The following is a 144,179-nucleotide window of genomic DNA, read 5'->3' on the forward strand; positions in this document are numbered from 1 at the left end:
AAATTTCATTTCTGTCATGCCCGGCAACAATGCGCAAGGCACTACGCGAGGGGAAGAGAAGGGGTGTGGTGTGGCTCCCCACCATTTCCGCGATTCCCTTTTGGTTGTTTCTTTCTCCCGGGGGTCGAATGCGACTCCGAAACCCTCTTCCCTTTTTCGCTTCGGAGACAACAAAGCAGGGAAGCAGAAGGAGCCCCGGGGGACGGTGGGAGTGGAGGGGGTTTCGGGAGAAATATGACCGTTGTTGCAGACCCACCCGCCCCGCCGAAAGGAGACCCTTTGACCATTCGTTCTGCCAACCGTCAGGATGTTTTTGCATCGTCCCGCGCATAGGAAAATATGAGGAGTGGGGGGCAGGAAGGGGGGGGGGGGGGGGGTATATTGGAGGGGGTTGAACGGATGAGGGCAATATTGTGCTGCGCGAGCCTTGGCGTCATGTTTTTAATTTGTGCCCGACCGTCTTTTGCCAACCCGAATCAATTTATTTCCCGGCTTTTCGCTTTTCGATCTAACTCTTGTTCGCATCTTTCACAGTTCATGATGCACAGGAAATTGCCATTTTGAATTCGTTTCTTTATTTGTCTTTTTCAATGTTACCCTGTTATCACTTTTATTCTCACGTTTGCTTACTGCCTTTCTTCGTTTTGATTTAATTAACTCTTTAATAAGTATTCTTTTAATCTTTTACTTGCCCGTTGTTGATCTTTCACCTATGGTTTGTGTGTTGTTAAGAGATCAACTAACACGTGTGACAAACTGGTTGATTTTCTGGTTGAACGTTTGATATGATTTTGCATAGAATTCCCCACCCGTCCTGTTTTCTTCCATTCCTCCAACTCAGCCAACGGGATAAAGAGAAGGGAGTGGAGACAAAAGGGGGGGGGGGGGGGGGGGGGGGCTAGGAAGAGAATTCCCATTTTCCCATCTCCTTGGTAAACGATGCCCCATTCCGATAGAGTGCGAGATAGCGGGCGAATGCATGAGTCATCTATGAGTTTTGCCGTTTTTTTGTTCTGCAATATTCCATTTTCATCTGTTTTTGCTCCCCTTAAGCGACTCCGCTTGGATGACGGCGGGGAAGCGGACGGACAAGAATACCCTTGCATGGGAAGAAATAAATTCCTTGTGTGTGTGTGTGTTTGAGTGGGTTTATGGGCCCGTGATGACCCGAGGCCGAGACCCACGACTAAAAACTAGCTATCGGAAAGAACTAGAAAGAAAATGGTACATCCAATGGAAGATTCATCCGGGAAAATGGGTGGTAGGGAAAGGGAATGGGCATGACGGTGGAGAACCCCCCCTCCTGGCCGCACAGAACCCGCGAGGATAACTTTTTGATCGATAATAATAGTGGCGAGAATGCGGTTCGGAAAGTAATTCGCCACTCACCATCATCGCCATCATCATCATCATCATCATCATCATCATCATAAGCATCATAATCATCACGGACAGACCATCAACTTTGGCATGGTCATAACGGTACCGATGAACTCCCTCTTCCACCCTTCCCCTTGTTTTCCGAAGGGTCATCGCGCGCAAGGAGGCCAATTTAGGTTGGAGGTTGCGGAAGGAAAATATTCGGTCGCCCGGGCGGAAAACATGCCTACGCCCTTTTTTCCAGTGCATCACCGAGACGGGGACGGCCGCCGAAAGCAACGTTGTTGCAGCGGGCTCCTGCTTTTCCCTCTTTATTTATTGGGACGGTAAGAAACATTTCGATTTAATCCAAAAGTTGCAAACTAATAGAGAAACAAAAGGGGAAAATATTTGTCCATTTGTGACGTGTTTTCTAAACTCAATGTTTGGATTCTAGCTGCCCAAGTCTGCTCTAAACATGGACTATGTTGGACCAAAAGCGAATGACAGCAACGGTCAACTTCAGTCCTTTATATTAACACTTTGACTACCCTTATAGTACCTAGGTAATTTTAACCTTGTCACGATACTAATATAATGTTGTTATAATATAGAACAAGCATATAGTCAATACATACATTTATTCTTATGGAAGCCTCGTATATTTGTTATTTGTTTAATTTCAAATTTCATCAAAAAGGATTGTACTAAATTACTGTTCTAAGAAAGCTTAGCAGACAACGTGTTGGAATGTAGAAATACATTAATATAGAAGAAAGCTACATTGGCACGATTACTGGCACACTGTTTTAGTACATATTTTTAGTACAATAAATTTTGTCAAAAATTGACTGTCAAATTTATTGAACCAATGGTTTTGGCTAAAAGGGGTCCGCGACAGCCGAGCGGTAGCGCCGGTTAGAAAATCGGCCCATGAGCGCCGGGGCTCACCACCTCGACGGCGTGGGTTCGAATCCCAACCGAGACCGGACCCTCCCCTGTACGAGAGGACTGACTATCCACGTACAACAGGGAAACAAGTCTCGTAAGCCAATAACGGGCAGGCATGACCAAGAGGTCGTTACACCAAGAAAAAGAAGGTTTTGGCTAAAACTAGGCTTCCCAAAGGATAAATTTGAGCTACTTTTATAGGCTGCTACTTCATAAGTCCACTTGTATATTAGTGTTAAGTATTGTTGCGGTCACCCGCTTTTTGGGTGACACGGCAGTCAGCGTGTTAATTACGAACATACAACCTATGGGAAGCTTACTCTTAAGTACTATTGTACTACCACGATTGTAATACTTTTACAAAAGTATAAATTTTATGTAAAATATTGTACTAAAAATGTTCTAAAAATGCTTGGCAGCCCCCGTGTAACTTCGACAGAGTAACAGATTCTTCCCAAAAGTGGGTGACAGCAGCAATTAGTTTGAAAAAGTTTTTGACCCATAACTAAACGGAAATGCAATATGAAAGCTATGGTAATATTAAAAACAAGTTCATTTGTAAGCTAAATTTTTGTTATCCCTTCGAAAACCGTTGGTGCCATGAATGTTATAAACAAATTTTATTAAAAAAGGTTGTACTAAAAAAGTGTGCTAAAAACGCTAGGCAGACGACGTTGAATAAATCATCATCATTGCTCGAATTAACCCGTAAATGTAATAAAGTGGGTTTCGAACGCAAATAACCGAGCAATACAACCATTTAAATATGGGCACGCAGGCCCATTGCCACAACGAATCCTATAATTTTGTTTCCGTTAGAGTTTATTTCTCTGGTGTTTGTTACCGTCTTCCCGTCGACATCGATTCATGCATATGAATTCGATTCGAATTGGTTCCCCCTGGGTCTGGGTGGAAGGGTGAGTGATAGAGGGGAGGGAACAGGGTGATGCGTGTGTGTGTGTGTGTGTGTGCATGCTGGAACGGTACAGCGCAACGAATCGCGGGTTCGCCGCCTTCAGCTCGAAAAATTGTACGAGCGCGCGGGTTTGGTGTGAGCGTATGCATAATTTATGCCCGTGGACATAACATATCACCCGCCACAGCAACTCCAGCACGCCCTCCAGACCCACCCCCTTCACCACCCAGGGTGCCGACCGTGTGTGCATACATCTGAGCGAGTGTAACATGGGAGAACACTCTGGCTGCAATCGGGATCGGGCTAGAAAATAGAAAAGATGGCAATTCGAGGCGGGGGTTTCTGGAAAAGAAAGGTTAGAGGTCACCGGATTCACCGGCCCGTCGTCTCGTGTGCCTGCCAGGAAGAGCATTGACAAAGGAACGCGAGCACGCGAAGGTCGTTGGCCGCATTTGTGCCACTGAAAAGTAATGTTTTTTTTGTTTATTTTAGGCATCAACCTGTAGGAGATTCGAAATATGAAGGAAAGCAAGAAAATAAAAAACTTACTATAATTATAGTTATAACTTGTACAAAGACTACTTGCACTGAGTTTTTCGAAATATAAGAATGAAATTAAGCAAAACAAAGTGGAAAACTCCAATTTCAAGGGGGAGAAAATCAAAAACAACAACAAAACACAATGTAAAACTGGTCTGGAAAAGTCTGCCCCGGGGATCCAAAAAGCACAGATCCTACCCTATGAATCAGGAAAAGAAGAAGATGACGGACGTGCAAAAGGTGTTGAGATGCGAAGCGAAAGATTGGAAACGGTCGCTAGAGTCCATCACGACGTACGAACGCCGAGAGTGCACTCGTACTCCCTGTTCCTGTTTTCTTCTTCATCTCTTCTTTACTTCACCCTGCAAGTGTGGAAGTGCACAGCCCTAAAGATTTCTTCCTCGTTATACTAGCGGCGTCGCTTCTATTAATTCGTTTCAGCTCCATTCGAAAGCCGGGTGTGGAAAGAAAAACAAGCTCGGAGAAAAAACTGTACCACCGTTCCAACTGCAAAAGGGGAGTGGTAGTGGTGGTGGTGGTGAAAGTTCACAGGACGATACGGTTCGGATAGGGGGAAAACTTAAAGCAACCCTTTTTCGCCTTCGGTGGTCTTGGTGTTTGCCGCCAGTTTTGATTTTTTTTTCGGGGTGTGGTCTGCAAATTGATTCATTTCGTTCGCGTGTAGGTGTTTGTTTTAATTGAATTTCCTCGCCGAAAGCGAATTTTCTCGCAGCCTCCGATCAAGAGGTTTGAAGGCATTATTTTCAGCACCAACTTCAATTGTGTTGGATTTAAAAAAATATTTTCCCATTCCTTTCGATTTCTTACTGTTTGTGAATTTTATTTACTGACTGTTAATAGTGTCCCAGTTTAGATCCTCCTTCGGTTTCAGATGGTAAAGTAGCATGTTATATACTGTTCCATTCCCGCTTTCTCTCTCAAGAAGTGTGATTACATTACATATACATTACAAATTTTTTAGTGTCTCATACACTATCATTATTTAATTTAATATAATTTATTTAACTCAATTAATATGAGAGAAAGGTCCAGTTTAAAGAAAATTCATTTGTGGTATAGATATCTAAGAATTTGTTTTTTATTGCACTTTGAATCTTCAAGTAATTAATTAATTAGGAAGAATATAACCTTTCACATTCATACAACCCAAAACAAAGTGGTAAAACTTATTCATAAATGCTTCAGATCACATTTTGTTCACAAATTTAATTCTTTTTATTTTATTTCTGCCACTTCTGTTGAACTTTTTCACGTGGTTTTGATTTACTGAGTTTGACAGTTTTATTCGTCGCCTAATTTCTTACATTTGTCTTCTGAGTTCACTGCGCAAGGAATTGCCGAACCGATCGGCCAAGGATTAGATTCGTTTTCGCATTGGGTATTGAAAGTTTTATCTCTCCTTGTCCTAGTGTTAACCGGTCTATCTTCTCTTTTGCTTTCTTTTCTATGCACCGTTAATTTTTCCGGTGGTGTTTTTATTAGTTCCTAAAGTTGCAATTCTCCGTGTCTTCATAACAAGTATGCAGTCTGTATAGCAAACATTCGAACTCCGTCGAATTAGTTTGCGATTGTGATGATTAGCGTTTGTTTCGCTAACTCCTCTCGCTTTTTCATCTCCGTCTTCCACGGAACGGTGCCTGCCAAAGGAAATTAAAGCATCGATAATGTGTTAAACCCGGGCTTGCGAATCGTTAGTTACACGTATGTACTCTCTACATACACGTACGAGAAGAAAAGATGCAGAAGGGAAAAGTAATGCAACGTTTCTTTGCCTTTTAGCCGCCATCTCTCCCGATTCGAGGTGTATGAATTAGATAACCCAAAGCCAAGCTAGTAAAGCTTGCGACGAGGCAATCTGAGGGTGCGGCTGAAGGTAGACATTGGTTCTTAGGTTTCGCAGGGAAAAAGAGAGAGAGAGAGAGAGAGAGAGAGAGAGAGAGAGAGAGAGAGAGAGAGAGAGGAGGAAAAGCGACCAAAAGACCGAAAAGGCTTTCGTTCGGTACCAAACCCATTTTCGTTGCCATAAGTCGCGCATTTCCGCGTCATGGTTGCCTGCTGCTTGTGGGCTACTGGGCAAAGGGTTTTTGTAGAAAGGGCATCTTACCTTCCTCTACTTCCCTTCCTTTCCCTCTCATAGCAAGAGTGGAATAGAAAGAGTTGAAGAGAAGTATTAAAAATTGCACGTGGTACTATTACGCCCGGGGTTTGTTTTTCTAAACGGCTCTGAGAAAATATGGACCTGTGGGGAATATGTGAGTGTCACCATACGTTGCGGTTAGGTGTGTGTGTGTTAGTAGTGGCCATATTTTTTTTGCACGCAATAGTTTAAGCCGCTGCGAACAGCCTTTTTGGCATTATCTATCGATCGATTTCCCACTCCCCGTGCCATTTTTCTCAACCCTTGCATATATATGTGTGTGTGTGTATGCCAATGATGGAGGTATGATCTCACCAGCAAGGCACGGTGCCACCGGAATCAGCGGAGTTGCGGCATTGCTTTTTCCCTTTGTGCGCCCTCAGCTGTTTCCAACGGCGGGAGGGTTCGTCGCTTGGATCGAAGTCTTTCGTTTCCTTTACAATATATCCAACGAGCGGCAGGGATCAACTTTCTGTAGGGCGAGTTAAACCGAGCGTTTGTTTGGCAAAGGGTAGGAAAAGGAAAACCGACAAGTAAGGCGTTGACTTTTGCTAAAGAAAACTGTTAGAGAGAGGGAGGAAAGAAAAACCGGTACAACACAGTGTCGATTGAATGCTACACAAAAAAATCTATCCTACCTATGAGAGGGATTTGCTTGCTAGTTGATGCTGATTTGTGTTTGCCGAGACACACGGCACTTAATTTACAGCAAATCTAAGCGAACCGGGATGGAAACGTCCAGCGGGATCGTCATCGGTTCGGGAGAGGAAGTTTCGAAATCGGATCGACAATTACGCCGGCGGGTGCGATACACGGACGCGAAAGTTTTGGTTTGACACACCGTTTGACAGATGTCCGTGCGTCTTACCCCCTTTTGCCCATGGTGAAAGATACCTTCGATCCTTTTGGTCCGGCAAAGTCAAACTGTGAACTGACGGGTCGTGAGTGGGTGGATTGGGATACACAGTGAGTGGGAGGGGGGGGGGGGGGGGGGGGGGGGCTATGATTTTTCATCCCTATTCGATGGGGGCGGAGGACGCGGCTCCCTATTGTGGTGCCGACGAATATCGTGCCGGTTTGACTTTCACTTTCGCCGGTCGGAACTAAATAGTTTTTTTTTCTTGTTGTTGCCGTTCTCTTCCGCTTTTCTCCTCTCTCTCTTTTTTTTGTGCGACATTATTCGCTCAGGGAGAATTTCCGCACACGGGCATGCACACCGTTTCCTTGGTTTGCTTGGTTCCACACCTTTTTTATTCCACCCTCTCATCTGTCGATGCACTTTCTTCCAAGGGGGAGGAGGTAAATAACACGAAGAGCGGTCACGCCGGGTCACGATCGGACGCGGAGGGGGCGCGAAAAGAAAGCCTTATTCGGCTGCCAAAGTCGCGGGGATTTGGTTTTCTCCCGTCCGGTCCGAAAGCAGTCCGACGTCTTGTTTTTTGCCAATCACCAGAATGGAGCGCATCTTCACCGTTAAGGACACGGTGGAGGAGGGGGAGGAGGGAGAGGTGTTTCGTGACGAGTGGCTCGAGATTTGCATCCAGATCACGGATCACGCGTGCCTGCCATGCGTACTTTCGCTCGCCATCAATCACATGTCGCTTTGAGCCGGCCTGTCTGTGGGTGTAATGGTGTGTGTGTGTCAGTGGTGGGACAATGGTCATTTCCAACGGCATCGACCATGCGATGTGCGGACTCATCCATCCTTAAATTGGCCGCATTTGCCTCTCTTCCGTAACTTTTTTGAAAGGTTCGTCGCCTGCTTTAAAATGTTTTAAATTATTTTTGAAATATTTCTCGAAACACGATCCCATCGATGTGCATGTGTATGTTGGTATTGGCACAATGGTCACTTCCAACAGTATCGAACGTGCGATGTGCCGACCCATCCATGTTGGAATTGGCCGCTTTCCGCAACGATTTCGAAGGGTTCGTCGCCTGCTTTAAACATGTTGAAACTATAATTGAAGTCTTTTGCGAACCGCGATCGATTTGCTATTTTTGCTGGATAAAGTCCACCCAGAGCATCGTTTTTGGGGAAGTGTGATGGTACTTGTACTGGACCCTCTGCCTGACGTAACGCTCCACCACAGCCAAACACTCGTCTTCTCCTGTTCATGCAGCTTTTTCGTTCGATTTTTGGCAGGGCTAGAATTACTTTCGTTTTTACTTTCCGTTTGCTCGATGCCGAGTGACGGCTGCTTCTCCCACGCTTCCCAGTCGTATCCCTTTCCCCCTTTGAAGCCCTCTTTTTGTAGCGTTGACTTCACGATGATTCGATTTAAATCCTCCGACACGAAGTGAAAGTCCATCGTCCAAGGCATCGGTGTTTTTTTTTTTTACAAAAACCGCGCACGCACGCTCTCGTCTGCGTTGCGCTTTGTGTGCATTCTAAGCCGCAACCATCTGGCATGGTTTCCTCCCTTCCCCACACCCCACCAACAGTTCGATTTGGCGTGAGAAATTAACCCCCATGACGATGCTTCGATTGCAATTCCAGACGTGTTGTAATTCCGGCAGGCATTCCCCGAAAGTGAAGCATTTCACTGGCTTCCTGCACTGTTTTTACCTCTTTTCCCTTCCCCTCCCTTCCATTCTCCACTCCAACGGGTTCGTGGGAATGCAGGGAATCCCTACCGGTTAATTAGTCCGTCCGGTTTTTTTTGGGGAGCGACAACATTTTTGGCGAAACCCCAGCCTCAGGGATTTGGGAGCCTCCCTTTTTTCACCCCACTCGTCCCCTACGTAATGTGACACTGTGTTGTCTTGTGTACGTCGCGTAGGGGTTTGGTCGCAGCAAAGTCCTGAATCCTGTAATTGCACCATTCGCAAACTCGTTCCTAAAAAGAAAAACAGAGGAATGAAATCCCAAATGAAACCGAACCCCCTGTGGCAGCCATTTTCCCAGCGTCAAAGGAAGCAAATCGCTGGGAAGGTCGTTGTCTGCTTTTTTCAGGGCCTTTGCGTGCAAGCTGTTAACCCTTCGTGCCCTTTTCTGTTCACTACTGTTCTCTTTTATTTGTTTCTTGGTCTCCTTTCGTCGGCTCGTCCTTATCGATTGATTTTCGAGTTCACTTTTCCTTCTTTTTAATTAAACCGTGGGTGTTTATTTTTTGATTTCCCGTGACTTTAAATTGTACCGATCTGCACAGTGAGATAAGGTTGAACAATCAAGTGGCTATTTTACATGTTTTATTAGTTTTTCGACGATTTTGGTTTTTTTTAAATCAAAAATGATTCAAAAACATGAAAAACGTAATCTTGTCTAATGGAAATTCTTTTGCTGATTGTTTTCGTATCTGTTCAAAAGCAGTAAAGATTTCCAAGATGCGTTTTGAGGCTCTCGGTTTTTTTCATTGCCAATGTTTGAAAAGCTGTTTTTATCTTCATTTTCTAAAAACCAAGTTTTATTTCACTACTTGTAGCTGTTGCTGTGAGAAAGTTGTTCTTAAATTATCAAAATTAATCTTTTCACGTGCGGAAATTCGAAGAAGAAATTAATTTTAAATTGATTACATTGCACGTACCTTCAAATTGCGTTAAAATATCAAATAGTGGCTTGTTTTTCCACTGTGTCTTTGGATTTTCATAGTTACAACATTGAGCAAGGTATTGAATTGACACTAAGGTTTTTACTTAGATTATTTCTTCTTTCTAGTTATCATTTCGGGTTGTTACCATTATAATTCAAACACTTCGATTTTTTTCCGAAATGTTGGCCTCTTATCCCACCGTCTGGTGGAGCTGTCTTCTGTCCTGCCCAGCTTTACGCCCGGCGCTATCTTCAACGTGCGTTTATTTTTACGACCCTGCTCCGGTTGGAATTGACCGTAGTTAAATTTAGCTTTACGCGACAGTTCGCAGCACCATTTGCCGGCTTGTTGCGCTAATTTGCCACCATGTTGTTTCTTTTTTCTTTCTTCCTCCTGTCGGCTACTTGTCGGCCTTAATTTATGCTCGCCTTAGATTAGTTTGTTTTTTTTTACTCCCCCTTCTTTACCCTCGCTCTGTACTCTTTCCTAATCTCCTTCAGCACGCATGACGGTACCGGCGATTGTAGCCGGATGAGGTGTCTTGTCGGCTTCTACCGGCGCGCGGAGGCTTTTTGCGCATGCGGTCGTGTTTTAATTTGCGCCCGGCAATCGGCAACTGGCGCCCGTAAGCTTTTCGCCGCCTCGTACCGTTACGCGCTTAAGCCGGCTAGGAATGTGGCTAATCGCGACGGTTGCGCCGTGGTTGACGCTATCATTTGGATGGAAAGGGAAGGGGAGAGAGGGCAATACTTCCAACGTGGATGTTTAACTACATCACTTTTTCTTTGTTAGAACAAAACTGACTACATAACAAAATATTTTCGTAACGAACAAGACGGTTAACGTTCAATACCGATACAAGATAAACAAAGACGTTATAGAAATTTCTAAACAAAATGTCAAATTTCACTGTTTCACCTTAAAAATTTTAGATGAAACGGTTTAATTACAGAAGAATTGTTTCATTTCCATACGTAAAAACAAACAAATTAATGATTTTGAATGAGTGATTATTCATTTCCGTTACTACTTTTCTACAATTTTGGTTTCTATAACTTTTACGCTTAGTAAAAAGAAAATATATGAAACGAATTTTTAAGTGTTTTCCTTCTTTCTTTAACACTAGAATACGTTGCTTTGGAAATTCGCTCGAATGCTTTTTTGGGGTCTATTTGATCACTCTTTAACAAATACTTCGTAATTTTTGAAGTTTATTTGTTGACTAGTTTTTTAACGTTTTCGGTTTTTTATGTATTTCTCCTGAGAAACTTTTTGATTGTTCAACCAACCAAATAATTAACCTTTTTGTGAACGTTGATCATTATGGTCTAATTTATTTCACACTCAGTTCGATTGAATCAATTCCAGCATGTTTTTACCACTCTTTTCATAAATAAACTCTTTTACTATTCTTTTCATAAATAAACATTTGCTTCATTGTGGCGAGACAGTGTAATGGGGCAGTGTTTACGATTTGTTTATATGTCCCTTCAATTTTTCGACAAACATTAAAGGTTGTACTATTTTTATAGCGCACGGATAATTGTGTTTACTATTTATGTTCTTTTTGATTATTTTATTTTGCTGACATACGACGCAAAGGAAAAGGTTTAAGAGAAGTATGGTTACCCGGATTTAATTAGAAGCAGGAAAGCAAAGCGTCTTCGCTCAATAAGTACGTTTTACGTTTGATTGGCCACGATTCCCTTTGAAATCGAAGACGAAGACGGGAATTAAAATATGCTAATATAAATATTAAAAATAATAATAAAATTTTCATCTCCTATTCCCGAATGCGCTCGTTAGCGCGTTCGTGTGCGCGTCGCGTTGATTGAGGTCCCCGCGAATGCAAAACCCGGCTAATGATCTCACCATTTATCCCTTTTCCCTTTCCCTCCCACCAGGGAATTGGGTGGTGGGTGGGTTTCGGGCAAAAGTCGTAAAAGCTGCGTCGAATGCAGTTGGGTGCTCACTTGTTCACACAAAACAATCTTTCCGATGGGATGAAGATGTGAAGCTATTGGCCTCCGACCCTCCTCCCTTCCCACCTTCTCTACCGATTTGTAACGAGTGGTTTTATTCTCCCGACGTTATTAAAGAAAGTGACTGGAGTTGGAGTGGATAAAAAGGCGGAAAACCGATCGACGACACGGATGGCGGTGGATGCCGCGAATGGGTCGTTAAACCACACACACACATACGAGTGTTTACGGCCACTAGTTAATGCGCCTGTTTGCTTAATCCCTTTGCCGCAGCATTTGCAAATTGGCTTCCAGTGGAAACGTTGAATTGAATTTTTATTCATATTTTATACTCACCCATAACTCTTCGCCGATCGATTGAACCCACCCCCCTCCCCTCTCGCGGGGTTCCTTCGCGAAATCCTTCCCACCAACCAACCGCGGTGCGCCAGGTCCTTGCACGGTCATCGGTTCGATCGTAAAGATGGTTGACAAGAATTTTACGACCCAATTGCGACACTTACGATGTGCGCTAAGCCTGCGGGATCGGGTGGGATTTGTGGTACCTTATCCCACTCAACTGATCCTTCCACCCTTCACCCCCCCCCCCCCCCCCACACTCTATTTATGACCATTTCCATTCATCTGACCGAGCAGGAACTGAGAACCTTTTGGTTCGGTTGGAATCGAGGCAAGACGCACGTCACGCGTAGGACCCCACCCGATGGGTGTTTTCCTCCCCTCCCCTCCATCCCTCCCACCACCCTCCTTTACACCCCTTCTGATGGGTATGTTTTGTTTTTACGACCGATTAATTGGATTACGCTCCGATGTCGATATGTCGCCGGTCAACAAATGGTTTTGCGGGAGAAGGGCGGCAATGGTGGTGGTGGTGGTGGTGGTGGTGGAGAAGGATCGATGTAAATCGGGAAATTTGTGGGAGGCACGGTACAAACCCCCCCCGAGGTTGATGAGAAAGCGAGGATGACGGGTATCAATTAAGAACAGGTTGGTGTTTATTAAACAGGTGCGACGTACGTACGTATTTTGGTGGGAGGGGCGAGCAGGAGGGCGGGTGGATGGGTGTTTGCGAAGGATCAACATTTAAAAAATGTACATAAAAATAGCCTACACACGCGAACCCATACGTCCCGTTTAAAAAAAAATAAATACACACACGCACACACAAGAGCCTTCGTGGGTTCGCAGGAAACGCAAAAAAAAGATTACATGTGAAATCGCATCACACCGGCGGAATGCAACTCAGTTGCGTTCGGGCGTTACTCGTTGACAGTAGCTCATCCCGGGCACACGACGTGCAGCTCGTCGTCCTTGCTACGTTCTGAACACTTTCCTTCCAGGAGAAGAAAAAGGGATGCTTGTGACATCAAAGTTTATCCATGTCGTTTCTGATTATTAAAGTGTTAAAGTTGCGTGGTGTCCTTTCAAAATCCCCTGCAAGTGATGATAGGAGCGAGTGCCGAGGAGTGGGTGGTATTTCTGTCCTTCATCTGCTAAGGTATGTTTTGAAGAAGCATTTAAAAAAAAAACAAAGCCAGATAAATGCCTGCAAAAATGTCCCCAAAGTGAACCTTTAGGCTCTGTACATTCCTTCCATCAACCTTTCCTCGATCAAACTCCAGACACCAGTTGAGCTACAAACGCTCCGATGGTAAAGTTAAATGAAGATTTGATAATTTCAAATCGCAACACGACCCTTTGAATATTTAGTACAGAATAGATATGTTTAAACTAAGAAACCAAAACATAAAACAATGGTTCAACATCTTTGAGAACGTGTTCTGGTAGCATTTGCAATTGTTGCGATTACAGGGGAAAGTGTTCCAGTATCAATATGAACATACATTCATCAAATGCTTGATCTCTTTTTGCATTTACTTTCGAATGAATTTCAAAAGATAGAGAATGATTAGAAGAAAAATTTTCGAATTAATTCAAAAATATAGAGAACTATCTAGAATTTGAAAGATTTTGGATTATGAAAATTGTCACTTATTATAACGCAAGAGAATATTTTGAAATAATATCCATTAATTTTGTATGCAAAAATTGCGGTGTTTACCTGAAACAATCAGTTCAAAACCATGGATCAATTTTAGAAACTTTTCGTGTTTTTAGGAGAAGATGAAAAGATCAATGCACTGACGCATATTATATTTATCACATTTGAGAATTCGTTAAAGAAAAGGGGAAACTTGCAGAATGAGTATGAGCAATAGAAGGATACGCAAAAGAAATGTTTCTTATTCTTTCTTTTCTAAGAAATCGTAAGCAAAAAGCCAAAAAACTGTAAAACTTGTTGCTTGATCGTATAATACATAATTGAAGAAAATGATCGTATAACGAAATATCATATTAGAGAAATAAACATTGGAAGGGTGGAAAAGTTACATAATTTATTTTTTTGGGGCCTTAACTAATAACTGCTTGGAGCCTTTAGAATCCTTTATTAATCTGTATTACTACTATATTTCCACTTGTTCTACGTGACCACTTTCTTCCACTTTCGCTAGATTTCTACCTTTTTATCATTTCAACTTTCAATCTACTGTCTTCTGTATTATCTGTTGTTTCGTGATTTCATCTATACGCTAGTTTATTTAATGCTTTTTAAGTTCAATTTTGGTTTAGTTCACTCACTTTTCATTCAATTGCTTACAAAACAAATACTAAGGCTTGTTTATCATATAACAAATGTATTATCCTTACTAAAAGACACATTTGTTCAATTATTTTAGACTTCTAAATAAGTTTCGTTGCAAGATTAAAGTTATCTGTCACTCACTCTGTGGATCAAAGTCAAACAGGGAAAGTGTTACAGTTTTCGTTGAATTCTTATTTCTATGGTATAAACTAAGAAGTGTGTTACGACGATCTAATTTATTTTCTTCTTGTATTTTCTTTACAGGTAATTTACTTGGACCCTTTGGTGAGAAAAATAGTCACACGTGTGTTCCAGAGTTGCGTGAGTCAAATAAAAAACAAAATATGTATGTTTTTATATTGTACGGTGAAAAGAATGTCGAAGAAGAAACTTTTTCCTCGGCGTCGAGGCAAGATCGGGACATGCTTTGAAGCTGTGGGCATTGGGGGGTAAACTGGATCGATTGCACGGTGAACAAAGTGTGCCAGAATCGCTGGACATTGATCACATCTTGGCGGGTTAAAAAAGCGCTGAAGTAATCGTAGATTTCCTCCAAATTCCTCGGCGTCCTCGACGTGAGTCGCAACCGGTCGTCAAGCGTGGACGGTTTAACACACATTTTAACATCCCATGCATCGATATCCTCCGCTGGGCTGAAGGAGAGTTTGTTTGTTGTTTTTTTTCCCCTTCCGAGCGTGGCGTGAGAATGGACGCAACGGAACCGTTCGTGAAAATGCAACACGCAGCAGTGGCAGGGGAGATTCGTCGCTTGCTCCGGGCGTTACGGGGGGAGGTTGACATCATCGCACTTCGCGCACTGTTTTTCCCATGAAAAGGCAACTCGAAGAAGCGGTTGGGAGGGAGGGTAAGGCGTACCTCGGAGACCAATAGAGTGCGGCCAAGCACACACGTACGTCAAACGCATGCACAGCAATGCGTGAAGTGCATTTCTGATGCCCTTGCGTCTGGCGGAAAGAAATGAGTGGAGGGGTTGTGGGACGCACATGCTCACAACATCCTTGTTTTCTTTCTTCTGCCCATCGGGGCGATCGAAAGCAGGGCAACCTGTGAACGTACCGCTACCGAATGAGACTGTATGTCGCAAGGAGAGATTAAACAGTATTTGTAATGTGGTGTACGTGTGCGCTAAATGTGACTCGGTAACTGGTTTCAACGACGGTGAGGTAAGATCTTATCACGACGTGCTTCGCTCCATTGCGCGCCAGCTCGAGGGCATACCTCTCCGGGCCAAGGAGCAGGCCAAATTGAAACAAAGACGATTGAACTGCGAGAAAGGGGGCGAGAGCAACCTACCCCGGGGTTGTTGTGACAACATTTGGGTTTCTCGCCCGCCCGACGTCACAAAGTCGGCGCACGCGAAAAAATGTTAAACCCGGTGCGGATATGGTCGGTGGCTTACTGTGTTTGGCGTATGCCTGTCGATCATCCGCATAAAACACCATGTGCCGTTACGCCACGAGAACGCGCGGGGGCTCTGAAACAGCGCGCCGCGTGCGTTCCGATCGAAAGACATCAACCGGGCAGGCGACGAACCCCGCTGATATGGTTTTCTACCCGCAGTCTGGCCGGGGGTTTAGCTTTCTGCTTCGCTTCTCGATCCTATCGATCGAACAACTTCCAAACGCCCCTTCCCCCCCCCCCCCCCCCACTATCCCACCCAACCCCTATCGTGCCGTACAACCGAACCGGGAGCTGCTGCTTCCGGGATCGGAAAGCAACTGGAGCTCTGGTTGAGTGGGAAAAAAGGTCGTGACTAAGACCGTTCGTCTTACCTCACCGTTCCCCTCGCCTCATTGATTAAACACCCTATAGAATGTCTCCATGCTTTGTGAGTATTAGTTTTTCCAGCGTTGTTTTTTTCGCCTTATGATGACTCTCCTCCACCTGCATACCGATTCCCCCCCCCCCCCCCCCCCCCACCACGCCCTGGATAGATGGGGTGACCTTCTCGAGCGGGGAAGGCTTCTGTTGAGCCACCCGGTGGCGATTTGTTTCGCCAAAAGCTTTTTGTCCGAGTTTTCTTTCCTTAATCTCCTAACCAAGGGAAATACGTTCAACCCGTGTGGTAGGAAAATCGCAAACTCGGGGTGGGATCAAACACTCATACGCATGAAGATGGTCCATTATTAATTTGGTTTAGTAGTTGAAACGTGTTCTTGCCTTCCCTTTTATGATCAATGGGGGGAATTAAAATTGTAAAATTTTGCACAAACAAGTATTTTAACATTGCTTCCATTATTTTTCCAAAAGTAGTTGAGTAGTGTTTATGTTTTACAACAGCTTAAAAATATCTGGTGTTGAAAACAAAACCAAAATAAAAAAACACATCCTCCCTTGGGCGTTTAAATATGGGCAGCGGCTTAAGAAATCCGGACCGAACCCGCTTGCAGCGCGCTGGCTTGTCGTGGATAACCGGTGGCACACACACACACACACACACACACATGATGACTGACTCTCTAACCTTTACCATAAACTTAGGCCCCCGTCGACCTCCTCCCCCCCCTCGTAGCCCCGATGCAAAAGAGACCGATCGACATAAATCTCGTCCATCGGTTAGCGCCATTTGGAAAGGCTGAAACAGGGGGGAAAAAAATAAACCAGTGAGGTGGAGAGGAAGGGTTAGGTGTGCTACCGGTCCAACCCTTCGAAATGGTTGGCCTTCTCCCACGACAACCCTCCCCCCCCCCCCCCCCGCTTTGGCGTCCCGCACGGCCGTTTGCAAATCACACATTTGCGCTCGGGGTTTTTTTTCTTAGACATGGAAATGAGAAGGGAAGGGAAAGGGTGCTTGTGTGTGTGTGGGGGTGGTTTTTAAGACCCACCAGTCGAAGCATTCCTCCCTCGGCCGTGGCCAAATGGTGGAGGTTAAAATGTTAAGAGGTGCTCTAACCAGGACACCTTTGGCTCAAAAGGGGAGTTTTTTTTTCTTCTGCAGCGGAGGCTGCAAAAGCGGTTGCTATGAAAATGTCCCTTAGCCTTTCCGCCTGGCGTACTGTGGCTTCCTTTTCGTAGCGGATCGGCGAATGACCATCGAGTTGCAAGGGTACAAAGAAGTGCTTCCAGTAGCAGTACCATTTAACTTTACGTTCTGCCTTCCGAGCGACACACCATTAACACCTTCGTCAGTCAGGATTAGCCCCCCCCCCCCCTCCCCACACACACACACACACACACACACACACACACACACACACACACACACCACCCCTACATCGTGAGCAAAAGTATATTCTACCTAATACCTCCTACAAAACGTCGTTGGCCGGTTGGGTTTTTTTTTTCTCTTCTCATTCGCATATAAAATGGAAAGTCCGGGAGTTAAAGCTCGGCAAATGTCATACGTAGGTAACGAGGAGTTCCTTATAGACTTTTTTTACGACCTGGCACAAACAACGGGCGAGCTCCATCCTCGCCGAACCGATTAAAACCGCGAATCGAATCCGCGTTGGTCGTCCGTCTTCACCGGGTGGCCGTAAACAGTATTAACATATGAATTAAATGCCGATGAAGCCTTGGGTGGGGGGGGGGGGGGGGAAGTAAGGGGGCAGTATGTACAAAATAAACACCACCGGGAAGGGGGTTGACATTGGGGAGGGGTGATTCATCCGTGCGTGGGTTTTTTGTTTTGCAAAATAACGAACGGATGAAATATTAAAAGATAGAAAGAGAGAACAAGAACGAAGTGCAACGACGTTAGAGTTCGCTCATGAACGTTTACAAGCATCTAATATTGTGTGCGCTCCTTTCCAGTCTATTATGCTACAAACGTGGTAAGATGAGACGCGTGCATAAAAACCGATAAAATATGGCGACCATAAAAACCCGCTCAGTTTTTCCACGCTTCTTCTTTTCCCATCGTAAAACGAAAAGGGGGAGGAAACTGTGAAACTGGGATTCGTTTAAGCGTTTTATAGTTTGTCGTCGTTTTGCGCGACGAGTGGTGTTTTGGTCAGATTTTCGCCTTTTTTAATTGACTCCGATTTGCATCGCACTAATCTTACTGCTTCCACGTGTGGTTTTCCTTTTTCCAAGCAATTTATGTCGTCTGAATCAAACGATTGTACTAAAAAAGTATGCCAAAAACACTTGGTACTCAAAATATTAACGAGGTGTTGCCAAGCGTTTTTAGCACACTTTTTTAGTACAATCGGTTTTGATAAAATGTGTTTAAGAACATATATAAAATAAATAAATAAATTAAATATTTCTATAGCTTTTATGTTGCATTTTCATTGTCTTATGGGACAAACACTTTTTAGAACTAATGGGCAAACTAATGGGCATCCTGTGAGTGTTTTATGATCTTGTAATCTACTTTCACTTCAGCTGATCTTGTAATTTATTTGTGCTGGAATGTAAAGAACTTCAAAAGCGTAGTAAAGTGTTATAATTTGCCAATTTCTTTCATTTAGTTCGTTTGGTTGAAACAGTTTCCATGCATGTATTTGTATTTGTTACGTGAACACGTTGACTATGCACTTATCATGAAGCTGATGAAGTATTGCACTAATATAGTTGCAGGCTGTAGAAGTTATAAAAAAATATGCTTAAGGAAGCTTAGTCTATGTGCAATTTATTCAAAAAACAGATCTTAGTATTTGTTTTATAAACAAGTTTCATAAAAATATGATAGTTCTAAAACATGTTCTAAAAACGCACTCGTTGATTGCCAAGCGTTTTTAGAATATTTTTAATATATAACAGTTTAAAAAAACCAAGCAAAGACAAACCTACTAATACGTAATTCTACAACTACAACTATATTAGTGTAAAAGGCTTATAGGGTTGGTGTTGTCACCCGCGAAATGGGTGACAAGGCAGTTAACGTGTTAATACATTTTATTTCAATCGATTCAGGTGCGTTTCAAGGGTTGAACTTTGGGAAAACAGTTTCGATGGTCTCGGTGGTCATGTACACGAGACGCGGACGAGCTGAACCGGTCAAGTGTCTGCTGCCTTGCCACTCGAAAAGGGTCTAGGTCGGGTGAAGCTTTAACCACTCAACCGACAATGCTCAAATTTGGAAGAAACGAAACAACGGCAAAATAGCGGGGTTTAATGTACTGCACGGCAATCTCCCGTCATCTTCATCATTACGACCGCTAATTTAGGATGATGAACTGGGCCCGGTGGCAGGGTGGTTGGGGGAGACCTTCCTGCGCGGAATGGCCCATCATAGACGCTGACAACACCTCGTCAGACTCGTCAAAAAACCTTTGCGCGTCCCGGTGATCGACCGTGGCGACAAAGTGTGGGAACATCTTGATCAGCTACACAACTGCTGTTTTTTGCTGTCTGTCTTGCGTATGTGTGTGTGTGTGCCGTGAAGGTTGTGGTGTGTTTAGACCCGCTCATCCCTCATCCACGTCGTCATCAGCTTCCTCGCTGCCTTTTGACCGCAGCTTTATCGTCACGCACCCTAAACCGTCTCGGACACTTATTTGTCTTTTCTTTGCTACCGCTTTTTCTCAATTTCCCTAGCTCCCTCTGCTTGCTTTCACTCTATCGGGCTGCCAGTGGGCCTCGTTCCATTGCCCCTCGAAATCGGGAGATTAGATGAAGCAACTAAGAAATCGTTCTGAATAGGGGGGGAGAAACGAGAAGAAAGCGGTGAAAAGAAGTTCCGTCTCTAATGGCGATGATGATGTTAAGAGGGCTAGCGTCTCCCTTGCGTAACTGTTTACTGCGACTACCTGCAGCCGGCTGTTTCCCGTTTTCTTTAATGTTCCTCTGTAGGTTTCAGTTTAGCTGAGATTTAAGGGGAATTAGGAGAATAACAGTCAAAACGGGCTTTTTTTTAACGAAAAGATTGATGGGTTTTTGACGGTTTGTTATCTAGAATGGGATACGTCTTTCCGGTTCTTTACGTTTATTTCGCTTTTAAATTTTCATTTTCTCTTAATTTGTTTGTAGTTTTTTATTATTTTTTTATATTTGTACCAACGATTAAATTTGCAAACCAAAGAAGCCAACAGTTATTTGTTCAATAAGCTACAACTTTATATTTTCGTCTTTTTTGGCCACTTCCTAAGGTTACCTTTTTCGTTCTAGTTCCATATTTTTATTTCACTTTACATTAGCTATTCCCTTTATTTATTTGTTTTTTAAATGTTTTAGCGTATTTTCTGTAAATCATTTCTTTAACAGTAGCTAATCAAACAGTTACTTGTTCAATTTAATCCCCCGTTGTTCGTGCAGAATAGGTTCTTAAACATAGTTGAATGGCTCGTTAACATTTGTGTTCAAAGAGGATTCCATTTTCTATAGGTAGGTTTATGTTTCTTCCAAATTCATTTCAGTTTTCTTTCTTTTACTAGTTTGTTTTTATGTTTTTAAGTAATTCAAATAATGTTTTAATTGTAAAATAAAGTATCTTGTCAGTTATTTGCTCTATGTAGCGCGTCTGATAATTTCCCTCCAGTTGTTTTGTAAAGAACAGGTTGTTAAACAAATTGTAATAACTAGTTTCCATTTGTGTTCATGCAAAACTGATCTGCTTGAGTATTTAGTATTCATTTAATCGGATTCATGGTAGCCTTTATATTCACCCAGTTATAACCAACAATAGATGATCAAATTAACCACTTCATACTCGATGTCGGTGTCAAATGGATTAATTGTCACCTTTTTTGCCCGTGCGCTAAATGTCTGCCAAATTGGCGGCGGAATGTTTTGGATTTTTGTACCACCCAGCGAGGGACAACATAATTTTCCCCAAAGCCTCCCCCTCCCCAACCCTGGCTCCCCTGGTGTGAGGGAAAAATTAGCAGAAAAATCCCAACCAAAGCACAACCCCAAATGCGACGCGAGGGCAAGACGAGTTTGTTTGAAAGCTGAGGTTGGCCGCTTGGCAAATGGAGTGGCGGTAAACCCCCTCCCCCCCCCCCCCCCCCCCCCCCCTCTTTCACGGCAAAACTCATTATCGGCCATGGAAAAACGCATGGCGCGGCTCGTGCCGAGTCAAAAACCCCATAAAGAACCTCCATCGCGTCGTGAACTCGGCCGGCTTCCCCCTGCCATAGCATAATCGCCGCCGAAAGTTGAGTGGCCTCAAATTGGTTGACTTTCGGGCAGGCAGTTTCAGTTCATTTGGTTCGTTCTCGTACCGGTTCTAGCCCTCCGGTCCGTAGTATGTACGGTCCGGTAGTATGTACATTTTTGGAATGGGTGGAATAATTCAGGCTAGTGATGAAAATAGTTCCCTGGATCGAGAAGGAAAAATTGTTGACGTCTCGAAAGCGTCGTTATAGTGGGGGTTTTCCCGGTTTTCCATTCTCCCAAGAGATGTGCCTGTTCCTGCTTCTTGGGCTGTCCGATGCGGTACCATCAGTACCTCAGTCGATAGATATACCATTAAAATAAACGTGGTTGAAGTGCTTAGACCTGGCGTTTTCTAAACTTCAATAGCTCGCTCACGAAATATTATTCACGGGCACGCAAGGGATCCAAAAGAGATCCGCTGCTCAAACAGCTCATTTGTGGACTCCCTCCTCCTCCTTCTACCACCGCTAACCATCCGTTCCCGAGGTTTAGATTAACAAGGGATTTTATTTCATCCAAACTGCTACTGCTTGTTGGAAGGAACCACTACCGTTTGCGAAAAGGTTGTGTCAGGAGGGAAGGAAATGTTGTTCGGTTCTGGTGAGGTCGGACGGGGGAAATGCTAATTCAAGTACCCTGGGTAGCACTCGACATACGATGTGGTATGTTGTGTTGCGAAAAAAAAACAGGGTCCCAAAGGTCCGCATTGGCATGGAGTCGGATTCACAGAAGATTCCGAATCGATGGAGGACAGCGACCGTGCGTGATTGACACAAACCTCTAACTGACCTCCCGTCCCCTGCGAGTGGCCCGGAAATGGACGTCACGTGGATAAGAGGAGCCCTTAAGAGCTTTACGTTCGCGGACGCGGAGAGTGGTTCGTTCTTCTGCAAAATGAAGGAACAAAAAACCAAGCGATGCACCTATTCGCTGGTCAGCTAACGAAGGCAAACGGGGTGCCCGGAGTGGGGGGCAATAGTTTGTTGAACCCGGCGACCCGGCTGTTCGAGTATCCGCGCTCTCGAACGGTATGCAAAACGGCTGGTGCCGTATGAAAAAGGGATTCGATTGGCATGCGAAGGGAATAAAACGCTGAACAAGGGGGAATAGTTCTACAAATAGGAAGGGCCCTTTTCCAGCGGAGAAGGGACCATCTTGCATGCGCAAATTTCCAATTGTTCCGCCCCGCAAGAACCGCAAGTCACCGGTGGAAACTGGGGGGAAGAATGCAAACTATCTTGCGACGAACTCTGCTGCATGCATAGCACAATCTCAAGAGTCAATATTGGCAGTAAGGCAAAAAGACAACCTCTCGAGGCGTCCGAGGTAAAAGAAAGAGAGAGAGAGAGAGAGAGCAAAGGATAAGAAAATAGATGAAGCTGCACATCCTACCGTGCTCGAGAGAAGAAACATTGTAAGAATATTTCACCAGTAGCTCCGACCCTTATCATCGTGGGGAACGGCGGGGTTAGAAGTTGGAGATGGCAATCAAGGCATCATTTCATTTCCCCTTTTTTGCCCCCGAGACCCCCCTCCTCCACTGTGTAGATAAAGGTATGCATTTACTGTGGAATAGTTTTCTCCGAGACGTTCGAGCTTTTTGCGCAAGTCATTTTATATTCTCCGCATTTGATTTTAAGGCAAAGCGTGAACGTCAACACTGTGTCATCTGTTCCAATTTGTTTTCGCTTTTGCTTAAAAAATCGTTTCTCATATATCGCAGAACTATTGTCCAGCAGTTTCTGAAGGCGTTTCCAGCGAGAAATAGTTTTCAGTTTGAAAATTTACTTTTTTTGCTTGTCTTATATTTGTTTAAATCACATTATTAATCATTTATCGATCTACAATTGGCCTCTTTACACAGTACACTGCATTTTTTTTTTAACAGTACAGGGTTCACTTTAATAGTTTTCAGTTTGAAATTTTAAATTTTTGCTTATATATTATTTGTTTGTTTATATCTCATTATTAACCATTTATCGATCTACAATTAGAGTCTTTACACAGTACACTGCATTTTTTATAACAGTACAGGGTTCAGTTTAATAGTTATCAGTTTGAAATATTAAATTTACGCTTATATTATATTTGTATGTTTATAACACATTTTGAATCATTAACTAACCTACAATCGGTCTCTATTACATACTACCCTTTTTAATTTTTAACAATACAGGGTTCAGATATAGTTTTCTTCAGCGATGTGTTTGCTTTACCGTTGTGGGGTAAAGTGTTGTTTTACTTTTCAGGTGTTTTTTTGGTATTATTTTGATGAAATTAACAATTTTCTGCAAACTCGAGCTTAAAAACATTTGCACCAAGAACGCACACAAAACAATAGGAATGTAAAATATACTTTACGTTACTCTAAGTACAATTCAGTGGAAGAAAGGAGACTTTTGATAGACATTCTGAAGAAAATCATGTTTAACCAATATTAACACAAAAGATGGGTCAAACTTGGACAAAAGCATTCAATCCATTCATTCATGTACTTCTTACAGGGAATAACATCCTTTGCTTAGATCGTTTAACCTATTTTAATTACCCGGTGCCACAAACTGCTCAGTAACAAAATGGTACGAATATAATCTTAGTGAAATAATATTTTGATTTATCAATTATTTTCGATTGGAATGTAATTGAAAAGATAGAATAATAGAATAATACAATACCATGGCAGTATAGGAAAACAGTGGTATTTATATCGCGTTTTATGAATTACAATCCAATAACATGTAAATGTAATCTACTTTTGAAAATGTATATAACAACTCGTGTATGAGGAGAAATAGTCATTGGTAAAAATAAATTTATTATCAAATTAATAATCCTTGCTACGGTTTAACAAAACTGATAATAAATTAGTTTAAGATAAAATTATACATCCTTTTATTTTATTTGTCGCTTTTCACCTTCAACCAATGCAGTATTTTTGACGTGCTTTCGGGAGAGGATAAGTTTGTCAAAATTGAATTTATTTCATTGCCAGTTTTTCTTTCCCCAAACTCCTTAAGCACACACAAGGGAGAGCGGAAAATGGGTGCTCCCCACCGGAGGCACTTTACGCCCGGTGGCAACCAGGAAGGGTGAACGCTGCGTCGTGAGAGTTATGCTCGGTTATGCGCTCGTCACGCGCGCGCTAGCGCACCGACCAATTAAATCAAATGCCAAACCACCACCGGTGGAGGGTAAGGGATAAACATTAGGCTGGAGGGGGCGGAGAGAGCATTTTCTCACCCTTCCGACCGTTCGACAGCAGCCGGAAGGCGGAATAACGGTGGTCATCGCATTAAATATTTGTTCAAAAACTGATAACGCTACTGATGGCGGTAGGCAAACCCGAGCGCATTAGTAGTTCAGTAGTTAGACGAGGGACGGCGAGTAAGGAGAGGAGGGGATGCAGGGGGGGGGGTTTAAAGGTAAATGAGTGATCGAAGAAAACCATTTGAAAACACACACACACACACCAAACATTTGCTTCAAATGGAACGGAATGGAAAAATAAAGCAGGGCTCACCCTCCTTGACCAAATCATCTCCTTCTCTCTCACTCTCTTCCTCTCACTTTTTTTTATTTGTAGAAGGGTGGACACGGCACCCCTCCAGCACCCTTTCGTAGCCATTCGTAATCTGGTGGTCGCGCATTAGCGCTTTTGCCGGAGATGAATATACATGACGACGGGTCGCCGCACCCGTGTCAAATGAAATCAATATCATTCTATTTTTTTCTCGATTTCGTTTTACATTTTCCTGCGGGTTTTTGTTTTTGTTTCAGCCCGAAGGGGGCCACTGATAAGCTATAATCAAATTTGGTCACCGTTGAATAAAACACACGCAGACAGCATTTTATAAAATAGGCCCATCGAAACCGCGCGACGAAAGATCGATATCCGGTCGCGCGCGAACCCGTGTCGAATCGAAATTCACCATTTTTCGCGCCCCCTTTCCCGGGGGTTTCGTTTTTTGTTTGGTCGTATCTTGCTTGGTTTTGCATTCCGAAACAAGATGACTATCTCCGTCCGGTCTCTCCGGAGCGTCATTGATAGCGAAGGGTGGTGAAGCGATCAGCGCCCGTGTATATCATTTTGAGGTGGGTTAGATTTTATTTCGGACTTGTATGTGCGTGTGTGTGCTTTTTTTTATCGCCCCAAGCACGTCAAATGTCATCGGAAACGATTATTAAATGTCGATCCATCGAGCAAAACGGCGCCGTTCGTCGCCTGACCGGCTGTTGATGTCTCTCGTTTGATTTGCGTTTTCTGCGTCTCGTCTCTCGAAAAAAAAGATTGTTTATTTTTTAGACTTGCCTTTCGACGCATTCTAAATGAACGCCGTGACGGCGATGCACGTACGTAAGTTATTTGGCTTTTTTCGTGGAAAAATCACCAGATGGAAGTCGTCAGATGTTTGTGCCCGACGAAATCGCGGCTTGGTTGGGGTCGGACTGTCGCCCACATGGTCAGACCATCTGCGGTGCGGTGCCTTTCGTCGTCGCGCACTCGCACGTCCTTCTGGTGGTGGAAAAATGCGGCTAAGTGGCTTCTTAGCTGCGCATGCCTGTGGAGGGTGACGGTACGACGGCTTATAAGATAAAATTTTATCGAACTTCGATCGATCGCAGCGGCTGCGCCGATTCGACCTTCACCTGCCACGCGAACTCCACTTTGTACCAAAGACGCGAGCGACTTCCAGCGAGGAAGGAATTGCATTGTCGGAGCAAAAACATCCGAAACAGAAAAATGCATCAACCACTCGTTTTCTGTGAACATTTTTTCTCGTAATGGGTTCATTATTTTCGCTTCAAATAAATACATTTGTTCGAAAGTTGTTCCAGTTCCTTTCGATTATTTTTAACACGTTCACTACCATCGCTATCATTTGTGATAGCCAGCTGTCATTAGTTCTAAAAAGTGTTTGCCACATAAATGAGTATAAATGGACTATAAAAACTATAGTAGTATTAAAACCTACTTGGTTCAGACGCTTTGTATTTGCTTGATCTTCTAAAACCGCCGGTTTGATAAATGATAATATAAAACAATTTTATCAAAAACGAATGTTCTAAAACAGTGTACTAAAAAATCTGAACAGTCAACGCGCTAATCTTAGCATCTTAATCCCTGTTTAGCCATAAAAAACTGTCGGTTCATTGAAAGTTTTAGGCAAATTTTATTTTTAAAAATTGTACTAAAAAGTGTCCTAAAAACGCTTGCCAGGTTTTGTTTGTAAGTTGTTGTAAAATTTACTTACGGGCCAGATAAAATCAGCTGGCGAGCCAAACTTTGCCAACCCCTCTAATCCATCCATGGTTGAAAGAGGGCTTCAACTTTTGTCTCTAACGCATCAGTTTTTGTCTCGTGTTCATTTCGTTTTGTCACCTGATTTCAATTTTCTTCTATTTTAAAAATGTGGTTATTTACAATGAATGAGGATTATTGCTCGTACTAAACATCATTTAGAACGAAAGTTTTTTTATTTTAGAAAATGAACAATATGTTAAAGTGGGCAGCTTTTTGTAGGCAAAATTCTTTGATATCCCTCTTCGCAGTTTCGTCCGAGAAGATAGTTCAATGCTTGCTGTGCTGTTAATCGAACTTTCAAATTATCCTTCCTCAGTTCCCTTTCTACCCCTCTCTTTCTCTTCTAGAGCCGCCCGTGCCCTTTAGAGGGTTTTAAATTATTTTCCAAGCAATCAAACTCTCAGCGCAAGCCCCACTCGACTGCCTGGAGTGCTGGGTTCTTTTATTTATTTTAATTTTTTGTCTTTCTTCCGTGGCGTGGATGTTGTTTGCCACTCAATGTGTGTGCATTGTTTTGTCTATGGTCAGGTGTTTTTTGGTTGGTTTCGGTCGGGTTTGTTTTTTTTTTTGTTGTTTCGCAATCCCCGATAGAGAACGCTTGTGTGTGTGTGTCCACTCTCGCTACCATTGACCCTGAAACAATCGTACCACAAATTACCAAACACCAACCTCCCCCCAGCTAATCCTCCCAAGCCGTTCGGGATGGAGATTTGTTTTGATTTATTTTATTTTTTTGTGTAAAGGTTCATTACTTTGTAGTTTTGTTTTGGGCCGAGTTTCGACGAACAACGTACTTCGGCTTCCGTTAATGAGTTTAAAGTACGCACGGCCTTTGCGGCCGTCCGGGGGTTTCAATCGCTGATCGAGTTGGCTCGCTAACCCGAACCCAACACCTTTTTTGCGAGCCTCCCGTCTTCGTCCACCCTCCTATACCACTGTGCGAATGGAAGCGAAAAGACTCAGATTCGCACCGAGCGAACCCGAAACAAGCCGATGGATTAAAAGAGCTCTGTGACGGGTTGTTATGGGATTGGGAGCGGAAGGGGGAGGGGGAGGGGGTCTTCTCATCCAAGCTGGCGTCAACGCGCTTGATTGGCCGCCGGGGCGGGAAGGGCGAGAAAACCGCGAACCGCGTTTCGCCTTTTTTTCAGCCGGCGGCGTCGGATCCATAATTACTTGGCGCGCTGACACAAGGCTGTTACTGTTATTGAACGCGCGCGGCTAGTTTGTTTCTTCCAGCAGGTAAGATCAAGGTTTTCACCCTTCGGCGACGGTGGGACGCTCGAGTGGCGCGCGTTGTCATCGCGATGCTTGCAACGTCGTCGAGGCGCCGGCCGATTAAAATGCGACTGATTTATTCAAATGAGGGCCCGCGCGCCGATGCACGCGTCAATTTAAATCGAGCCCGCGCTTAGGGTAAGGGGGGTTTCTGCCCTCGGGGGAAGCTCCCGAGCTGTGGCGCACCCTGTGAAATCGCACACATAAAGAAAAACATTTCGGTGCAATTTATAATTGTCACTCAAAATACGGTTTTGCGCAAAGCCCTTGAGCCACCTTCTGGCCACGCTCGATGCTTTGTCAGCTGGGACTTGGGACCGGACGCTTGAATTCGAAGCGACTTAGCGAAAGACACTCATTCCCTACTTCGATACGAGTATCGGAAACCTTCGCTTGGGCAAAATGTGACATTTTCTTGGGTTTGACTTGGGAAACTGAAGAGAAATTTACACATTTTTGCGTGTATAAGATGACCTTTTTTTTAATAAATATTTATTTTTTCACAAAGAAGCGATGTTGTGTTTTCGCATGAGAAATGCAAATGTGTCTCTTCGTTAATTTTCTGTTCCATTTTATTGCATTTTATTTTATTATTGGTTGTGAAACTTATCTTTTCGTGCGAAGTGTCTTTTTTATCTAACATCATTTGTGGAAAAAGATTTAATTTTACTCTTGCACTTACAAGCAAAGCATGTTTGTTTGATTTACCGTATTTGCATTATTCGCACTCGTTCAAAACAGTAATGACTCTTTTACTTTGCATCCGATTACGTAATAACATTTGGCTTACAATACTAAAAACTTCTCGATGCTGAGTTATTTTAATTACTGCAAATACGCCAGCAAAAATAAAATATTGTAAAATAATTCGCGTCGTGGATTAATTTCAAGTGCAAATAAAGAAATTAATCAATAGTACAATAAAAAACCATTTGCATGGTGAAAACGACCTAAATTAAACGAATTTAATAAAGTTTAACAATAAAACTTCAAATACTTTATATTTTCCCACTTGTTTATGGAACTGTACAGTTTAGATAATTGATTTTCCATGCAAAATTTTACATGTGAATGTATGCTAACAGCAGCAATTAGATTTAAACAGTTTTTAACCCGTAAATAAATGAAAATGCAACATAAAACCTATAGTTATATTAACAACAAGTTCTTTGGGAATTCTTTGCTTGGCCATCGAAAACCGTCTGTTTAATTAATGTTATAAAAAAAATTTAAAAAAGATTGTACTAAAAAGTGTACTAAAATATATAATAGATTGCAATAATATAGGGTTTCCGCAGAATTTCGCATACTAACCGAAGGAAAACTATCGTAATTGGACTTGTAAAGTTGCTCCATGAATCCAGCCTATAAAAATGTCCATTTAAATTACTGTCATTCGCAGTGTATTAGATTTTCGCTAGGCTTTCGTGTCGTGAACGCAGGAAGGTAAAGAAAAATGGGGTCGCAAAGTTTCAATTTTCTTTCGGTGGAAATCACCTTTCCAGCTGGACGTGTCAAAAACATGTCCTTTATTGTTCCCAACAGCTTAAAGCCAACATCCAGCTCGGTGTTTTGAAGGAGGTCTCGGGTGGACTTAATTCGAGACCCGTTCCCGGTGTGAGTTTTGGCGTCGCTTTTCTTTTTATTTTTTTCGGCCGGCAATTAAGAAAACCACTTGCGTTTGGGTTGCACGAGAAAATAGCGGTTAAGAGGTATCCTTTATGAACAAGGGCGTTCGAAGCGGGGGAAGGTTTCACTTTCAATGTGAGGAAAAAAATACTCACATACCGAAAGGGAAACCGAACTAATCACCGCCGGGCGCCTCGGCGTTTGGAACGGTTTGGTCGGATGTCCTTTCGTTGCGGAAAATCGGGTCAAACTGCAGGCGGCGATGAGCAGCGCCTCGCTCGCTTGGTTAATGTCCATCGTGCGGCGCGAATGTGAAGCGGGGATTGCATGATTTTCTGTATTTGCTCTGCTCAACCTCGAGACCGGACGTAACGTATTGCTTCCGGCCCTTTGGAGGGGGGTGGGATGGAAAGCCATCAAACACGAGAGTGTATGTTCGCGGTGTCGTCCGGACACCGTTACACTATCACGTTGCACAATGGCTCGGCCCATTGCGAATGTGGGTCAGGATTTGCGGAAGGAAGCGTGTGGAAGGCCGGGGAAAATTTAAACGATGTCCGCCGACCCAGTGGGTCAGGGACATCGTCATTTTCCAGCTCGAACAAGCACACACTCCATGTCTCGATGGCCCTTTTGGGTTTGTAGGTCAGTCATTCCCGCGTTCTTTGGTGGAAAACCCCCTCCAAAGTGTAGGGTTGGGAACTGCAGGGGCCCGAAAATCCCTCCACGCTGACGTGTTTTAACCTGGGCCCGTAGCCGTTGTAGCTTCCGGTGCACCCGGGTTGCTTGGAATTTTCCGTTTTCTGTTCCGGTCGCGGTCCGCAGCACTGACCCGCTTCCGGCGAGTTTTCCATCACAACCGGTTCCGGCTACCTTGGATTTTCGTCTCCGTGTTTTTTTTCCCTCAAGAAGGTAAAAGTCATAACTCCGAAACGAAGGGAAGGCGATGATTAATCGTCCTGTCGAGTGCGTTTTCCACGAAGGAAAAAGGGTTGAGGATAATTTTCCACTTGGCTACCGAAAATTCTGGCTGAATCTATTTCCCTAAACGACAATTCGTTCGGTGGTGACAGTTTTTTCTTTTTATAGGAAAGTGGGGCAAGATGCCCCAGTGGGGTAAAATGCACTTTCATGTTTTAAGGCAAATAAAGCCATTTAACAACAAATTAAATAATGTAATGTGTTTAGTTACGTATCTAGTACATCTTATGTGAATTTTAGGGCACATGATCATCGCATAAAGAAAACGAGAAAAAACAAATTTAGTCTAGTTCATGTAACGTTTTGCTACTAATATTTACGATATTGCAAGTGTTAAAATTTATATTTTTTAATCAACCAGGGATTCTTAAATCATTAAAACAAGAGCAAGCCGAAATTGGGCGCATATTATCTTCATCATCTATGCATTGTTGATTTGAACATGTCTTATACTGAACATGTGATGTGAGTTTCATAGAAACGATTATTTATAAGGTCTTGAGCAAAATTTGGTAACTGGTAGCTGTTCGCAACGAACTAATTCTCAAACTGCTTTTGAAATACTACACCACAAAATTTAAACTGATGAGTGTTTTGAAGATTTAATGTCGGACTGTTTACTTCTGCATAGACTAGTCTTTGGACATGCAACTTTGGTCCTTGTCCTATTTGTTTTGACTCGTCTTGTCCCATCTTTACGTAGCGGTTCATTCTGAATCATCGTGACAACCATCCAGCCCTACAATTGTCAACGAAGTAAAAACTAAAGCGGCCTTCAAACATCTTTTATAACAAGAAATTGGATAAGTTTGATATTGTTTTACATATTTTTCGTACTTAAAAAAGATGTTTAAAATACCAACTATGAAGATTTAGAACGGTTTCAATGAGTGTAAGTTGAAGAAATTAATGTTTTTTCCCCACAAGGGGGGCATGCTGCCCCACATAACCTTATGCACCATTTTATTCAACTACATTTGGTCGATGTCCGTTTTTTGGAATAGAGGAGAGGAAAAAAATAGTAAAATGGTGATGAAAAAGTAAAAAGAAACACATTAATAATTTTGAGGGCAATACAAATAATAAAAGAGAATAAACAGAAAACAAAATAAATTAAACACATCGCGGAATAGTTTCCAATTTTAATGCGTTGTTGGCGAGAGACAGTTAAATCTATCCTGACGAGCGGTGCAGTTGCAACATTTTGAGTATAAAGCAGCCATCAACAAAGTGTTAAGTACATCTAGGACCAAACAGTCGCTACTCTTTGGCTTTGCTGCACAAACTAGAATATCTTTTGCCGACCGACGGTCAACTCGCCATCCATTGCAACACATTTTATTTTCCCTTCATTAAGCGCCGTTGCGAAACGTACCGAGGCGGGCCCTCGGTTGCGTGTTCTAGTGGTTTGCGTGGGTGACCACTTGAAAATGAATCCAAGATTACCCCCTGCCTGCCCGCTGGCGTCGTTCCGTTTCATTAGATTGTTCTTCCTTTTCCGAATGGGAAACCGAAGGTACGCTCAACACCTTTTTTGAGATCGGTTTGAGGCATAAATTTTCGTTAAAAAAAAGCACAATACAAAACATTAATAAAACAATTAATTGTTGAGTCAAAACTACGATGTATACATTAAAAGATTTAGTAAAACTATATAGATTCAAAAACAAAGAGCAACGAAACCATAAACTGAGAAACAAAACCAAAAGAAAAAGTTTACCATATTCTCCTCTTAGAAAAGATAAAAAAAACTCATGTTTTCATTTCTTTTTTGCATCTTTTCTGTTATTTTGCTTGAGTAGTTTGCTAACTCGTTTTATTGCATTAAAATTTTCATGTTAAATTTCGTGTTAACGGTGATTTTAAATGACAAATGCATTAACTCAGCAAGAAAAATAAGAATAACCAAATAACCATCAAGCTGAGCAGTAAAACGGGTAAGCACACGAAGTTCTTGCTTCAACACAATCACCTCCCCCTCCCTACTACTCTCCTCTTTTTTTCCACCCAGACCTCAGGTTTCGTTTCACCAAGGCGTCATTTTAATTTATGATAATCGCTTGAATTCACCCGAATGTACATATTTATGTTGATTTTCTGTGTATGTTAACGGGCGTCTGGTATGGTTCGATTTCGGCCATAAAAGAAGACAACAGGCAGCAGCAGGAATAGTAACAACAACAACAACAACAACCATACGGTAATAAAAAGAAAGAAAAAAAAAACAAACTTTAAAAAGCAAACGATCAAGGTCGCGTTGGACGGCGTGTCTTTGACCGTCCGGCGTTGTTGGAGCGAGAGTGGGCGGTCAAGAGAACGGGTTTTGCTTCGTGGCCCTTCATCACCTCCCCTCCAACCCCCTTTTGAATCCAAGTGAAGAAGATCAATCATAGGCGAACGGAGGGACTGGGTGGAGGGTATGGGATAAATATGCAAATTTAACTCTCAACGCAACTTCTACGGACCATTCCGCACGCGTCTTTTCGGAAAGGTGTGAAGATGATACCGTTTCCCTACCCCTCCTTCTCCTCCTCCGGTTCTCGTTGCGTCGTTAAACTGTTGGCGCGTGTGTCGTTTTTTCGAGTTTATTTCAAACCACTTTGAAAACGGCTCGCGGACGATGAGATTATGATGAACGGTGAGTGTGGAGCGCTGATGGGAATAAATTATTTTTCCCCGACCGAACCGTGGCGCCATCTAGGTGAGGAAAATTGTGCACAAGTCGCCATTCCATTTTTGTTTACCTTTTTCCGATTCCTGGCGGTAACAAAATAATTTAAACCGCACTCTTGCACGGGTCGATCTAAATATCAAACCAAACCATCGTAGGGAATAAATTAAAAAGTAATATAATGTGGAAAAAAAGAAACGAAATTAGACCAACGATCCTGCCCCGGGGGCGCCAAGGCAAACATTATGGACAACACGGGCGGATGTGTGACCAAATTTCGTCAAAATGTCCAAATGTTTCGGTTCCATGCCACAACGCACCGGGTTTCCACTGGACCGTTTTATTTCGGGTGATTTCTTCTCCGAGATCCTTTTGGTCGCCAGCTCGGGGCTACCCCACCCCCAACCGCGACCTCCCCCCGGTCCGAGAATTGGCATTCGGGTGCCAAAATCACGCAACCGAAAAAACCGATCGGCTCGGATCAATTTGTTTGTCAAAATTAGATTCCGTTTGAACCGTTTGCCTCCACATGAGGGGCTTTATCGGCTGGCAACGGTGCTAGGATCGCAGTCAGGATGAGGGATAGAAAAAAAAAATATGGAAAGATTTATGGTTGATGTAGGCAAAGGAGCGAAAGAGAGCGAACGCTCGGAAAGGAGAAATAAAAAAACATTAAAATGAAAAGAAGTTAAATTTTACACCACCCAAATTAAACACTTTCTGCACGCGAATTCCCTCCCTCCCCCCTCTCCCTCCGGACCGGAATCCTTTCAGGTCGAAGGAGTAAGGCGTAAAATTTATTATATCGCACAATTGGGAAGCGAACCCAGTCCGGGACATGGGGGGTTCGTCGCTTACCGTCGCTAATGGTAGCGCACAAGTCTTTCGTTTTGAATTTGGCTCGAAGCTTACAATAATAAAAACTAAAAAAACCCAATGGACACAAAGAAACCCAAAAAAAAAAGGTCGCAACGTTTTTGCAACGCAGAGCAATAATATGTTGCTGTCGATCTTGTTCGATATTGAATCCATTTTGACGCCAATTGCGTAATGGTGCCTTATGAAAGAAGTAGGCAGAGCGAGAGAGAGAAGCGTAAAGGGGTGTTGTGAGCAGTAAGAGAAAGTAACAAGCATGCAGTCCCCAGGAATTGCGTCTGGAAGGCGTTCAGAAGGCGAAGTTCACCCCCTGAAGCGACCGAAAGACGCGGTAGAAAGACTCTTATGCTGAAGCGACCGATCGCTTCAGGGAAGAGCAATTAATTTTGTCTAATTCGAAACTTCCTCTCGCTGCGAAAAATAAAGCTCCCGCCAGTGGGGAATTGTTTTGTCCATTTCGGGAGTCGCAGACAACCTCGATGATGACGCCCATTAAAACCAGTACGTCTTCGGCGCGGACCAAGAAGCATAAAGGAAGGAAAATGCGAACCCCCTCCGTGTCTCGTCTGTTTTGCAGGACACGTCGGCCCCCGTCGGCTTCAAGACCAGCCCGTTTCGTTGGCCGTGTTTGTTACAGTCGCTTACTTTTATTGCCTACGCCACGGAAACGTGGGGTGCCACACGGTAAATGGGCGCATCGTAAACTCAGCAGTCCGCTGCTAACTGTCCGCAGCCGTAAAAGCGGGCAGCCGCCCGCGAACAGCGAGAAGAAAGGGCGAAACACACACACATACATACACCGGGGCGATGATAGTGTCGCGTCTTATTTTATGATTTTGTCTACCGATGACGAAACGCGAAACATTTGTCATTCAAGCCCACGCTCCCTTCGAAGCTCGGCGGGTCGTGCTTTGGTTTGATCTTTTTCTCAAAAATAAGAAGTACAAAAAACTCCCTCCCAGCGCATCTGTTGAAGAACTAAAGATGAAAACAACCACCTTAATGGTAAAAGTGATATTTTAAATGAAAGTGTCGCATCAATATGGCAACCAAAGAAATCGTTTTTTTAGAAATTAGTAACAGAACTTTGTGAAACTTTCCATTTCATTCATTTATAAAGCTCAAAATAAGCTAGCAAAATGTAAAATCACAAACACATTTTGGTGTCACATTGGGGATTGATAACAATGTTTAGCGATTACTGAACATTCATCACAAATGTCGAATCTTCTAGTTACACTTTTATGATTGAAAACGTACAAATTGATTTATTGGTCGCATCGAGATTTAAATCGAGGACAAGGAATCGAATGACAAGTAGGGAATTTAAATCCTTATTATAATTTAAGGTGCGGCTTAGATCTCAAGCTGATAAGTAAATGTACATTATTCTACATGTTTTATTCTAATTTTATTTAGTTTTTATAATCTGCTGTTAGTTTTAAATAGTGTTCAATCCATAAATGAATGAAAAGGCAATACGAAACCTATAGTAATTGCAAACCTGTTTTTTTTTAAATTAGTCTATGTTTTTTGAAAATCATCTGTTTGCTAAATTTTATAAACAGATTTTATCAAAAATCGTTGTGCACACATTTTATCTAACTTTTCGTACTCTTTTAACACGTTCGCTGCCAATAGTGCTACATAGTGGGTGACAGGGAATCCGGAACTTGTCACGAAACTCATATATTATTTCACTAATATAGTGGTAGCGTATGTAAAATGTACAAATTTATCCTTAGGAAGGCTTGCACTATTTGTTATTTGTTTGAAATCAGGTTTCAATATTTGTTTTACATGCAAATTTCTTCAAAAATGATTGTACTAAATAAATGTTCTAAAACCGGTTGGCGTATATACCTTTGTGGGATGCAAATGCATCTTAAATTATCTGTGTTAAAGCTATCAAGTCTTTTATTTACTCATCTACTTTGATTGAGATTCATATATTTTATTTGGATGCGATTTCCTTTTTATGGGTTCAAATCTTTCTTCAAATAACTCTTTTAATTACTTATTCAAACTTTTATTTTGCAGATCAACCTCTTTGCTTTATTTATAAAGATTTTCATTTTGTTTCTTAGGAAAATTCACACTTTAGTCGATTTTTGACGGAGTCATTCTTTGCTCGTTGCTACAAAATGTGAAATTGTTGTTAGTTTAAAGCGAGCGTTCAAGCGTTGGCTGGGGAAACTGAAATTTATATCCTTACGTATTTCTGTTGTGACACGGTTTAGCATATCACTAAAATGGTTAAATTATTACAGCATTTCTACCGAAGCATGTGGTGCACCCGAATAACGGTGGAATATTATAATGGAGCAAAAAAACGAAAAAGCGACAACTGTGATTTCGTTGTCACCAACCAGGCCCTTTATGAGACATTTCCGATGCAAATCCGATAGATTCGGGTGTTACACCCTCGGGGGGAGCAGCAGCTCGTTCGCCCCCTCGGGGCCATTCATAATCCGGCTCGTTATCCGGTGTTGGGTGATCTCATTTTGCAACCCTTGTTCGGTAGTCTTCTGTTAAGGGACTCCGTCGCGAGCGGGGAGGGAGGTACGGTGTATGATTTCGTTAGCAATCTTTTCAACGGAGAGATCGGAAGAAAAATAAAAGCGAATACGAACGATCGCATGATTAACGAGCAGGGACCGGTGCTGCCTATTATTAAATTAGGCTGTGGGGGAGCAAAACAGGGGGTGTGGGGAGGGTGCTGTGTGGCGCCCATCACTCATGCACTCATTTGAGAGAAGTTAAAATTCGTGGAGGGCGTGGCGGGTCGGGTTCCGAAGGTCGCATCTTCATCTGTGGCGGCATGAACCGTTTCGACAACCGTTTTGACGCCTCCAAGTAGGTCGCTGGAGAAGAGGCTGAAGTTGGGCGGGGAGGAAAAAAAAACTCAAGCCGAATAAATTTAATCGAAATAAAAACTGTCCAACCCGATTGCCTCCGAAATGGAAATTAAATCGATTATTTTATTGACCGTTGCCTACAGCATGTCGGTTTATCCTCTTTTTCTCACTTTTATTTTTGTTTTCTCTCCCTCTCTTTGTAATTTCCTTAAGTACCACTATAAGTACTTACTAATTTATAGTATGGAGATAGATCAAAATGTAGTTTAGACGGAATTACATGCATTGCTTTTGTGTTCTTTAGATTTGTAAAATAATTTAAACTTTATTATCCATGCTTTTGAGCACTGCGAATTTATTTGATCAAATAAATATTTCTAGACTTTATATGAGCATCGCTGACAGAGGCGGATCTACCTATGAGCGGACTGAGCGGCCGCGGGGGGCCCCGAGCTTAAGGGGGCCCCGTGATGAAAACCCCAGATCGCAAAAGTAACTAAAAATTTTATTTATTCTCTCAGCGGTACACATACTTTGATCAAAGTTAGTACAGATGTATTTTAATATTGCTTATCCATTGTTAATTTTCATCTAAAACCTTGCCAGAATATGTTTTCATGAATCTTCTTTCTCATCTAATAATGTCCGTTTGACTTCAAATGCTCTCTATTTACGGTCTACCAGCAAAAAAAAAAATTTAAAATGTTTTCGTCATCGCAGTTAAAATTGATAAAAAGATTTGATAATTTGAGAGCGATTTAAAAAAACCCCTATTGCGATTGCGATAAACTTGTTCAGATTGCTTATTTCAGAGTGATTATTTTCAGATAATGAAGATCTAATGTCTGATTTCATAAAAGCAGCAAATATGCGTCCTTTACGTGTATAAAGGATTGCTAAAAATATTTATACATATTGGATTGCTAACTGTTGTAAAAAATAAGTCCAATTTTGGCCATAAGTATAGAAACCCTGGAATAGAGCTATGGAAATGTCTGGAGGCCCCCCGAACGGATTGATCCGCTTCTGATCGCTGTACCCTTTATCCCGCACTGCTGCGTGCAGATACACCTAGTTTTAGCTGCCCGCCATGCGGCAACTTTGCGCAACAGCAAACCTCTTTCTATTTTCCGCTCGAGGGCTAGAGCGTATCCACACTGGCCGCCATCTTCCCGCCGGGTAGTTCTTTTTCCTTCGTGTTCAACATTTACGACCGTTAGCTATAGCGATTGCGATCGCCCGCGAAACCACGCGGTGTCCGATTGGAACAATTGCATCCCGCCGTCTGCCCACCCGCCACCCGCAAGGTCGATCGCGGTCCGAACTGAAGACATATTTATGAGTGCAGCAAAGTGCGGTTCCACCGAAGGAGGAGGTTAAGAGCTAACAGTGGTAATCGATCAGCTTCGGGGCAATCGCTTTTAGGAAATTTGCCTCGAGCCTCTTCAGATGTGCTCGGGTTGGGTTTTGTATCGATAGTTCAGTGTGCAATCGCACGTGTACATCAATGCAATGGCAAAGAAAATGTAATCATTTTATGTTCATTCGAGTTTTTCTAAGCAAACTAAATGGAATACAGTAGACGCCCGGTTGTCCGAGGTAATTATCCATTTTTCATCTGTCGTAATTAAGACTGATTGTAAAACTAAAGCTGAAGTTGAAAAGCAGAAAAACGAAAGGTTTAAATAAATGAGGACGGAGAATTGTTTTCAACACAGTATTTCAGGCGAAAATTTTAGATAGTGTATCAGTTAATTTCAAACCTTCTTCCAGTGCATAAAAAATACGTAACTGAGGGTATAAGTGAGTGTGCGACAGAAGAAAAAATAATAAAAAACCTTAAACGACCACCGATAGTTCACAAAACGAATAATCGGAAGATAAATGTACAGAAAAAACTTGCTACTGCTTTCCTGAAAATTAACTATGGTACTGTTAAGCTACTATTAACATATTCACTTTAGGAATTCGACCAGTTCAAATGATTAACCATTTTCAATCATATTACACATTGTGACATACAGAAAACGAATGTATTGCTCGCTGAACAGACATTTAAAGTAGATACATAAATTCAATTGTTGCTTTGTAAAGTTAATATTGATAAAACCTTCTAGTTTTTCAAAAAAAAAAAAAATGCTTGATTGTTGATTTTTCCATCTTGGTACAATACTGCAGATATTTACGTGATAACTAAGAACTATCAAATGCTTAAGAGCCACAGAGGAAAACTATCACACAAAATATGCCTTGCTCTAATTATTAGGGCTTATTTTTCTGTAATTTTTGTGTGTTTGTTTTTCTTTCTTTTTGTGTAATCGTTTGACCTTTTTTGGCGTTTTTATTTTATACTCTTCCATTATTTCTTCTAAACAGTGCCACTGATTCTAAACTCCTTTATATTTCACAATGTTATCTTCCAATGAGTATGTGCTCTAACAACGTTAAAGCAATGTGAAATGTAACGTTAGTGCAATTAAATGATTTGGATTGTCGTTCTATAAATTGTATAAAACATGCTACAACACGCTTATCGAGTTTTTAGCTCGTTAATAGTTTGAGAAGCACTGACAAAATTGCTAAAAATCGAGAGCAACTTCTTTGAAGGCATTGAAGACGACTTACTCGTGCGGGATGCCACACTCGCACACCTCCTATTATTATCGCATCGGGTCCGGCGGGATGGTTTACTTTCACTTTCGCTTCACCCTTCCCGCCCTTCTCTCCCTCTTCCTGCCAGTGTTTTCTGCTCGAGGATGGCTCTTCGGTGCGCGGCATCATTGCCGTAACGTACATGTTGTCACCCGTCCCGTGCTGCTCCGCTTCGGATGGGATGGCTTTTGTTGCGCGGTTTTGGTCCCCCTTCACCGAAGCCTGCGCTGCCGGATGTGAGGTACTAATGAAGCGACCAGCGGGGTTTTGAATGGGTTCGAGCTCATTTATTATCCGTTGGAAAAAGTAGTCCAAAAGTGGTCGATGTGAAAGGTCGCCGATGGTCAGTGGCTTCTCCGGAGGATTCGGCAGAAACAATTGCCAACAATGCCAATATTCTGCTACGAAATACTTGTACAAACACTCCGGTGGACTTGCTGGTCGTCCGTTTGCATCGACTTATTCCCGTTCTTTGCTCGCGAAAACGCTCGAGTCGGTTCGGAAAAGGTAAAAGTAAGCGTTGGCAAACGGCAGAGCGAGCGCGCACGGCACGCAAAACCAGTTCGGGGCGGCCCAAAACTTGTGCCTGGCTGCGAACATTCCCTCTTCCTTCCCATCCCTTTCCCACTCCTTGGGGGGCGGTGGAACCCTTTCACTATTCTCGCAAACGCGGCGGACAAACCGAGCGATCTAATGCTGCCAGCGTTACGTAACGCCTATGCTTATGGTTTGCCCGCCCGGCTGCCTTTGCGTACCTACATGGGGCATGGTTGAGAGGGACGGGAGGACCGGGAGAGGGAAGGGGTTGGTCGAGATGAAATCATATTGTGCCAGCACAAACACGCCACCGTGCTGGCGGATTTTTTTTCCTTCTTTCCAACCCGGTAAATGTTATTTGTTTGAAACATACTTCGAGCATGCAGAGTTAAACCTCTCAGCTGGCGAGACCACTCGGAGAATGTGTTGAAAGTGTACCACGGTACCCGAAAACTCCTCCCTGCGCAGCTTCATTCTAGCTACATTCAAATAAAACATGTTACTAACGTCAAATTTAAAGTGTAAAATAGCTCAAAATAAACTAGATTATACATTCACGACGAAAATAAACCGACCGACGTCACAAAACTCTGTGAAATGTTACGAAGGACCAGTAAACAACCATTCAAACAGTTGACTGTCATTTCTAGGCAACATTGCGTAAGGAAAATTTGAAGTAAATGACGTTCTGTTATTTACAATTTTCGAATACAACATGCAAGTCTATAACACGTTCCCTATAAATGATAAAGAAGAGCCAGAAACAGCGGGCCAGATCCCTTAAACCATTTATTAATGTTTTGAAAGTCATACTAAACCATTTTTAAATAGGGTATCAATTACCTAATCCGGTAAGAAAAACAAAAAATAAGGTAAATGTCTTTAAAAGTTTAAGCTATATAACACATTTTAAAGTTTAAAGAAGAAAAAAAGATTGTTATAGTCAACAAATCCGATTTTCGCTTTTTTGTATTGACCGATAGGAAATAAATTACGCAACACAATTTAATGAAGTAGATTTTACTGTTAAGTATCCTAAGTTTAGTTCTCGTAGAAATTTACTTACGGATCTATCTTTACTTTCACCATGACCGTCGATAATATTTACAAAAATACATGTTTTCCAGTTCTTTTAAGGCCTTCATGATCAATTCCGGGTCCGTGCGTATTATGCGCCTCGTTTTCTCACTAGCTCGCTTCAATCAACGCTTTCACATGACTTTTTTCCTCTTCTCTTTGCTTAAATTAACTTTTTAGCCTTTTACGGTGACTTTCTGGCTCAAATAATTGAACACTTATGCCAATTTACCCGTTGTCTTTCCCCTCTTTTACACTTTATCTTTAATCAGACTTTCTTTTGAAGTTTTAACTTTTTTGTATGAGTTATTTGATACTTAAAAATCCACATTAGCCAAATTGATAAATTACAACATTCTGGATACTATATAAACTCTACTTTTGATGATGTTTTCAATAAATTTCTGTGTTTTCTTGTTCGATTTGATGTTTATGTTAATCACACTTTTAAGATCATTCAATTACTTATTTTGCAATCATTTTAATGATTTTTTAATATGCGACTAGATGGATTAGCAGCCTTCGTTAAAAGAGTTAGCTCTATAAATTGTCCGGTTAGGTTTTCCATCTTTTCAAACTAACCTCGAATTTTCTTCATAGCTCAAGCATCGTAGACTTCTTTTTCCTTAACATTCGCGATCGTGTACGCTTAATTCTCGGTGGAAACCCATTGGCGGTGGCCCCCGTTCTCTCTGACATTCATTGCTCGTCATTATTCTGGGCAATTTGGGGCGCCCCCCCGGGGGGCCACATAACGTATCGAACGATAGACAAACGCCCTTATGTTGCGGCGGTGAGGGAACGAGAGGGAAATGGCAGGCGGCGACCTTTGCGCGGTGGAGGATAATGAGGAACTTCTGCGTTCTGCCGTTGGAAGCCGAAGGAAAATGCCACCCTCCGACTGGGCCGTGTGTGATTACAAATTATCTTCGCCTACGTATGTGTATGTGAGTGCTTTTATGCGTGACAGCAAAGCGTGGAGGGGGGAAAAAATGCAGGATAACGATCGCTTCGTGCTGTCTTGCTGGTGTGCTTCGCTATCGCATCCTTGGCCGTTCGGCTGCCAACAAAGCCGATGATGAGATCGATTGATTTTCCTCTGCTGGCGAGACGTCCTGGAATGATTATCGCCGTGGGTGGGAGAAACCTTTCCCAGCGGCCGATGACCGAAGGCGCTGTTTGGACTCAAGAACCCGGCGCTAACATTTCATCATCAGCATTACGCTGTTTCCCGCATGCTCGATAGAACATAAGAGGGGATAAAGTTCCCCCTTAATCTTGGTACATTTTCGGCCGATTACAGCGATGAGTTGGCATTTTTTCAGTAGCGAACATTGAACTGTCCGTCGTTCATTATGCTATTCGATTCGCAATTTTATTCTCCATTCAATTGCCAACGCTTGTTTGGTTGTTGATTAAAATATTCCACTTTCACAGATCCTGCGACAGAGGGTTTAACTGCTTCTTTTTCCTGTTTCTAAATTATTGGCATTCCGTAACGTTTTTGTAAATCTTTTCCCTTTTTTTATATTTAACTATATTTAGATGCCGGCAAAATTCATTTATCGGAAACTTTTATTCGTCATCATTTCAGTTGACTGATAGTTTCCGAACTCACTTATCACTCAGTACTTGCATACACGACTCCTTAGTATTTATTTATGCTTTCAATGAAAAGTTATCAATTTTCGAACTTTTTGTCGCTATTTTGGTTGAATGCTTATATTATGTATTTTATAATTTAAATAATCATTACAATTTTTTTGAAACTTTAAAATAGTGACAGCGTCGTAGGTTTTCATGTCTTTTTTTCTATAAAAAGTGATACAATTGCTTTCAAATTTGGTATTTAACTAGAATAAATCGATATCAACACTATAAAAAAGGTTAGGGAGCATTTTTATTTGATATCAGTGTCTCCTTTCCAGTGGGCCAAAATCATTGACCCAATTAGTTAAGCTACAAAAATTCTTTGTTTACTTTGCGTTTATACATCCTAAGTGATACATGATCAGTGAAATAAAAAAAAGTGTGAAAGTTAGAATCGTTTAAAATAACTTTTTGCAAATCAATGGTATTGTCCAAAACAAATAATGAATACCAAATAGGAATGTCTGAAAGTAAAAAGATGGTCAAACCCGAAATACACAACGTGAACAAAGCGTTTCTTTATAACGCTTAAAGCAAGGAGATGTACCAAAATCTAACTAAAACTAAAAAATGTGAAATGCTTAGATTTTGTATAAAATATATCATAGTTTGTTATTGTTTCAAATAACAAAGGACAAAATACAACTTTAGCTGACTATGGTATCAACGATGGTTAAAAACATGATTGGAAACAAAGAAGAAACACCGGACACGAATCACAATTCGCCTTATCGATGCGCGATCGGAGACAAAACGCGAGCGTGAAAAAAATATCGCGTCCCTGTGCGCGGGCTGCTGTACACTCTTCCCCTTCCCCTCCCACCGTCGTCTTCCATCCTCGCCATAAATAACAAGTAAAAAAAACAAACCCGCTCCCAACACTCTGGGCGGCTACCGGTGGGATGTATGTAAATTATGAATTATTAATGGAAAATAGTTGCAAACCGACCGAAGGTAGGGTTGGTTGTTTCGCCGCTTTCCTCCTCCTCCTCCTCCTCTTCCCAGGAGAGGCCGTTGGCATGCCCATTTCGGGCGAGATTATGCCCGGAGCAGCGGCCCTTATCACGCGAATGGCTTCGTTATCCGTGATCCAGGACATGGCTTAGGTTTATTACATCCAAACGCGGGGTGGGGGAGGGGGAGGCATGCAATGGGGTGGAGTAATTATCTCTCGAGCCGCATCCTTCTTCTCCTACGGACCTATCGTTCAACGGCCCGGTTCGAAGGAATCTCATGAATATATGCAGAGCATCCCCGGGGATAGTAAAAAAAACATCTCTCTTTCTCACTCATCTCCCTTCTCTCCTTCTCGTCTTGTTTACGGTCAATCCCCGATAAGGGATCGGTTCGATGGAGATTGCCAAGGAGTCAAGGATTTCCCGGGGAAGCGAAGAATGTCGCGAACACACCGTGACGACAAAACCCGACCACAAATGGGATCGAGAGGGGAAAGGGGAGGGGGAGGGGGGAGTTGAAGAAGTCCTTGTAAATAATGGTGGCATATCGATCGATCAATTTGGCAAAAACAAGACCTACACGCAAGGAAACGGGATGGAACGCACCGAAAGGGTTGCGAGTTGGGTGGACCTTTGGGGGAGGGTGAGGAGACCGTGGCCATTCAATGGAGATTAGCAAGGGGACAATAGTTGTTGCCCGATTGGTCGGCCACACGGCCAATGTATGTTTCATCCCAACCGGGGTGCATTATTATCATAACAAGCGCGTTTTATCATATTCCACGGCCTCGGCTGGAGGTCGTTATTGTTTTTATTCATGTCCATCATTGTTCCCTCCACCTGCCGCGTGTGTGTGTTTGTGTGTGCTTTGACTTGCCTTTACCCCCCTCCCCGATGACAAATTGTCGATGCACTCCGAGCGCATTGTTTTGCTTGGGCAAATTTAAAATAATTTAAATGACGAGAGCTTTTGTTTTCCCTCGGCTTGGAAAAGGGGAAGTGGGGGGAGGGGATAGTCCCTTAGAAGAGTGACGTAAGGACGCCTCCGGCTACGCCCCCGCCCACCAGTGCCGTTCGCGCCCCGGTTCCGAGCGAATGCCTTGGTGCGTCCTGCTTCTTGGTGTTCGACTTGAGGGACGTCTTGGGGGCGCCCTTGCCCGGGACGGGGTTGGCAGTGACCGGGGCTGCCCCTAGCAGGACACAATAGACCACCACCACCAACAGGAACATGCTCACTGAAATGAGGCATCGTTTTGAGAACATCACCACACGGAAAAGTGCATCCCTCATTTATTTCTATTACCTTTATTAAATTTCATCCCTACTTTTCTTGATAACGCGAAGTAAATGCTGACTTAAATCTCACTAAACACTTTCTTCTCTCGCCAAGAAATCACTACCGGCCACTAAGGAAAGGGTAGAAAGGGCCGACTTTTATACGCGAACGATATCAACACAGCTTGAGCGCACTATTGATGCACTGTCATAATGATTAAATACAACTGCATGTGCCGCACCTTTATGTATTTATATAACTTATTTGCCTTGGTCCATTATTGCTAGATAAATCCATTCCTCAAATCAATATTGTCTCAAAAGCAGGTGTTATTTCCTTTCAGCTCTGTTATTGGTATTTTTTTAAATAGCGCTTCGTCTCTCAAGCCACTCCTTTTCTTTTTTTATCTTTAAATGAAAGCTTAAACAACTATATAAGTTAAGTTTTACTTACTTATTTTATTTAATAAGGCACCAACAAAAGTAACAAAGAAGACATTCGTGCTTTAATACTTTATTGTGTCTACTACTAGGTATTTTAAGCGATTTTTTGTTTTGAGTACCCATTTATTTGTCACTTGTATCGTTTAAGTATTATACTTGTTTTAGTTTTGATCAGTTCCAGACTTTTATTTTGTTTTCCATTCTATTTTATTTTGTCCTCTTTTAATCTCTCTAGCTGGAAATAAGATAATTATAAAAGTTAATATTTTCGTGCTTTTTCTATTTAATGAAGCTCTAACAAAAGTAACAAACAAGAACATCCTTAGTAGCGTGTATTACCAGTTATTTTCACTGATTTTTGTTTTGAGTACATTTTGATTCGTCACTTGCCCCGTTTGATTGTTATACTTATTCTAGCCTAATATGTTTTCATTTTTTGATCACTGGCAGACTTTAATTTCGTTTATCGTTTTACATAATTTTTATGTCGAATAATAGTTTAGTTTTGAGTTTTGAGTTGCTAGTTAGTGGCATTATTTTCGGCCCTTCGACTTGAACCACGAAACGAAAGGCCCAAAACCGGGGAACCCGTTTGACACTTTCGCCTACCTTCAGCGCAGTTCGCACCTTAAAACCACGAGTTGGAGCTCGCTAACAGGTGTTGGGTGCAAATGATTGATTATACGCGCACGAGGAAGCAGGGTGGGAAGCTCGAGGCGCGTCTCGCCCCGTCCATGACGTCAACGCAGCACCCCTATTTCCCATGCGATTTATGTTAAGTCGTGGGCGTGAGGTGGAAAGCCCGAAACCAAGAAGATAACCCGCTGAACATCTGGATCGTTGGCTTTGGGCGTGCACTCTTCAATGTCATAAGTGTGTGTATGGTGTGATCCTTCACCACCAGGAGCAAGTTTCGAAGGGAGTAAGTGCTGCCGAAAGCAGGGGGAGTGTGATAATTATCACCTACACTGTAATATTCACTCCACTCCTCCTCTCGTCGAGGGGTTTTGGGTTGTACCCATTTCACGGTTTCACTCTGTGTGTGCCGTGTGCGTGTTTTGTTCACGCTTTTTCATGGGTGTGGGCGCCACGAAAGCGACAGACCTGGCTCGAGGGTCGAACACCGAAAGCGCGTACAATATAGACACAGTGGGATTAATTATCGATTAAGCAATCGAGCCAAAACCATCGTCGTCATCATCGCGCACGTTTTGCTCGACGTTTGAGAAAACACTCGCTGTGTGTGTGAGTGTGTGAGAGAGGGGGAGGGAGGGAGGAAGAGAGCTAAATTTATGTTTATGCTGGGCGTCTAGAATTGTCAGCCTGCGTCTCCAATGCAATCCATCGTGAACGTCGTGGAAGGAAGGTTACAGGGGGATAAACCTCTACTGTAAGGGTGTGTGGTGCCCCTCCTCCTCCTCCTCCCACCCTTTCCTCACCCGATGACACTCCCACAACCGGTTCGACTTCTTGCGATCTTGCGAGGCTCCGAAAGGCGAGAACGAGCTGTCAGTTACAACCACATCCACAGCTGCATTTCTGGACACCCAAATACCCAACCTTCTGCCTCAATACACCTCACCCTAAACACCACCCAACGCCGAACCAACACATACATAATTCTGCGGCGAATCTAAATCTCCGCTCGAGCTACGATTAGATCACTCCGAAAGCGCAAGAGACAGGGAGAGAGAAAGGAGGTGGGAAGGGGAAAAGGGAGGGTGGGTCGCCGGGCCAACGAGCTTTAACGTTCGGCCACCGAACGATTTAAGATGACAGCAGCCCCCCCCCCCCCCCCCCTCCCCCCCCTAAGCTAAAACCCGCCAGAACGACGAAAAAGCAAAAATCTTCAATCTCTTATAACGATACGAAACAAAACAAAAAAACGCCATGGAAAAGTTCATCATCATCCAGTCGCCAGGTTTTGTTTTTTTTTTTTTGTCCGTCGACCTCGTGCGACCTTGCCCAGTCTCCGCGTGGTTTTTCGCGTGGGTGGCCAGCCGATCGGAAAGGCGTCACGTCACACGACGCCGTCTTCGATATATCGGTTTTTGCCGTTGCGCTTAAGTTCAACCGAAGAAAACCTTGAAATAAACCCTTTCCGATCCGATGGCAAGACTGTGTGTTTGTGTGTGTGTGTGTAGTTTTTGTTTGCTTGCTGAACAGAACAGAACCAGGTTTAATTAAACAATGTGAAATTGATTTTAAACATAGTACACTAGAACGAAAGCTTGCGACTGTTCTTCGCTTCAAAGTCTTTTCGTTGGATGAACGTACATTTATTAACAAATTTATGTTATTTTGAAAAAGATATTTATCACCCTTACCTTACCTCTGCTAGTTATATAATCAACTCTCTCACTATATGATAGTCAGCTGTAATTTGTTCTAAAAAGTTTTTGCCCTATAAATAAATGAAAATTCAACATAAAAACTATGGTAATATTTCAAAACTAATTCCTTGAGAAACTAAGTCATGGGTTGGTCTTCGAAACCCGGCAGTTTAATATACATCTTAACACGTTAACCCAAAAGTGGGTGACAGCATTAGTTCTAAAAAGTTATTGCCTCATAAGTAAATGAAAATGGAATATAAAAACTATAATAATATCAGAAACAAATTCTTTGCGAAGCTAAGTCTTTGTTTCACCTTCGAAAACCGTCTGTTTAGTAAATGTTATCAAGAAATGTTATCAAAACAGATTGTACTAAAAAGTGTACAAAAACCGCTTGGCCGTCAACTTGTTAACAATTCGTCACTCATATATGGGTGACGCTTTTATTCGTGTGAGACATAGCTTTTCCGATGGTCTACAACTTTTTCTTTCTGTTTTTGGTTAATTTTCAAGTGGCTTATGTTTATCCTCTTAGCTGTTACCATGTTTCTACCTTTTCTTTATTGTCCTTTTTCATTGACAGTATCTTTTTGATACAGAACATGTTAAATTTATTCTTCAGTTTGCAAAATTCACTCCATTACCATAATTTTGAAAGTTTTATAACTTTTCCGTGCTTTGTTAGTGCTTAGTTGTTGTAGAAAAATAAATACAAGTTTTGTTTTCCGTCTTTACAACCTCCGCTACTTTTCGTAACAATAATCGTAGTTGAAGAAGGTGGTTTTACATTGACTCTCACTCGTCTTAAAGACACGTCCGTTTGATGAGGGATTCTTGAGCGAAAGTTTAAAAAATGGTTGACTTCTTGAACAACCTTCCCGCTTGCCGAATCGTCGGTTTTTTGCGGACCTGCTTTCGGTACGGTTGGCAAGCAGCATAAAACATGCGGTAGGAAATCGCTTGGTAGAAAGGTGAGCACCGAAGACAAACGACACCAGCGCGGGTAATTCGTGGCTCCGTAGCGAATGCCATTCGATGCCGCCGCTACCGGGCGTTGGTTAATATCCGTGTTGGCATTTCGGGTACACGTTCCCCTCCGCAGCTCGGTGGCGCAGTTGGGGGAGGGTTTTGCGGGAGGCAAACGACATTCTAGTCGGCTATTCCGTGGGCACCCCGTGCAACCGCCCATGGTAGCGCGACCCCGACCAGAGATAAGCGACGGCGGATGGACGACGCGACCCACGCTATCGTGCTTTCGCCTTCGAAAAAATCCGATCGCGACAGGTTAAATCAACCACGGATAGAGCGATAAAATGGGAGAGAGAAAGAGAAAAAGAAAAAGAAAGAGAAAGAAAGAAAGAAAGAACTACAGAAAAAATAAAGAAAATGAAAGAGGAAAATGGAGGGGGGAAAAATATCAACCAGAACAACCAGCATCAACCCACCGACGCGACAAAATTCAAACCATGTCGTGGCCAGCGGTAAAAGAACGTGATTTTTTGGGTTGCGCGGGCGTTGAGCTCATAATTTGTCATTCACCTTAACCACCCGGTCCCCAACTCTGTTCGTGTGCGTGTGTTTGTATCGAGACAGTTGAATCTTTGGTTTTTTTTTAAAAACATCATTCGTTTTCTGATTTCTTTTCCTTCTGCATTCACTTGCTCGGACTCCGTAACTGCGAGCGCGACGTTTAAACAAAAACCAAACACGAACTTTATCGATATAAACCGAGCAGTGGAGCGAAGAAAGATTTATGGCAGGAGGGGGACAGCAATAAAAAGGGAACATACGAGGGAAACCCAGCAACGGGAAGAGAATACGAAAATCTTTCTCCACATCGGAAACCACGAATTTTGTCGACTCGCGAACGGCGAAATAAAACGCGTTTTAAAATAATATGAGTGACTTGAGGGAAGAATATTTTGGTTCACCTAATTCATAGTATTAAATGCTATAAGTAGGCTTTTATGACTAATCTTTCGCTCTCACACACACATACACATACAGAACAACCGAGTAAAATATTCCTTTCTATTCCCTTTACCAGTTGAAATAGCTTTCCCATCGGTTTTTGCTGCATAAAGCCCATTTCGCGCTCGTTTCATTCAAAAGACTTCAACGGTGGTAAAGCGACGAACCATCGGTTTCATATGTTTTATCACACAATTTGTTGTCGTTTCGTCGCGGAGGTGCGTATTTCAATAAAACCAACTCCCACGGTACTCACGGGTGTCACTTTCATCACCCCAACCGATCCCCAAAACAACTGAAGAAAAATAATTCCTGTGTTCGACCGGCGCATTTATTCAGTCGGCGTTCTCCGGAGCGCATCGAACCTTATTTTTATGTGTGTGTGTGTGGGTTGGCTTGCTCTGCAGAAAAGGGCTTGCAAAGAAAACGGTTGGTTGCAATTGCACCGCGACGTACGGCCCATATCGATCGGCCAGCAGCTCCATGGATCGTTTGGAGGCGCACGAAATCCTGTGATTGTCCGCAACCGAAACAATGCAACAAACGAGGCGAACGCGGGCACACCCACACACAACACCGATGCAGGTCCAGGCGATGGCACTTTAATTAATTGCAATTTAATGAAAACATCTCACTAGCGGCTCGGTTTGGTGCGTGGTTGTTTTTTGTTTTTTTGGTTTCGATTTGTCTTTATTATTTCCACCCGGGCCCAGCCATTCGGACGATCGGGCGATTTCGATAAGGCACAAGTCCTCCTCCGCGCGCCAGCAAACGCGCTCCCCATCTTCGCGGGTTAACCTTTTCCGTTCCCGGGGGGGGAAAAAGGAAAACAACAACAAGGAAAAACAAGAGGGAAGCCAACCCGAACGGAATGCATTTTAAGAGCCGAAGGGCAGAGTCGAAGGGCAACGCTGAACCTCGATCGACCGATTGCATTGTGTGGTTCGCCTTCACCCTGCGTTTAAGTTTTTCCTACTTCCTGCTCCTTCCCACGAGGCCGCTCGTTGGCTCCGTTGGGTATGCAGTCTGCAGAACTTCCCCGGAGGTTCAAACGGATACAGTTCAGCGAAGGTCAACCAAACCGCCCCGCTCCTTCTCGCTCCCCTACTACCCCACACTCATCCCCCTCCTCAGACGGAACGATTCCTTTTGTCACAAATATTGAACGTCAGCAAACCTTGGTCGGTTTTTCGTAAATCGGGCAAAGGGATGAAATCCATAGCGTGAGGAAAATTAACGTCCCTCCCGTTGTTGAATATATTTTCCGGGCAACTGGTGTTTCGGGGGATGGGGAGTAGGAAGGTGGGTGAGAAGATGCTGAGTCTTCCAATTAATTTAATGAACCCACCACATCATCGATCTGATTCCTCGCCACGGCGAATGAATAACGGTTCCATTAATTTTTGCTCAACCACAAGGACTCGAAAGAGAGGGAGAGAGAGAGAAAGAAAGAGCGTGCGAAAAAAAGCCCACTGAAAATGATGCTAGGAATGTCGGGTAAGCGTACTTCGCCATTCGAGAGACATTGAAAATAAACAGTGCTCGCTCGCAGAAACGGTGAATTTGTTTGGCTTAAGGAGGGAAATCATCCCCTCCCCCCCCCCACCCCCCGGGAGGAAGAGGGAAAAGAAAGGAAAAGAAATGGGGATAGTGCTGGCGGTTTGCTTGGCGGAAACATATGATTAATTAAATTCCATCACGTTTCCGAGCGCACCGAGGATTTGAACAGCCTCGTGAACCGCCTTAGGCCGAGTGCCCGTCTTCCGCAAGGATGGAGCCGTGTAGAGGGGGTGGGGAGCGGGGGGGGGGGGGGGGGGGGGGGGCGGGGGGTTGGGAGAGAACCCTTCGGCGAGAGATCCGGTGTGCCGATTTGCGATTCTAATCAATTTCCCGATTTCTCAAGCCGTTCGTTCTCATTGCCAGCCTCGTTTCGTGTTTTCCCCCTTAGCCGCCATTTTGTTTCTTGCTCCTCCCCCGTTTCTCCAATTGTCGCGATTATGATGACCTGGTGCAGATAATTCTACCTCCTTACCGCGCTCCTAAGGGGAAAGGGAGGAAACATGACAAGATCCCTAGAACACGAATCCGATGATGGTGCGTAATTATCGTACGGCATCTGCCGCCGACTTTTGGCCCTCCCCCCCCCCCCTGGCGGGGTCTTCAGCACAATTCCTAAGATATTGAAGGTAACCGTAACAACCCCTGCACCGTTCGCTGGAGCTACCTTGACTTTGCATGTGTGCAGTCGGTCAGGTAAGTGGTTGGAAGCAATGAAACTTCCTCGAGGGCCCCAAGGAAAGTCACGTACGTAAGTCACACAAGTCGTAGGCGGTCAAATCACGTCGCCATCTGCACGCACGCGAATGTGAACTATTTGCTCGTTTCGTTCTTCGTTTCGTACAACGACAAGCGGACGGACGTGCCCGCTCGTTGCTCGGGGAAGACAATATAATTGGCCATCCATCGGGCGTTTTCCCGGGCAGCTAATCCACGCGGGCTTCGGCCATCCGTCCGTCGGCTGGAAGGGCTGGAAGAACAATAGCTCGTTAGGAGCAGCTTCCCTCAATCATTGTTGAATCATAATTAAATTGTGCTACCCTTATTACCCTGTGTCTGTTCGTCCGCTATTGGCAAGAGGCTTCAAATATCCCTCTTATGACTAACGGAAGAACACAACCGAAAGACAGGCGAAAGTAACCCCACACGAAGGAATGCTTAGATTCAGCTAACGTTACACAAGCAAAAGAAAGTGTTTCCTTCGTATTTGCCTTTTCAAATTAACCTTACTTTGGTTTACGAAGGTTTTCGTTTGCTTATTCACTTGAAACTCAAAGCGCTCGGTACTAAAAGTTCATTTCAAATTTGGTTCAATATGTTTTCCCGGTTGTTTTCTTAATAAGCATATATAAATTCTTATATAAAACACATTTTTATCAAATTGTCGTTGTTTTCTCTGATTTGTTACATACGGGCGGTAAATATCATATCCAACTTATTTCTTCTATGAGTTCCATGTGTCTTACGACAAAACTTAGTGTCTTCTTTACTACTTGAATCCTCCAAAACATGTTGTTTGGTGTTGAATATTACGACTTGTGTTTTAGGATTTTTGTACAGATTCGTATTGTTATGATCATTTCTTTCAGATTGATTGATTCACTTTCTTCAGCTGCAGGACATTTTGCTTTTTCCTCTAGAATCGATCAGATCTTCTGTATCCAATACTTGTTGGTGTTTTCATTTTTTTGTCAGCAGTTTTCATTGATTTTACGTTTCAAATATCCACCTACATTTGGTTTTTCTCCACTTATATATTACCAAAACGGAATGCAAACTGACAACACAATGTCTTCAACAATATTTTTCTTAATGCAGTCTAAAGGGTTTCCCCTACAAAACGACGTAAAGTCTATAAGGTTTTAATACGCATTGTCATTGACTGGTTTTTAGAGATGTTTTTAAGACGGACTTAACAGCGTATTCACAGACTGTTTCAGCTCACAAAGCTCTTAAGCTTAATGATCTGTTTTATAACTATCTTTAAAAGGTGTTAAGGATTTTAAAATTATTAAAACTATAATTATTTTAGTAATATTGTTTGGGAAGCATAGCTTTTAAAGGAATTCACAGTGTTTGATTCTTTTACACACGTTTTTGGGAATAGATCATCCCTGTTTTTTTTCGGAACATTCGGCTTTTTATATGCTTCGAGTTCATGTTCAACAGAGCTTTGTTGTTTAACGTTTTTTTAGTTGTTGTTGTCAGGAACACCCGCGACCGAAGCGTGAAACGGGATCGAATCGCCGATTTCATTTACCTTCCTCCGAACGACGGTTCGCGCAGTTTCCTTGTTTGTTTTATACCCGGTGCCTTTTTTTGCCCTTTGGCACGGTGTCTGCACTTTGACAGTTCAATCTACTGACGTCATTAGAACGCCGGCGGGAGAGAAAAAAAGGTATTCCCGGCGCGAACGACCGTTTTTATGTTGTCTTTGATGATGAGCTCGGTACGCCGGCACCGGTAGCCATCATGGAAAACGCTTCCACCAATCGTTGGGGGGGGGGTTGAGGGCGGTGTTTTTTGCGGCCCCCCTCCCCCCACCCCTCCGCCGTTCCATTGGTCGATGTGTGAACGATGACGGCGCGACCAACCGTGGCCATACTAATCGAATCTGTTTCACAGTTTGTACACGCTGCTCGAACGCCGCGTTGACGTTTCTTGCCGTTCATTTGGTATTTGTGTATTTTCCCCTCTCCTTTCTCTCTCTCGTTAATCTCCCCCCCCCCCCCCGCTTCACCGAGCGACGAAGCAGACGACATTCCGGTCGAGGTCAGCCAATTCCCATAGAACCGAAACCGAATCCGGCCAGGTTCCTGGCGTGCCCAAGGGCCGATGACCGATAAAGTCACGCGCGTATCCTCCTCTTCACTTCTCCTTCCGCTTCCACTTCCTTTCCCTCTTTGCGCGACCGGTCGGGGTTAGACACGAGCTGTCCGATTCGTTTCGCCGATAACGTCCATCGATGGTCGTCGCAAGCGTTCTTTTGAACGGTAATCGAAGTATGTACGTCCCCCGAATGGATGGCGACGGCGGTTTGCTAAACCCTTCGATGGTAAGGGTAGGCTGAACAATAATTATCCCAATTTGATTCGTACTTGATCCTTTTTTGGGGAAACTTTTTTGGGGAAACGCATCAACCTTTTTCTAGCTCATCCAACTTTTGCTTCCCCAACAACTTGCTTTTCTGTGTTTAAACCAACTTTTGGCTAGCTTTGTACCGAGCGATTGTACTACCAAACCGTTTTTAAGCAATAATTACTTATTATTAAATTATCACTTTTTTTCGGAACGTTCCTGCTTCAACATTATAAATATTGCTAACTCAATTACTTAAGTGACTCTTTAACCGTTAGTATAAATATTGGCTCAGAAAAAAAGGAATTCCCGAGATTAGATTCTATAAGACACATTTGCTTTACGATAAATAGTTTAATATGTTTAGGATAAAACTTGATAATTCATTTAGAAAGAAAATCTGACAGTGCAAGAGTTGGGTGATAGCGTTTCAGATCGAAAAGATCCTGAATGACTTTTTTCTTGGATTTTGAGAATCATTAATAATTTTGTTGTTAAAATAACAGATAAATGAAGCCCATAAAGTCACAGAAATACAAAAAGAAGCCCTCTTGGTTTTCGATCGCTTGATCCAGGCCAATTAAAGAATTATTTAAATTCGTTTGAGATTCATGAATGATTCATGATGATACATTATTGGTTCGAATGATTTTTTAATTATTTAATGTGTTAAGATTTCTCAAAAGATTCATAAAACTATCTAAAAGAATTTTGATTTAGAATATTTATTCAATTATTTTGTCTTATTCAAGAGACTATTGAGTCTGATTGAACATAAAATTAGTATGTAAATCTAAGTTTACAATCTTCATGAAAAAAAACGAACTGAACACAATTTCTATTAGTTACATATGAATGAATCTCTCCTAAACATTCATGAGGCTCAACTGTAGATACCTTCGAACTGTTGAGAGTTAAGCAACAGCAATTTATTATTAATTTTGCTCAAACAAACCAACAGACAATTTACACTGAAAATAAAACCAATAATTGCCCTTTGTTTGTTGTAACTTAATTTTCATTTACCTATATCAAATACAATAAGGAAATTATTTCAAAAAAAAAAAACCATTCTGCCCATCGAAGGGTTTGCATCGAACGGGCTCAAGGCTGACGAAATTGGCCGAGCGAGCGTGCGATACCGGTGGAAGGTGTGCGTGTTCGAGCCGGGTGTGTTCGTGCAGTGGGCAAGGTTAAACCGGGGCTCCAGGAGCAGGATATGCCATGATGTCCTGCCCCGCAACAATCCTTTGCTTTCCACCTTGCAGCTGTGTATTTGTGTGTGTATGTGTGTGTGTATAAGGCCACGCTATTGACCTCAATTTGAACGGCATGGTCCGGAATCCAGGGATGCGTGTTCCATTGTTACGACTCGCCAACCAACTCGATGTTCGATGATTGTGAAATGAGCTACGATTCCCAAGGGAGTTCCTTTTGGAGTGGCGGGGGGGAAAGACGGGTCACCAGTTGCCGCCATGAACAGCAAACCACCGTACGTTTGAAGTCAGCTCCTGGAAACGGAAACAAATCCTTCTGCACGTCATCGGGGGAGGGGGGGACGCATGTAGACATATATATGGCCCTATAAGTACGCTATAAAACGCAAATAATTAAGATCATAATTTAGATTAACTTATTGCACCGAGTCCTGCCTCGCGCCCCAAGCCCAAGGTTGCCGAAGCGGGTGAGGGGGCACCGATTGATGCAATTTTGTGTTTGTGTGTGTGTGTGTGGGTAATGACACGGGAACGAAACGAGAGCAACATTATTTATTGTTCGAGTTCGAGCCGGAGGGAAAATGAATGCTCATTTGCGAACTGCATTTAAAATTGCAATCTTATCTTGCAGAAGGGTGAGTAGGTGGGGGGGCTATCCCTGGAAGACTTTGGCCCAGATTTGTTCTTCATTTATCCTCTGGGGGGGGGGGGAAAGCTCTTTTGCGATTGAATGGGATTCTATTTGCTTAGTGTGGCTTGGGGAACAGAAATTGAGTGATTGTTTTCTTTCTACCTTTTGCGCCAAGGAAAACTGGGACACCAACGACGTCTTAGCGAAGGGTTGCGTCATGGAAAAACCGCAAGGGAACCAAAACCGCAAAACACAGCACCTACAGCGAACTGGTTCCAACTCCAGCTGGATTCGAGGCGAACAATCGGCACAAAGGGCCGACCAGATTCGCTTTGTGATCAGTTCCTTCCCTCGCTCGGATACTATTGGCTCCAATACCACTCTGGGACTGGGGTTGTGTGTGCGATTGGAACCGCGAAGCTGGCGTCGCAAAATAGGGCAAATGTAACGGCAGCTGCGACTCTTCGGACACTATTAGCGAGCGGGCGACACATTCCCGGGCCGATCGGTGTGGCGCCATTCTCGCCGGTCGACACATCCATTCCTCCCTCCCCCCCTCCACCTTCAACAAGCGATAATTCTAGCACCTTCGGAACGCGAACCCACACACGGCGCGCGCACACACATCGAAAAACAGCTGTAGCGGGCAGCTGCATCGAGGCAGCCAGTACTTCCTTTCGGGAGGTCCAGTTTGTAATCCATTCCAGCGCAGGTTGGAACTCCACTTACTACAAAACATGTCGGAAAATTAAAAAAAAAATCATTCGGAATTATACCACAAACAACGAAATCCCTCAAAACAAATAATTGATTTCGCAAACTTCATTTATTTTTGAATAGAGAAAAATGGTTCTTCTGAGGCATTTAAAACACTGGATGTAAAACAAAAAAGGAAAACATATATTTCTTTTGTAACTAAAAGTATTATGGTAAAGTGGGGCAATATGCCCTTCTCATGTGAAAAACAGTCATGTCTCGTAGTCGATTGAAATTGAATACACAGTTTCCCATCTCCGACCTCTATCGTCTGTTGCATTTCCAAAAATGATCAAATCAACATGAAACAGTTTGCTACTGTCAAAAAGAGTTTGCAGTTTGCTACTGTCAAATTCATCTGTCAAATAGGGTTCATTTGGCCTATCTAGCAATTCATTTCACTTAGTTCCTAATTCCTTTTTCGTTAATCTTTTTTCCTATTCCATTGATAACCACCAGAATCCAGACTACTGAACTTTAATCTCCAATCCCGGTAATATTGATTAAAATAGTGCTATTACAAAGGAGTTTAATATTGTTTTGAGTATTTACGATTCCGAAACACAATTACCTAGACACAGTAATCAAATTTGTTTCCAACTCTAAATGAATACACGTTTTATTGGAATAAAGTTGTGCTGCAGCAAAAGTGCATATTTGTGAGTTAAAACTACAGCAAAGCGAATGAGTTGAGGACTCTTTAGTTTTTGCAATATGAATGCAACAATAATAAAACCAACTCTTTTCCGTATTCGTTATAAAACATATTTAGTAACTTGTAGAATACATAGTCGAATCCAATTTCGTATTTACACACCTGATAAAACTTAAAATATCACGACTGAATGATACAAGATTTCACGCTGACATTGATCTATCCTGTTTTCTGTGTTCGACGTGAAGCCGTAAAATTCTCACAGGACGTAAGAAGCACGTTCACGACCGTGTTGCATTGCGTATCGTATATTTTTTGGTCTGTTCTATTCACCTCAAAACATGCCTGTGGATTTTAACCCACCGATGCATCGTACCCCTCTTTCCCTTTTTCCCTTTTTTTCACGATTTACTGAAAATGTTAGTAGTTCGATTAAAAATTGTAACTTATCGTCAATTCTTTCAGCTTGTCAAAGTATCTTTTGCATCGTCAGTTTTAAGTAATACTAAATAAGTTTACATACCTCGCCCTATGTTTAATGAAATTTGTCTATCTTTAACCACACCCACCACATCATCACAGGTTTCTCGGAACTCTGAGAAGGCAACACATTCCCATTTGGTGTGTCATTTGTTTCTTGCTCGGGCCGGGGTCGAAGTTTTTCCGAATTAGATTAGATAAGGACCTGAAAGGGGAAACCTGCAAACCCGTGATCACCGGCGTGAACTGAAGAATTAACAAGCGATCAACCACGGGGAATGATCGATCGGAGCGAGCGATAGCGAGACTTTGTTGCCCGGGGTTTTGCCGATTCCGAGGCAAATCTGGTGCGACTTTGTGAGCACCTTTCCACGGGGCGAAGGGTTCAGCTGGAGCGGATCGGTGGCGTTAATGATGTAGGCGAAAATGAAGGGACACATGGTCGGGCCGGGGCCTGCCGGTAATGGCGCGGACCGGTTGGTGGTAATCAATTTCGCCCTCCCTGTTAGAAGTCAAAGCCGGCGCGAGGGAACACATATTGACCCGACACAAACCCCGCTCGAACGGCTCGAAAAACCCGAACCGGACAAATTGTAAATATTCTAATGAGGTGCGGCCAGGTGTGTGTGAGTGTGTGTGCAGGAAGGTGTCACATTATTCCTGCGAATGCCAGCAAGCAAGGCCTTCCATTTGCATTAGCAACAGTTGATCTCCTGAGCAGTTACATTTAATTGACAGTTTGGCAGACGTGCGCGTGCTTTCGCGGTGGTAAGGGGAAGGGGAGGGCAGGCGCCATCTGCAGTATCGTGGGGCTCACACCATGCCCGCCCTCCTTCTCCACTATTCGCAACAGCTTGAGATGAAATAAAATGCAGTCAATCTTAAAAGGAAACTGGTACGGGTTGGAAAAAAAACATTACAAGGTTGGAGGTTGCAATAAAACGAACACATACACACACACACACACACTTACAACGCACAAAGTGGCGCCGGGTTGAAGGGGGAAAAAAAGAGTCAGAAATCGCCTCCCGCGAGATTAAACAGCTTAAAGACGAACGCTCCGGACCGCAACAGCTGTTACTTACGCGTATGTGTGATTGTGTGTATATGTCCATTTTTGCACTCCCCTCCCCCTTTTCCCCTCCATCTTACGGGTGAGTAATTTTCGATTTCGCGATCGATTGAGCTGCGCAACGGTTACTGAGCGGTATTTAGCTTAATGCTTACAACCCTTTACAGATCTTGTTGTAGTCGTTCCTTCCTGTCAATTCCTTTAACTTCAGACTGTTGTACAGGAAGTGGTTACAATGTCTGACGCTTTCCAGGATTGGTGGCCGTCTCGTTGTTCTTGTTCAACCCGAAACGTCTCGTGACTTATCTGCCATTTTATTGTTATTATCAAACGATCAGTTGAAATCTGCCTCACAAGCAGGAAACAAGCTTCGAATGGACCATTTTGGGAAGTTGTCGTCGAAATTGGCCATGCAGGGAACAAACGACACAACTCGTTAGTGCATAGGGTAAGATGAGCCAATATACACCGCTTTATTGCAGTTATTCACTCATTATTCAACTAGAGATGTTTGAAGAGCTTTGATATTTGTGGAGTGTCAATAATTCCAAAACAAACAGGATCATGTCTAGCAATTGAGTTAAATGTTACATAATTGCAGAACCAATTAGTTTTATACTAATATCTCTTTCAAATTTAAATTTAAATAGCCATGAAATCCACAAAGAATTCGAAGGAAATTTGTCTAAGAATCATACCAATGCAGTTAACCCTACCGGTGCATCTTACCCCACGCTCCCCTACATCCTCAACTGTCTTTCGGGAGTAGAGGACGGAGCGCTGGGCGGGATATCGCCGTGTGCGGTCAATCGGTCGGAGGGCCTTCGCCGTAGCCGAGTGCAATTGCGACTGACGTTGCAAAATATGGGCCTTTCAGCTTCGCGCATTAATGCTCCCACGCAGGGAGTGTCAAAGTCAAACACAAAACGCAAGCGTGCTGATACAGCTCTGGGGGGGTGGAAGTGACGGGAGAAGAGGTGGGCTGGAAATCTCCGACGGACTCGCAAAGCAGTATTCGACCGAAGCAGTTAAATCAACTGTGAGTTTGAAGCCTGCTCCGGTTGAATCCTTTCAACCTAAAAAACAATCTTCAATTTTTCAATGTTGTCATTACATTGGACTGAAATGAAAACATTGAAACATGAACGTATTACTGCGCACATATGCCCAAATACTTGAAGGATCGCTATGTGGAGCTATCAAAGCCAAAAGATTCAGAGTTGAGCCGAATAAAAGATGCACTAATGAGTTATTACAAAGTAAATGGCATTTACAATAGCTTGCTTTAGAGTTGTGCCTTTCGAATGTCTTGGGGGGATTTATTCCAATTAATTGATGAGTCTTTGAAGATCCGAATCACCAAACATTCTTGAAGCTTTCCGAATAAGCATGAATTTTAATAAACTTTAATGACAAAAGGGAGTCTTCCTACAAAAACTTGAACATTGATTTTGATGCAACATGAATCTTTGATTCATTCAGATTCATTATTCTGAATCTCAACTACTCAACACAAGAGTGTTGCAATCTTTCCAAACAAAGAATCAGCGAAAGAAAGTAATGAAATAAGATGTGTTTAGTGGTTTTCGAATATTTTGTAATGCTCTTCCATCTCTCTTTCTCACACAGCCATACAACGATGATACCCTGCGTCGGAGACTCCGAGCTTCAGCCTGCGGGAGTGTCCTTCGGAAGGCGAAGTAAACAGACGCACGACACGGGAAGGAGGCGGAGTGCGCTGACCCTCGCCTGCCTTGCCCTTGTCGTATGCTGGCCCGTGGTGGCCAGCCTCGACCCAAAGTTCGATCCGTCCACCCGGATGGGGCTCGTGCTGGTGCCGGCAGACGCGACCGTTGGATCCGTCATCTACCGGTTGCGGGCGACGGACGAGGAGTTCGAGTATCCGCTGCAGTTCGAGCTAGTCGGTAGGTGCCACGGTGTAGACCACCCTCCCGATTCCGTACGCATATTTGTTACCATCAAACTCCCTCCCTCCACAGGCGATGCATCCTCATCGACGGTACAGATCGAGTCGCTGCCGTGCACCAAATACAACTCGATCTGCCAGGCGAACGTGCTGCTGACCCGCCGGCTCGAGCCAGGCCGGTACTACGACTTCCAGGTGTCGGTGAAGGACACCAAGGGCGGAATGTCGGTGCAGAGCTGCTCGATAACGGCGACCAACTTCACCACGCCGCACGATGTGATCTTTCCGCACAAGGCCGGCATCATCATGGTGCCAGAGGTAGGTTCCATGCACATTGGAAGCTTGTTAACGCGACTTCATCCAAGGAGGGTATATGAATTATGCGGCGGAAACAGGATCTCTGCCTCAGAGACTTCTTTGAACCAGTCCAGTTATACAAAGTTTCATATTAAAGTTCGTTGGAGGGATTACGTTAACAAGTAGCTCTTTTCAGTGGGTCACCTCAGTACATTAAGACAGTAGAGTGAGCTACTAAGCGAAGTGACTCATGGACCACGTCCTTCAACCTCACTGGCAAGTGTTTTGTTTCAGGCAGTAAGGTTAGAAAAGTGAGCTAGATAGCTCATCAACTCACTACCCAACACTAGCTGGGACCTGCCTAGGAAAGGGTCGATGATCGCAAACCTGATACAGGCTCACATTCATCATGCGAATACATCGTTGACCCATTTTCGGACTGCAGTATGCAACGAGTGTCATTATAAATTCATCATCATCGTTTACCTCTTCGTGACATTCGATGGCATCAAGCAATCCGCAGGAAAAAATTGCAATTTTAGCTCCGGGTGGTTTTCTTGGTATTTGCTTTATAGACTGGAACAGATTTCTTAATGAAAGTTTATTTGATACGGATCGTAGTTGGAGTACAAAACGCCATTGGTTTACCCTAACAACGGATGTGTGTTCTCTCCCCTTACAGGACGCCAAAAAGGGCACCGAGCTCGACTACGTGCTGGCCAACAAGAATCCGTTGCTTCCAAAGTCGGTCTATCTTGAACTATGGGTAAGGGCGTGAATGTGAAGCATGGAGGCATCGAGGTTCTAAATGGATGTTTTACTTCCACAGGGTTCGCCACTGTTCGGCATCAGGCAAAAGATCATCACACCCGACACGACCGAGGGCACGATCTTCCTGCTCGGTCAGCTGGACTTCGAGAAGCAGGCGATGTACCACCTGACCGTGCTAGCCAATGTAAGTACCTCACGCCCAAATCTCTCCTTACATTGATGAGTATCTAAGCCAACAAGTGGTTTATGACATTCTTTCTTTGCGTACAAAAGGATGCGTATGCGGAACCGGGGCAAGACACGCGCAACATCGCCGGCCTAGAGGTGGTGGTCATTGTCGAGGACGTCCAGGATGTTCCTCCAGTCTTCACGGTGGCGCCACCTGTAACGCGACTCCCCGCTGGCCTGATACCGGGCGATAAGGTAAGCGACACCTGTCAAAGTTTTTCGATGTTCCGGAGATTTACGCAAATTCTCTTTATATGTTCCCACACAGGTCCTCCAGGTGCATGCGGAGGACGGTGATAAGGGAGTACCGCGTGAGATCCGGTACGGGCTGGTGTCAGAGGGCAACCCGTTCACGTCGTTCTTCGATATTAACGAAACCAGCGGTAGGCACGGGCAAGCCACAACCTGCAAAGTCACACACTCACGCTGTTTCTTTCTTCCGCTGTAGGGGAAATATCGCTGCTTCGCCCACTGGACGACATTCTGGCCCTGACGCACGCCGGTGACCCCGTACTGCTGACGGTGATCGCGGAGGAGGTGAAGGTTGCTCGGGACGAGCCGCCGGCAATGGCGACAACCGTACAGCTGGCATTCTTCCTGCCCGAGCGCAGCAACTCACCGCCATACTTTGAGAACGACCAGTGAGTATCAAGTCACTCAGCCTATACAGCCCTAAATCCGGCCGAATCGATCCACCGAGTTCAATCCGAATCACTGTTATGATACAGATCTCGATCCTAACTGATCTGAATATAGGTCCTAATGTTGGATTCCCGCCGGATTCCAAGGGATCGAAAGTCGGATTCTGGATCGGGAGTCTGGATTCGTTAGCAATTCTCCTCGAGCTCAATCCACATCCCTGTTATAACAGATATATATCCTAACTGATCTGGGTTTAGGTCCTTATGGATTCCACCCGGATTCCAAGGGATTTTAAGTAGGTGTTCTGTGTTGGGGGCGGATTCTAGATCGGGAGTCTGGTTTCGGAACTGGATTTCACAGTACAGTACCGCTCCCTTCTGATAATTCCTTGTTTTGTTTCGTTCGTTGTAGCTACGTGGCCCGTTTGGAAGAGAATGCAGCTCCCGGGACGGTGCTACCATTCACCGATCCGTACACGCCCCGCGTCATGGACGACGACGCGGGCAAGAACGGTGTGTTCTCGCTGACACTGCTCGGCAACAATGGCACGTTTGAGATTTCACCGAACGTCGCGGAGGGCCACGCCAACTTCGTTGTGCGCGTGCGTGACAACTCCCGGCTGGACTACGAGGCCGCAACCTACGTGCACTTCCAAATATTGGCACAGGAGCTTGGCCCGGCCACTAACCTCTCGACGCTGGTCAACGTCACCGTCTACCTGTCGGACGTGAACGACAACGCGCCGGTCTTTGAGCAGAGCGATTATCTCGTGGACCTGCCCGAGAACATGACGGCCGGAACGCGCGTCGTACAGGTGCACGCCACCGACGTCGACACGGCCGGGCTCGGTGGTCGAGTCCGCTACACGCAAATCCTGGGCGCTCAGAACACCTCGCTCCAGCTCGATCCGGCCTCCGGGCTCGTCACGGTCGCGCTCAGCAACCACGGCTTCGACCGGGAAGCGATGCCGGAGTATCACCTGTGGGTGGAGGCCCGCGACGACGATGGCATCGGCAACCGGGCGCAGGTCCCGCTCGTCATCCGGCTGATCGACGTCAACGACGAGACGCCCACGTTCGACAAGCCCCTGTACGAGTTCATCCTGTCCGCGGACCTGCGCAACTTCACCGCACCCGCCATCATCCACGCCACCGACCGGGACGCCGAGGCGCCCAACAACGAGGTCCGGTACGAGCTCATCTACGGCAACTACGAGAACAAGTTCTTCCTGCACCCGATCACCGGCGAGCTGCGGCTCAATGCGCCCCTCGTGCCCCGCACCACACAGAACCGCCGCCGCCGACGGCGGCAGAGCAACTCCGCGCCGACCGACACCGATTCTAGTCAGCAACAGCAGCAGAAGGATGCGGACGTGTTCGTCCTGACGGCGCGAGCCTTCGATCTCGGCGTGCCGGTGCGCTTCTCCACCACCACCGTGCGCGTGTACCCGCCCGAGAGCCGCACCCGCACCGTCACCTTCATCGTCCCGGGGCGCGATCCGGACCGCAAGAAGGTGCAGGACACGCTAGCCGACATCACCGGGGGTCGCGTCATCATCCAGGAGCTGCGGCCGTACACGTCCGGTGACGGCGGCATCCCTACAGATATTCTGGGCGGTGGCGGAGGAGGTGGCGCGAGTGCCACGGAGCGCTCGGTGGTTATCGCCACCATCCTCTACGACACCGACTCCGTCGTCGACATCGAGAAGATCCAGCAACGCCTCTCGATCAACGGCACGGTTACCAACATCATCAGCCAGGAGGAACGCAGTGCCGTAAGTAGAAACTAGTAATGAACTAAACTGCTCCGAAATAAGCTCCTTCTTGACATTACGTAATAGTGCTCTGGCTCCGGAGTTGTTAATTTGGAATCAGATCTTGTTCTTTTAGTACGGAGCTAGCTCCGAAGCCGTTAGTTCAGAACCGTTTGTTGGCTAATGCCGGAGCAAGCACTTCAACCCTGAGCCGGTTCCGGAGCCCATCAGTAGTAGATATTCATGTTTGAAATTTGAATCCCAAAGGATTCATGAATCAATCGGAATGACTCTTGGATGAAAGATTCATGTGATTGAGTCACCCCGAAAGATTCATAAGGCACAACACTAGTAGAATAGAAACCCTTTCGTTCAGCTCACATCCACCTCTACTAATACACACATCTCTCTGCTCCCCTCCTTCTCCCACCGACAGATCCTCTACAAAGCGGAAAATCGTGTCCTGTTTTGGCTGCTGATCTTCCTCGCAATTCTGCTGGCGCTCGGCATCCTGACGCTGCTGCTTTGCTGCATCTGCCCGCGGTGTCCCCTGAACGCCACCAACCGGTAAGTAGCGCCCTACCGATACGACCTACCACCTTCCCACCCCTTCTACCAGCCATCATTATCACCCCAATCGGTTGCGTAGGACCCTTCCCGTTCTTTGCCTTCCACCTCAAGCTCGCAGCTCGTCATCAGTGTTATCCAAACGGAACAGTCGCCTCACTCACTCACCTATACACTCACACGCCCTCGCACTTTCGGCTAGGTTCTTCCTTCCGGGTATGACCCCAGGTCATAAGCGGACCAAATGCTACCTGTTCTCGTAGACGCCCAACATATTCTAATGAAACCCATGATTGTAAGCAAACCTTTACGCTTTCCCAACACGCGGTTCTTCCGATCTTTCTTCGTCGCTCCATTTCCTCTGCTGCTCCTTTTGTTCCACTTTCATTTTACATTCAATTTACGAAACCATTTTAACGTGTTTACGTTTTGGTGAAGGGCCATTTTACATCGTGTTCCACTGCCATTCTTGTGTATTTTTATTTTAGTAGCTGTTTCTATCTACCTTCTCCTTCTATTTCTTCACCCGCGGGGAGTGTTGCAGTGTTCTAAACTACTCTACTTTATGTTTGCGCCTTCGGTATTTGTTTTCCGTTTATTCGATCCCTGGTTTTATGCCTTCCTGCACATTGCTTCACGTTTGGGGTTTCACTTTCTTACGTTTAGGCTATATTTATGTTACTAAGGGTTTTATTGTTTGCATGTTTGCGTATCCTTATTATATTTTTTGTTGTAAAAAACTACTTTCCCCTGGAAAACCCCAGTTTTCTAGTGTTACTTTACATTACCCGTGTCTAACAGCGAAAAGTTTGTTGGGTTTTGCTTTCACGTTGGGTTTCTGGTTCGTTCTTGGCCTTGCTTCGGTTGCCACAACTACTAACACACCTTCCACCTTCCTAACCGAGGAGAGGATCCATTGGCTTGCCCATCACAAGCGACATGCAAAAGGATAGGGGAAAATTTTGGGGAAATATTCAGCATTCACATCGAATAACAAGCGAGTTTCTGAGTCTGCAGTTGAATACATTTACCATTCGCGCTAAAGACAAACAAACAACCATTCCCTCACCACACCATTCCCACAAGCCAACTGCCTATGATCACGGACCGATTTTTCCGATTCCGGTTGGAAAAGGGGCGAACACCCGGTGGAAACTCCTGCGTTTCTGCAGGAAAAGTTTGTGCCCGGGAGCATCGAATTCACCACCACCTGAACTGAACTAAACCAATAATATGTGATGTTTCTCGAATTCTCTCTCTCTCTCTCTTTATCTCTCTTTCTCTCTCTTTCTATTTGTCTCTTTCTTTCTCTTCCTTCGCTCTCTCCTTCGACGTGTAATCTTGTAATCATGGCGACTCTGTGTCCTCATTCCTTTTTGTGTATTTGTGTGCGTGTGTGTGTTTTTTTTCCTCCCACTTTTTCCACCCCCAACCCCACTCCCTTCCCTCTTTTTTTATCACTCTCTCTATCACTCTTTCTCTCCCTCTATCGCTCTCAATGTCTTCGTTTGTTTTCCCAGAAAAAGAATACTTCGGGTGAATAATATCGAAGATGATGTACATCTTGTTCATAGAAAGCAAGGGCTTGGAAAACAATCCAAATCTGTGCAGGTAGTTTCGCATTTCTTCTTATGATCCCATACATACCACACCCGTACCCCATACCGGTGTTTCATGTTATACTAGCACAATCCCAACAAAGCCAAACTCGTTTCGTCCTCGACAAACGCCCGCACAAACTCCCACTCCCAAGTTTTCATGTCCCTTTTTCGGTTCTTTTCCGTTCATTCTCCTGTGCTTCTGCATGTTGTTGTCATTTTCCTGTTCCGTCAAAGTGTGTGTGTGTTTACGCGGTTTCAAAGGATGTACTAATTTTGCACACATTTAAGATCACAACTCCTGGTAGAATGGAACAAAAACCAAGCACCTTCACCCCGGGTTACGAGCACATGATGAATAGTTGATTAAAAACCAGTTATAACACAATGGCAATGCACACACACGCACACACGAGCGGCAAAAGGCAGAAGGTATCGGTAACATGCTTTGCCTGCAAAATCAAATTGCGTGTTAACAAAACAAATAAAAGAGTACATTACATTAGTGCATAGTACTTATCACTAAAACTGAACGTAACGTTTGCACCAAAGGGCACTTTTAACTGTATAATCACTCATCCATTGCATTACTTATCCCCACTGGGGGATTAAACGGAAAGTGTGGCTGTGTTGATCAACGCGTCTGTTAATCGGATCCCCAGCGGAGCCTTTTCTAACGCCGATTTCGTATAATCGCTCGAACGCGTTGGTCGAAGGCGTTACGGAGCGTTACCAGCTTTGAAACGATGTTTCTGTAGCTAGCTTTGAGTGTTTTTACAATTTATTGTTATTGTTGTGTACGCTTTGTCACTTTGTTATCTATAACCGTATGCTTCCTTGCTCGAAATGCTTGTCCGTCGCTTCAAAAGTAATCAAAATAGCAACAAAAATGTACGTATGTGTAACTTACAACCACGGTACGTGCCACGGTAACTCCATATAGTCAAATCAGACACGAAAAAAGGATTAGAATAGCTACGTAAAGGACCACAATCCTTACCACCACAGGTGTTGTTATCCAGATTCCATTTGAGCTTCATGTCGAAGCAAAGATACTGTAGTATGCCTTGCTTGTTTTTGCAACGTGCCTTGTGCATCCGTGTTTGTGTGAGTGTGTGTGCTTGTGTGTTTTTCCATACTTTAGCATTGTTGCCTTCCAAATTTAAATCCCATCCCGCAAGCCCCTATCCATCATTGCATACTTTGAAGCGAGACTCACCCGTTCTCCTTCTCTCTTCATTTGTTCGGTTTCCTTTTTTAAATTATATTTTTCTGTACCCACTCCTATTTTTCCTTAATTTTTTTTCTGTTTTGTTTGGTAAATCAATGGTTTATTTTTCTTTTTTTTTGTTTTCTTTCTTTCTATTTCTTCTTTTCTCCCCCTCCCCTTTCCGTTTCTACGTCCCCTACAAAACGATGATCTTGTGCTTTGTTTTTGCTCTTTTGGTTCTTCTTTGTTAAATGATATTCCTCGTAACGCACCAAACTTTGTTCGGGTTTGTTTTGCCATCTTCATTGGCATTTTCATGTGCTTAAAATTTTTACTGTTCGTACTCATCATACTCTTTCTCTCCGTTTCCTGCGTACATCCTCGTGCGCCCAATCGGATACTTTAACTACCATCCCCCTCATTTCATCCCGTCGCTCTGTGTCCCACTTCCCCGTTTTTTCCCATTTCACTCTCGTCACCATTAAAATATTGAAACACAACAAACAAACAAATAAACAAACAAAAAACACAAAACGAACCGTCATCATCACTTCCCATACCCACACATCTGTCACCGTCGATGTACGATCGTCGTCCACGACAAAACCCCATCGCAGGTCGCCGAATGGATGGGACGAAGAGAAGCCTGGTCAGCAGCGAATCGATCGACCGATTCCCGTACCAAGCCGACGCACTGGGAGTATCGAGGACGACGGGACATTGCCAAAGGCACACTAGCGGCGTCGGCGGACGCGGCCGGCGACGGGGGAGGTGACGTCGACGACGAGGGGCGCGACCGGCACGAGGACGACAGTGGCGGCGGTGGCGGCGGCGGCGGCGGCGGCGGACACGGTGGCAATGGGCGGCGGAAGTCGGAGAAGCATACGGTTAAAATTAGGTCAGTATGGCGCGTCATGGCGCCATCTTCGATGCGGATAGCTATCCCCTAATCCCTCTACCTTTCCCTTCCCTTCTCCACGCTGCCCTCCTTTACCTATCCTTAAGTATCCTTCGAGTGAATCATTCCCAACCCAGACGCGGAATGGTATTAACGAACTAAAACAAACAAACCATAGGATGAACCAAACACTGCGCTGATACCAAGTATGACAGAGCGCACCGACAACCACAGCTACCCCTGTAGCGGTTTTTTTTGCCGAAAGCTTAGCAAATATCAAACCCAATCCAATCCCATCTACCGAAGGCCGATCTCCAAGTCCTTTGCGCACACGGTAGCCATCTTTGATTTGTTACGGCGGGTGAGATTCTGTTTAACACCTCCAAAGGGGTATCGCCTCAACAAAATATACCCAACCTGATTAAGCGGTTACTCTCCTTCCCTTCGGCACGCTCTTACATGTTTGTGGTGGTAACGGAGGCGTAGTAGTAGTACTAGTGTACCGGTAGTAGTCGTAGCCAATTGTAGTAGCGCCCGCTGCCTATCGTCCCCCTTAGTATCCTGGTGGAAGTTAAAGGAATCCCTCTCCGAAGCGCGTTGGAAGTAGACCAGTGACGCGTTGCTTTCCTGTAGGCTTTATTGCGCGAGAATTGTGTTGCTGCTAAAGGTAGAGCCTCTCAGACATTCCTGAATTTAGAGCAAGCGATTGTGGCACAAAAGTGGCGTCCATGTTGGTTTCAGGAATTTGGATAGGAACTCATATAAAGGACTAAAAAACAGCTCAAGAGCACACGTAGAATACATGCCTCAGTCTGTTGCATATGTTTACGACGTATTGTTCATACTCTTTCGACATGTGCATAACGATTTTGGTGGCTCGAAGTGCAAATACTTTGGTAGAGAAATACTATCCATTAATTGCAGTGTGTTCAAGGTTTTCTTTCAATCCGTGTGCGAAGTAGAAGGCTTCAAACGTGGAAGATAATCCAGATCACGGCTTTTCCCGGAAGTGTAGATTCTTCTATTACTATAATCTGAGAGATTGAAGTTATCGGCTCAATGCCAAACAATGTCAATAGCAGTCTGATTGGTTCATACCCTTCATTTTGATTAAAGTATAACCTGGTTATATCCGAAATCCTCTGGAGCAGTATTAGACTTGAGTCATGAGGGTTTGTCGTACGGGTTTCTACCAATTCATTAGAGCTCGAGGTCAACGTATTTCTTCGAATTCATTCGATTCTCCTGAAGACGAAATTCTGACCAATCGGACCTTGGATTAGAAATAGCCCGCCAATAAAGCACTGATTCAAATTACAGTGCATGAAGAGGCTCTTTTAGAGTGATCAAATTTCTAACTGGAGTAGAATGGAGTGGTTTCTTCTGCTACTAACCGTTTCGAGGATTAGCTAAGACATAGCTACTGGCGGTAAATGACAGTGGCTCGTAGCTACAGGCTGATAACGTTAAGGCTAGTGGCGCCGTGTTGAATCCTAAAGATTCCCGTTCTGAAACCGACCTACTGCGCTGGAGGATACTGTTGAGGAGTGGCATTGGCTTCATAAGCGTCTGAACATCGTCTCGTTTCGCAGGAGTGACATGAAGAACAAGTCGGCGAAGGACGACGCGCACCTGCACCGGTCGCGCACGAACCTGCTGAACGCGGACCGGGACATGTACGTGGAGGACGTGGATGAGCACGATCCGGAGTATCAGTCGCTGAAGCGCATCCACCACCACCATCACCATCATGCGGGCGGGGGCGGCGGTGGTGGCGGAAAGCCAGCCATCGACCACGAGCCGCTCCCGATCGACGACGACTCGATGCGACGGCACGAGCTGGACAGGGGCAGTGACTTGAACTACGAGCGTCGTGGCAGCTTCAAACGCCAGGGGCACGCGGTAAGAGACTCAAAGGCTAGGGATGGGAATAACGAGTCAGTAACGCGAGTCGATTCACAGTGAGTGAGTTGGACCAGCTTTAATTCACTCAGCAAGGTTTGGCTTGCTCGGAATGATTTCACTTAGTGAGAATGATTAGGCTGACTAAGAATGATTGGACCTAGTGAGAATGATTTGGCTCACTCAGTACTCGTACAGTACACTCGGAGAGTGGTTGAACTCCCTAAGAGGGACGCTCTTTTAAATCATTCTCAATGAGCCAATTCATTCTTCCTGGGTCGAATCATGAACCTAACTCTCTTCACTGAGTAATAGCATTCTGAGTGAGATAAATCATTCTGACTTATCGTAAATGAGCCAAAATAAATAACCTTGGTGAATCAGAATCGATGCACTCATTGTGACGAAGTGAATCACTCACTCACTTTGAATCACTTAACGGAGAATCCCGAGTCCTGTGGAGGCTGGACCTAACTAATCCACTCTCCCTCCTCTCCGCCCTCTAGGTACCCGCAACGCTGGTCACCCACCCGGGAGACGAACACGCGGAACCACGGGATCAGTACTTCATTAAGGATGGGAACGCGGAGATCCTGCGGCTAATTACGCGCGGTCGCCACGACGAGGAGAACATCTACGTGAACATACCGCCCCAGCCGCAGCAGCAGCAGCAACAGCAGCGTGGAGGTGTGGCAGCGGTTGGAGGCGGTGGTGGAGGGGGCGCCCAGCCGCAGTACATCATGGTGGACAACGGCGGCAAGGAGATCCTGATGCGGCGCTACATCGAGGAGCAGGCGAACGGGAAGCAGATCATCCGCGAGCACTACCAGCTGCTGCCGGGCACCACCTTCATCCAGACCATGCCGAACGAGGTGCCGGGGGCGGGCGGCGGGCGGGGCGGACCGGGCGTGCGCGGAGAGCACGTGACGGAGGTGAAGATCAGTGCGGTGAAGGGTTCGCACCAGCGGCTCGCGGACGACGACGACGAAGACGAGGACGCGGTGGACGGGATGAAGCCGGCCGTGTCGACGCACTCGCTGATCCACCAGGAGCTGGAGCACTCGCTGAAGCAGCAGAACGCGCTGCTCCGCCAGATCCTGCTCGAGAAGGAGAAGCTCGAGGAGAAGTACACGCAGTACGAGCAGGCGCTCGAGACGCAGTCGCTGCCGTGCCAGTCGCTGGCGGTGGTGGTGGCGGCGACCCAGACCGACTGCGACACCGGCACGCAGACGGACCCGGTGCGTGGGGGAGGTGGTGGAGGAGGCCGGTGGAATCGGCGGCGCACCCGCAGCGAGAACGACGACTCGCTGTCGGAGGACGAGTACGAGTACGTGCGCTATAGTCCGCCGGACAGCCCGGACGGCGTGTACCTGATCAAGCGCCGGCGCCACCGGAAGAAGTCCAAGACGTACATGCGGGCGGGTGGGGAGGGGCAGGGCAGCGGCGGCGACTCGACGGGGGGCGAGCGGGGTAGGGCGAACCGGAGCCGGGTGGTGATGGTCGAGTCGGTGAAGCGCAAGATCCGCACGCCGATCCAGGAGGAGGACGACGAGCTGCTGCTGCATCAGCACCACCATCACCACCACAGCAACCACCACTACCAGCACCAGCGCCACCAGCCGGGCGGGGGTGCGGGGAGCCGGGGCCGGACGGGCCCGGGGCGCGGTAACGCCCATCAGGAGACGCGCACCAGCATCCTGCGCCGGAAGCGCAACGAGGAGCTGTCGCGCGCGAAGGAGGGCAAGGAGGGGCAGGCGCCCCGGCTGAAGCGGGACGTGCTGCTGGAGATCTCCGACTCGCTGCCCGGTGCCAGCGGCGCCCCGCCCCCCACCGGGCGGCGCAAGAAGGTGTACCGCAAGAACGTCAAGTACTACGAGGACTCGGACGGCTCGGAGAAGGAGGTGGTGGTGCAGAAGAACTACTTCTCCGCCGACAGCCTGGACGAGATCACGTCCGACGTCGAGGACTACCGCTACTCGGTGACGAAGACGAGCAAGTCGGTGACGGTGTCACCGAAGGCGGGCGGGGCGCGGGCGCCCGACGAGAAGAAGGAGACGACGACCACCACGCGCATCCGGCTGACGACGTCCGAGTCGCCGGCAGCACCTGCGCCGGGGAAGGCGCCGGCACCGAAGCCGCCGCGCCTCAGCAAGTCCGTGTCGCGGGAGGAGGAGCTGAACGAGCACGAGCGCGACCATGCGGTCAACCCGAAGTACATGGACTGGTACTACAACCTCGGCAAGGAGTCGGACTCGCTGGAGAAGCAGCGGAAGCCGCCGGCGGCCGGCGGCAATGCGACGCAAACGCTGACCAGCACCACCACCACCACCAGCTCGACGACGACCATCACGGCGGGGGCGGGAGCGGGGGCGAAGAAGAAGGCACCGCCGGCCGGGTCGAGCGTGGAGGAGCCGGGGGCGAAGGGGGCAACGCCGGCCCAGAAGCCTGAACCGGCGCCTCGCACCAGCCCCCCGACGAAGGAGACGGCCCGCCTCCTCAAGGAGGACCTGCAGCACGCGCGGAAGGTGGGCACGCAGGGCGCGGAACCGGGCAGCCACCCGCTGCTGCAGCACTCCGAGCATCGCTTCGAGGCGGAGTACGACCCGACGCCGCAGATTCCGGCCCCGCCGGACAAGCTGCCGCACTACCTCTACCCAGAGACGCCGCCCATCGTCAGCCGCGACAACAAGGTGCAGATCAAGATTGTCGACTCCTCATCAGTGGCCCAGGCGCCACCACCGCCACCAACCGTCGGGCCCGCCAAGGAGCAAGGGGCGGCGGGGCGCTCGAAGCCGGCCCAGTCGGCCGCCTCCAACTCCAAGACGCTGAACGTGTCGACACTCGAGGACGACCACGACTCCGGCATCGCGATGAACTCGCTGCTCAACACCAAGGGCAAGAGCCGGAACCGGATCGCGGACAAGAAGAGCATCTTCACCATCGCCTACGACGACGTGCGCATCCGGCAGATCCGCTCCGAGAGCGACACCCCGCCGTTCTCCTAACGGCGCGAGTCGAGCCGCCAGCGGCGGCGGCTTGCTCGTCCCAAGCGGCGCAGTGATTAACAACCGTCCAGGACCTAAGCTATAGGGAGGATAGTTCCCACAGGACCGAGCCGTTTAGACCCTAGGTGCCGCGTGTAGACTCGTGTAGCGGTAGAGGTACGCCTCCCATCAGTACAAAACAGCAGCCCGCGCCTAACCGGACGCCATTTTGACGACGCGGACCGACAACCACACCATTATATACACTTAGAGAACGCTGCCTGCTGCCCCAGACACAACCGTCTTTGCGACAACTGCCATATTTGTGGTGTTCCCGGGTGTGCGTTTCTAGTTGGCCCCCGATACGCTTCATTCATTTGACGTTTGGCGCCACTACCCTCCCCCTCACTCCCCCGTAGGGCTGAGTAGATTATTCCCGGTAGGGCACACCACGCAACTTAGGTGCGAGCATCCTTTTAGACATCGCAAAAGAACAAACAAACAAACAAGTCTTCTATGGTACATACCGACACCGACGTAGATATTTTACAGACATAATGTAGAACCCCTAGCTATATGTATGTATACTTTTTTTTATTATTATTATATTGTTTTAGAAGTCCAGAACTTGTGCACACATTACTCTGTAGTTCGTTTCTTCGTTTCTTCGTAGCGGAGCGTAGGCTATAATGTATAGTTCAAGTATGTTAAGACCGCTCGAGCGGCGCCTCGCGGAGGGCGAGCAGGAAGGTTAGGAATCGTTTAGCAAAAACAAAAAAATATGGCGGCACAAACTGCGGCATCAAACCTGTCACACAACTGTACATATGGCGGGAGGATCGCGTGAGCGTGTTGATATAGCCCGGTGCGGGCGCAAATGCTCTGCATGAGTGGCATACTAGTTGCAGTTATTGGAAGCGGGGATGCGAGGAGAAGCAACGCATCGTAGGAGCGTATACAGTAGAACTAAAACTTAGACAGCGCGGTGTGCAACAATTGTGTAAAAGAAGTAAAACTCCTTTCAATGGGTAGAGATGATTTGTATTGTACTGCGAGTAGCTGCGCGGTATTGAGCACTCTTTTAATGGTAAGGAAGGCGAGTTGGGTCGAGGCGGCAACCGCTAGGAAGGACATTAGTAGCACACCATGTGTGAGTGCTGGCAATGAAAATGATCAATAAAAAGCCCTGTATTTTTTCTAATCAAAAATCCAACCTGTTCGATGTGCGACGCAGCGAAAGAACACCGCTCTGAAAGGCCTCTGGAATACGCTATTGTAACAAACTCGCTTGCGAAGATTGGACCTGTGTCTTACTGTGAGAGGCTAACCCAAATCCCGGCTATTCTGATATGATATCGGCTCACTGGTTTAAGACATGCTCCTCCAGGGGAGTCCTCGTCGTTTCGACCCCTGAGGATGCTCAACGGAGCGCCTCATACTCGATAGGCTCAAGGAGCATTTAGAGGCTGCGGACAACCCTGGCCTTCATCCGGCGCAGTATGGATTCCGTCGAGGTCGATCGACGACACAGGCAACCATGAGAGTCGTTAGCGAGACGTCGCAGAGTTCTGTCGCTGGACACCATGGAGCCGGACACCAGACCACTACCTGGTGGTGGTGGCACTCGACTCGATGAGATCGCTGCAGCGGCCCAGTACATGAAGGTCCCACCCGGCCTGCAGAGGATGCTTGCTAGTTGGATGTGTGATCGTCAACTCGTCTTCGACTCCAGCGAGAGACTCAGCGTCGAGGCACCTGAGTGACGGTGTTCCACAGGGGTCGATCCTCCCTTTGAAATATCATGTCTCTCCAGCAGCGGCTCTAACGGTAAGTGGACTAACCGGCCGCGGGGGGCCCCGAGCTGTCTGGGGGCCCCGAGGGCAATGTGGATCACACAAATTCAAAGCAGGATTTCAGCAAATCAAGGAAGCGCTAAATAAAATAGTTACTGACGAAATAAAAAAACTGGGAAGAATTCACGAAGCAAAATCATTGTTAATAAACATGTCTAAATTTGAAATTTATTTAATGACCATAATCTGCAATACAATTTTGCAAAGAATGAATGCGACCAATAAGTCACTACAACCAGTAGGGAAAGGGAAGCTACAAGAATAACTGGCTTATCGTTTGATTCGAATGAGCGAATTCGAAAAGGAACAAACAAAAATCTGAATGTTTTCAGAGTCAATACCTTCTACAGCATTTGCGATAATGTAACTGCCCAAATAGCTCAAAGAGCAGACAAATACGAACAAACCATTGAACCGTTTAAAATATTTGTTGACTTGAATTCATCAAAAGAACAATTTTAATGTAAATTGTTTGATGTAAAAAAATGATGTAAATTGTTAGGAAGATAAAATCGAACAATTTTTATTGTTTATCAAAGAAAATAATATAGCAGTTGGTTTGCAAAATGTACAAAAAAAATTAAACGAGCTTCTTCCTCAAAATAATATAAATTTAACAAATTTCTACCGTGTGAGCAACGAAATGTCCTGCACTTTACCAAACATTGAGGTAATTCTAAAAATTCTATTAACAATACCAGTTTCGAATTCCTCAGGAGAAAGATCGTTTTCTGTCTTGAAAAGGGTAAAAAACTATTTGCATAATTCGATAGGTGAAACAAAATTGAAAAGTTTAGCAATACTTTATATCGAACAGGAATTTTCAGATAATATTGATGCAACAGACATCATAAATGACTTTGCCTGGAAGAAATGTCGAAAAAAAAATTATTTAGAACTTACACTTACTTTAGGATTTACAAGCGAGCAATATTTCGTTTATTTGAATAGATTAATATCTGAATTTTCATCCTGCCTGTTCCATAATTTCAATTTTATGTTTGCATTATTTGTAAATCAATAAATCTTTTAAAAATAATTTCATAATCTTGATTCTTTCTCGAATTGTAAAAAACACATAATTTTTTGAGTAAAAGAAACAATATAACGTAATTAAATCCTGCATACACTCAATCTTTAACAAATGAACAAAAAAATTTAAAAAAAACTTAAAGGACTAAACGGCAGATGCATCGCTTACATATAATATTTGTAAAAATCAAAACCTAAAGATTGATCAAAGGGGCCCTGTTTGATTTTCCGCGTGGGGCCTCCTAATTTGTTAATCCGCCACTGTGTCTCTCGGTCGAGCTCGGGCCTTTTTTCGACTTTTTTTTTCTATTTTCTAGCTTTTTCCTGTTAACTCTAGCGCTGTTATTTACTGCAGAAGTTGCTGTTAACGTCAACAAAGACCGGAAGCAAAGCCTCCGACTGCATTAAGAGACACCTTTACACCTTCGGCTTGAGTTCAAGTTCCTTTTTTTTATTTTAGAGACTTTGAACTCTCCGGTCATTCGTCTCTGTTGAGTTCAAGTGGGATTTTATTTGTCAATTTTACATTCATATACCTAAAGTTCTTAGTTATATATCTCGTTTACGAGCTATGTTTTCTCTTGCTCTACACTCGCCACGCCCGTTAGTTGACCTGATTAAGAGCGCTGGTTTGTTATCCAACTATGCGAAAGCCTGCATTTAGTTTATTATGCTGTCATCGACAATTACTGAAGTAACAATCCATATTTGAAAACTCAGTTTGGCGGGAATCAAAGAAGAGCGTGTGAAAGCAAACAAACATTTCGGCCGAAAGATACTCCTTTGCTGGCCAGCAACAAATTGTTCCAACTCGAACATAGAACACCAAAGAACAACATTGCAAAATCTTGTTTACGCCCCCATTGGGAAAACCATGGGTATCGGGCCCCGTGTTAACAACCAGCTTATTTGATAGTCTGATTATGCAAGCGACGTCGGCGGCGTAATGTGAACAACGCCTTGTCGACGGTGCAACTTTTTTTTACCAACGCGGCCGGTAGAACGGTTAACGATGAAAAACCGACTTCCGTTCGAGACAGACAGGCTGACCCAAAAATGTAGGTTCCCAGAGAAATTGGAGAAGTTACATATGAAAGCAAAGCAAAAAACCTTTCAGGTGATGACCATACGATAACACCTGTAAACAAGGGGAAAGGAGACGGGGACAGGGGGAGGGGGGGGGGAGGAGACTAGGGGTAGGAAAAGTACTATTTAAGAGTCCGCAAATGGTGAACAAGGAGTCAAACGCAATGGAGACCCTGAGGAAAATTTACCATTCGCTAGAAGCAGGAGACCCGAGTGAGGATTACGGCGAGCGTTGGGGGAAGTACCCAGTCCCCGAAAAGTGCTACGACTATAGTCACGGTATACTAGAAACCCATAAGGAGCTGGATCCGTCGCCGACACTCGTGGAGTCGGCAAGGGCGTACGCCGCCGGGTACATGCGTATCCGTCAGGCGTAGGCGATAGTAGCAGACGAAGGCTACGAACTCATTCGAAAATCCCTGGAGGGATAAACATGGAAGAGAAGAGAAGACGAGCATCGATGGAGTGCTCCAGTGACTGGTGTGAAGAAGAAAAGCGAATAAAGAGGAGAGGAAGAGAAAAATGAAATAACTTGTTTACGGGAAAACTTTTTTTACGAATGAAAAGTAATCACAAAAAAAAGCGATATCACAAAAACTATAGCATGAAAGAAAAAAAGAAAATTAGTAAAAAGGCAATAAATTCCTCTCCCAAAACTCAATTTCATAAATGATGTCGCTACATCATAAATTTACAAAACCGAAAGAAAAAAAAATAGAGGATGGTCAATGAATTATTTAAATAACATTATTTGAAAAAAAATAGAGGATAAAATATATGTAAAAAAAGGGAACAATTCAATTGTAGATTAGGAAATAAGAAGGGCGCAAACTAGCGGAAATTAACGTTTAACTAGCTACCACTAAATTCTCGGAAAGAATTAATAGGGTGTTTGCATAAAGAGAATATTGAAGATACACCTCTACAGATATAGTAACAATTTAAACTTACAACTTAGTATGTAAAATAAATTTACCCTCAAATCAAACCGGTTGGTTCTTTTAACGGAAAGGCAACGGTTCAACGGTTTGTCATCGCATTGCATACCTTTAGGCGGAAATGTGAAAAATTGCGTTAGCACGATAATTGTTGATGAAGTTGTTTCATAAAATAGTATCTGAGCCTTGTTTTTCAACAACTAATAAATAGACCAAGCTTCCATAAAAATGCAAATGAATGCAGTTCTAGCAAAACATTAATCACCGAAGGCAACGGCTCGAGATTAATTTCAAATCGGTCCAGCGGACGCATCCAGCCGCCCTTGATCTTCATGGAAACGTCATCATGCTAGGAACGCAGTTGGAGAAAAAGCAGTTTGTTGCAGTTGAAAACAGATTGTTGAGTTTCAACAAAGTCATACATTCAACGAAACGCTCCTTGTTGAGCTAACAGTGAAGAAAACTCCATCCCTTACCGAAGTAAACAGCGTGATGCATTTCAAAATGTGTTAACCGGTACATCGTTCGCTTTACTAGTAGGCTTTGAGCGAAACGTCATCGCGTGAGGGTGGGACGCAGCTGGTTGTAGCTTACAATAGGTACATTTTAATAAAATTATAAATAAGTAAAGCCTATAAACAATCGATGGGGGAGCTACTAACGATCGGATCAACGTTTTTTCACAGCGCAGCAGAACAGTCTAAGCAGCGGAACAGCCATGTCGGAACGGATGAAGAAGATGGGTTTCCGCGTACTGCAATGGATGCTGCGCTGGGTCTACCGGTTTTCACTCTATGTATCGAAAAACGCCAGCTACTACATCGACTACCTCGGGGAGCGTATTTGGTTCCAAGGCGATTGGGCGCTGGAAAATCGCGTGGAAATTGTTCACGATGACGAATTGTAAAAAAATAAAACGACAACCAGTGCTCTGACCTTGAGCAGAGCAGCCAATCGGCACCGTCCGGTTTGTAACGGCAAAATTATAAAACATGTAAAACGTAAACAAACAAATAGGTTAAGTAGATAGGTAATTCCGTTCGGAAGGCTAGTGCTTCGCAGTCAAGATACCACTCGATTGGTTCCAACACGTAAAAGAGCCCAGCAGAACGTGGTTGAGCACTTCATTGATGGAATAAATACCGGGGGGAAACAAACCTGACACACCGGTTTCCGTGGATTGCGTTGGGATTAACGGGTGTTTATTGCAAAAGCCAAAGGTGTTGTTTCTGCAGAGAAAATAAATGTACGAGATTTGATTATAACAGGTTCGTATGAAGTACCGGTGGGCTCTTCTCCTGACATGATAGTATAGTATCTTGAGTGGCCACTTGTTCTCTCAAGAAAGGGTAAGATAAGATGCGAGCGGTCTCGAGACGAGCACCGACGTGGAATGGTTCAGTTCTAGATCTCCCTTCGAACCATCCGGACATGACGCAGTACGATCCCGAGGCACGCATCTGGTCCGCCCGGCCGCGACCACCGGTGCTGAATCCGCGTGCCAGCGTCGGCCAAGTGCTGCTGAACGTGCTCGAGCGGACGCCGACCAAGGTGGCGCAAATCAATGCGGACACGAACGTTTGGCTGACCTGCGACGATCTGCGCCGCCGGGCAATTCGTTTTGCCCTGTTCCTGCAGGACCACTTGAGCAACGCGCCCGCCGATGGGGGCGACCCGGTGGTGCTTATCGCGCGGAACTCCGACAACGTGGCGCCGGTCGCGATCGGGTGCTTCCTAGCCGGCATCCCAATCGGCACGCTCGATCCGGCGTTCAGCTCCGAAGAGATCCGCAATATGCTGGGCATCATGCGGCCTCGCGCCATGATCACTGACCGTCAAACGCTGCCGTCCGTGCGGGCGGCGGTCGGTGACACTTTTGCAGGGTTGCTGCTCGAGTTTGACAAGGTAGGTGTGCTACAGATGACGGACCACGAGCCGGCTGACCCGCAGTGCTATTGCATCGACACGCTGCTCGGGGGGAAAGTGTCGAAACTGGAGGACGCGTACGTCCCGCCGTACCTGGGCGATTCGGAGCGGCGAACGGCGGCCATTGTTTGTTCCTCTGGGACGACCGGTATGCCGAAGGCGGTCCGCATCTCGCACGCACAGCTCATCGCGCCTTACCAGCGGATCAGTCAGCTCGACCGTGACGATACGATCCTGTGCTTCAGCACGCTCTACTGGATATCCGGCCTGCAGATGCTGATGACGGGGGTGCTCAATGGCATCCGGCGCATCATCACTAGCGAACCCACGTCGCCCGGCTTAGCGATCGAGTTGTGCCAGCGGTACGATGTGACCGTCCTGCTTGTGACGCCCACACTGGCCGCGGACATGATCCGAATGCTGGAAAACGGTGGCGATCGGCTTCGCTCGCTCAAACTGTTTGCCGTCGGGGGGAGCCCGGTGCCGATCACGCTGCGGGCCGCCATCAATCAACAGGCGGTGGTTAGCGGCCGTGGTCGATGCTTTGTCGGCTACGGCATGAGCGAGGCGGGTCCGGTGGCTTACGAGTACGTGCCGCGCGCCGATTCGGTCGGATTCCTCACTCCCGGTGTTAAGGCGAAGGTACGTTGATCGGGTGTGGCACGGTTCCCCGGGTTGTCACTGTTCTCTCTCTACGTGCAGATCGTCGACGCGGAGGGTCGCCTTCTAGGGCCAAACGAACCCGGTGAGCTGCTCGTGCGCCCCGCACATCCGTTCCTCGGCTATCACCGCGATCCAGTCGCTACCGCGGGCGCCCTCGACCAGGACGGCTACGTTCGCACCGGCGATATCGCTCGTTTCGACACGGACGGGTTCCTCTTTCTGGTCGAGCGCATGAAGGAGATCTTCAAAGTCGGAGGCCGTCAGGTGGCGCCGGCCGAGCTCGAAAGTATTATCGGCGAGATGCCCGGTGTGCGGCTGGTGGCGGTTGTTGGCGTCCCGGATCCGGCAGCGCCATTCGATGATCTCGCCATGGCACTCATTGTGCGGGCAGAGGGGCCGGCGGGTGACGCACTGTCGAAGCAAAGCGTGCTAGATCACTTGGAGAAAAGCGTCTCCGCCGAACATAAACGACTCCGTGGTGGTGTATTCTTCGTCGGACAGCTACCCATGACTGCAAATGGGAAAGTGAAACGCAGCTCCGCAAAGGATATAGCAGTGGAGATGTATGCTAACTCATTTAGAATCTATGACTGAGACTAATTGAAATTTTACATTTCCTCCATTTTACGCAAACCCACCGGCTCTGATAGAAGAAAATCCTACAAATATACGGTGGTAAAGCTGCGTTACACTTTATTTCTAACGTTTAACTCAACCGAAACCCTATCCAGGTTGTTGACGTATGTGAACGCGCCTCTTATAAAAATACTTTACACGTTCCTATAACACGCACACTGCTTGTAAGGGTTACGAAATTCCTTGTTGCAATGTCTTCCTTAATACACCCTTTGTTCGTGAAGAGCATTCGAAGAATTCAGATTGAATGTATATTAACATAGTTCGCGGCAGCTTTCATGTACGCTTTTACGACCAAGTTTGGTTCATCAACATTGCTTTCTTCGAAAAGGTTGACTGGTTCATCACAATGGCTGGTTTGGCCTAATATATTGAAATATTATGCATGATTAAACTCGGCTGTCCTTAGAGCCCCTAGCGCAGGGAAAATGGAATGAGCATACAAAACCTCCACTCGTGGTGCATTCGCTGCTACAACGAATGGAGAAAAATCATTCCAAAAAAGACTACGAGTTCGGGTAGCTTTTCCTCAAGTGGCAATACAAATTTAAATGGCATAGTTGGCAATATTGTTCTGGTTGCCTTTTTCTTGGAGGGTAATTTAGTCCCCAATTTTTACCCGCTTAATCATTCTGCTGCCTAAAAAAAGATCATTGTACAGCGATGATAAAGAACGTCGATCAATGACTGACTGACTTGTTTCAATGCATGATGTTCTACTTCGAACGGTATTACAGACGGTATGTTTCGACGTTATGCGGCACAAAAGTATTCATCTTCCTTTGCCTTTACCTGACGTAGCCTAGGTGGAACTTATGATTAACAACTAATATTTTGGTACACCTTGAACTGAAGTATCGCTAACCTTATCTATTACCGCGTGTTAGTCGTCAAACCGTATCTTTTTGTTTGGTGGAGTATCGGTCGACTTTTCCGGTTTGTTCGCATCGTACAGACCGGCGCGGATGAAGCGTTTTGCCGCCTGCTGGTTCAACCGGGGCCGCTCGGTGAGCGAGTCGTGTATTTCTTTCGTGCGTTCCATTGCGGCCCGCACGCGGCCAAGCTCGTGCTTTATAGAATCCTAAGCAACAGATAACAATTATTACAGAGTCATCCTACCGTTTGAAACACAAACTTACCGCAAGGTCGGTAGCGCCGGTCAGCTTCTGATACATCCAAATCAACGAATTTACGCTGTACGCAAGTAGCGAATCGTATCGGGCTTTTTCTTCGAATGTAAAGTTGCTATAGTTCTTGTATTCTTGGCAGGCGACATTGAGACTCTTTTGGATTTTTTCGATCGCCAGCGAGAGCTGTTCGTTTCGCTGGATGAAAACCACACTGTCCCGAAGCTCGCCGTATGCATCCCGATCGACGTCATCAATTGAAAATGGTTCTCCCATGATGCGCACCACTTTCCACCGACTTGGCTACACTTCTGCCCGTTTCAGTTCCTGTAGAGTTAAGTTAATGTATGCTTACATTAAACTAAATCGCTTGATTCTGCTGTAAAAAGCTTACCCACAAGGCACCGGCTATCGAGGCTAGCACTGTAATAAAAACACGCGGCGTACAATAAAGGTTGTTAAATATTTACAGGTTGTCTTTGGTACAGCCAGTTTGACGTTTCCCAGATTGTATTTCTACCAAAGTGAATGTTTATTACGGTATGTATTACGAACGTGCGTTGCTGCTGCTTTTCTAGTGCACCATGTAGATGATCAAAGTTTATCAATAAGCATCCAATATTATTAAATAGATACCAATAATGCTTTATTACTTATTATAGCCAATCATTAACTGCAAGCACCATGACCTACATCTCATGATCTATACTTCGATGCTTATTATAATCATTTCGTTGACTTCTGGTCCTCATTGGCCGAAATGATCACGGGCTCGGGGCTTAAAATACAATAACTAATGATTCGACCACTTGTGGTTAATACGGTTTTTAATTGTGCTAAATTTTTATACCAACAATGGCCGATGTTGACATATAATGTGACATAACCTTTACATTTCATTCATCTTGGTTTTGACGTTAAAATCTGTTGACAAATACAATTGTTGGTGTACGCTTGCCGGTAGCAGTTGTTGGAAAATCACCACGTAAAATAATGGATCAGGATGAAGATGGATTAGATCTGCTTGACTGCAGCTACACAGAATATATGAAGCAGCCTCCGCTTACTACGATAAAAATTTCGAATGTGACACTCGTAACGGCCCGAGGATTGCGAAACTTGTGTAAATCGTACGGGAAAGTCATCAGAACCAGTAAACCGCGGAACGATTCATATACTGGATTCGTAGAATTTTCCTGTGAAGGGTAGTTATTGTTGCCTTATCCTTACCTCTAACACTTACTTTATTGCTGCTATTTTCGTTTATCTTTGCAGCGAAGCGTTGTGCGCCATCGAGGCCATCAATAAATTGTCATTGCATTTCCATGCTCAAATATGTTTCCCGAAGCGTAGGCCAGCCGAAAAGGATGATAAAACACCTGCCCAATGGCATTACGACGAATCGTGGCAGGAGAAAAGTCTCCAGAAACGCATTAATTACAGCGTGATGCCTCCACTAGCGATAAAATTTCCCGAGGTTGCAGTACTTGGTACGAAGAATGATTACCTTTCTACCGTCGCGGGACCACTGCTGAGGAAGGTTGATCCTGAGCGGTTCTTTAGCATTCAGCAGGTGCTTCCGGTGGAAATCGATCGGAGATCGAAACCAAGCGGGCAAAAGAAATTATCAAAAAAGCCTGTTACCAAGTCCTTCGAAGGGCGCGGTGGACATTACGACCCGGAGAAGAAGGTGTATAGATATTCTAACCTCACTAAAGAACAGGAAGCCGCCTTCGGCCCACTTCTGGACTGCATAGTGTGCGGCGACTTTGCTGATGCTACTTGTTCGAAGTGCGACAATCCATACTGCTCGACGGGTCACCACAAGCAGCACCACGTCGACAACGTATGCCCTCCGAAAGGGCAACCACCGCCGGCGATTCCCGTAGTGCATGACCCTTTTCTTAAGCGAGATAAGCTTCCAACCAAGGCACATGTTTGCATTACAGCCGTCCTAACACAAGCTATCGTATTTGTTCGGTCGCTGGACCCTGCGGTGGTGTTCGACTACTGCACAGCGATTGCCGATTGCGAATTGGCAAGTCTGAGCAATGCAACTCGTGATGGGACAGAAGTGAAAGTCGTCGCTGGCGAGATTTATTTAGCACCGGGTGCGCCACACGGCACGTACGGCAGGGTGCTGTTGACCGAGCCTGGTCCGAAGGAGTCGAAGTGTGTATTTATCGAACATGGCACGGTATGCTTCGTTAGCAACGCGTCGTTGATGCCCATCGACGATTTGGGATTAAAGTACCGCAAAGTGTTCGTCTACAAGGTGTGTCTTGCGAATATTACGGATGAGTTTGGGGAGGTGGATACAGCGGTGCAATATTTAAACAAACTCAAAGGGAAATGCCTCGAGATGAAGCATAAGCTAGAGGGAGACAACATGATTGATGTGCAGCTACGCACTGCGAACTTTAAGAGTGTGAACGAACATATCAATCGTTTGATCACTATCCCTCCAATATTGACGCAAAAGGAGCACGAAGCCTTCATCATGTACGAGGTAAGTAGCGGTAAGGATGTCGAAACGTGTGTATGAAAACTAACCGCGTCAATTTCTTTTAGGACTTGGGCTATAAGCCTCCCACTTTGGGGGAAAACAAGCGCATTATGATCTTGAATCGGATGACCATAAAGTTTGACGGCCGCGTTACCTGGATTGACATGGATGACCTGCCGTACCTGGAGAAGCTCCAGGGTAAACTGCAGCACTATGGAAAGAAGGTGTCAACTTTCCAACGGGATTTTACCCCACGCCTAGGAGAGCTGTGTCTGGTGCGAAGCATGGATCGCTGGCATCGGGCCGTATGTCAAGAGACTGTTGGTGATCGCAAACCGTCACTGTTTCTTTGCGACTTTGGTTGCATGGTGAAAGCGGATTTGGAGCACATTCGGAAGATTCCTGGCCAGTTTGCAACGGAGGTTCGTACGCACGACGGAATCGTTAAAGGGTTGCTCGAGGCCCAAACCGGTGGATTGGAGATAGATTTGAAATTTCTCGATCGTTACCTACCCGAAAACGAGTTACTGAGCGTGGACATTTCGCAGATCCAAAAGGAAGAATTTACCATCGATGGTGATATCTTAGAAACGTACAATCTATTGAACATACATTTGTTTACCAAATTCACAGAAACTCTTCCAAACAATCCGGCCGGAGGCCCTGGCATTTAACAATTTAATGACATTTATTAGCACCGTTATGTGTAAGGAAAAGAGAAACGTGGCAGTGAGTGGGAGTCATTTAATTTTTCAAAACAATTGTCATACAATATTTTCTTAGAGCAGCCTTTTTTTTTTGGTACTAACATACTTATATAAGATAACTGAGATGCTTCTGATTAATGAATTACTCGCATCGGTACGATCGGATATGCAATGTAGAAGCTGTGAATTTATGGATCTAGAAGCTTGAAAATATAATGAGCGATAAAATGTCGTTACAATGTGAACATATGTAAGGCATCATACATTTGAAGAACTGGCGAATTTATACATACTTAAAAAATAAAGAACGAGAAAGATAGGGGTATTTGTAAGACAGTCGGCGAACATTTCGAATTCAGCTAAGGACAATTAGGACAAATTCTAACTGAGTTGCCTTTTGTATTGCCGTTAGACAGCTTCAAATTCATAGAATAGATCTCCCGATCAAACGATTGCAAGTTATATTTAAGTGGATTACGTTTCATTCGAGTTTGAAATAAAAATATTATGTCAGGACTATTATTATTCAATCGCTGGATCACGATTCTTGGAAAGCATTAGCAAGTCACAACTGTTCGTTTGAATATGCTGATTTTAGCGTTTTGCACTGTATGGAAATGTGCCGCTGTATTTGCCGTTCGTTTGCTTTTTTTTTTTTGGTAAATATTTGTGCCAAATGTAGGGGGCCTCATCTGGGATTTTACGGTTTTCATTAATTATCATATGATTATTATAATTGCCTAATGTGAGCAATCAGATAGTAAGTTTTACTACTACATACCCTAACTTCTCAACGGGGACGGTTTTGAAATGCAGTGGAATATGTTTTAGAAAAACACATAAAATATACCATATACAGTCTGGAGCTAGTTTATCTAGTAGTGCTCTAGGATTCTTTGAATAAAAAAAGATGACTCGACTTTTTATAAAATTATAGTGCCGATGAAAAAGTTATTGTTTGCCATTAACAGCACCGTACGAAAAATTTTAATTTAAAGAAACGCAACCTGTTGCTGCCTATTGCATACTTTTAGGCACTTGAAAATTTCGGAGAATGTTTCACTTTACCTTTTAATTAGAATGTATGCTTTATTCTTAATGTTTATGCTTATTCGTCTAACTAGATTTGTAAATATTTCAATCTGGGCGAATAGTTTACAATGTCTTTGCTCTAGGTTTGCTGAATTACTGATAATATTGCGAATGATTACGAATTTTATTCTATTCGTAATGTAGGGAGTATAAACGGAAATCCGCGAAAGACGTGAAACGTCAAAGGGGCCGGATAATAAACAAAAGTAAACAATCGTAATATTAGTTTCCTTATGGTGTGTAATACTTATTTTTGGAGTAAATGTGGTTTAGTTGTACAAAAATTTACCTTCGTAGCAAATTTTGGGTTAGTTTGGTAATACGTTTCTTCTTCTTCTTCTCCCTCAGAGAGGATTTACTCCAGCACGGCTTTGGAATCCAGCTTCCTGGGCCTTCCCAAGCTAACCTGGAGGCATAGACCTCTAGTTAGTAAAGGACCGGCTACTAAGGCCATATGTGCGGCCACGCGGCCATGATAACCCTACTTCTCGCCAACCTATTTCAGGAACCCGGCGCACTGCTAACCAACCACGCTGGTGCGCTATCAAACTGTGCCTGCTGATATGTTTCAATGTGCTTTTAAGTACTACAAAGCGAAAAAGCCTCCTCCTTCGCTCAATCATGTGTTACTAGTTGGCGACGATAGCTACCCGTTCCAGGTGCAGATAAAACTAACTTGCAAGTTGAAATAACTACACATCGTCAGCTTAAATAGTTTGGTTTTTGCAGGCGATTGAAGCAAACTTTATCGGTGGAACATGGGACGCCTCCGTTTTTCGACCGGTCCAAGAATGGCAAATCTTTAGGGTAACTACCCGGCCCGGTCTGTTTGTCATTGCCAATCCGTTTACTCCAGCAGGCCAGCGCCACTGGATGGCGGCCAGCTTGATCGACTATCCCGCTCACCCAAACACCACGAACCTATCTGCCATAGATGGCGGTAACCGGTCGCTCGGCAATGGATGGTGGCAAACGTTGAGTACAATGAGCAATTCGTTGGAAAGACGGAAATTCGCAAGCAAGTTGCGTTGGTCCACACTGGGATATCAGTACGACTGGTCGAACAAGGTGTATGCGGAGAGCAGAAAGCAAATGTTTCCACCAGACCTTGCCAAATTAGTTAGAACCATCGCGGCAGTCCTCGGATTTGAACGTTTCTCACCGGAGGCGGCTATCGTTAACTACTACCCTGTCGGAACCACACTCGCCGGACACACCGATCATTCCGAGGACGATTTGACGGCACCACTGCTCTCGTTAAGGTAAAAAAAACACCATCCAATTAGCCGTGTGGTGCAGGATAACTGTCCCCCCCCTTTTCTTTTTTTCATAGTTTTGGACAGCCTGCTGTGTTTCTCATAGGCGGAACCAGTCGGGATGAGCAGGCGGACGCGATCCTACTACGAAGTGGAGATGTTCTTGCCATGACCGGCGCCAGCAGGCAGTGTTATCACGCGGTTCCGCGTGTATTTCTCGATTCGGATCTACCAGAGGGCGTGGGCAAATGCAATGACCGGTGGAAACCCACGAACGATGGTAGTTCGGAGACAGATCCGATTTGTGAAAAAGATTGGAGCTTGATTGACGAATACGTCCAACAATGCCGAATCAATATTAACGTGCGACAAGTGTTAAAAGAGAATCAGCAGGTTCTGGACAGCTCGAAGAATGCGGAGGTTAGTTAATATTTTTGTAAGTGTGTGGTATGCGTTAATGAGTTGGCCTAGCATGTGTGTCTTAGGGGTGCACGGAGGTTCAACCGTACGCTTCTAAGTCCTCATTGTGCCAGCAATCGTCGTGAAGGTAAGCCGTGTACAGTAGCGCAGCCGAGGCGGGTGTATCCTGCATTATGGCAAAGTCAATATTAGATACAGTTTCCGTTTCTGGCGATTTACTTTAAATTATGCGATTATTCTGAGTACATTGAATAACTCGTTTGTTCTGAGTACAATATTGAACAGTTATTCCAACCGGGGTTGCTAGATGAGATGTAAAACGCTGTAGAACATACATGTTTAGGTTGAAAAGTGTTTAATAAATTACTTGGTTTATGAACAAGAGTGGAAGAGAATTTTCTAATGATGGGTAAGAAAGAAACTAGCCAAGATAAGTTATGCATTTTACTGGTAGGTTTTAGCTGGAATAATTACAATGCCACAATGTCCTGGTTCTTTTAAGTTTCCTACAATGTTAATGCTGTGACAGATTATTCTTAATCGATTTAGCTTTATTTAAACTATTTGTTATTTCTTATTATCTTTCCCAACTCACATCTTTTCATCAAGAACATGGTGACTAAATCCTTTTATCTTTCCCATGCCATGCCTAACCATACTGCTGATCTTCTTAGATCGTCTGATCCGAATGTTGCCCGAAAGGGGGTTCCGGATGCTTGACCTTTTGTTGGGCAGCCTGGCGGGTATATCGGGTTGGTCCGATTGGCTATCAATACTTCGTTGGGCAAGACCGGTAATCTTTCGCAAGATGCAAACGTTGCAAATATTTGATTACTATTTCTTACAATGCTTCCAGCAGGAGCGTGTTATACTGTTAGAGTATGTGGACGGCTCAACGGCTTGAACGCAAACGGTCGGCAACGTCGGGCAATCGTGGAGGACCTCGCGCTAAGCTGCTTGTGTGAAAATTACGGTGGCACCTAATGACGGTGAGCGTTTCGCGCGCAGACTGCTCGCCTTCAATTAATGAATTATGAATGGTAATCCGATTAACCCGCTGCCCGCTATTCTCCACACACACACACACACTGATAGTCGCTAGAATATTCAGGCTCATTTCGGTAGCATGCCGCCGTGGCTACTGGGGATGGTTAGGAAACATCGGGAGCTACCACCATTATCCCTCACCATCCGGTTCGGCTCCGTGCGGTTCGCTACATTGTGCTGTTCGGTTCTACCGGACTGCGCCGAGCCTCGGGTTACGGGAACCTGGCTCCGTTTTAAGCGGCTTTCGCGGTCGTAAACGGTGTAAAATTGTGATTTGATGCTGCAAACGGTCACGTCGGGGTCTGGTGGTGACCAGCGACCGTCACCTTTCTTCACCCACCGCTGTCCAATGTCGATTTACTACTTTACCAAAGCTCCCGCTCCCACCGTCACCCGAAGGAGCGCCTATTTGCATAAACCTATTGCGTTCGGTTTCGCCACCGGGCACACCGAGGTTTAGTGTGTCGGTCTGAGTCGCGGTTCGCTTTACTTTTTATGTATCTCTCGCCCGAAATGCATCATTACCCCTCCCCCATTTTGGGCATCGAATTTGCCCGCGGGAAATCATTGCCGCTCCAATCCAAATATTGACATACCGATGGTGGAATACCCGGCGGGTGAAACTGGAGGCGAGGTACGGAAATCCCCTAAGATCTTCCCCTTCCAGTGGCGGCTGGTCCAACTGGACACTGTTTCGATTCGTTTTGCGATGCAGAGTTGAACCAACCAACCAGGATCTGGCCGCTTCGCGATAAGTCCGGTGCTTTATATATTTATGAGGTCGTCGCACTGCATCCGTTCACAAGCGTGGTCTATAAATGGATAACATAATGAAGTTAAAATGTGCCGCACAAAAAAAAATTGGCTGTTAGTGGAATGTTTCGAAATATTAGAGACAGCTTGCCTCTCACATTACTCGTTTTGGTGTTGAGTTTAAATCAATGTCTTTCACTTGCGTCATGTATAATGATTACCCAACGAGAAATTTTGTCGTCATTTTGATGTAAAAGAATTCTCTTCACAACTGCCCGCTCTTCTTTTCAGAATTCGTTTACCCCATTCGTATTACATTATATGAGCTGAGTTCAGGATATCTTTTCTTTCCCATAATAATTATTTTCATGCAGGAAAATAATTTTGTTTGTTGTATTATTTTGCTATATCGATAATAATAGTATATACATATCGTCCGGTTCGGAAGGCGATCAGGCGAAACATCCAGAAATCGTCCGACCCCTCCTCTGGCACTCCGTCATGGAACACGTAGAACGCGTTGATGTTCACTTTAAGCCGCTTCTTTCTCCTTGACGAGACACTGAAATGTGTGAAAAGCGCGGAAAAATCATCATCAGTAAGAACTCTCTTCTGTGGGTTCTTACACGCGTACTTACTGTCTGGCGCGAGTTAACGCTGCTATCGGACACTGCAGTCCATGCAAGCATGTAAAGAAAACCGCAGATTTTTGTTTAAAAATTTGAAAAACCTAGCATGCAAGTTTTTAAAAAATCGGTAAAAATGCGTGTAACTTGCGTGCCGGACTCAACTCTTGGAAGCTTGTATGGAAACCCTTAAATACAAGTACCAAATACCAAAGAAAACCGCAGATTTTTGTATAAACATTTAAAAAAACATAGCATGCAAGTTTTTAAAAATTCGGAAAAATGCGAGCAACTAGCATACAATTTTATCAAAAAAACCGCAAATTTTTGACGTGTAAATTTCGTGAAAATTGCATGCAACTTGCATGCAAGTTTTCCCGGATGTTTTCGCTAGGGCATTTCAGGGAAAACTTGTATGCAAGTCTTAAGGAAGTGGGGAAAACTTGCATGCACGTTGCATACAATTTTCACGAAATTTACACGTCAAAAATCACGAACAAAAATTTGCGGTTTTTTCGATAAAATCGTATGCTAGGTGCTCGCATTTTTCCGATTTTTTAAAAACTTGCATGCTAGGTTTTTTTAAATTTTTAAACAAAAATCTCCGGTTTTCTTTACATACTTGCATGGAAAGGACACGTAATTTTTCCGAGTTTTTAAAAACTTCCATGCACGATCAATACAAGTACTTGTATGGAAAACTTGTGTTCGAGTCTTTCCGAGAGAGTCCGAGACTTGTATTTAAGGGTTTCCATAGCTTCCAAGAGTTGAGTCCGGCACGCAAATTACACGCATTTTTTCCGATATATTTTTTTTATTTTTCCGATGTATTTTAGTTTCAATTTCAAAATTAAACAGTATTGAATTTTTCAGATTTGTACTCCTTTCTCGTGTTAAGAAGTAAAGCATTAAATGTTAAGAAATCAACACAAAAGTAAATTTGGATAGATGGAGCGTATATTCCGACTCGGCTTTAGAAAAACGTTTCCTCTGGACTTGCTTCCGTTGGTGACCTCCAAAGTGACCTCCGAGGCTTAACTGTAAGGCTTTGGATGTTTGTTTTTCTCTGTTTTTCTCCCTCGATCGTCACCCACGGAAGGTGTATTCCATCCATTATTAATGGAGCCAAAAGTCTGCAAACATTCCGTAAGCAAATGATCTGCCAATGGGTTTGGTTCGGTTTTGGTTTTGTGATTTGCTTCGATGACTTAGATTTCTCCTCATAGATCTTGTTGAGTTCTTATGGCCTTACCTTTTTCAAAGCTTGGCCAGCTTGGTAACTACTAATACTTGCGATCGTTTTTAGTGATCCACCGATGGCGATAAGCGATTCTGAGGTACGCACCGTAAGAAGAGGTGATCGCTAATCGAAAAGCGATGTTGATGGTGCCGTCGCTCGCAGAAGGAGAAAATAAAAGGCCACGGCCACGGCCTGCTTGCCTGCCAGCCCACCTCATCCATCATCGACGGTCGGTGATTTATCATGCGGCCAATCAGCACACACTGTAACATTTCTATTAACGCCCGGCAGGGTGCGACTAAGTGGACCGATTCCGGCATATCTCGATGGCGCACACACACACACACACACACACACAATGTTGTTATGCAGGGGTCGGGACACCGTCGGGGTAGGGACCAACTCCCACCTATCGGTGATTGTTCCGTCCGGCTGACGGACCGACTCCCGGTTCGAATCGCGACACTTTCCTCGTAGCACCTGTGTGTGAGTGTGTGTGTGTGAACAAACGGAGGTGAGTGGTGGACATTGTGGCTTTTCCGGTTGGTGGGCGTTCGACAGCGATCTTGCGGTTTGGCTGCGATTTTGATTTATGGGCCAATTTTGGTTCCTATTGTCGGTTTCCTGTCGCCTACTGCCTGCCTGCATCGGCTGTCGAATTAAAATAAAATCATTTCACTGCACAATTTATGACCATTTCGCCAGGATGTCGTAGGCTCAATTAGAGGCCGAATTAGGTCGCTACTAGGAGACCGCTACTGGCCCAGGGGTAGCAGGAGTTGCAGCCGGGAGGCGACCGGGAGCGATAGCACAACCGGTTTGATTAACCGGATCTCCTACCCTACCCCGTTGCTGCCGATGTGAGAACAAGCTACCAATTAGCTCCCTTGTTCGCGCGGGTGTGGGAGCTTCCGAGCCTACCCGGTCTCGTCGTCTATTTTGGGAACCCTAGCGTTTAGTTGTGCGACCCGTTGCACCGACGCCGTCAAACTGGTGACAATTAGCTTGGGACACTGGCAGAGGGACTCTTTCGCCTTCCGCCGTGCGTGGCAGGCAATCGTAATTGAATCGCGAGCGAAAAACAGGCAGACCTTCGAGACACACACACACGGCCCAAGGATTGGGCAACCGCGTTTTCGAAGCCGTGCCCGAAATGGCATCTGCCCGGGCCCTCTAATCTCATCTTTGCCGACTCATCAGTAGATAGGCACTTCGGTGTGAACGTACTGCATCAAACACACACACGCGGGGCTCTAAAACAAGCAAGCGTACGCCGCGTCGCGTGTGAGTTCAGCCGAAAGCGGACCCTGCTCGAGTTCGCTATATCGTAATTAAATTGAAAGCTTCGCTACGATTGATACCCACTCTTAGCGCGCCTCAAATTGATGGGTCCGATCGTTCAGTGGCCCGCCCTTCCCTCCCTGCCGCGGCTCTCTCGAGCGTGGCAGGAAATATATGCCGGGCGAGTCCGCAATTAGTGCGTTGATTTGGGCACGAACAGTTATTAATTCGTGTGGATTTATCACAGCATCTCGCAGCCGGGTCCCGCGGCGGGGCATGGTTGCCAGTGGTGTTCGCGCTACCCCATTGTCCGTGTGAACCGACCTCCTGAAACGAACATCTGGTGTCTGTGTCACCGGCCCGAACAAAAAAAGGTGTCCAGTAATGCTTAAAACCACGACACATTTATACAGCAATTTAATCGCGCACAGGACACTTTAATACGAATTTAATATCACAATTCCACTGGCATAACCAAATGCTATAGTTAAGTGATGTTTGTACCACGCGTGTTTATATTTTCCGTTTTTGATGTTGTTGAGTTAGCAGTGTCACATGGTAATGTTAAATTTTCTTGAGTAATTATACAGGGTTGGAAGAAATTACACAAACAATACTTTAATATAAGTATAAGTTTTTCATGTTACTACCTGTTTCAGTCACTACACTGGTTTATTAATTTGATTAGAATATTTCATGATGTCGAAAATGTTGAAGTTAGCATTGTATCTTCAATCTAAGTATTTTCTTTTTTTTTACTAAATTCAGAATTAAACAGATACTCAATTACCAATCGTTTGCTCACGTTAAAAATCTGTACAAATGAGGTAAATGAATCGTTTCATTTAAGCCTTGCATTCTTCAATGTAAGACCAATTAAAACTTACAAGAGCTTTAATAAAACATCACAACGAAAACGTAACGTTTATTGTAACAATATGAATATTGAACTTAATATCGAAATAATTTAAACATCAAATAATATCGTTGATAAAAAATATCTTGGGCTCAACCGGGATTTGAACCCGGGACCTCTCGCACCCAAAGCGAGAATCATACCCCTAGACCATTGAGCCGACGATACAAAGTGAATAACGCCGCTGGCAGGTCGCATCCAAACACCTAACGACGGGGAAAGTCGCGATTCATTCCAAGCAGCACATCCCCGCCACCGTTTGCATCGTGTCGGATGATGCAGGGTGTCTTATGAGGGAAGACTCGTCCATCCCAACTCTTTTCCTCTTATTGGTCTCGCTCATAGTTGACGACGTCTTGCTGATATGGCCTGATCATTACAACTCTAGTGGAAGTAGGTTGTTCGAATCCATTTTGCAGAGTGCGAAATCGAACGACTGGGTTGAAAACAATATAAGAAGATAGGGTAAAAACAAAGTATGATGTCCCCCCCCTCTCACGAGTGAGGCGCTGAGCGACTTCGAGCAGAATTCGAGCTGGAAGTGAGCGACATTATTAAATAGCCGCATTGTATGCAAATCTGTGTCTTTGCTGAATCGGTTATTTCTAAATTAGCCGCGCATTCACTGCGCACGCCACTAGATGGCAGTGACTTAGATTTTCAAATTGACCTTGTTGGATGAAACGTATTTTAACCTAGCTTGACTAACATATTTTATTTATTTTAAGTTGTGTTAATATTTCTTATATATTAATAATTCTTTATATTATACAATGAAACTCATTACCCAAACTCAAAAGTATTTATAATCTGATTACCCTTTTTTTATTACTTGATCTGATTACATCCTTACAAGGATTCGTTGGTATAGCTGCTATCAGCTTAGCATTTCCTTTCACCCAGTATTTATCAATCTGATAACGAAAAATTCACATAGTTTATACATTAACCGCCATGTTAAGGACTGACTAACAGTTAAGGACTGACAGTAAATTTTGCGTTCAACTCGCGCCATTCCCTAGGAATTGAGGTCGACGAATGTATGAGTCGTGCTTGTGCGCCGCGCGGGCCTATGACTTTCATCTGGTAAAACTTGAACGGAAAATGTCGCAAAAAACTTATTGTCATTTAAGATTTGAAATATGATCTCAACTATCTGGAAAGTGTTTGGACTTTGAGGCTCAAAATCTTCATATTGTGAACTTTGTGAAACTTGTGCAGGACCAATCTATTAAATCGAAAAAAAACAAAAACGTACAAATATTTCGATTGTCAGCCCAATTATTGTTCAGGTTCCTTGTATATGAACTATTTGCGGATATGAAGCTCATAGGCCATATTACACAAGTAAAATATTGTGTTTTCGTCAAATGTTTTCGACAATGGTATCAATAATTCATTTACGCCTATCTCAAAGTTTTCAGTTGGATCATTAAAAACGTTTTGATGAACATAGATCAGAAAAGTGTGGCATGGTGTTTGCATTACTCCTAATTTACTCCTAAGATTTATTGAATATCAATATGTAGATCTCGCAAATTCTTGCCATGACTGATCAGCAGATCAAATACAGTTGAACTTGAAAAAATTGCTACCCGTGAAAAGCCATCATCTATTTTGACAAGGCTTTTTGACCTATACGCAAGAAACTGAACAAATTTTCACATAGCTTTTTACTTTTAGTTTGATGATGTTTTATCTTACTATGTTGTGGGATCATATTATACTATAATTGAAGAACACGGAACTGATGAAACGTTTGCATTAAAAAAAAATAGACAAATTTTCATTTACGAAAAGAAAAAAGTTAACTAAGCTAATTGAATGAAGTAAATTTTGTTGTAAAGTTTCATCTTTTTAGTACTTTCAAAAAATATTTCGACGCCCACTAACAAAGCCTTACGGTCCTTGGCTGAAACTTTAGCCATAGCCGACAACATCATTCATGTAGGAGTTTTTTCAGCTGTTGTGTGGCATTCACGATCAAATGCTTCTCCGTTTGGACTTTAGAATGTTGGAATAGGTCCTACCTTAGGGTGCTGTTCATGGGGTTTCGATTGGTTGTAGTTGAGATGCATGCGGAGGGTTAGAAATGTGGGGTATTAAAATTATTTTTGACCCGTTTAATTCCTCCGATGCTATTTGCGCATGATTTACTGTGGCCGGGTATGTCCAAACCACTGAATCATACTCTTTATGATTGTTTTCTGATAAAGTTGCTTAATTACGAAATGAACTGCCAGGGATAAAGACGAATAAAGTACCAGGGATTTTTTCCCACTTGTCGTCGACTGGCTTTAAATAATATTTGGTCAAACATATAATCAAATGTAGTTGGTTTACTGTTTTGTCCACGGCGGATTCAACTTAAATCATACAGTTGTCATACTTGTTCTGAATTTAAAAGAAATGCTACTCTTTATTTAGCTTTCAACAGAAAGTTGCTAGCGTATTCCGGTTTTGCATGGAAAGTCATTAAAATTAGCCTGTTTTGTTTAATTCTAACGTTATTCCTCGGAACAAGCTATTAATTGAATGAAAACGCCATTAGAAAATTTTAAGCTGTGTTCCAATGAAAATATGAATTTTTTTTATAGAAAATATGTTTACCGCATGTTGATGAAACCGTGTCGTACGTACAAAATTAAGAAACGTGTTTTTGAAACATAGAATGACATAAGATTTTATGAGAAGCAAGAATTGAAATGAGTTTAATCGAATTATATTGGTTTGTCTTCAGCATAATATAATTTTGCTTTTAAAATCAAATTTAAGACGACATTTAGAAATCTCATGATGGAATGCAATTCTAAAATCAAAAGAAACATTTTCGAATGCTTACTTAAGCGCTGATCATAATAACATGATCCCTGTCGGTGGTAGCAAAACGTAAACATATGGTATGTGTGACGTCATTTTGCAGCCGCCTTAGCAAAACGCAGCCGCTGCTCGAGAAAGGTAAGCGGCCAAATTAACACCGCGATGTATGCAACAGTCCTTAGTTAACTCCGCAAAGTATGCAACCAAACGAATCTTCCGCACTAGCCCGTGCGCTAGAGCAAGACAGAAAATTGTGTACAACACAAGCAACTTTTATGAAAGTTAAAGCACGGCGGCCAGTTTTCACTTTCCGCAAGAAAACTGCTTCAACCGGTCAGATCGGTTCAGTTTAAAAAAACTAATTGGTTTGAACATAACGGTCTTACTAATCCATGCGCCTCCTACTTTGTGTTGATAAAACGTTGATGATGTTGTGAATGGGAAACTAATGAAAAATATGCAAAAGCAGAATACATTAAATAAGAAAATAATTCCGTACCAGTCTTTGTATTTACAAATAGTTCGGCATGTAAAAGTGCGGCACGTTTTGCGAATTTTCTGCTAGCAAGTGCTTTCTTACTGCTATGCCAAATAAGGTTCGGACTATGTGTCCATCATTGTTATTGAAAAATGAGCTATGGATTCAGGTATATTTTAATGTTGTTAGAAACACTTTTCGTTCCTAACACTTCCTGCCAATTCGGTTCAGAAAATACCGATCGACATGATCAATAATGTAAACACCAAAAAAGAGATCTTCAGTGATTACCTGGCTGGTTACTGGGATCGTAAAGATCAATTGTTTCTTAGGTCGTCCATCGACACCGGACTGAATTTATAAATAGTGCGCGTAAGGTTAAAATCACGCAGTTTGGAAATAAACCAATAAAAGACTACAATTTTTGTTCGCTCTGCCAAACGTTTCTAGCTATTTTCTCTTGAGTACATTTTTGCGCGCTTTTACGACTAGTCGTAAAAAATTTTATGATCTAGTCGTCGACCAAACTCTAAAATTGGGTAAACTACTTTAGTAATTTTTTATCATTTGTTTTACAAAACTCAAAATGAAGAAGAATGCAATTTTAGGTGTGTATGTATGAAATATGGTTCCTCTGGACCTGGTATGATTCCTTTATATTCCGTTATTCATATGTGGATGCGGGGCTTCTCTCGTTGCTAACCTGGCGCATCTCTTATCTCGCAGTCTTTGCGAAGAAGATGTGGAAATCGGCCAGGGTTGTTACAATCGAAACGAAGGGATACTTTTCATTCTCCATTGATTATAGAGACAGCTCCCCCCCCCCCCCCCCCCCCACTCCTTTGAGCCATCACCAAATCCATTCTCCACTCCTCCACCCTTCTGTACGTTTGCTCGTAAAGTATGACCATAACTAAATTGAACCAAAGAAAGCGCGCTACTGTGGCGCCTCTAGTGGCGTCAGCCGGAAATTAATATTTTTAGTAGTATTAGTAAACAATAACAATGAAGTTGTGAAAGTTTCAGACCTGTACTATTTTTTTTCGCGAAATGCCGAATAATGGAAATTGAACGACCAAAAATGAGCCCGCACAAATCACTGGAGCGCCGGTGGACAGATTGACAAGGCCTGGAATCCATAATAAAAGCAAAGAAAAATTAAAAGTATTTTTCTTTTGCACAGTTATACATAAAGTTAGTTTTAATAATAGGTTTTTACTATTTACATGTTCCCTGTTCCTATAAATTCACATGAAGTATTTTGCTGATTTCTCGATCTGCCATTATTCCAAGGTGGTCTTGGAGTGGTACTGGACCAATAAGATCCACTTGGTACCAAAACCAAATTTCCCAGAGTTTCACCCCATCGAAAAACTCTGGGCAATCACAAAACTTCATTTTAGACGAAGTGTTGGAACAGTTAGAGATGTTCTTGGCAAGAAGAAGTGAACGGACGTTGCGAAAACGGTGTCCCTTTCCACGATACGAGCGCTAATGCAGGAACCAAAACACAAAATACGTAAATTTATAAGAACAGTGAACACTAGAATACTAAAAACCTATTTTTATAACAATCGTTATGCATAATTGTACAAAAGAAAAATACTTGTCATTTTTATTGTTTTTTTTTTTTATGGGTTCTCGGCTTATTCAATTTGCTCAATTGCCTTTGTTTTCCAGTTATTTGTGCGGAGCTATTTTTGGTCGATAAATTTCCATTATTCGGCATTTCGCGAAAAAAAATAGTACAGGTCTGAAACTTTCACAACTTCATTGTTATTGTTTACTAATACTACTAAAAATATTAATTTCCGGCTGACGCCACTAGAGGCGCCACAGTAGCGCGCTTTCTTTGGTTCAATTTAGTTATGGTCATACTTTACATTTCTCCGAACCAACAAGGCTTTATGACTCACCCAAAGGCGGATCATAGGGTAAGCAAACTAAGCAGCTGTTTCCGAATAAGTTTGTGAATTTACTTTCGGATAAAATTAAATGAAAAATATGAAAATGCGTGAATGATTCAAATTATCTTAATTGCGCTTTGATGTATAAAAGGTACAGTGGTTTTTGGATGAAAATATATGATTGACGCCTTAACGTAAATTAAAAGATCATTGTAAAGATATGTTTGTGTGTTGTTTGTTAAACAAGAGGAAAATTCGCAGAACAGTTTGAGGATGTTGGAAATGAATTAGTAAAAGAAATGTCCTGCACTTTTTAAAAAATAATAAGTTTTCTTGACATTACTTTTACTTTTTTATTTTTCAAACATTTCACGATTGTCAAATTCAATGTATTAAAACAATATTTAATAAAAAAGCAAAAAATTAAATTACTTGTCAATTTGGTTAATAGAACATTAATTTCGTGGAAAATAATTCGGTTGGAAAGTTATTGATGGTTTGTCATGGAATAAAGCTGAAAACTGAGAATAAAAACTTTTCAATGGAATAACATTTTGATTCCGTATTGCAAATGTTTGGTTTATTCTACATTGAAATTTTATAAATTTCATGGTAAATGTGTTGCATGTTTTTGTGCCCTTTGTTCAAGTAACATTCTTTGGTGTGCCGTACTGTGGTACCACACACAGTTTATTGTGCTGTGCATTTGTGGTAGCATATGATGCTTGTAGGTATCATACAACATCTTTATTTATTCAGCAACACCTTTTCAATTAAATAGTGTGTGCAATGTGTTCGATTCAACAAGGGTGTGATTTTCATCACATTATCACATCCATGTTACTCTGCGCGCAAAAAAAAATGTACGCGCATCACAAAAGTGTTCAAAAGTATCCAAGAATTGAACTGCAGAAACTTACCATGATAAGAATGTACAATTTGGGTTACCAGAAGAAACAAAAGAATAACACAGTGCTAACACAGTTTTAATTTGAATTGCGTATGTTGCTTTTCTTCTTCGATTTGAACCGTTCCTGTTGAACTTCAAGCAGTGCCTTTTATTCCATGCTTTTCGTATGGAGGCAGTTTTTTTATACTAGTGATAATGAGAAAATTATCGTTTTGAAGTTAGACATTCATTGAAAAAGGTGACGCCTCATTGGTCTTTTAAAAAAAAAATAAAATATGTATTTCTTTTTTTCAATTGTTAGATCAAATAATTTAATCACCTGTTTTAGATCAAGTATGAACAAAGACAGTTAGCTCAAAAACGAGATTAAAATAGAGATATATGTAGCAATATCGAAGAATGTTAATCATAAATGTATACCTAGTAAACGGTAGCTAGTTGGCAAGGTTGGGCGTGGCAGCATATCCGCTCACCAGACATGACGGTACTTGTATCTACCGTTGCTATCGTAAGGAGACCAAGAGATGGTCGATCGGTAGATTTTCGGTCGGCATAGGTTGACCCGACTGATTTTATTACTACTTTAAAATATAGAGAAAGATAAAATGATACAAGTGAATTCTTCCTCGATTCTGCGCGGAGAAAGTCTTTCAGCCTCAGTATGGACTTCAATCGAATTAATCCGAGCTATCAATTTTAATTCATCTCACGTCAATGGAAACGAATTGTATCACGTGATTCGTTGAAACGCCGGTCTACCAAACCGGCTCTGTCGGTCCGAGCGAACCGACACCGACATGCGGGAAAGAACGCTGTCGGTCCCACGGGATTTTACCGCATGCATTTTTTTTCCAATATATGCATTACAAGACATATTGCAGTAGAAAAGCGACAAACTTTGGCAGTGGAGTGAAATGAAAACTAAATTATTGACGAATTGAAACTCATACTGCCTCCTTATTCAAATCAGCTTAACATAGCAGATGAAAACATTTATTTCAATGTCGATTGTACTTGTATCTACTTTATTATCTCCGGTTATTTGGAGTAAAAAACAAAATTTCTCTTCATTGGCAATCTATCATAATTGGTCGTGGGAACAAAATGGCAGTGGTACCAAGCGATAAGCCAATTACAGCGCTAGAAACATGCCAAAAAGGAAGTGCGATAAGCTTAATTTTAAAATTAAACTTTCAACGTTAAAAGTTCAACCGGTTGGTATCAGCGCCATCTATAGGTAGCCTTTTGTGTGTCGACTAGATGATAAGTTGGCCGCTTGATGTGTCGAAGCGCTCACGCATGCGCCCCTTTAAATTTTCCCGCCAACACGCGATTGGTACCCATCCACGTGTGTGAGGGAGAAATGAAGAGCATTTCCGTTGGTACAGCCGCCGCACTCGCGGCTAAAAAACTTTGTTTACTTTTGTACGGCGGCTAGATGCGCTACATGTTTACGCACAATTTCCATTTCGTTTTTAATTATTCACGCATCAGTTGTTTTTATGCCGAATAAAGGTAATTAAAATTCATCAACGTTTAGTGTACGACAGGCAGGTCAGCACTTGTTACATCCTTTCTTTTAAAAATCGGGAGTTCTGAGCAAAAATGTTCTGGAATGTTCTGCTAAAGAAAACCAGAAGCTGCACTGCAAAATGAAATGAAATAAAAAAGATTGTATGGTTCCGACTAACCAATCTCGATCCGATGTCGTCGCTTCACACTGAATTTACGTGTGGCAAAAAATATGCTGCTTTGGTATTTGTAACAACGACTGTTGTGGGAAATCGTTTCTTGATGAATGAAAATTGTAAATTTTGCATTCAGCACTGCGCTCATGTCTTGTGACAAATGAAGATCATATAAAAAAAACATGTTTTATGTGTGCTCTGGATCTTAGGTGCTCCAATATGGGGTTGGAACAGGATTTGTTGCACAAAACTCTCTATGTTTAAACTGTTCGTTTTGCATTTTTTTTTGTCTCAGTATTACTATTTAGATTGAAGCAAACTTAACCGCAATCTATGATCCTTGCACGTAAGTGGGTGAAAAGATTGAATTCTTTTCTCAGCGCAAAGCTCATCCGAACACAGTATGGCATGGCATAAATGTTGTTTCAAGTTTGGATCACCTACATTTGAAACCTATGATAGGCTATTCCAGTTAGGTTTTTTTGAAGCTATCAAACATTCTGCTTTTAATCGTATTCTTCTAAGCTACCGACAATGTAGATACATAAACATAAATGTATAATATTTACGTTCGATTTTTAAACAAAATAAGTTTACTTGCAAAAGATCTTCACACTGTTTAACAACATTAAAAACTACTTCCTTTAAGAACTTTTCAAGCAAACCTAAACTAAGCATGTTTAGTCTGGTTCCATGTTTTATGATTGATCCAAATCAAATCAGAATTGGAACACTACATCAACGTGATGTTTTGTCGAATAAATGTCACAACAAGTCTGCACATCTCCTGAAAAGCGATTGGAAACGTTCAGTATGGATATATGTTTGCTCAGATATCGAAAATTTTTATTACATCTAACCAAATCTCGAGTCTGGAACTCTCCGGTATTACGAACGGATGACCAGAAACCTATAATATACTTTCTTTCGGTCACAGTAAGTATCTTCAGAGAGAGGCCTAGTCCCACTAAAGTAGGAGACAGCATAATACGGATAAATCCGGACAACCAGCTGATCTGGCAAGTAAGAAAATTTTATGAGCAAATTTAAAAAAGAACTTATAAAAGTTCAACAATTCGATCGAGTTTGCGTTGAAACTATTGTATGAGGTGTTCAATACCAGGCGACATATTCATAGACTGTTATTAGACTTTCTCGATCACATTTTACTCTTGGTCGTTTTAAAAATTCCCAGCTGCGTGAAACTCGTAAACAGTCCGGCAGCAAAAGAATATGTTTACTTTGCATCCACAATAAGTACATTCAAATTATACAATTCATATTTTCCTAAGATCCGTTTTTTGTACGACTTTGTGTTTACTCGGTTGTCATTATTTGTAGCTGATGACTATTGTATATGATAGTTTACGTTTAAGGATATAAATCAGTCAGCTTAACAATTGAATGTGCCGGGATTAGAAAGGTGTAAGTGTCGGAACCGTTAGAAACGCAATTCGGAAGTATAGGTTAATCGTTGAATCTGAACGTAGACCAGACCCTGTGAACCCTAGACGTGACTAAAACATTGTGATAGTTATCGCACATACAAAAGGGGTTAAAGTACAAACCGTGGACAGGTGGACAGGTGACAAAAAAGGTGTTTCCGTACGATATGGAACAACAAAGTTGGTAACCTCCAGTAGTACAATCGATCACGCAAAGGCATAATGGCACAACATAGTCAAATTTGATAATAAGACCCTGCCGGGTGATCTGTACTACACGATTTGTTCTTGACAATTTGTTTAAGTTACCAATAAATAAATTTTATTTTTTTCTGATTCTGAGTCAGTCTGACAACTGTCTATTGAATCGGAAGCTTAATTTTGCAGCTATCGATCGCGTAATTGTATTGGTATTGCGAGTGTGGTATGCTTTGATATCAGTTTGTGAAAACCGTTACAATCTTTAGATAAGGGAATGCTTGCAACGACATCTTCTTCCTATAATTAGAAAACCAAATCATCGAGTACTGTTTAGGCCGAATTTGGCATCATAACATTAAGCGAATCATACAATAGCGTGTTACCAAGCCGAAGGACTGAAATTCAAACCCAAAGAGCTGAATCCGCTAAACAATTCCAGGACCCGACACAAGGTAACTATTTGAGCCTTCAGTTATTTGTGGAAACATGTCAAAGCAGCACATTCCATGAAGAAATATCAAAAGGCTGGAGAAAAGTATACAAAATCCTCGGAATTAAATGGAAATAAAATCACCTCGAAATGTAGTAGAAGATATAGGAGGATCGAACAAATAAAAAGGAAACTAGGTTTGCTCTCAAAACAAGGAGACACCTTGTTTAACTATATATCAATAATACTTCGTTTGATTTTTTAAAAATTGTTCTGCTTATTGCATTTAGTTATACAAAATCGTTAAACAAATGAACCAAGCTTTTGAACTGAACAAATGAATGAACTCGAACAAATATAGCCGATCGTACTAACTATTTCAAACAACCAATTATTTTCTATTTGAAAAATATTACATTATCATAAAGAAAATTCGTGAAAAATTTGGTACACTTCACTATGATTTGATACACTACGATAAGTGCTTATTTTGCACTTTCAATAAAATATAAATATAATAATTTCAATTAGCTGTAACTGCGAAACTATTTCAGCTACGTATAATAATTGATATTAACCGATGTACATTCATAGAACGATAATATTATTCAATACCAAATGTGCTGGCTGGCTGACAAATTAACAACCATTCACATATTTTGATTGTGAAAAATATATCAGTAGAATAGTCAGCACATATTCATTTAACAAAAAGTAAATATATATCAAGCAATCGTTTCGAATTTCATACGCAAATTGTAGGATTTATCAGTGTCATTTAACATACTGTACATCAATAATCATGTAATCCCAAACAATTATAACACACAATTATCATTCTAAATTACTTGCGCGAGGATCCATCAGAGATTTGGAATTAATTATGCTGTATTTAAACAGTAACAAAAGAAAATGAAAGTAAAAAAGTAACTACAAGTAATAAAATAAACATTGCCCCGCCCAATGAATAAAGCTTTTCCGTAAGCTTCTTCGTCACGCGCTTGCGCAAAGTGCCATCTGTTGGGACAACCGATTGAACTGGCGGCTTAAAATATATAACCGATTCGTGTTGCGTGTAATATGACGGCCATTTTAGCCCCGAGAGCCTTTGCGTACAAGATCGAGCAGAATCGAGCAGAATTGATCAGTGCTCGACTTTCGTGAGAGGGGGGGACATCATACTTTGTTTTTACCGAAGATAGTTCGAAAACTTTCAAATTTACATGACAAGTAACGCCAAGTAATTAAAGTTTCGGGTTTTCATTTTGCCTCTGATGTACATCTTTAACAAAATAAGGATAGGATAGTATTCAACTGAACTTCAAGCAAGTGGGTGACTGAGCACTCAAACGTCAGACCAATGAAACTGTATCCAGTAGGCCGATAGTGTTTTTGTGTCGATGTCGTAGGCCCACGACTTATCGTGGAGGGAACCAATTGAAATTTGTCCAATAAACGAACCCCGCTTGTGTCGTCTCATGTCGATGACGTTGCCGTCCGGCATGGAATCAGTTGGCGATTAATTGCAGATGACACACGCCCAAACAATATACCTAACAGATTCTTCCGATTTCGACGTAGGTGAGACATACGCCAGTAAATTACGGCTGAGTCTGACGTGTAAAACACGCGTGTAAATGTAAAATTAATTAGCTTCACAAATGGGACAGTTGAAACAAGAAAACAAGTGGTTTGTCGCAGTCAATACCCCAAAGTTTTGCCTGTAATGGTAAGAAATTGATAACTTGGAGGTGAATGTAGGTTGACTTCGAAGCGATGTTTATCGGCACCATGCCAACAGTTTGGGGACTTGTGAACAAATATGCGTGCCTCAGGGAAACAATTTCGTGATGACTTACGGTAAAGCAGCAAGGGTTCCAGTAAGCCTAGGAGTTTCACAAACATTTCCGCTACCCGTTTGATGTTGCCAGCTGCTCCCGGAGGGGAATTCCAACTGCTTCCGGAATGATACTGTCGTAAACTTCAACCTCCCCTTTGCTGGCTACGCACAAATTCGCAACTGTTGTTATTTGAGGGGGCTTTCACCGCTTGTGTTATTGTTTTGGCGGGTGAGATGAGATATAAGAGCATGTCGGCAGGGATGCTAGAACAAAGGACTCGCTGTGTGACAACCAGTTTGCTAAACGTGACCAACGGGATGCGCACTTGTCATTCCGTTCTTGTTTTTACCGAAATTGTTAGCGCGGAATGCAACGGGGTGGCTACGTTTTGAAAAGGTCCCTGGTTGGATTAAAGTTAAACGCGGGGCAGGACACTCCAAATTTGGAGCATAAAGTGCGACATGATTTAATAATTGAATCCTAATCCTAAAGCCGAACATAATAATTCTGGTTCTGTCTTCCAAAACGTTTTATTTTCTCTTACTTTAAGGTGATGAGACCTTATTTGAGGTCTTTTTGCAGCTGTTTCGAAACAGCAGAGGTATCCCTTTTTTGCAGATTATAGTAGGAAAACTTTCAACATTGCTTCTGCTTCTTTAAAGTGTTAATCGAAGGTTTGAATTCTTAATTCTCCATGCTGCTGATCAATCATCAAATACCAAAGATTCTAAATATTATATTATATTCTAAGGTTCTTTAAGAGCATGTTTCATTGCGTATATCACCTTGTCCAAATTTCTCCTTCTTATTCCGTCGTGTAACCCAACTTTTGGAAAATGTTTTGTTTTCATAATAACGACTTACAGTGTATTTTCAATGATTTTCAATGACATCTACCTTTTTTTTATTTTCTTTTACTCATGAAACCTTTTCTTACGCATTTTCAGTTGCTCAATTTTATCTTTGCTGTTCCTTTTGGTAGAAATGGAGGACATACTTTAGTGTTTCAGATCGAAAAGTTAGTAACTACATAGTAAGACCTAGACATAGGAAGGACTGCTTATCAAAGTCCGACATTTTCTCAGCAAAATGTCACAAATGCTTCCTTTTCCAGTTTCAACAGAATATTTTCTGAGATACCTAAGATTTCTGGCATGGGTTTACCTAAGATTTCTGTCATCCCACTATTAGGGTATACATCTATACATACTAATTCAATAGTTCCTTGCCTAAAACTGCTTTGGATGGAAATTCCGCTTCATTCATTGTGAGTAACCCAACAAATAATTGAAATATTTTTTTTTTTTATGTGGCACGACATCCCCTAGTGGGACAAGGCCTCTCTCCGAAGAGAGTTTGTGTGACCGAAAGACGGTATATTATAGATCGGTGGTCAGCCGTTCGTAATACCGGAGGGTGCCAGACTCGAGATTCGATCCCACACCTGTGGCGTGGTGTTTCCTCGCGCTACCGCTGCGCCATGGGCACCCCCATCTAATTCAAATATTAACAAACGGATATTTTACATTTCAGATTTTCAGCGCCTGGAGGAGTTTCTTCACATCCCACCTGGTGGTCGTTTCCGGTACGATACGTCATCAAGATTCGGTGTGACTTGATTTCGTTTTTCATTCTGACACATTGGTGAGTCAGTGCAAACGCTGTCGGTTCCTTTATCCGTAACGCTCCGTGTGGAACCATAACCCGGCTAGGACACTGCTGGCTGAGAGCGGAAAGCGGAAGTTCCGAGCGCTAAGCCGGATGTGCAGTCGACCGAATGACGGGCTGCCAACTGCGTCGCGTTCTCGTACACGCGGCAATTATCGGAAACTTTCCGTGACGCTCAGGTGCGTGTGTGTGTGTGTGTGTGGTGTTGTGGCGTGTGTACAATTGAAATGAGCCTGCCGTAGCCTAAAACCCCGGCTGGCGTGACACTCTACTACGAAATTAAACAATTAAAACATAACAGACACTTTATCGCCGGCGATCTCCGGCGGGCTCCGCAAGGACACGCAAGCAATGGGCAGGCCCGGTTTTTCCGGCTGTCGACCCGGAGCAGGCCGGTATGAATCACTGGATAGGGTTTTTCATTGCAGTTTTCCACCGCAGTCGCGCGTGCGGGTTTGAAATGTCAGCTACTTTAGAAGGCTATTTATTCGAATAGTTAACTAATAATCCTTGGATAGTTTCTACAAGGGGCCCATGCCCATGCTTGGGGAAGTATTTATCTTCTTTGCAAACAATCGGACCTTTAACGCCCAAATCCCTTGGCATACGAAGGTGCGAGGCTTATGAGCTCACAGTTAATCGAACGCGTGCCCTCGGCGTCCCCCCCCCGTTTTGGGAAAACACGCAACAACACCCCGCTCTACGATCCATGATGGAAGGGGGAAGGGGAGTGGAGGGAGGTAGATAATTTCATAATTTTTCAATTACAATTTGCACTCGCCGGTTGTACATTTCAATTCGCAAACCCTCCGTGTTTTCCTCATGAACGGGGTGGATCCTCACGGATTATAAACGGGAAAGTGGAAGGGTTTGGGTGTGTGTGTATGCAGGTTCCGGACACGCACGTTAGAGAAGTCTTTGTTAGCGTCCAGGAGTGCGGGGGCTAGCGCACTCATGCGAGGCGCAGCGAGGAAAAACGAGCACTCCAGACGCAGACGCCCGGGAAAACAAATCCTGTATGACTAACGAAAATGGCATGTCCAAACGAGCTGCAGCAGATTGATTGATTTGCATATGAAAACAGTCGCGTGTCCTCCTATCACCCTCCCCCCCCCTCCCCCCTCACCTTCTCCGACGAATCTAATCAAGCGGGAAAATGGATGGGACGTGCAGGAGAAGGCAATGTTTTTATTCGAGTGTGAAATTGATCGAACAACCTCTGCCAACCACTTGTCCGCCATCCCCCCTCTTGGTTGTACCGAACGGAAAAATTTCCGAACCCAATAATGTTTTGAAGCCACCGTTCCCGGGATACGATCGACGGTGATTGCCATCACCGCTCTGATTGATTCACCGAAGTCGGGGGTTTGTCTGTGCCAATGACCACTTACGTCGTCTTCTAATTGCAGGTGGATGATTGCCGGTGAACCGGGCGGAGTGGCCACATGATGAAATAAGTCCGAGTCCAGAGGCTTACCGGTTTGACGTAAGGCAGGTTCTTGTCCCGGTGACATCCTGACATCCACGTCCCGGTGGCCTCAGCACCTTCCGAAGTTCGCTTCGAGAGGATATATCATCTTTCATCGCATCGGAAGAAACCTCGGTCGAAGGATTGCCTCCACACATGCACTCTTCTCTTCAGTGGCCACTTCAACGGCGAAATGAAAAATACGATATTGCACCGAGATATTCTGCACGAAGCGTGTGTGTGTTAGTGATGTGCGTACTGAGTAAGAATGAGTCATGGAGTGGAATCTTACAATTGAATGATTGATTTAAATCCGGAACTTATAGTTTTTATTAATCCTTTTTGATTTGAATCCTTCAAGGAGTTTGCGGTCAAAAGAGTTGCTAGTAGTTATAGACATTCGAATCTCAAAAAGAGGTTCTAATCCCAAATAAGCATACGAATTCCAAGAGTGAGTCAAAGAGCTACTAGTCGCCACGGATAGTTCTTGTGACTCCTTTTTGATTGAAATCCTTCAAGAGATTTGAATCCCAAGATGTGATTTGATTCGAATCCCAACCACAGATTCAAATCCCAAATAAGCATTTGAATTCCAAGAGTGAGTGAAAGAGTTACTAGACGCCACGGATAGTTTTTGTGACTCCTTTTGAATTCTTATTTGGGATTCGAATCCCAAAAGAGTAAATGAGTGAGTAAATGAGTTGCTAGTCGTCATAGAGATTCGAATCCCAAGTAGAGATTTGATTCCCAAGATGAGATTCGAATCCCAAATAAGGATTCGAAGCTCAAGAGTGGGAAAAAGAGTAACTAGTCGCCACAGAGAGTCGAATCTCTAACTGGGACTTTACATACGAGCATTATATGAATACACATACAGTTTGGGATTCGAACCCCTATTTGAGATTCGAATCCCAGTTTATGATTTGACTCTCTGTGGCGACTTGTAACTCGTTTACTCGCTCATTCATTCTTTTGGGATTCGAATCACTGACAAGGATTTAAATCTCTGTGACGACTAATAACTCATTTAAACGTTTGAAAGCGCAAAAGAGTGTCTTATAGATTCGAATTCTCGTAACGATTGTTCGCTCTAATGCAAATCTTTTAAACGAGTTGTTATTCTCATCACTAGTGTGCGTGTGTGTGCCCCGAGGAAAGATTGACTTCCGAAGCATTCCGGACCCGATCGGGAACCTACCCAACTGGTCTTTCACTCACCCTCGCCCTTCTCGAGTGGCCATTCGAGCAGCACAATGGAATAACTTGCCCCTCCGGTTTCGGTCAAGCGGGGGTTCAAATCCTTCCGGAAAATTGATGCCCGCCGTCCGTGTTATTGTATTCATGGGAAAGTAATTAATTCCATTGCCCCTTGGAACATCCCAAGACCGCACTTTGCAGGTTGTTCCAGTTTTGTGCTAAAGGATACCGCAAACGGACGGAGAAACGAAAGCGGTTGTTTAAAGTCGGGCTAAGCCATCCCGGAAGAACGAGTAGCTCGGTCACGAGGATGTGTTTTTCCTAGTTTTTCTTCCTTATCTTGACCTATCTTTTCTTTTCCAAAACGCTCGTGAATGTTTGCAATTTCTTCGGCACGATTAGGATAAAGTTTGCCTTTAGTAAGTTTATTTATTTTCATTAGTTTGCTTTTTCGATAGCACGTGCACAAACTATTGATCCAATGTTTTCTTGTGAACTATTATTACTTCAAGATTAGAACAGTAAACACAATAGCTCAAACAACTTACCTAAGGTGTCAAAGCATTATTATAAAAGTTTTCATTTACCATGCACAAACAAGCATTTTTTGAAAAGTCGATTGCAATTTCATTTCAATTGGTCAATTAATTTCATATCTTTCGTAAAGTTCTTGGAAGCGTCAGTTTAGCAATTCAGGTCCTTTAGGCGCTTATATTGATCGTGTGGGGCATATTTCTTAAACCTTTTTTCCTGGAAGGGTCAGCTATTGAGATTTTCATCCATCGTCCGCTTGAAACTCCATTAATAGTAATTACTTTTTTCCTCTTTACAGGAAATGGAGAAGCAAGTTTTGTTTTCGTTATGAAAAAATCTGTTTTGCTATTTTATAGAGAGGAATATTAAACTACTTGTAATGTTCTTATTTCATGGATTTCCATATTCATTGAGTATGTTGATGTTTTTGGTTTGTACTCGCATTTTGTATCTCCTTTTGTACTCGCATTTTGGTCAGGCTTAGTAAATACACTCTAGCAATCCTTTACTGAACATTGACTGTGTGATTTAACACATAATTAAAACGGTCGTATAAAATTTTTAATTGCTAAATTTGTTGCAGGTGGGGAAGGTGTCGAGTGATGTTAAAATAACTCTGCTGTCGAAAGAGCTGGAAACCGACACCTTTGTTCGTCGATAATTGGAGCGTGTCCCGACGGTTGCTACGTTTATAAATCGAAATCACCACCGGCAACACCTTTCGATGGGAAGTGTAAAATGAGTCGATTGTAGTAATCAAACTGCACGAAAAAAGTGTAATAAAATGGAAAATTTTACATGTACTGCTCACCGGAGTGACATTGTGATTGTAACTGAGGAGGAGCGGCTGGCGGATGTAACAAGCGGAGGGTTAAAAATAACATACCACTACGCGGCTGGTGTAAGTGTTTTACAAACGGCATTAAAATGTTGCGCCCGGGTTTTTCTCGTGGTTGCTGCTTGCTTTTCCATTTCTCGCACGCATCCAAATTTCGGAGGCGGAAAATGAAAATTGTCAATTGCAGCCCCAACGGCATTGCGGCTATTTTCCGAAATCATCGGTGCCGGAAAGGTCATTTTTGCGAGCCCCCGAACGGCCCTGTTATTTGCGAATCGCCCAGCGAAGTTGTATTAATTATCGCAGATCGCTGGAAAAAGGGCACAGTTTAATGTGGAAAAAAGAGATGATGAAAATACAGTACATACCGTATGCGTGATAATAGTTGCACCATCGCACTAATATGGTTGCGCGTTGACTGCCAAGCGTTTTTAGCACACTTTTTTAGTACAATCTTTTTTAAATAAAATGAGTTTCTAACTTTTATTAAACCGACGGGTATTGAAGGCTAAGCAAGGATTCAGCTTTCCAAAGAAATAATATTAAATATTACTAAAATTTTTATGTTGCATTTTTATTGCTTTATGGGACAAAAACTTTTTAGAACTAGTGACAGCTGGCTATCAAAAGCGATAGTCATGGCAGTCAACGTGTTAATACCTTACTCGCAACAAAATAAGTTGTGAACGAAAAATCACGTTTGAACGATGCAAGGAAATTTGGAATTTCCCAAGACAAAAACATCTCGTCATCCTCTTCACTGACAAAAGCTGGTAAACAATCGTTCCAGTATTTAATTCTAGAACCGACCACTATATTAGTTTACTCGCAGTAAAATACGTCAACCTGCTAGTGTCCTGGTGTTTGGAATGGTTGTGAATCGAGTCGCTGTTAATTCCACACGGATAAAAAAACAACTCAGACATCTAACCATGACATTTTCAATAAGTATGACCTCTGATGGATAAATTAACACTCCGGTTAGTAGCAAAAAGTATTTCAACAAGATGGTGGTCCGTCTCATCCCTCGAAACGCATCCAAAACTGGTTGCAGGAACATTTTACGTTCCATCCTGGATACCGGGATATTCAATATGGCGCTTTATGAAGGCCAAGGCTTACCTATCAAATATGACAAGCCTCCGGAAAATATTCACCAATTTTTGGAAGAGGAACATTTTAACAGTGTATTCCAAAAGAGTATGAAGACTATAATGGCCACAAATGGCAACTCAGTCGAAGACTTACATGCTTTTAAACATTGACAAACATTTCCTTTTAGAATATATAAAAAAGGTACATCCTATCATTTTTGAGGATGTTTCAAACTTTGTTATTGCTAAATAGTGCCAACATTATCACGCATACGGTAAATACCACTACCGGCAGCGTTCATTTGACGTTCAAAGGAGTGGCTCTCAGTGTCTTTGTGGATTCTTATTAAGTAGATTTAATTTCCTACTTGCCCTTATCTGTGCTGGTACGTTTCCTTCTGGTAATTCCACACCTCCTGGCGCCCCCCCACAGCGGAAGCCGAGTACTTATTATCCTTTCTTTCTCTCCAGAAACAACCGGTACCGGTTATCATGGTGGTGATTAACCGAAGGCATAACTTACCCATGCACCATTGCGCTCCGTTCCGTTTCGATCGAAATCAAATCGGCTGTAATGGATTGAAGGTTCCCAAGGGGGGTTTTGTATTTCGCTCGAGATAAGTTACGCGTAATACGTGTTTCAATTACGGAAAAAAGTGAGGGCTTTCTTTTTTAGAGAAAAAGAAAAGTGATAAAGAACTGCGGTTTACTGCCGGACGAGAGAATCGTTATCGTCGCTTTAGCCGATGAGCTATCGAAGGTGAAATGTAAGACATTCTAATTAATTTGCTACGCACACACATAACGGGAGCGTTTGTTTGTCTTTTTTTCAGAATTTTGCCATGGACATTACTGTCCCACGCACACACACACACACATTCAGATAACAAAGCCAGCGCGCGAGATAATTTCCCGTTGTGTTCTCCGCATCGTGCGCCATCTTCCAGGTTTATCTTTCGTCCTTTCGTCCACGCCTCACTGTTCCGTGGTCAATCGGGGAGCAATCGTGCGCAAAGATCGTCCCACCCAGCGATGATAACGTTAATTAAGAAGTTTTCCCCCCGGGGAAGTAGCGAAACTTCCAACCGCGTCAGGACACCGTCAACGTCGGAAGCAAGATAGCCAGGGATAAACGGCGTCCCGGGTCCCGGAGTTTTGCTTCAGTGCCCGGAAAAGTCGGTGTCTTTTATGAAATCATTTTCGTGAATGTTGGTTTTTTCTGTCAAGCCTGTTTCGGTACAAAAGGATTCCAAACGCAAGCGGATTTTGGGAAGACTTTTGCGAGAAAGATTACAAAATAAGCCTCACATTAAACCGCACCCGGGACGTTTCGTCACAATTAAGCGCACGAAGCTTGATAAGAAGTGATGGGAAGGAAAACAAAGTGTGTCATTAGAGGGGGAAAAACCATTCCGGAGAACTTGTTCAATGCGTATAGACCGATTTCGTTGGTTCAGTTATGAAAAGCAAACTAGACCAAAGTATGTTTGAAGAATAGAAGCGATTATCAGCGGACAGAATAACAGAAGTAAACACGTCTGCGTGAACAGAATTGAACAGAACTAATCCGTAAATGGTGTAGGGCACTTACGTTTGTGTTGAAGCTTGGCCTGTCCAGGAGTTGGTTTGAAGTGGAATGAAATTTGAGTCCACAAAGGTGTCGGGAAGGATTTTATTGGACTAAGAAATAATACATTTCTAACCACTTGGCGAAAAATGTAAACATCGGCTGTGCATTTTGAGACGCAACTCTACATCCACTGTTCGTTGTTGTGGTTCTTTTTTTTCAAGTGTTTCTTCTTGTTTAGCTTTGTTGTTGTTCTCCCGAACCGAACATCTTCAACGGGTGCTTAAGATTACGGCTTTTACCGAATGATGTTGTGTGTTGTACATTTCACTTGCTCTGACTGAAATGTGTCTCAAAATATTCCATTCCTTCCACGAAACGAATTGAGGGTCCGCTTGTAGGTCGCTTAGTGGAGGTTAGTGTTTGTAGCGAAAGTGCTCGACTGCATCATCACGCTGCGTTGGGTTTTGTGTGAGCGAGTATTGCAGATGGGCAGATAAACAACCTCGGCTTCCCTGCGGTGACGCAGATTGCGGAGGACAAGAGGCTCACCATTTTTACATCAGCCTTTTCGCGTGGTATGAGGTAAACAGCTGTAGGAAAGGACGGCGAACGCTGGCGCCAGTCGGCGGGTGGTGACATGTAGGTTTTTGTCCTTCCACCGTCGTTGCTTAGGGAACCTGATCCTGCCCAAGGAGGACGACAAGTTGACCTGGGCTTTGCTGACCACCGTCAACGAAACCTGAACCCGAACCTGTCCATTGGCCAGTGGGTCAGAGAACCTTATCTGAGCGTAGCCATCAACAGGTGCACGACGTTAATGGCGATTTTCCCGGGCCAAATCTGTGTCGCAGCGGACACAGAGGATGAGTCCAAAAATCATCCACGCCACTCAACGCCTGGTAAGTGCTTATAAGGCAGGGGTCGCTAATCGTGTCGTCAAGTTTCCTTCGTGCAAGGCTACGGTGACCTGAACCCTGAACCACTGTCGTCCCGGAACCCGGCGCTGGGATAATTAATAGATTCATGTAACACGACCGGCGGGGCTTTCTTTTTAGGAAAAAGAACAAACCCGTTGATGAGGTACCGTATTCGGAACCCTTCCAATAGAGCGCGTCGCGTCTAATAATAAGATTGTTATCGTTTAGCCTAGATTTTGAACAAGTTTACATAGCATACATTGCGGTGCTTGCTTGCTTGCTTGCTGTGGGGGTTTTCTTTTCGCCCGCCGAAGATCCTTGCACAGGCATTTCTGGTTCAACCGGAACTAAAACCGTGCAACCATCAACATCAACAAAGAACGTCATTCAACGGGTGGTACGAAGAAAAGACGACCCGACCCTGGTTCAACGAAGGTTCCCAGGCGGTGCGATCCACGGATGAACACGGAAACAAGGGGCGTGTGTGACAACACCACACCATTAGCACACCATCGAGAGGATTGGAACCCACCGGTTACAACGGGTCATTTTGACTTCACTCCGAAATTATTACGTCTACGAGGAGATGTAAGAATGAAAACATTTTCATTTCTCTGTAATATATCACTTTCTTAAACGTCATTAGCAGTTTGTTTTGGTGTTTATAGATGTAGATTCCATTTTGGTTTTGAAGGTGTTATGCTATTTTGAGTGGAAAGAAGCGATTTCCTGGCATAGTCTTATATTAAACAATACACAAATTGTCTAACAAACTGACCCAAATATAAAATTGTAACAAAACCAAAACAAACCAGCCTCAAGATTGACATTTCACTTATCACTAGAAAACCCTATCTGTTTATCAATCTAGTACCAAAGTTTTACGATGTTAGCAGTACCAACTAAGGTTTAACGAGCCGTTTTATCATTTAAGGATACGAATTTATGCTTGAAATCCACTGTGTCTTATCAGGATGAATAAGTTTCGTAATAGTGTGATATAAATCCTTTTGAAAAAGTCGTTAAGATTGATTGATCTTTTGGAATTAGAATCTTAAAACATTGATGAGTCTTTGATGAATCTTTCATGAATGTTTCACGAATCTTCATGATTGTTTCATTGAAGTACCTCTTTAAATGAATCTCTCTGTAAAAGATTTATGAATCTCTAAGATGAAACAAAGAGTCAATCAAATCAAGAAGCTTGCAAGGAACAACAGAACCATGACACAATCTTTGTTCATCTCTTTAAGATGTTAAATGTTTTAAGAACATTCTTTACGCATGTTAATATTTTAATCGATTTCCTTAAAAAGCAAAGAGTCATTCAGATTCATTAATATGAACCGGAATTAAACAACTCTAATGCAGAGTGTTTTCTTCTTAGATGTCGTTTGTAGTTTTACGTTTTAAAGGAAATACGTACTACAACATTTCACTTTTATAGAATTTTCTTTTGTCAACAAGTGTTCCAGTGAATATTGAAATACCTATGACGGGAAATGTATATTTGGTTTTGTTATAAAAATAGACCAATTTGAGACTTTATGTAGAAGAAGTCGTCCTTGCAGAAGGTGCAAATCAGCCCGTTCGGTGTTGCTGGTGTTCTTAAAGCCTCCTATGGCGAAGCAGACAACCGTGATATTGGGGATCGGTGGTCGTTATCAGCTCCCAAGAGGCATCGGTTCGGTGTGAAGGCGGCGGGCCAAACAAAAAGGGCCACCTGATCGTTGGCTTCCGATAAGGCGCGCCGAGGTTGATGAGATTTTTCCTCTTCCATTCCGCACCGACCTGAGAACGGTGGGAGTCGCTTTTCGGATCTTTCCGTCCCGAACAAGGACAAGCGATCCGTTTTCCCGTCGAAAGGGGTTTTCGCTTAAGGAGGATGGTGCCTTTTCCGAGGGCGAAAAAAGGCGTCTAGCGTCGCTACGGGCTCGATTTGGGTCATGGATGATTGTTATCTCGAACGACGATGGGAACAACACACTCTCTCTCACACACACACACACTCACACATACGAGGGTGCTTGTGTGAAAACAAACACACCGTGTGGGTTTTGTTTCCCTCCGTCTTAGACACCGAGAAGGTCCCGTCTTTCCAGTAACATCGTGTACACCAATGTTTTTTGTGCGCCTACCGTAGCCTTCCAGAAATAGCTCCAGAACTTGTTAAACGTCCCAGACCGAGGGGTCTTCGTGCGGTTGCTTTGGAGGGTTCCACTCGGTCGACTCCGGTCCCTTCCCCCTTGGTGGTTGCCTAATTGCAAACCGCGCGCTTAATTAGAGCTGCGTCTCTTCATTAGCCCGACGCCGGTACCTTCGAATACCGCCCGAATTTCCCTTCATCCTTCTCCGCAAGCATTCAATCAACGCCACCACGGGGTTGACGCCAGGAAAGACGCAATTGAAAAACGACCTAACCCCGGAATGGCGGCGACGACAAACTCCAACTCCCGGCTTTCGTTCATCGGCATCGAAAACTGAATGAATCTACAGCTCCACACACCGTTGGTACAGGGAGAGGGGAGGATTTCCCGGTGGGTGTGGAAGTCAATGATTGTGCGCAATTTTCGGTGCAACAGCAGCCCGTGGCCGTGTTTAACTCGCCCATTTCTTGTACCTCATTTTTCCCCGGTTCTGGAGCTATTTTTACATCCGTGTCACTCCGCGGCACGAAAGGTGAAGAGCGGTTCACCGGCGATGGATCGGAATAACGCCGAGCGAACTGCTCGAATGTCAAAGATCATCCCACAATTCCTCCGCATTTTCTCAACCCCCGCGTCACGCGTTTCTCAGTGGGTCCCCTTTTCGTTGAGCCATGTGCATCCAGTAGCAAACATTTGTCCCTACCGGTGTACCAATTTATATTCCTCTTACGGTTTCATAAAGCTTGGAACGGATGTTGCCACGGTTTGTCCTCTATTTGTTCGCTGAGCGCCATAGTAGAGTCCCAGCAGCTGACTTTGGACAAGCATGAGACAAATAGTTTTCTAAACATAACCATGGTTCATGGCTCAAACCATTTGGTAAGTTTTATTTTACTTACACTCGAGAAACTCCTGGTTTGAAGACCTCAAAACACGACGTTCTTATTTGTCAGAGTCTCCAATCCAACACCACGCAACTGTTTCAAAGCAAACTGTTTTTATTTTGATATTTTTATTTCATAATATGACAGCCCACGATAAATTTCGTCAAATAGAAAAGTGTTAAAAAAATGTGAAAATTTCGCTATATTGACACGAAATGACGATTATTTAGCGAACAACATCGTTTCGCACAGCAAACTCCCAAATATCCATCCTAAGCCAAATCCGTGGATGAGTCACAAAATGTTAAAAGATCAACTGAACAATATACATCAATTATAAAATTAAAGGAAGTCCGCAAAGTGCTTGAAACAAATGTTTAAATAATTCAAATCAACATTTGAAAAAGAAGTTCATAAAAAACAAACAACTAAACAATGTACATTAATTGAAAAGTTAAAAGAAGTCCGAAAAATGGTCAAAAATATATCCACACAATTCAAATCAACATTTAAAAAAGAAGTTTATTAAAACACACAAATGCGATAGTACACCAGGTAAAAACAATACCAAAAATGGCCATGGATTTTATTTCAAACGAAAACAATACTTTGATGTATTGTAGATTGATGATTGATGCAGAACCTGCTTGCTGATTAATCGCTTGATTGCAAAACAGCGTTTGGTATTTGGAAAATAATACGATCATTTTAATCCTCTTATATCGTGTTTAGTAGTGCTTGTTAGATTGGCATCTTGAGTTCAATGTCAGGAGTCTTTTGTAGTTGAATGTGAAAAGTGTAGAGATACTGAACTGGTAGAACCATCCAGACATGTTACAATTACTATTATACGTATAAGAAACATTAAAATAGTTGAAGATTTACTCTAAATTTTGTAACTGTAAGGACATTCTGAACATGTAGGAATCATGTAAATGTTTTATACATCAGAAATACAAAAGAACTTACGATGTGATCTTTTTCGATGTTAGATTGTATGATTATGAAAACAAAAGTTGAGCCGTATTGAGATGCAAACCAAGTCTATCAAATTGTTCTATTAATACCAAATATGTGGTAATTGCCATAAAACTAACACCCGGATTTTACACTCAACATACCATTCGGTCTCCAACAACTGCCGAGCGGGGCCTCAGTCTGCCGTTAAAATGCAATAAATCAAACGGCTGCGTACGGTGGGCACGCGGTATGGTATCCGGAGGGCGGGTTGGGGCAAGGAATTCGCATGCAGTGCAAGTGCATCACCGAGCACCGCGGGGCACACACGCACACAAACGCGTAGGAAAAGAACGAAATTTCAACAACAACCAAAAAAAAAGAAAAAGCAACTCCCGGCATCGGCATCGAAAAAGTGAGAGCACGCTGACGCGACGGGTTGACGGACAGGGCCGTGTGGTACCTCGGCAAAGATTCCACATGCTCTCCCCATCGCCTCTAAACCAGCCCCCTTACCACCGACTTGAACGTAGTCGCGCAGGCCAGCGTCGCATATTTAATGCTTCTATAAATACGTGCATAAATACAGAATTCTGAAATTAATTTCATGTTTCGAATTCTCGACCGCCGGGACGATGGTGAGCCGTGATTTGCCCCGGAGAACAGGGGGAAGAGTGAAAAAGCAGAGAGCGAGATAACTCGGACAAGAAAAAGGAAAAACCGTAAGGAATTTTCACTGAATGAATTTAATTTAATGAATTGAATGCGAAAGCGTGACATGTTCCTCCTTTGATGGTATGTGCTAAATTTACATTGCGCGCTGGCGTATGTTTTTCGTGCGTGCGTGCGTGCGTACGTGTTTGCCAGACCGCTTTCCACCCATTGAAAATCTGTACATTCGGTTTGGTTTTTGTTTTTGGTGCATTGCGTTTGAGTTCTTCACTCTGAAAATAATTCAACGCGTGTTTAACAGTCCAACATATCGAACTAATTAACAGAACAACACAAAAACGAAAGCGAATTGAATGCAGGATTAAACATCTAACAGTAATATGTTGAAGGATTAAGATTTTAGATACATGCTGTTTACATGCTACAGTTTCGAGTAACTGTTTCTGTGTGAATTTCTTTCTGATCAAGTTTTTTCAAGTTTCACTGTTTTTCAAAACAATTTTTTTCTTCTTCGGATGAGTTCACTTTTTTTATTTTTTCGGGTATTCATTTCAAATTTAAGTTTTGCTTTCCTTTTTATGTTTTCGAATTATCACCTCGTTTTCATCGTTGCTTAACTTCAATTGAATTTTCGGACATTGTAAAAACAAATTTCCATGTTTTTTTCTATTTCACGCGATATTTTATTTTTTATTTTCATGTGTCAATCGTTTTCATCGAAATAAATGGTCGTTATAATCAATACAAACGAAGGCAAATTTCCCCTTTTCCCTTAGTTGTTGTGCAATGTTTTAAAATTAACTCAACTTGTTTTTGAATTTGACAGATATAAGTTTTTATTCCTTTATTTTTGCCTTTGTTGAGCTTTTTTTTTTCTACTCAAATACTTCTGTTGTGTCCTCTGTTCGTTTCTCTTTGCATTGACCCCTCCCTCCTGATGGGGGCAAAAAAAGCGCTATATAAATTCGCAACTCGCAAAAAGAACCGCCGATGTACGATTATTGCCGGTTTGGAACAAATAAAATCCAACTCGTATACACACACACACACAAACCCATCGATTTATAACCATGAGTGAGGTTGGCGTGGCAACGTAACGCAAGACACGTAATTATCCCACCGTTATCCCGGAAAATGTGGGGAAAAATGAAGGCGCGCGAAAATTGCGTTTTCCACAAACCCGAACCCGCGCTTTTGTGGATGAACGCTGCGGGGAAGGGTGGAAAGGGGATGGGGGGGTGAGGTTGTCGCGGCTGGTGGTCGGTTTGAAAATTGTGTGCGAAACATCCCAGCTCATCCCTCACCTCCCTTCCCCCTCCTCCACCATCTTTTCACCTTCCGCAAAGTGTTTCACACAAATCGTCGCAAGTCATGGTGACATATAAATGCACACACACACACACACACTCACGCACACCCCCGATGAGCTCATGGAAAATTCACAAAAACGCACCGTCCGGGGGATGAGACGAGCGGGGGAAGCTGGGGGTCGGCGGGTTTTCACGGTGATGGGATGGACAAAATCTATACGCCGGGGGTGCGATGCTGCTTTTATGGGATACTTTGCGGGTTTTTATCATTTTACGATTGCGTTGCGATGCGCAAATTGTGGCAATTGGGCCACGGTCCGCCTCGATTGCCCACCCCACCCCGCCCACCCCGCTGCGCTCCTCCCCCCATCGCCAAATTTAATGGGAAACATGTAATGTTTGGAGTCTATTTTCTGGCCCGTATTCGAACCGAACAGAAGTGGGTACGGAAACGGGGCGTGAGGGAGGGAGACGGGGGTTGAAAGGTCCAACGGAACGGTGTCCAAATTGATGAGCTCGATGGTGATAAAATCCTTCGGCGTGTGTAATGTTATTAGGTGGTGGTGAGCCGCATCAAACGCCTGTTGACCCGGAAGTGCGTTGTTTTTCTCTCTCTCCCCCGGCTTTGTGGTGCACTTTGTCAAAAATGTGTGTGTGCAAAGTGCTACGCCGAAACTGAAACTGAACTTTTTTGGGAGCGGTCTTATTTTCTGATGGTGTTACATTTTTTTTTTCAAAATGGAAATGCACTCCATTCATCCACTTGTGCATTTTTCTACGGTGTATTTTTCTACGGTGTGTTTTAAAATAAAGTCTGCTGAAATGTATACAACCAGTACTTATCTCTTGCTTTTCAAATTAAAATTGTGATTTTGCTAGCGCGGATAAGTTCACATTTATATTTCATTTTACCTTTCCGATTTCCTACATAATGGTCATTTATAAGGCGAGATTTGCTGTCACTTATAACCATTCGAAGTATAAATGACGCTTTCAAGACTGTAGAAAACATGTTTATAGTCAATTCTTTTGTTTAATTTCTAACCTGTTAGCAAACCATCGCTCTTACACAACTGCAGACGTTTCCGCTACATTTTAATCTTACCTGATCAACGTTTTAAATAGTGCCTCAAGTTTTATCTCTTAGATATTTGTTTTTGACATAACAGTATGATCTTTTGTATTTAACGCTTGTCTTCACGTCTTAGTTCTACAATATTCCCTAGTGTATTTTGTGCTATGTTAGTCTATTTCTTAAATAATACCATCAACGGACAAGTTTTGCATTTTTTTTACAAATAAAGAAGGGAGTTGAAAAGGAGGTAGAAAAAAATATTTTTAATAATTCAGCTAAAGCAGTTAACATTTGTCATTAATCAGCCATTTCGAATGTAACCATATCTTTCACAGAAAAAAGTTATGGAGAATTAAAAAAATCTATGTTTAATTAGAATAATTCCTTGTTGCGTTACAGCTAAGAGAATGCACAAACTAAGAGCTAAACTTTCCCTTGAAGTGTTTCTTCATATAAAAAATGATACGGTTGACGTGCTATATAACACCGACCGAGCGAAGTGACTCTACTTACTACTTAATGCCACCAGCTGACAGTTGACGACACCCTACAATCGGTCCTTATGACGTCTTCTAACGGTGATTTCGAAATCACGAACCTAAACGCTGGTTGAGAACCTTGTGACCAGAACACGATCTCGGTACATGACATAAACCCTCCCAGGCGTGCCCCTTTTCCGTATTGTTCTACGCACGGGGTCATGACTCTGGAGCCGGGCGCACCTTCAAAACCTGCAAGGGCTCGGTCGCTTCAGGCAATTGCTGAAAAAGCAAAGGAGATGTTCTCGTGGGCCCAAGGGGCACTTTCCTCTCGGGGTCAGAGATTGTTTGGGCCTGCGTGGGCTGGGTCGTTCGGTTCCGGGACGCGATTGTTGTTAGCCGTCGATCAGAGATACAATCGAATGTTCGACCGAACAACACACACACACACACTGTTCGTCTTCACCGTGTTTCCTTAGCTTTTGTGTGTTAACCGCTAAGGTTAATTTGGAGTTGGAACAACAAACCGGCAGTCCCAATTTTCGCCCCATATGAGATGCGTCGTAAAGTGTTTTCGAATGCCATTTCTCCAAAATGCTATAATACGCGTGTGGCTTGGTGAAGAGGAGATCGAACGAGAAACAAAACCACCAAAAACCAAAAAAAAACGAGAACTTAATAGCGTGGTCGTGAAAATGGCGGACCGTGCGCGAATGGTGCCCGCCTGACGCCGCCTGATACGTGAGATATTAAAATTTTCATAAACGTCACGGGACGGGTAAAATTTATGCTTTACGAACGGGCCATTAAAAATATAGTGAAGGAGGGGCGATGCCGGTCGTCAGAATGGAAGAACGAATGCATAATAAAGAGAAACACCTAAAAACAGATCAGAGAAGTCACCAATGTGCGTTGCTCCACTGAATAAATCAGCCACGTGAGTGGGAAAACCTTAGAAACAAAAGTCGAATGGGAAGAGTGAAGAAAAAATAGGGTTTCTATTTGCTGTTAGACAAAAAGAGTTCCATTTGAAAAACCAAAAAACAAGAGTAAGAGAAAACGATCACTCACATGAGATGAAAGTAAAAGTAAGTAATTTTAAAAATGCATTATGGAAATGAGGAAAGACAACCTTTTGCGTTAAAGATAAAACTGTACGTTCCGCGAAAAAAGAAATGAAGGTGAGTAAAAAGCACGAGAAGGAAGAAACAAATTTTGGAAAAACGCACACATTAACCAATCGTTCAAATTAAAAGCCAAATAATAACAAAATAAAACTGAATCATTTTTACAAATAATGTTAAAAGTATTGCTGCGCTCGATATTGTTTTTAAAATTAAAATATTAATAAAATAACTACATTACATATGGTCGACAGCAATTCTAACTTCTCGCATTCTTTTCTTCTTTGATAAAAGATGACTGTACATTTTTGTAATTAGTTTAATTTACGATCAAGGCTAGACATTAACAATTTTATGATACTTTTGTGGAAAGAATTTAAATCAAATTCTGTATATTTTTTATTTCAATTTTATTTCGCATGGGGAACATCAAAGGATGCGAATGGATAAGCTCAAGCAGAGCGTCCGGGATCGAGAACCAATTTGTGGAACGAAAGCGTTACGTTTCAGAAAGTTTGCATGTTGTGTTTTTCCCATATTCATTCCCCTACTTTTTTACTACTATCGTAATGTGTTTTGATCGGACTATTTATGATTGATTTATTGCGGCAAACCACCAGCGTTCTCTAAGCTTTTCGGGTTTTCAGCATTCGGGACAACGTATCCGGATAGGGTTAATCGCCATGCCGGCCAAGGCCATAGTGGGGACAGCCATCCGGAGCGTCTGGAGCTTCTCCGGAACGGACCGAACGATTTTTTTTTAATGAAAAGCCCTTCGCAGAATCTGCCCAGGGCCACGAATGTGGTAGGATCTTGTTAGCCTTGGTCCTCAGCAACTCAGCGACGATAATGATCGATGTTTGGGTTGGAGATCCAATTTCTCCCGAATTTTTTTGCTGCTCTCCATATTTTTGTTCTTCAGAATAGGCAAGGTAACGTTCGATCGAACCACATCGGAACGTAGAGCTGTTTGTGCAAGCTGTCAATAATTTCCGATCGCTTCTCCGAACCTAAATCCATCAACGAGGAACACGTACGATTTAATTTTGGGTTGTTTAAAACGTGTTTTAAAAAATCGACCATTTTACCCACAACTCTACTCATCGGCGGACGATGCAGAGTGGCGAAGGCGATAGAACATTTACTTCCGGTACGAGCCATCAGTAGACAGGTGAAGGAATCTTCGCTTTTCTCTTGCTTGCTGCCCGGGGTAGGAAGCACATAAAGGGTACCACTCAAGGAAACAACTCCAAAAAGCGAATGAAGTCATGAGCGATTCCGTTCTAGAACCAATTTAGCTTTAATTGGATGTTATTTGAACGGTTTTATTCCCCCGTCGATCGGTCGAGCTTCTGCTCGGGAGATGGTGTTGGGCTTGTTTTTTTTTTCTTCTCTTATTTGTATCTTATCTAGCTATACAATGGCACAATGGCAGCGGAAATGGAAGCTGTAGCCTGGGAAACACGACACAAGAACCTTTTGGAAAGCTTTCCAATTCTCGATCGTCGCCGAGGGTTGGAACTTTGTCCCAGAGGGCGTTAAAGGTTGGTCGCGGTTGGATAAATACCGATCGTTGCGTTTAGATGGCCGTTTTGCGGGGGGGAAAGCTGAACATGTACTTTGTGTGTGAGTGTGTATGTAATTGTAACGGAAATTGACGATGACGTTGATGATGACGATGGACCGAGTGGTGTTATTAAACGTTCCAGAAATGCACATCCAACGGTGGGAAGTGACGCGACAGCGTCAGAGAATGGGAGACCTGCCCGCGCTGGACCTCAAGATATGTCTGTACCGTTTATTGCCACGGTTTCGATTGCCTCGAGCGACAGGAAGTGGCTGAATACCCAGGCGCGGAAGTGGAACTGGTGATTAGGATAGGAGCGCGCGGAGAGCGTAACAGCTCCCTAATTGCAATATAATGGTACCCTGCGAGGTGTTGCCAGGAAGTACCGGGGGGGAGTACTCGGGGTGAATCTAATTGGTCACCCCTTTGGTTGGATTGCTCGCGACGGCATCTATTTCGGACGTGCCGATCGTCCGAGTGACTCATTCCGGCGCAAAGGGGGGGGGGGGGGGGGGGGGGAGTGCTACAGTGATCGTCTATGATGGATCCACAATACCAGGTTGGGTACTCCCAGTTCTTCTGTGCGATCGAAACGATGAGTAACTATTTGTGGAACCGACTTTCATACTACTTCAACTCGTTCACCTGCGTGGATTTTTTTGCCTTACATTAATGTCAGTTGGAAAACGTCAGATTTTGATAAAGTCTTAAGAACCTAAGGTAGTAGAGGAGTTCTGCTATCTAAGAACGCATCGTACACGTACGCTGCCAATTCGGATTGAGCAGAGTTTTTCGTTTTGGTAAGTTCTATTGGATCGACAAACTTCAGAGATTTCGAACACGACAGCTGTCATACTTCTAGGCATATCCAATCAGGCATCTCGTAACTCTGACGTTGCAATAAAACAGTCTCTCCTGATCGGCAAGTTCTGTTTCGGCGCCTACAGTCGCTGAGGTACACATTTACCCAGCCATTACGTCAAAACAACTCAAAGTTGTGCCCCCTCCATTGTAATACTAGCGACGCGAGGTTCTAGCGCGTCTATTGTCTATGGCCAGACCGAAACCGATTGTGTTACCAGCCAGAAGCTCCCGAGCGGACCTCGAAACACACACTCGCCGACATATAAACGTCAAATTAAACCGAATCTCCTTGGCGGCACCTGCACCGAACCCGAACGCGAACGGCGTAATCGGTTGGAACGGTTGTCTTGCGCGGTTCTCGCACTTTCCCAATGGACCGCTTTTGTTTGCCGCCGCCGCTCGCATTTGGTTTGATCTTTTTGATCGAGAGAGAGAGAGAGAGAGAGGAGGAGGGGAGAGTGAGTAAAAAAAAGGGCTTCGAAAATATATAGACATTCGCCAAGAAACGATCAACCGTTCGGGCCCATTTGCCGGACGGAAATTGAGAAATTATTTTCCCAACTCCTATAATAGGCGTCCGATCTATCCGAAGGCTCCCAATTCGTTCCGTTCGGGGGCAGTTAGCACCTGCACCTCCAGCCCACCGCCATCCACCGCGGAGGCTATACCGAGCGGTTGGCCAGAAATTGCCACTAATGGTTGCGCCTCTGTTCCGTTCCGAGTAGGCTTCGCTCTTGATTCATTCTCTATAAATGTTCTCGGACATGGGAGAAGTGCAAGGTGAGCGGGGGAGAGGGGGATCTAATTGGGAATAATGCAATTACGTTTTCAAGCCTAAACGCCGTTCTCTGTATCTCTCACCGCTCTTCGGTCCAAGTAGATCCAAGACAAACTTTTTCTTTGGAGGCGTCGCCAGGGTCTTCTTCCACACGGAGACAGACTCCCCCCGAAAACTCTGTGGTGAAATAGTGAAACAACTAATAACTCAACTCCAATAGCAACCAGATCAACCTTGCCAACCCCCCTCCCTCCTTCTGGTGGTCATTCATCACCGCGCTTCTGTTTCCGGTTGGCGCCGTGTCTACCCGAGATCGCGTCGACGACCGCCGAAAGCAGACACCGCTTGGTCCCACCGCCTTTCGCTTGAGTATTGATGCTCAATTCCGTTTTATTGCATGCACCACACCCAGCTTCCACGAAAAACCCCGGGAGTGTCGGGTTTTTCTTTGACGCCGAGTACCAATCGAAGTCGAATCTCTCCAATAGCTGAGCGGTGGCGCCTGTGTGCAGGGGTTGTACCGTGCCCTGGAAGGATCATCATCGTTTATTGCCACCTGACGAAAGTTCCGAACCTCTCGAAAGGTTTTATGGCCCCCGGCATCGATGGGCTCAGCTCTCGAGCCGGCAATAAATTGAACCGGGGGCAAGCAAACGAAAACGGCAAACAAACACTCACCCAGGATCCGGTGAAGGTTTTTGCCGTGGTGAAGCCAAAGAGCACACTGTATTACGGCTGGATTTATGAGCTTTCGGTGAGTCCGGGCCGTGAGTTTCACAACTTTTTAATTAAGATTAAAGATTCGAACAACAACAAACGATTGGCAAAGCGCGCGGCAGCGGCGGCGAGCTTAGGCAAACAAGTCGTAAAGCATATTTCTCTGCCACACTCCCACACACTAGTGGTGGCCGATGGTCTAAACCACCACCTTTCCCGCAGGAGTGTGTCGTGGAGAAGAAGAAACAACCCGAACAGGAGTACGCGAGCAGAGAGAACGTGGAAGATCCAAAGCGGCACCATAAATAACGCAGATTTATTCATCGCTGACATCCTGACACGCAGCTCGGAGGGTGTTTCTTTTCCGTGCTTCCTACTCCAGGGTCGAGGTGTACCGGTAAATAAACCGCGATGACTGCAGCGAATTGACTCCGGTCCCTCCTGGAAGCCGGTCGAGTTATTTATGTGACCCGCCAAAGAGGGTATTAAGGGCCGTCGGAGGTGCGCCTGGTTTCGTGTTTATTCTTCTAAAACCCCGGGGTCGGGGTTTCCAGAACTCCATCCAACGCTGTTGGACCGTCGGGTAAGTGGTCGTTTCCTTTTTTCTTTTCTCTGACCTGCGCTTGTCCCGTGCACCGCCCGCTCTAATTTTCCCTTCTGCCTTTCTTCAGGATCTCCTCCTGAGCCTCCGTGAGCCGGGACAGCTGAAGGACGAAGGTCCCGGGCAAGGGTGATTCCTTTTCCCGATGTCTCGGCGACGTTAGGTTCGTCGTGTGGGAGGCGATAAACCATTCGCTACCGACCGGGAGGATGTACGGAAGCGCAGAGGTCGACAAAGGGAACGTGGGTGTGTTGCGGTGTGGAAAATCAATCGACCGTAGCACCGGAATGCGACGATGACGGCAGTTTGTGGGGGGAAATTTATCGGCGAACAGACGGCGAGTGGCGAAAGGCGATCCTTAAACGGTAACGCTTAGCGTAATTGCACTTTGGAAGTCGACCTTTTTCCGCTTTCCCAGAGGAAAAACGACACGCTACGGGAGGATCAAGTGCATCGTTCGTCCCTTCGGATGCACCATATGTTGCGATGGGCGTCACAAATCCCTCGAGCCTGCCTTACGAAACTCGGTTACTCGGTTAAGGGATATGAGTGTTCAAGGTTGCAGAGTCATGGCCCGCAACAGCCGGTTGATGACGGATGCCTAAGACCGCGCCGATGCTGCATCACTTTTCGCCAGGGTCCTTTTTTGTCCATCGTCTGATGAGAAGATCTCCTTATGGGTTGAACCCACCAAGAGCCTTTTTGTTTGATGCGTTATATGATCTACAAAGTAATGACTTTCATTCGTTTCATCATTTCAGTTGACAGGAAGTTTCCGAACTCAGCACGGCACACAACAAATTAATGCTAACTGTCAACCGGGAATGATGAGCCCGTAAACAAACTATGCAGAATTGTAAATAAGCAATTTTCAATATCTCTTTTAATAATCACACTCATTTAGCGTTAGGAAACAAGCGAGTGTACTTATATCGCTTTAAGCGACACCGTTTGTGTGGTCAAGCGATCATTTTAATTCGTTTTATACTGTTGACTCCTTCTAAAGCTGTCAGTTGAGCAAGTGTTGTTTCAAAATGTATTGCTTAGTTTACACGAAGCGCAAAGCAACCATAGAAAACGGTAAAATGCTGTCAGTTGGTCAGTTAATTGTCAAAATGTGCGCAAATGTGTTTTTCGGTCGGCGAGTGAAAAATAGATTTGCAAAAATTGGCGCACCTGATATAGGGTCCGAGTGGATGAAAAATAGTTGTTTGTGATGATGTACAATGGTTGTTGATAATATTTTGATGTACACACTACCTTTGAGCTGTTTTTTTTACACTAAAATACTCAAAACAACACTGAATGCGCTTTCATTTACGTCCAATGACTCACGAATAGCAACGTCTACACGAAACGAAAAAAAGTGACAGCAAAAATGTTATTTACTGTTGTTAAAGGTAAACACCCTAGAATGCGATCGAATTCAATCAGTGACGGCAAAATCTTTAAACAAAACACAACAAAAAAAATAAAACAACTTATTTTTGTGCGAATCACAAATGAATAGAATCAACTTCAGCAAGTTGTCGAAACTCAAAAGATGCAGAGAAACATTATTAGTTAGGTCCAATGAAAGATACAACTAACGCAAATGTAAATGGCGTAGGCAAGCACTCTTTCGAGGTTCACAAAAACGTTGCACAATTAAAGATAAGTGATAGGTGCAACTGTTTATATCTTTAACATTCAGGAATACATTCAATTCACGGACGACGGAGGATAAGACTACCTCAACAACTAGTTGGTTAGTCAAAGTTGGAGCAACAAAACTACCATTTAAAAACAGTAAAACGGCCTTTATTTTGAGGTTGACACAATGCAACAACTAGGTGACAGTTGTTTTTTAGCGTAAAACATGTAGTATTTTACTCAAACATCCTTTAGAACAACTAAGCTTGCTCTACTTGAGTTATTGCTGTCAGTATAGAACTTTAGTGAAAAGAAAGCACGCCCACGTAAGCGTTGCGGCCTCTGTGTGCTTGCTTTGTGTTGTCAAGTAGAATAGAGAGGGGAACGTATATCCAGTCCATGCCAAGGATCACGCGCGGGATGGCATTCCTTCTTGCACTTTGCGAAAAAAAGAGGAGCACACTCAGTTGTTTTGCGGTTTGTTGCGTGCGTTACTTGACGTGCCCGGAAAGGGATCGCCACTAAATGCCTCCGTTCAAGTGAACAACCAGAGGGCGCTGCAGGGGCCCTGAGTTCTTGTGCAGGATGTGCCTGCAATTTGCATTCTATTTACTTTTCGCTCGGCCCAGTTCGGCCGGGGCCCTTTTTATGCTAAAACAAACACGCGTTTCTGTAACCGACCGCCCGCAAACGGAACCGTTTGATAAACGGAAGGACTCTCTGCGTGTGTCCTTTTCGTCTGCGTGACTCGCCTGCAGAAATGGCGCAATCCGTGGCCTACATTTCGATTCCGCATACCGGCGTGTGTGTGTGTGTGTGTGTGTGTGTACATTTTCTTCTCCTTTTTTCCGTCCGTCCACCACCGGCGTTCATCACCATGAACCAGTTTGCGGTTCGTTTGGTCTTGCTGTTCCACCTCCGGTTCGCTGTTCTCTTCGCAGTGCGTTTCCACTAAATATGCACCGTTTTGATTTGCACCGGTGCTGCATATCGTGCCGCCCGCCATGCTGCTCTCCCTTCTCGTACCCCATTCGTGAGATATTGTTTGCCCTTTGGAAACTAAAACGGTTCCGGCGTTTCTGCTATTTGCAACGCTTGCTTGCTTGCGTTGGTCGAAGAGACGGCACGAAAAACAAACTGGGATGCATCCTGGCTGCGTTTAGTGCGTGGATTTGTCATACGGTTTGCTTCGTCCTGTTTGTACTTTGTTTTTTAATTGTAACCTTCTTCTTTGTAGTTTTGTTTTGCTTCGTCTTGTGTTGATATTTATGTTTGGCGGAATAATGTTTCTATGAGTTTATATCTATTTATACACTGTATGCGTTTATTATTTGAATTTTTATCATTGTTAACACTGTGCAAAAGGCACACTTTTACCTTTCTTCGTTACGTGTAATTACGTTTGGTGTAGCCATTTTAAAAAGTGTAATTTACGGGGAAGGTTGCAAAAATACACAAACAAATAAAATTAATGATACCTAAACGAATTAGTTTTCCTAATGTGTCTAACTTATCCATATGCAAGGTATAAACTTGACTACTGTTTATTACACGTTGAATGAACATATTGAACGTCGATTTTAATAAAGAATTATCGTTCATTATATGTAAAAATTTCTATCATTTTGTGTTCTTCTAGTGCTTCGTGTTGATAAACGCCACTGGAATCATGTTAATCAACTTCAAACTAAAGATTCTGTAGAATACAATAAAAACACAATAAAAATGGGAGTTGATACGAACATAATTTATCGAAATATATTGGGAAAAAACTAAACGTTTGAGCTTGAGTTGTTCACTCTCGGATCAAGTTTGTTTTGAAAAATTACTCTGTACTGAGATTAGGATTATAATTTTCTAAATCAAATATTCTAAAAATTAGGTTCAGAGGGTTGAGATGGAATATTATGTAAACGATCGCTGGTATCCCGGGGAAAGATGGATAGTTGGGTTGGTATGTGTTTTTCTTCTTTCGGAGCAAGGCCCTACCAAAAATTTACGTTCGGTTTCCTTCCGGCCCCGAACCAGAAACACTTTCCGCCGGGAGTGGAGTTTAGCATAGTCTACACGTCAACTGGCACCCTCGGGAGCGTTCCCAGCCGAAGCCGTTTCCTTAGAAGTTTCCCTGCCCTCATCCATCAACCTCGGGCAGGTGCACCGGGGCACATTCCAGGGCGCTGGGCTTGTGGCTGCTTGTAGTTTGTTTTAAACTGGCCAGCCTTTTTGCCGTTGGCCTTGGAGCAGGGGTGGTGGCGTAGGGTGGGGGATGGGAAAAATCAATTAAAAATTTAATCAACAAGCCCACCGGGATCGTGCCGTTGTTTGATAACGAACTTTGAGCGCAACCCGGGGACGACCGCCCGGGCGACGGCGACGCTCGGACGTTAAAATTCCCATAAACCTGTCCCGCCCGGTAGCCCCGGTCCGGGACGACCCTACCTAAACCCCCTAAACGATGGGAAGCATCGGGCCAGGGTTGATCTGATATCATTTATTTTTGTAGTTGTTTTGCTCCGCTTCTGGCCGGTGCTTCTGTTTTCTTTTCCCGTGCCTTCGATCCTGGAACGAAGGGTTTTTTTTGTCGTGTTCGAGGGCAGAGAAGGTGGTGGTGGTGGTGGTGGTGGGAAAAAAAAGGTGCAAGAGCTCGATGTTCCACGCTGCAGCGTTTTCCAGCCCGTCTCGCGTATGATTGATGAGTATCATATGGTACAAATTCGAAACGAAACAAACAAACAGTAAGAGCAAAGCGCTGTGAGACGCAAGACAAAGGAAGGCAAGGAAAGGAACCGAGATAATTCCGGCTCCCTGGCTAAAAAACGAGCAGCATTGAGCGTCTTTGGCATGTCTTTGGCCTACGCAAGGCAAACAGCACCACCGGAACGAGCGCGCAAACGATTTACTGCCACGAAATGTTCGATCGAGTTGACGCGAGAGCTAAAACTCTTAAATCATAACGAACCTCCATGCGAAATCCAAGTGAGCAGCCGCTTGGGGTTTTTGTCAGTGTCTCGAGAAACCCCGTCCCCGGGGGAAAAGGGAAATCGTGAGCGACCACTAGTTAAAAAAAACAACCTCTCCACCTCCTCCCCATCCCTAAGGAACCTACGAAAGGGTCTGGATAACGGGAGGCACCTGAGGAAGCTGGCGGCGACGAGGAGGGCTGGGGCCACCCGGGTTTAATTAATGATCGCCGCAAATGAAACTAATCCATCAAGGCATCGAGATAAGATGAAACGGCGCCGAAAGACGTGGACTCACCTCGATATCTATTATGCTCTTCTCTGTATAGATATACACACACACACACACACACACACACACACACACACACTTTGGGAAAAGAGAGCCCCCGAATGAGGGCATACGTGTGTATGAAGCTGGGGGAGGAAAGAGGAATGGAGATAGAAGGGGTCCGGTAGCAGTTTCCGGCGGAAAGAACCACGGAACGGCGGGTTTTTGATGGACGGATGAGTTGAGAGCGTTTGTAGGAAAGTAATAATAAATAAATTTAAACGCAACCATCGGGTCGAGGTTTGAGCACGGGGGAAGGGGAATGGGAGGTAGAGTGACCTTTCGTCGTTTTCTTGCGTGTAGCAGTGTGTTTGCGCTGCGTTCCAGTGAGGTGTCCATTTGGAGTGAGTTTTTAAAGTACGGGAACGGCTGTTGCGAGGTCGAACGTTGCTTCCATAAACATCCTAAATTGTCCTAAGATGGCCTACCTTCTTCCGGAGCTTGGCTTTGAAACAGAGAATTTAAGAGAATCTCTTCCGCCTATAAAGATCTCTTTGAACTAAGCAAAACGGAAGTTTGACTATTGAAGTCGGGGAAGATCTGAACTTCCAATGTAGTCACTGTAGTATTGAATGATAGTTTTTGGCTGTGAAACACCATGGAATCTTTGCAGTCTGAAATACATTTTGAAACCCCTAAACCTAAGGTTTTTTGCCAGTATATCTGGAGTACGTCATTTAAACATTTACGCTGCATAATCCCGCTAGAAAATAGACGGCTTCATTCTGTATTCAAATTTACCATCTCATCCTGCCACGTTGAATGCGCGAGCTCATTCTGGCGCAGGTGGTAGTTCTGATCTGATCTATCCCGCAAGCACATCCTTCCAGAGGTTGAAGGAATTTGGATCTCGCTTGGTATGCACCTCTGGTAGTTCGATATGTTGACGAGATCATCAAGATGATTCACGAATCGGTACTCAACACAATGTATATCTTGTACATCAAATCCCTGTCTCAGAACCGAGCTCCAGAAGTTAGCCTACATCTGTGACTTTATGTATATGGCAATAGTTAACGGGTAATTCTTTGTGTCGCTATCCTGGGTGGTGGGTCAATGCTCTTCTTGCATTCGGATATAGTGATCTAATCTAGCTTACTCCTTGCCAGGTTCTGACCAATATAGAAACTACTGAAATCATGGATTCTAATGCTGCTCTGAAGTCTCTGGAGTGGAGTACGCTACTGTGAGTAATCCAGTTATTTCTTGCTTGTACAGCAACTAAGGGCAGTGGATTCCCAATGCAGTCAAGTGATTTCCCCAAGTGAAGTTCTTAACCTGCTCCAGTACAAGCATCCTCTTGTCGTGGCTTACGTGCCCACGAATCTATTTAGTCAAATCTGACCACTCTTTACAATCCTTTTATGTATTTGAAAAAAAAAACGACTTTGTATGTTTCACAAATGCCGAGACAAAATGGCAGTAAATTATACCGTGAGTCGCCATCTTTCAGGGCGGGTCTGTTTGGTTTGTTCGCGGCTTGGTCCACTTGGACTCGGGCGCGACGTGCTCAAGTGGCGGCTTTCTAGACCCCCAGCAGAACGATCGCACGGTTTAGAGGCCCTTTGTTTGCTCTTCGGCCGAAGATGTTTGCGGTTGGAATAAAAATATTCATAATTAACACAAATCACCCAAAAGTCACGTACGTGGCTGTCATCGAGCCGCGGGGTAAGTGGCGCGCACGGCAAAAAATGGATGCGCCGTGTCGATCGCGTTGTTTACCCGCGCCGATTTGTTTGCGGACCCCTTTTCCTTAGTCCGGGAACCCCTCGGGAAGCGGTCGGGTTCGACATTCTTCGCCTTGGCGTTTATTTTTCGGGAACGCAGCCTCTCCGAGACGGCTCGGGCGATTAGGCCACATTACGGCAATTACCCCTGCCCCTGCCTCCCCTGCCCCTCGGCTGCACATGTACTCTGGCCAACAACTCTTATAGTTTCCGATAATCACGATTCAAAGACGATAATTGGATTATGGACGCACCCGCACCTCGCCTCATGGTTTGAAAACAAAAAAAAAATCAAACACCATCAGCAACATCAGCTTAATGAAGCGATTTGGTGGAATTAAGGTACCTTTTTGCGTTCCGGTATGAGCGAGAAATTGAAGAACCAGGCCCGGCGCTGGAAGAATAATGGATCAACTAATGATCCCTGGCCGACGCAGCGAGAGGTGTGCAGGAACAACACGAATCCTGCTTCATTGGTTTACCTTATGCCAGGATTTAATAGGACCCCTTTTCTACCCAGCAGACAATCATTGTAAGATGATGGTTATGATTTTAATTTATAAGATTTAGACTGAATGAATTTCTTTATTTTTTTCTGAAAGTGAGGCATAAATTGTGGTGTTCAGAACTTCAAGGAAGTAGCAGCTTTCAGTACTTTATTTCAACAAAGAGAGCATAGATTAACAACATCGTAGAATCACCTGGAGCTGGACTAGGGAAGATCCTTTTTAATCGTAACCATTCTGGAGTCCTTAAAGACTAAGAAACTGGCAATAGAGATAGGTCGTTCTTTCTGATGTAAATAAAGCCTAAGAAACAGTAATCTCTGGGATGGAAGCAGAAAGACAAAGACCTGCCTGAGCAGCGACGAACTAGGGTTCCTTGTCACCGGCTAAAGCTGTCGTCAAAGGGAGCTCATTTGCTTGATGCACTGCATTTGTGGAATTAGTTCTCCCAAGGGCGGCCCAGTTACTTAGGGGCAAGACAAATGGGATTTTTGTATCCGGATAAGACAATCGCGAAAAGTGCACCGCATTGGTGCACCGGGGGGTAGGATTTTGTTGTGTTTGTTTCAGCCCACATATTACGTCTTCATGCAGTGTTTTACTTGCGCTTGCCGCTCTGAAGCGGATATCCGGGGTGGAGTTACTTCTTCCTTGTACTGCACCGGAGAAGTCGACCTATTATTCCCTCTTCCTGGACGTATTTCTTTCCAGAACTGGCAGGAGTAAGCCACTCCACAACAAACATTAACCACGAGCATCTTACCATCAGAGTTACCTCATCAGACGACCATTTTGAATTCGATGCAAATCCTCCCTGTCGCGATGCGCCATACTCCCGCAAACAATACACGAATGCGGGTTCGGAGGTTCTTCACCGTGGGATATCAAAGCACACCACCAGCCTGCTCCTCGCACTATTTTTGTCGTAGGCATTTGGTCTTGAAAGTCCCGCGGCGCACCGTTTCAAGATGGCTGCCAAATGGATAAACAATCGCGCGCGCACGTCCTGCAAATTGCAAAACCGAACAAAGAAGGAAGGAACGGATCCTTTTCAGCAGCAACCGAACGAAGGAGGTGGAGGTCAACAGTGGTGGTGAGCTTCTAGCAAAAAAAAAGAAAAGAAAAATGGAGTCCACACAAATGCAGAATATACAGCATATGCGAAGTCCTGGATCACATTACAAGCGCTTGACGCCGCCTCAAGGGTTTGTTTGGCTTTATTTCCTTCCGGCGTGGAGGGGCCTGAGTGGGCACTCGGTACCCCATTCCCATGGGGGGGGGGGGGGGGGGGGGGGGGGGGAGGGTTGACATGCAGCTGCCGAAGCTGGTGCACCGTTGGTATCATTATCCTGATTGGCTTTTCAAGGAACCGAGGGTTTTTGGGTAGCGCAGGGCAAAGGGCAAGCAGAAGGACGCAATCGGTGTGCATATAAAAATAGAAGGCCACGGATACGGAGGGGTAGCGCCACCGCAGAGAGTGAGAAAAACAATCTGATGCCCATGTTCGGCACGTTTCCCCGTAAATCACACATCTCGTGCAGTAGTGTGATGCACTCGAGCAGGGTATTGCCTGCTGCGATGCAACCGCAATGCAACACAATGGCACGGCGGGACAGGGCGTATCACATTCCCCTGCGGGATCGGTGAGGCGCAATTGTACGGCATTGTTCCAACCCCATATGTGCAAGAACGCCATCGCCGCGCCGAAATGGTTAAAATGGCCGGAAAGTGGGGGGGATGAAACGCCATGCACGGTGTCTCCTTGCGAGGACGAACAGGATTCGCCGACGCTTCGTTGCAGAATAGGCTGTCAAGTGTCTTCGACGGAGTGTGTGTAGCCTGCCTTTGCAGTTGGTGGGTTTTCTCAAACGCCTCCTTTTACGGATTGGACAGTTTCATTACTTACATTTGCTTTGAAAAAATAGAGAAATATTCGTAGGCGATAAGAAATAAGTTAACCATGCTAATTTAATGAAGTAAACTTTATTGTAACGTAAAATCGGTGGGCCCCGAGCTGAAAAACTAAGAAGCAACCGATATTATTTGTCCAGTATATTTTTCGCCTTTGGATATGGACACCGAGGGAAATCATACGTAATGTTTCTTGTTACATTTTTATTCATTTATTTTTTATTTTTAATACTTTGCTTTGCTTCATCGTTGTTAATTTTCACCTTTAAAGTCTTAGTAGAATATGTTTTCTTTTACCTTGTTTCGGTCTTATCTTTCCATTTGAAGTGCTTGCGTCTCATTTGCAAAAGTTTGTATAGGTATCCATGCAAATTGTTTTTTCTGTCCCTGGTCAAATTAATAAAAGGATTGACTCTTTAGAGAACTATTTCAAATGTATTTTTTTTTTTTTTTTCAAAGATCAAAAGTTCACTGGTATTAACAAATGAATTAATTTAAATGCTTTAAAAGAAAAAGAAAGAATGAAATCATCGAACAAACGTATTACAAGAAGTTGTTTCGAATAGGAAATTATCATATTATTTAAATGATACACTTATCAAACTTGTTCTGTGTAAAAACGGTACTCGCAAAAGAAGGTTGCTAGCGTTTTCTTTTTTTACATGGAAATTTGTCTATTTTTTTAACACAAACGTTAAGGATCACAAAACCACAACGTTTACTACGACTCTACCGAAAAGAGTTAAGGATTTAAAAGTAACTTGCAAAACACTGCGACCAGTTCTTTGCAACTATTTTTCTACATTTAACTCGTTAAAATGTTCATGCTAGTCGTGTGTAGGTTTTTTACTCTCCCCCAAACACCTTCTGCCTCACCGGATGCTGCTGTGTTTATGATCGTTTCATCGCTCGTTCGCAAATCGCTGCCCAACTACGCGGGCGCTTCAAATTGGTTCAGTAATTGAGATAAATTTGGCTAACAAGATGCAACGGGGTTTAAAACGCAAACCTGTAAGTGTAAGCTGCCACACTAGAAGAAGAAGTTTCATAACTACCGATTTCAATCAATAAATGGGACTAATTTTGCTAATAAGACAAACATTCTGGCCCATTTTGAAAGAAGAAGATCCTTGGGAGATTGCTATTACATGGGTTGAGAGTTCTGCGATAAAGTTGAAATTTTAATAAGTGCCACATTTTGTTTCAAGCAATTTTATATTAAAAACGGACGTGTGTCTATGTTGGAAAATATAGAATAGAAGTTCAATTTGTGTTTGATGCGATCTTTTTACATCTGTTTAATTGCTAGTTGAGAAGAAATAAATCTTCAATAAATAAATACTGAAAATTTCAAAATGAAAAACGATCTGCAGAAGCGTCATTATTTTAAAAGTAACCGTTTTTTTTAAAATAGGAACTACATTTTCATTTTGGTAAAGAAAGTACTGTAAAAATGTGTTAAGTTCGCTTTAAATAAGTGTTTGTAAAAAACAAATAAAAAAGATATAAATTTGCCCTCACCCGAACCATCGTTTTCTACAGAGTGAAGAAGGCGAACCGCAAAGTGAACCTCCAAAAAGACTGTTTGTTCGAAGGCCAGAACGTCGCGGAACGTCCGGCAGAATGAAACGTCGGACCAGCTAACGCTGGACTGGGCAGGCGCTGGGAAATCTTTCGACGAAAAAGGGGACGGCGTGAACGAGAAAATAAATAATGAACCAAGCAACAGGCATGCGAAAAAAGAAAAACCGAAGGTAAAAAAAAGGGCTCATTAATTTAGCGCAATTGAATCATTTACATAATTTATTACAATTTTATTCAATTATATTTTGTTTTTAGATGTTGCTCCTCCCGCCCATCTCTCATCCATGTTTTCTAACGTTCTCGCGGCCCCCCCTCCTGGGGGGTGGGTTTCTGGGGTTGGGCCCGTCGCCTTCCTAGCTGGAACGGACCACCCTGCACCCCCCTTCTGGTAGGGGGTTTGGGTGTGTAATAAGTAGAAGACTGTTGCAAACGGATCGTACGTGAAGCGCGAAGCGAGAGCCTTGGTCACTTCCGGTGACCGGACCGGAACTGGGGACCTGGTTGGATTTTTGGTGGCTTACCTGGACCGAATTAGCTGCCGTAGCGGGTGTGCACTATCAGCTCGTTCTCGACCAGCACGTCCTTGTCGAGGTGGTCGGTGGAGTCGCCGGAGCCGGGTCGCCACCGTACGAGGGCCGCGATGGTGAGGAGCGCGAGCAGGGCCAGCAGGACGGCCACGAACAGGGCGAGGATGGCCAGTGTGTTCTCGCCGTCGCGGGCGACCATCCACGCGTGCAGCTTGCCTGATGGCGTGTCCGGCGCCTCGCCGGAGCTGTCGAGCTCCCGGGCGAGCGCCTCGTCGTCGTCTCCTTCGGCGATTTCGTTCGGCCACGGGAGCTCACCGTCGCGGCGGTCCATCTCCACCGGATTGTTGGTCGAGGTGGAGCTCAAAGGAACCCTCTGCTGGAGCATGATGGCACCGGAAGTGTTGAGGGTGAGTGGTGCCGAGCGCACGAGCGGTGAATTGGCGTGCTGCGAACGAAAGAACACAGTCAACCTTTCCCCCCGGGGTCGACATCCCACTCCTCCGAACCTTACCTTGCTACGGCAGGTCACCTGAATCCGGTAGTTGGTGTCGGACCAGAGCGACAGCTGGACGCTGGTGGACTCGGTTAGCAGGTTGCCCATCAGCCCGCCGCCGGAAACCTCCCACGTGACGAGACACTGACCGCCAGTGGACGGGCACAACCGCAGTTTCGTACGGTTCCCGCCCGCCCAGCTGATGTCCGCCACCACCAGCGACTCATTGCGGACCATGCGCTGGACGGTGAGCTCCAGTTGACACCGACCCGAGCCTTCCGGCGTACTGCGATCGAGCGTTTGCTCAGCGGCGGTGCTCGAGCAGCGACTCCAACACTGAAAGTGGACAGGAAAAGGTAGCATGTACATGGTGGGGATCGACTATATAGTAAATCATTGCATCGTATGACGTTTGTGAAGCGCGAAGGAGCTCGTGCGTCGATGTCCTATCGTTTTAAACTATTGTGTGGTGTTGTGACACCCTCTTAATTTCCATATCGATGGGAGGAATAAAGTGAGACCAAACTCACACAGTTGCGTCTGAAAGCTGAAACCGGTTTTCGTTAAAATAATTTTTTGCTTTCGTTAAAGTAAGTGTTGAACACTTTCTATGGATCTCACTGGTAACCAAGTCTGCAATCACTTAAGACCACAGCTTAACCTGTTGCACCTGTTTTGAAATGGTGTATTACAATCAAGCTGAGAATTCTCATTTGTTATCCCAATATCTTGAAGGGCAGAATATTACACAATATAAAGAAAACATGTTCGTGCATTTCAGATGACGTTTTGGTACATATTCCTTTCATTTTGGTTGTGGAGGACTTGTGGAGAACTTCGGAGATCCTGGACATGCTCCGGCATATGTCAGACAAAATGTACATAATATAAAATGTAGGGTAAAACACTAAAACACTACTCAAAGTTATTAAATTGTGTACTATTAAAACCAAACTTACTAGAAGTTGTACATATTCAGCATATTGCAAAACTCACAACAGTTTTATTTTAAACATCTCATTAGGTACATGATAGTACGATGAACAATACATTCGATAAATATCGCGACCAAACAAAGGTTGTTTCAGTTTATGTTTGAATCAAATTAAATTAAATTTATAGAAATTGTTCACCTTTATTTCGTGATTATAGATCCGAAACTATCAAAGCATGTTAAATAGCCCTAATAGCACATTATTGATGTTCTGTGTTCTGTTGCGTGATTCATTTCATTTTACCTCACAATTTCACACGACATATGGAAGAAAGAGCCTTTTAAAAATCTTTACTTTAGTATTTTGCGAGTTTTTATTTTATATCGTTATAGAAGAGATGTTAGACAAATGATCTGTTATCGGAGTTTTATATTAACTGTTCAATAGTTAAGGTTTGCAGTTTATTAATTTTGCTTTCTGGAAAGAACTGAGTTTGTTTGTTGCGCAAAAGGGGTACATTGTCTTACCTTTCCTTAATGTGTTTGGGTAATCACTCGTGTTAACAATTACTCTGAATTAGTATCTCATCTTGTAAAACGCAATCATTCCATTTGGATAAATTGATTCGTATTTTCATTTTACAAAATCAATACAAAACACCAGATGTCTGCCATCCTGAAATATTTTAAGAATCGAATCGTCCTCCCAATGGATGATGGATTTTTTGGAGACGCTGTTAGGAACGTGAAGAATGCCTTCGTGTGGTATGGCTATCCCAGATGTAACGGGCATCAGTGACAAACGGGGGAAACGGGAGCCCAAAAGGGATACAAAACCGGGATATCGTTCCGCCGGGGACTATGAACTTCCCTCGCTTCAAGTAGCATTGAGGACGAACGTTCTGTGACCCTACGATTTCACTGTATCTTTCTCTCTCTCTCTCTCTCTCTCTCTCTCTCTCATTTTCCTGCTCCACCCCGGACAAGGCCGGGCAGAACACGAAAAAACCCCAACGATGATAAATGGCGGCGTAGTGGCGAGGCAATAAATTGAGGAACTTGCCACAAGTTGCGGATTCGGGCTGGCGCAAAACGTTGGCCCAATGATAAAGCGATGGTTCGGTTGATCCAGTTGGCCGGGGGAGGAGAAGAGGGCTCTGGAACGTTGGTTCTGGTTCTTTCGCCTGCCAGCGGGTTCGAAACGTGCCCGAGTCGTCGTTGCATTATAATTATGAATAATGATTAAATTTTTCTTGCGATCTGCGGCCACTGATAAGATCCATTGATTATTCGCGAAAGGTATGAGTGGTGACGGTGGTGTTGGTGTTGGGTTTGGAGATGGACAGTTGTAGGACCATATTTTTCCTCTCCACCTTCTCGAAGAAGTCTTTTCCGTTAGAGCGAAGGAACGATTCTGAGCAGGTTGGGACTGTTCACCTTTTTTTTTTTAATAAATAGAGAATTAGAACAACAAACTGGAGCTCGTTTGGTTACAAATAGCACTTTGGGAAAGGACTACGCCTAACAGTTTATCAATGCTTCGGAGTATAAGAAATAAGAACCTATCAATGCCGATGCCCAAAACAGGATAAAGCGGAAAGAACGAAAAGCACAAACATTTTCCTCTCAAACACACAAACCCACACACAACAATACGCATCTACACACATACACACACCCAAGCGAATCAAATCGTATAGTCAAATTTTTGAATTGCAAATCGATTAGATGCTTTCCATGGTTAACCATAATGCGACGTGATTATCTTAACAGCCTCGCAGCACCTGCTGCTTGGCAGATACCGGATTCTGGTGCTTCTGAGATACCTGCCGCCGGTCGTTCCACCCCTTGAGAGCCGCGCGGGGTGCCGCTTATGCTTATTAACTCATCAACTCCGGTGCTGAACGGGGATGCGGAGGGAGAAGCGATCGAACGCCGATGATAATCGACGACCGGAAACGATTAACATTGACAGAGGGGAAAGAAGAGGAAAATCACAACAAGGAAATTAAAGAGAATTAGCATCGCTGCCATTTCTAGCCGAATCAGATCAATTTAGTTTAGCAACGTTTACCATCTTCCATGGATGTTACAGATTAGTCTCCGGAAAATTTGTGTTGTATAAACTTAGCATAAAGTTGCGGTTGGACTAATTGTTTGTCTTTTTACCTAGATCCTCGGCAGAACGCAGAAAATTTATCCAATCACCCTAGAATACATTGAAACTAGAGTTACGTAATTGAGTTCCCGATGCATGTATCCAAATGACTCTTGAATAGATCAAATGAATCTGAATCTTTGAAGCTTGCCTTTTTACGTAGATCCTCAACAGAAGTGCTAACACTGAACTTTATCTAATCACCCTAGGATACATTGAAACTAGAGTTATGCAAAATTAATTCATGTATCTGAATGACTCTCAAT

The 144,179-nt window shown here is 43.9% G+C and overlaps 6 protein-coding genes and 1 non-coding gene across 7 annotated transcripts in view; 4 read left to right on the plus strand and 3 right to left on the minus strand.

Moving 5' to 3' along the window:
* Window positions 1–12,273: 12,273 nt before the first annotated feature.
* LOC131291173 (cadherin-86C) lies at window positions 12,274–73,885 on the plus strand. Its single transcript, XM_058320364.1, has 14 exons — window positions 12,274–12,338; window positions 60,717–61,012; window positions 61,088–61,332; window positions 61,994–62,077; window positions 62,141–62,266; window positions 62,356–62,505; window positions 62,579–62,693; window positions 62,759–62,951; window positions 63,364–64,726; window positions 65,142–65,272; window positions 66,793–66,883; window positions 68,698–68,978; window positions 70,571–70,880; window positions 71,387–73,885. The coding sequence occupies exons 1-14, from the start codon at window positions 12,274–12,276 to the stop codon at window positions 73,883–73,885; spliced, it is 5,949 nt and encodes a 1,982-aa protein (XP_058176347.1).
* A 6,319-nt stretch (window positions 73,886–80,204) lies between these two features.
* LOC131291174 (long-chain-fatty-acid--CoA ligase-like) lies at window positions 80,205–81,956 on the plus strand. The gene is made up of 2 exons (XM_058320365.1): window positions 80,205–81,341; window positions 81,402–81,956. Exons 1-2 carry the CDS (start codon window positions 80,205–80,207, stop codon window positions 81,954–81,956), a joined length of 1,692 nt encoding a protein of 563 aa, XP_058176348.1.
* A 742-nt stretch (window positions 81,957–82,698) lies between these two features.
* Window positions 82,699–83,447, minus strand: LOC131290928 (nuclear nucleic acid-binding protein C1D-like). The gene is made up of 2 exons (XM_058320116.1): window positions 83,138–83,447; window positions 82,699–83,079 (listed from the first exon to the last, which is right to left on the minus strand). The coding sequence occupies exons 1-2, from the start codon at window positions 83,399–83,401 to the stop codon at window positions 82,882–82,884; spliced, it is 462 nt and encodes a 153-aa protein (XP_058176099.1). The 5' UTR covers window positions 83,402–83,447; the 3' UTR covers window positions 82,699–82,881.
* A 1,125-nt stretch (window positions 83,448–84,572) lies between these two features.
* LOC131291175 (protein vreteno-like) lies at window positions 84,573–86,323 on the plus strand. Its single transcript, XM_058320366.1, has 2 exons — window positions 84,573–85,634; window positions 85,697–86,323. The coding sequence occupies exons 1-2, from the start codon at window positions 84,573–84,575 to the stop codon at window positions 86,303–86,305; spliced, it is 1,671 nt and encodes a 556-aa protein (XP_058176349.1). The 3' UTR covers window positions 86,306–86,323.
* A 1,670-nt stretch (window positions 86,324–87,993) lies between these two features.
* LOC131291176 (nucleic acid dioxygenase ALKBH1) lies at window positions 87,994–89,115 on the plus strand. Its single transcript, XM_058320367.1, has 3 exons — window positions 87,994–88,089; window positions 88,160–88,692; window positions 88,764–89,115. Exons 1-3 carry the CDS (start codon window positions 87,994–87,996, stop codon window positions 89,113–89,115), a joined length of 981 nt encoding a protein of 326 aa, XP_058176350.1.
* A 5,942-nt stretch (window positions 89,116–95,057) lies between these two features.
* On the minus strand, window positions 95,058–95,129 carry Trnap-ugg (transfer RNA proline (anticodon UGG)). The gene has a single exon. It is a non-coding gene; the product is annotated as a tRNA-Pro (tRNA).
* Window positions 95,130–130,996: 35,867 nt separating this feature from the next.
* LOC131291177 (uncharacterized) overlaps window positions 130,997–144,179 on the minus strand; it is a 14,225-nt gene continuing 1,042 nt past the window's right edge. Inside the window, exons 3-5 of the mRNA XM_058320368.1 lie at window positions 140,840–141,157; window positions 140,355–140,773; window positions 130,997–131,021 (exon numbers count right to left, since the gene is read on the minus strand). Of these exons, the coding sequence (XP_058176351.1) occupies window positions 130,997–131,021; window positions 140,355–140,773; window positions 140,840–141,157 (762 nt within the window). The remainder of the gene's footprint in view (window positions 131,022–140,354; window positions 140,774–140,839; window positions 141,158–144,179) is intronic.

The sequence above is a fragment of the Anopheles ziemanni genome, chromosome X, assembly GCF_943734765.1.
Source record: "Anopheles ziemanni chromosome X, idAnoZiCoDA_A2_x.2, whole genome shotgun sequence".
Classification (NCBI taxonomy): Eukaryota; Metazoa; Arthropoda; class Insecta; order Diptera; family Culicidae; genus Anopheles; species Anopheles ziemanni.

Bases quoted from the DNA above. Each gene is read 5' to 3' on its own strand.
- LOC131291173 (XM_058320364.1), top strand. From the start codon at position 12,274: ATGGTTTTGCGGGAGAAGGGCGGCAATGGTGGTGGTGGTGGTGGTGGT. The intron at 62,694-62,758 runs GTAGGCACGGGC...CTTCCGCTGTAG, and splicing joins CGATATTAACGAAACCAGCG to GGGAAATATCGCTGCTTCGC. The intron at 65,273-66,792 runs GTAAGTAGCGCC...TTGTTTTCCCAG, and splicing joins CCCCTGAACGCCACCAACCG to AAAAAGAATACTTCGGGTGA.
- LOC131291174 (XM_058320365.1), top strand. From the start codon at position 80,205: ATGACGCAGTACGATCCCGAGGCACGCATCTGGTCCGCCCGGCCGCGA. The intron at 81,342-81,401 runs GTACGTTGATCG...CTCTACGTGCAG, and splicing joins CTCCCGGTGTTAAGGCGAAG to ATCGTCGACGCGGAGGGTCG.
- LOC131290928 (XM_058320116.1), bottom strand. From the start codon at position 83,401: ATGGGAGAACCATTTTCAATTGATGACGTCGATCGGGATGCATACGGC. The intron at 83,080-83,137 runs GTAAGTTTGTGT...TCTGTTGCTTAG, and splicing joins CCGGCGCTACCGACCTTGCG to GATTCTATAAAGCACGAGCT.
- LOC131291175 (XM_058320366.1), top strand. From the start codon at position 84,573: ATGCCTCCACTAGCGATAAAATTTCCCGAGGTTGCAGTACTTGGTACG. The intron at 85,635-85,696 runs GTAAGTAGCGGT...AATTTCTTTTAG, and splicing joins AAGCCTTCATCATGTACGAG to GACTTGGGCTATAAGCCTCC.
- LOC131291176 (XM_058320367.1), top strand. From the start codon at position 87,994: ATGTTTCAATGTGCTTTTAAGTACTACAAAGCGAAAAAGCCTCCTCCT. The intron at 88,090-88,159 runs GTGCAGATAAAA...TGGTTTTTGCAG, and splicing joins ACGATAGCTACCCGTTCCAG to GCGATTGAAGCAAACTTTAT. The intron at 88,693-88,763 runs GTAAAAAAAACA...TTTTTTTCATAG, and splicing joins GCACCACTGCTCTCGTTAAG to TTTTGGACAGCCTGCTGTGT.